Source organism: Peromyscus californicus, unplaced genomic scaffold (assembly GCF_007827085.1).
Source record: "Peromyscus californicus insignis strain IS unplaced genomic scaffold, ASM782708v3 Scaffold_4__1_contigs__length_199733344, whole genome shotgun sequence".
Classification (NCBI taxonomy): Eukaryota; Metazoa; Chordata; class Mammalia; order Rodentia; family Cricetidae; genus Peromyscus; species Peromyscus californicus.
In genome coordinates, this window is record NW_026294562.1 from 176,928,712 (window position 1) to 177,050,607 (window position 121,896).

The 121,896-nt window shown below is 46.9% G+C and overlaps 4 protein-coding genes across 33 annotated transcripts; 1 reads left to right on the forward strand and 3 right to left on the reverse strand.

Annotated features, from left to right (window-relative positions):
- Nucleotides 1-10,247: 10,247 nt before the first annotated feature.
- Klk14 (kallikrein related peptidase 14) lies at nucleotides 10,248-17,449 on the reverse strand. Its single transcript, XM_052763082.1, has 5 exons — nucleotides 14,162-17,449; nucleotides 12,629-12,797; nucleotides 11,891-12,144; nucleotides 11,644-11,780; nucleotides 10,248-11,181 (listed from the first exon to the last, which is right to left on the reverse strand). The coding sequence occupies exons 1-5, from the start codon at nucleotides 14,199-14,201 to the stop codon at nucleotides 11,029-11,031; spliced, it is 753 nt and encodes a 250-aa protein (XP_052619042.1). The 5' UTR covers nucleotides 14,202-17,449; the 3' UTR covers nucleotides 10,248-11,028.
- An 8,109-nt stretch (nucleotides 17,450-25,558) lies between these two features.
- Ctu1 (cytosolic thiouridylase subunit 1) lies at nucleotides 25,559-30,360 on the reverse strand. Its single transcript, XM_052712885.1, has 3 exons — nucleotides 30,298-30,360; nucleotides 27,510-28,041; nucleotides 25,559-27,227 (listed from the first exon to the last, which is right to left on the reverse strand). The coding sequence occupies exons 2-3, from the start codon at nucleotides 28,015-28,017 to the stop codon at nucleotides 26,590-26,592; spliced, it is 1,146 nt and encodes a 381-aa protein (XP_052568845.1). The 5' UTR covers nucleotides 28,018-28,041; nucleotides 30,298-30,360; the 3' UTR covers nucleotides 25,559-26,589.
- A 10,253-nt stretch (nucleotides 30,361-40,613) lies between these two features.
- LOC128124881 (sialic acid-binding Ig-like lectin 12) lies at nucleotides 40,614-51,804 on the forward strand. Of its 2 annotated transcripts, XM_052761673.1 has the most exons (7): nucleotides 40,614-41,355; nucleotides 41,551-41,811; nucleotides 42,000-42,047; nucleotides 43,177-43,434; nucleotides 44,530-44,623; nucleotides 44,961-45,039; nucleotides 51,357-51,804. In XM_052761673.1, exons 1-7 carry the CDS (start codon nucleotides 40,659-40,661, stop codon nucleotides 51,543-51,545), a joined length of 1,626 nt encoding a protein of 541 aa, XP_052617633.1. In that variant the 5' UTR covers nucleotides 40,614-40,658; the 3' UTR covers nucleotides 51,546-51,804. The 2 variants fall into 2 exon arrangements, with proteins under 2 accessions (XP_052617633.1, XP_052617634.1); XM_052761674.1 differs by lacking the exon at nucleotides 44,961-45,039 and having other exon boundaries at nucleotides 40,763-41,355.
- Nucleotides 51,805-52,255: 451 nt separating this feature from the next.
- On the reverse strand, nucleotides 52,256-116,519 carry Ceacam18 (CEA cell adhesion molecule 18). Of its 29 annotated transcripts, XR_008223028.1 has the most exons (10): nucleotides 116,319-116,443; nucleotides 112,392-112,608; nucleotides 111,294-111,420; nucleotides 110,977-111,048; nucleotides 104,513-105,868; nucleotides 95,401-95,649; nucleotides 94,376-94,502; nucleotides 85,255-90,247; nucleotides 71,812-71,890; nucleotides 70,709-70,816 (listed from the first exon to the last, which is right to left on the reverse strand). XR_008223028.1 is itself a non-coding variant. In XM_052761669.1 (8 exons), the coding sequence occupies exons 1-8, from the start codon at nucleotides 104,534-104,536 to the stop codon at nucleotides 54,172-54,174; spliced, it is 1,140 nt and encodes a 379-aa protein (XP_052617629.1). In that variant the 5' UTR covers nucleotides 104,537-104,661; the 3' UTR covers nucleotides 52,256-54,171. The 29 variants fall into 29 exon arrangements, 12 of the variants coding, with proteins under 12 accessions (XP_052617629.1, XP_052617628.1, XP_052617631.1 ...); XR_008223022.1 differs by lacking the exons at nucleotides 70,709-70,816; nucleotides 71,812-71,890 and having other exon boundaries at nucleotides 82,489-85,412; nucleotides 88,652-90,247; XR_008223017.1 differs by lacking the exons at nucleotides 70,709-70,816; nucleotides 71,812-71,890 and having other exon boundaries at nucleotides 82,489-85,743; nucleotides 88,652-90,247.
- Nucleotides 116,520-121,896: the final 5,377 nt, after the last annotated feature.

A 121,896-nucleotide genomic window follows, 5' to 3' on the forward strand; every position in this document is an offset into this window, starting at 1 on the left:
TTTCTTGGGAAGGGCTTTGTGGGTCTTGTTGGTTTTAGGGACTCTCTGAAACTTGTGAGTTGGTTACTTCATAAGTTTTAAAAGAATCACTTTCCAGGATTGAATTTTTTCAATTTGAAGAAAATTGTCATACAGCCTTGCTCAGGTCCTCATGCTTGCAAGGCAAGTCCTTAAACAACTGAGTTATCTACCCAGCCTCAGATATCTTCTCTGTGATGTGCAGTGCTGGGACAACCCGGGCCTTTCAAGTTCCATAACTATTCAACATAAAAATCTCAACTCTCCACAGGCATTCTCTTTTCCCAGCTTTACTTCTTCTCTCTATGGGACTTACTTACTCTCATCTCTCATGCTTCATGTTTTGTTTATTCATTTGATTCTCTTCAGCTTCCCTTCTAGAATGTGAGGTGAACTTTTGAAATGCAGAAATGTTTAACTGTTTTATTCCTTGACTGGTACCTATCACACAGTAGGATTTAATGAATATTCACTGGATGAATGAATAAAACACATTGTTGAAGATGGGAACTTTTATTTTCTGGGGGACAACTCCTGATATTCGGTAAAATTGATTAACGGTATGCCTTTTGTTTTAGCCATCTTTTGTTTCCATGGTGATTCTAAATCCCATCAAATAGACCATCAAGATGACCCATCATATGGCTGAACTGTTGCTTAAATGGTGTATGCAGCATAACCTAATTGTTCATCGCTGGTGGATGGATTCCTAAACATGGTGGACACACACTACTGAGCAGTGCTTCTCAAACTTTAATGTTCTTGGAGGCTTCTGGGGATCTTGATTTGATTCAGTTTTGGGAATTTATAGAGTTCAGACATGCTGTCAGTTGATCTGAAACAACACCAAGGTCCTGCATTTCCAACAAATTCAGGAAGTTTCCACAATTTCCTAGACATCAACCTGAGAAGAAAGAGTAAAAGCTGGAGCAGTGTTTTCCAGCAGAACTCCGTAGGTTTGTTGTCCGATGTAACATCACTAGCCAGGTACCCGAAATAGAGTGTGATTAAGTCATAAAATTTCAGTGGGCATCCAATTTTAGCTAATTTTAATAAAATACTAAATGAACTCATGGGGCTGGAGTGGCGGCCCATCAGTTAAGAGCAAGTTTGCAGAGGACCTGAGTTCAGTTCCCAGTACTGGCATCTGATGTAGTTTTAGCTCAGGGGATCTGATGACCTTTTCTGGCCTCAGTGGACATTGCACCCCCACAGATCCATATAAAATTTAAAAAAAAAATTAAAAATAAATGAATTCACATGATAAACCTAATGCCTATCATGTTGGGGAGCATATGTCAGCAAGAGTCTGTGGCTGGTTTATAAGCAAGAAACCAGAATATTAAACATCAAGGTGGAAGGTTAAGAAGACAAAGCGGGCTGAGGGATTGGTTAAGTCCTCAGAATTGCTGTAAACGTTTGAGCATGGTGGCATATGATTGTAATCACAGGGCTGGGGAAACAGAGACAAGAGGGTCCACTGGACTCACTCACCAGCGGGCCTATCATTATTGGTGAACTTTAGACTAACGAGAGATCTTTTCCCTAAGAGGTGGATGACCTCCCTAAGGATGACACCAGAGTTGTTCTGGACCCCACACATTTACCTACACATACCACATATGCACATGAACACACACAAATACTTGTTTGTTTTTTAAGTAAAAAGAAAGAATGGAGCTGGAGAGATGGCTCAGTGGTTACGAGTACATACCACTCTTGCAGAGGACCAAAGTTTGGTTCCCAGCACCCACCCTAGGTGCCTCACAACCACCTGCAATTCCAGCTCAAAGGAGATCTGATGCCCTCTGTTGGCTTCTGTAGGCACTGAACACATGTTCACTGCATGAACGCATTTCCTCTCCCTCTCCCTCTCTCTTTCTTCCCTTCCCTTCCCTTCCCTTCCCCTTCCTTCCTTCCTTCCTTCCTTCCTTCCCTCCTTTCCTTTTCTTTTTTTTTGAGGGGGGATGGGGTTTGAGACAGGGTTTCTCTTTGTAGCTCTGGCTGTCCTGGAACTCTCTCTGTAGACCAGGCTGGCTTCAAACTCACAGAGATCTGTCTGCCTCTGCCTACCTAGGATTAAAGGTGTGTGGCACCATGCCCAGCAGATGAATGCATTTTCAATATGCACCTGTGAATGCACACACACACACACACACACACACACACACACACACACACACACACATCCAGAGACAGAGGGGAAAGAGAGAGAGAGAGAGAGAGAGAGAGAGAGAGAGAGAGAGAGAGAGAGAGAGGATATTTAAAAGAGAAAGGTCAGCTGGAGAAATGGCTGAGTGGTTAAGAACACTGGCTAGACACAGGTTCGATTCCCAGCATCCACATGGCATCTCACAACTGTCTGGAACTACAGTCCCAGGGGGTCCAACACACTCTTCTGGTCTTTGAGGGCATTGTACAAACATGGTGCCCAGATATACATTCAGGTAAAATGCCCATAGGCATAAAATAAAATAAATCTTTTTTTTTTTTAAAGAAAAGAGTCAAAGCAATCCGGCCCCCCATTTAAAGCTGCAGATGCCGGGCGGTGGTGGCGCACGCCTTTAATCCCAGCACTCGGGAGGCAGAGCCAGGTGGATCTCTGTGAGTTCGAGGCCAGCCTGGGCTACCAAGTGAGTTCCAGGAAAGGCGCAAAGCTACACAGAGAAACCCTGTCTTGAAAAAACCAAAAAAAAAAAAAAAAAAAAAAAAAGCTGCAGACTGACAGCCCCAGCTTCAGTGACTTCCTTTGTGCCTTAGTTTATTAAATACACGGTATTGGTTATATTTGACTTATTATTTTCTAAGCCACTAAGAAAGACAGAGGATCTGCCATCTGAATTATGGAATAATAGTAAGACATGATGCTCAGTTAATTGTGAGGTGCTGTCCAGTTTGAGGGATATTGAAGTATAAAAGGGGAGTGTTCTGCGAATCACCCACTCCCAGTGAGATATCTAACAGCACCCGGACATCAAAGGAGAAACTTTAGTGGGTGGGCTACCAAAGCCTCCAGCTTCTGCTGCGGGAGATCCCATAGTGACCAGAAATAGCCCATAGCTTATCTAGAGCCAGGCACGGCATAGTCTTGTCTGTGTGGCCATCCTAAGCTGATCTTTTCATCCCCATCCCCAAAGAGATTTTTCTCTGGAGCTAAGCAAGTTTTACAAGAGCTAAGGATCAGATTCTAGTTAAGACAGTTTGTCTTCACAAACAGATTATGCTGTCTGTGCTCCACCCCCCCCTCAAAAAAGAGGTAGAGACAGAAATGTTTACAGTTGTTGGAGATGGAGTTTCTTATTCCTGTGCAACCTAACATTCCCCAAGTTAGTGAATTCACTCTATTCCTGTTTTGATTTTAAAATGTGTTAATATTTTCTTCTATGGATAAAACGGGCTGGAGTTGAGCATGCTGGCACATGCCTCTAATCTCAGCACATAGGAGACAAAGCAGGATCTCTGTGAGTTCGAGGCTAGCTTGTTTTACATAGTGAGTTCCAGAACAGCCAGAGCTACATAGTCTCACCTGTCTGAGAGAGAGAGAGAGAGAGAGAGAGAGAGAGAGAGAGAGAGAGAGAGAGAGAGAGGAAGGAGGAGGAGGAGGAGAAAAGGAGAAAAGGAGAGGAGGGGAGAAGGAAGGAAGGAAAGAAGGAAGTGATGTAAGAGGAGGGTTGGGGATATAGGTTAGTGGTACAGCACTTGCTTGGCGTGCAGAAAGCCCTGGTTCAGTTCCCAGCACTAGGAAAGATAAAGTAAAAAGGATGCACCTATTAGAATCAATAAAATAAGGTATTCAACTATTATAGGTGGGTTGGTGGGTTGGAAAATCAGATTGAAGCCATCTTTAATATAAATTATTTTCTGCTTAGCTTTGTAGAAGAATGCAAGCTGAGAATTACAGGATGAGCTTTGTACAATGTAAGAGATAATGGTGAATGAAATCAGCTCAGGTCCTGCTTCCAACATACAGACCAACAGTAGACCCTTGTTAACCTCTGGTTATTTATTGTGTGTGTGTGTGTGTGTGTGTGTGTGTGTGTGTGTGTGTGTGTGTGTGTGTGTGCTATACTATGCAAATACAGTGCCTACAGAGGTCAGAATAGGGCACTGGATCCCCTGGAGGTGGTGGTTATGAGCCCTCCAATGTGAGTACGAGCAACTGAACTCAGGTCCCCCACATGAACAGCAAACACTCTTAACCACTGAGCCACCTCTCCAGTTCCACTCCCTAGCAATCTTACGTGTTGCTTTAATAATACAGGTCTAAGGCTTGCCACCCCAAAACTGCCAAACCCCATGTTGTCTCCTACACGAGGCCAGCCTAACAGCTTTCTTAACCACACCATATCCAAGACGTACACAAAGATCATGAGGTCATTCCCAGGCAGACATTTCTATGGCTGCGCTGCTAGAGGTTTGATGTTGACTCTCTGAAAACAAAGCTGTCCTATTTGCCAATTGCCGTGATGTAAATAGTCCTGCTTCGTCTGATGTCAGGTTACTGGTGTGTTCTAGTTTCACATTGTTGCTGTGAAAAATACCATAACAAAAGCAAATTAGAGGAGGAAAAAGTTTATTTCAGCTCACAGGTTATAAGTCCTTCATTGAAGGAAGTCAAAGCAGGAACTCAAAGAGGAGTTTGAAGGAGAAGCCATGGAGGAATACTGTTTGCTTCCTTGCACAGGCTCATGGTCAGCTTGGGACCACCTGTCTAGGGAGTGCCTCACACAATGCCCTGGGCCCTCTATCTACACCAATTAATAATCAAGACATCCCTCACAGAGATATCCACAGGCAAATTTAGCCTACACAATTCCTCAATTAAGACCCCCTTCTTAGGTGACTGTAAAGGAACATTCTGTGTTTCAACCGCCTGGTCCCAAATAACCGACTCAGAGGCTGAATATAAATTATAAATGCTTGGCCAATAGCTCAGGCTTATTACTAACTAGCTCTTACATTTTAAGTTAACCCCTATTTCTATTTATGCTTTGCCACATGGTGGTACCTTTATTAGAATGGCATGTTCATCTCCTGCTCCCTCTGTGTCTGGCTGATGACTCCTGACTCTGCCCTTCTCCTTCCCATCATCCTTAGTTTAATTGCCCCACCTATACTTCCTGCCTGCCTACTGGCCAATTAGCATTTTATTAAAACAATTCAAATGACAAATCTTTACAGTGTACAGAGGATTATTCCACAGCAGGTGATGCTAGGCTATGTCAAGTTGACAAACGCTAACCAGGAAAAAAATGTTAACTCACTGGATATGCAGTTGGGATGAGATATGTAGTTCATTGTGATGATTAATTTTGATTGTCAAGTTGTTTGAATTAAGATATACCTAGAGGGTCTGGAGAGATGGCTAAGTGGTTAAAAGTACTGGCTGCTCTTCCAGGGGACACAGGTTAAATTCCCAGCATCCATACACTGGCTCACAATCATCTGTAACTTGAGTTCTAGGGGATCTGATGCCCTCTTTTGGCCTCTACAGGCACCAGGCATGCACATGGTTCACATGCATGTATGCAGGCAGAATAGTCATGCATATAACATTTTTGAAATGAAAAAAAATTAAAGAAAAAAAGAAGAAATTCCTAGGAGAGCTGGTGATATTATAGTTCAGTTGGTATGACCTGATTTTGATCCCCAGAACTTACATTAAAAAAAAAAAAGCAGGCGTGGTGGCATGCACTTGCAATCCCAATCTGGGACTTGCTTTCTAGCCAGCCTTCCTTGATCAACAGGCTCCTGAGCAGTGAAAGACTGTCTCAGATAACAAGGTGAACAGCTCTTGATGAATGACACCTGGGGTTGACCTCCGACCTAAACACACACACACACACACACACACACACACACACACACACACACACGTGCATGTGCATGCTCCTGGGTTGAAACATCCCACCCTGGAAGAAGGCTCCTTAAGGGCCAGGAAGTTTTGAATTAAAACATTCCCTCTGTCCTGCTTGGCTTTTGACATAAGTTAGAGTAATCTGGGAAGAGGAACTTAACTGAGAAAACACCTCCATCTGATTGCCTGTAGGCAAGCCTGTAGTGTGTTTTCTTGATTGCTGTGGGAGAGCCCAGCCTATGGGCAGTGGTCCTAGGGTGTATAAGAAAGACAAGTGAGCAAGCCAAGGGGAGCAAGCTTGTAAGCAGCACTCCTCCACGACTTCTGCTTCAGTTTCTGCCTTGAGCTCCTGTCCTGACTTCCTTTGGTGATGAACTGTGATGTGAAAGTGTAAGTCAAATAAACCCTTTCCTTTCCATGTTGCTTTTTGTCGTGATCCTTATCAGAACAATAGGAACCCTGACAAGGGCAAAAGCTGGTACTAGTGGGTGCTGCTGTGACATGAGACCATGTTCTGGGAAGGACTGTGGAAGGACCTTGGAACTTAGTATTCAAAGCTTAATGAGCTACTGTAGGGACTTAGAAGATAATCTGAGAGCAGTGCACACCGGAGGCCTGGCTTGTGAAACTTCTGAGGGAAGTTTGAGAGTCCTTTAAAGACTCTGTTGGGACTGTTTGATATTGAGACTCTGTGGTTCTGGTCAGGTGGGTGAAGCTGTCATTAACAAGAGACCAGAAACACTAAAGTCAAATATTTTCTTGGCTGGGACCATGAGTGCTGGCCAGTTGGAGCTGTGACTAAGAAGAGAGCAGCATCACTGAGGTGAAGTCTTCTGGGAAGTGTTTCTTCAGGGTCAGCACACAGAGGCTGTGGTTCAGAGAGAGGGTCAAGGCTGTATCTAAACTTGGTAATGTGGGGAGTTTCCCAGGTGGTACTGGTCTTGAACGCATGAAGGGGTCATAGAGAGCAGATAAGGCTTTGCACTGTGTGGCAAGACTGGAGTCCCTGAAAAGAGGACGCTGGTGAAGTGCAACTCTGGTTTTCAGTAGAAACTCCAGTATTTGAGGGGTCCTGGAGAAGCTGAGGTTTGGCACCATGTGGCAGGATCAGAGTCACTGAAGAGAGCCCAGAGGAGGCTGTTGGTGAAGGGGAGCCAGTGGCAGTAGAGACCTGAGCATTTTGGAGATGCCAATACCGTGGGACGATCACCAAGGACACCAGCAGGTGTGGAGTGGAGCTGCTCTGAGGCTAGGATACAAGCTTTGAGGCTGTGGATGGCAGAGCCAGAGAGGTAGAGCTGTTCAAGCCCCTTGGAGTCCAGAAGTGAGTCCCAGATGACTGACACTTGAATTAAAAAAAAAAAAAAAAAGAAAGGAAACAGGACTGCTTCTAGGTATGGTGGAGGAGAAGGTTTATTGTAGATAAAAGGGAGAGTATAATCAGAGGCAGAGACATCTGGGAGAGTCCAGAGTGGACATGATCAGACTGAGCTGGGCCATGTGAGGAGGAGAGGAAAGAGAGGAACCAGGTGCAGCAGCCAGGATGCCCAAAGGTACAAAGAGAACAGGTAACTAAAATGGCTGGATTATACAGGGAAGAGCAGCCCAGCCCCCTGCACTGGAGAGTTCAGGGTAGGGGGTGGGGTATGCCAGCCAGGAGGGCTGTAACAGGTAGGGACTGAGGGATGCTGGGAGAACCTGGTGGCCAGCTTCCACTTGATGTGTTAAATAGGCACCTCAGCCATTTGTCCCAAGTTTGAGACCTAACAGCACTGAGCTGGACACAGTTGGACTTTGGTTTTGACCTGAGTTGACTGTGACTGTGCCCTGGCTCTTCCCTCCTGGAGTAAGAAAGGATTTCACTTTTTTTTTTTTTTTTTTTTCAAAACAGAAGGCCACAGTTTTAGAGTTTTAGTAGAAGAGAGAGAAACTGAATATTTCAAAAAGACTGAACTTTTAAAGTGGTTGAATTTTTAAAGACTAGAGCTTTTATAAGTTGGAATGTTTTAGATTGTTTTAGTGGTATTAATATGAGCTCTTGGGGACAAACAAGAAAGGAAGCTTTAGGGTTTAATAGTGATGCATTGAGGTGATAAGGGGTCACCCTCCATGGAGGCTGAAGAGATGACTCGGTGGTTAAGAGCTCACGTTGCTCTTGCTAAGGACCCAAGCTTGGTTCTCAGCACCCACACAGGGCTGCTTGCAACTGCCTGTATGTAACTCCAGCTCTAGGAACTCAACACCTATGGTGTCTGTGGGCATCTGCATGAATTCATGCACCCTGACCCCATATACATACACATAATTAAAAATAAGCCAGTCAGATGTGGTGGCACACCTATTTAATCCCAGCACTCAGGAGGCAGAGGCTGGCAGATCTCTGTGAGTTCAAGGCCAGCCTGGTCTACATAGCCAGTTCTAGCCCAGGCAGGAATACATACTAGATCCTGTCTAAAATGAAATTAATATTTTTAAATTGCATGTACATTCTTTCCAGGAAGGAGGTTCAGGGTACTCATGAAACTCTAAAAGTAAACAAATGTCACGTGTCTGAGAAAGCTAAAGTTTCCAAGATTCACAAGGGCCATCTTAAAGGTTATAAAAACAGCAACAAGGGCTGGAGGGGGAATTTTCCCACTTGCCCAACTGCCTGGAAGCCACAGGCAGAGCGCCAGGGCTTCAGTGTTCGGTGAGTCCCCAGCTGTGCTCCAGGGAGCTTCGCCATGATGCCACTGCCTTCATGTTGTCCCTGCTCATGTAGGAACCTCCAAACATTCACTGGGCTAGCAAGCTGCACTGTGGTGTAATTGTTGTTGGTCTGTCCTTGGTTTCCTCCTCCCTCCCTCCCTCCCTCCCTCCCTCCCTCCCTCCCTCCCTCCCTCCCTCCCTCCCTCCAGGCAGCACTTCTCCCTCCATGCCTTCCTCACCACGATGGTCCCCATCCCCTAAACTGTGAGATAAAGCAAACTAATCCCTGAGTGGCTTTTGCCACCCATTCTGTCACAGCAAACAGAAAACGGACAGACAGGACACAATATACACAAATGGCCTCAAACGACAGCTTGAAGTGTAGGAATGCTGTTGTATGGATTGATCTATTAAAGTGTGTTTACTCTTAGGTTTGTGTGTGTTGTGTATGTGTGTTTGTGCACCACGTGCATGCAGTCCCTGCAGCAACTAGAAGGCAGCACCAGACCTCCTGAGCTGGAGTTACAGACAGCTGTGAGCCACCAGGTGGGTGCTGGGAACGGACCCAGGTCCTCTGCAAGAGCAGCCCGTGCTCTGAACTGCCGAGCCAGCTCTCCAGCCCTTTGATTTTATTTTCCAAATTATTTCATTATGAATTTATGTCACTTGAATTTCAACAATGGTTGTGTTTATCAAGCAACTCTTAAATGTCTGAATCTTCTCCAGTTGTTTCCATAAGTATGAGTGGGCACCGCCGCTCAGCCTAACTGAACGGCCATTTTAATTCCCAGCGACGCCACTTGACTCTTTTGATGTTTACTATTTCCTGTGGGCTGCCCACGGCCAGAATGTAGGTTGTGCAAGCAGGGTTTGGGGATAGAATCTTGACCGTACCTTCTCCAGCAACTAGGTTGAGGACTGCTGCACAGTAGGTATCCAAAATAGACAAATGACTATGATAGCAGGTGTTCAATAACTACTGCTTGAAAGAAAGAGGAGCTTCCCAATGACATAACAGTCTTGGGAAGTTAGGGATGGCTTGCCTGAAGCTGGCAAAATCTGCTATCTCTGTATCATGCTCATGGTTCCATGTCTGAGGGAGGAGGGTGGGACCTGGACCCTGGGTCTGAGGGAGGAGGGTGGGACCTGGACCCTGGGTCTGAGGGAGGAGGGTGGGACCTGGACCCTGGGTCTAAGGGAGGAGGGCTGGGCCTGGACCCCTGGGTCTAAGGGAGGAGGTTGGGCCTGGACCCCTGGGTCTGAGGGAGGAGGGTGGGACCTGGATCCCTGGGTCTGAGGGAGGGGGGCTGGGCCTGGACCCTGGAATTCAAGGTCACTTGTGTCCTGCCTCTGTGGGGGATTGGAGCCAGGGATGAAGGCTAGAGATGAACAGGCAGAATGAGACAGGCTTTGCTGGAACTTGACCTCAGATGTCCTCCCCTACCCTGACTACTCTCTGTGTGTGCAGTAGCCAGGAAACGAGGCAGCTCAGAGATGGGGAACCCAAGCACAGGTGGATGGACAGTGACGGGCAGGCTCCAGGACGAGTTCAGTGCCGGAGGCAGCCCCCTCTCACAGCACACAGTGTTCGTGGGAATGGACTAATGGAAAGCATAGAGGAAAGTTGGGATTGTTCCATTTTTGTTTTTATTTATTTGGTTTTAGAGATAGTAAGAGTTTTTGAAGCATCCTTCTTTGGATGAGGTTGCTGGTCCAGAGCATTTGTACTCCAGCTTCTGGACCCAGTGAGTCTCAAACTGTGACCACCAGCTATGAGAGACTCCAGAGCCAAGACCCTGGGAAGGAAGGGGGAGCCTGGAGTAAGGGCAAGGATACTGGGTCTGAGGGAGGAGGCTGGGCCTGGATCCCTGGCTCTGAGGAAAGAGGCTAGACCTGGGGTCCTGGGTCTGAGGGAGGAGGCTGGGCCTGAACTTCTGGGTCTGAGGGAGGAGGACTGGTCCTGGGGTCCTGAGTCTGAGGGAGGAGGGCTGGGCCTGGACTCCTGATTCTGAGGAGGAGGCTGGGCCTAGGGTACTGGGTCTGAGGGAGGAGGCTGGGTCTGGATCCCTGACTCTGAGGAAAGAAGCTAGGCCTGGAGTCCTGAGTCTGAGGAGGAGGCTGGGCCTGGGGTCCTGGGTCTGAGGGAGGAGGCTGGGCCTGGGGTCCTGGGTCTGAGGAAGGAGGCTGGGCCTGGACTTCTGGGTCTGAGGGAAGGAGACTGGGCCTGGACTCCTGGGTCTGAGGGAGGAGGCTGGGCCTGGATCCCTGGGTCTGAGGGAGGAGGCTGGGCCTGGATCCCTGGGTCTGAGGAAGGAGGCTGGGCCTGGGGTCCTGGGTCTGAGAGAGGAGGCTGGAGACTAGAGTCTTAAGTGTGTGGGAGGAAGGCTGAGGAGGACTTCAGTGTCTGATGGAGGAGGCAGTGAAAGCACAGGGACAGCTGGTAATGACAGGATGGTGATGGATAATCAGTTGCCCTGCATTGTTCTCTGGATCCAGTTTTGGTAATTGCACAGGTTTGCGTAGACCCCCGGGAAGCCAGGCATGGCACAACGCTCCATTCCCCAGGACACAAGGCCCTGGAGCTGTCCTCCACACACCAGGGGTCCCCCAGAATCACCCTGTGAGGAGGGGGAATGGGAATAGAATCAGCCACAGGAAGCAAACAGACAACAGCCCTCCTCACCTCTGACTCCAGCCCTCAGACCAGGGTAGTTGCTTCTGTCTGCACTGCCCCCATTCCAGGCTCCCTCCAGGGATCTATGCCCACCCCCCACCCCCCACCGTATCTCCAGATGACTCTGTGTCTCTTCCCACCCCCTGTCTTTGCCTCTTTCACTGTTAGCTTTGGATTTCTAGAAGTTCCCCCAAACTCCCCTATGTACACACATCACTTTATGCTGCTTCCACAGACCTAAGTAGTTTATTAGACAAAACAGGAAACTGAGGCATAATAGAGTTAAATCCAAAGGAATATGTGACCACAAGGCAAGGAAGCTGGGTGATTCCTGCATGTCTGTACCCCTGAAGTCCCTTCCAACCACATCCTCTGACTCTTCTGTTATTGAGATACTGGGCCTCACCTGACAGGAGTCCTTTCCGCCTTGGGGAACCCCGGCACAGACCATGCCGGATGTGATGGTTCCCGGGTAGGCCCGACGGCACACCTCCTCTGACATAATGTTGACATTCACACACTGTAGAGCATTGGGGTACCTGGCTGCGGTGGGGCACGGAAGGGTCACAATTAGAGAACTACAAACCCGGGGATCCAGGGTCAGCCTCCTCCCTCGGACCCAGCTTTGTATCTCCAGGGTGAGGGCTCCTTACCAACGGGGCTGGCTGTGGTCCCCCAGCCTGACACCCGGCAGGGAGTCCCTGGGCTGGCACAGGACGTGGCCACAGCAATGGCCCTCACTGCTCGCCCCATCCGCACCTTCTTCTGCAGCTGCAGCAGCATCAGGTCATTGTTATGGGCCCGGGGTTGGTACTGGGGATGGGGTACCTGACGAACCACACGCACTACCTGCTGAGTCGCTTCCCACCTCCGTAGGTTGTGCTTGCCCAGGGCCACGTGAAGAATCCTGTCCCACAAACCCCAAGAGTAAGTGCTGGTTAAAGTCTGACCACGGAGCATGCTCCAGCCCCATTTTCTTCTGCGGTGATGAATTTCATTCAGAGTCTAACCTGTGTCCCTCTAACTGTGGGCTGAGCACCTTGTGGCCTTCCCTTCTCGTGGCCTGGGCATTCTCTCTTTGCCCAACCTCATTTGACATTTCTTCTTCTTGTGTGCTATACTCAAGTGCACCTTGGAGTTCTTCCCTCAGTTCCTGTGGCCATGCAGGTTTCTGGGTTTTGAGTTCTAAATAGGCCCGTGAGTGAAGCTAGGTCCTTGATGGCAGGGCTCCACACTCTGAACTATGCCTCCCAGTCGCGATTCTTTTCTAGACTCCAAATCACAGCCTAGCTTCTGTGTTATGTTCCGTACATGGATCTGGGTTCACAGCTATACTCTGGGACCCTGGAATTCTATAAGTTATTGACACAAGAACAAGAGAGATCACTCACGGGCGGGCACAATGGGCAGCAGTGATGACCCACTCGTCCGACAGTAGAACCCCTCCACACAGGAATCTACGCCCAGGACCCGCTTGCAGGGCCACTTGCCACGGCTGGGAGTTCTGGATACATGTGTAGCCACCAACAATTTTATGATCTCCTTGACTCTGGACCATGGCTAGGGGCAGATGGGGAGAGAAGATGGACAAATGTCCTCTAATCCCCAACTCTGTACCATGCCCAGCAGACAGAGACACTTCCTTGTGGTCCAACACCTAAACCATCCATCTCTTTCTGCTCCACCAAGTGTGAAATGCATGCATCATTACCCCCAACACAAACGGGGACTTCTCTGACCCTCCCTCAACTGACCCCCATGGTTTCTGCTATTGTATTCCTGTCCAACTCATCCAGGGCCTTGCTATAGTGGTCCATGGTTCCAATGAATATTTTTGTTTTTCCATTTTCATATAGTATGCATATGTGTGTGTATTTGCATGTATATAGGCACATGTATGCATGGATGCATGTGTATTTATGTATGCACATGTATTTATGTATGCACATGTATGTATTGAGGCCTGAAGGTATGTTGGGAATTTTCCTTGATCATTTTTCCATCTTATCCATTGAGGCAGAGTCTCTCAGTCCAATCCAAAACTCATTCTTTGGGGTGGTCTCACTAGCCAGCTTCCTTTGGGGATCCCATCTCTGCCTTCCAAAGCTGGAATTCAAGGATGCCCGTCACAAACAGACGCTACTATGTGGGTTCTGGGAATCTGAACTCTACTCATGGTTGAGTGGCAAGTACTTTAACTGCTGAGCTCTCAGTGCTCCCCACAGAGTACCCCACTCAGTCCTTCCTCAACACATGAGTTCCTGTGTCCTTCCAAACCTTCCCACTCAGTACCGTCTCTGGGACCTTACTCTTCCCCAGACTCCCTCCACCCTTTCACTGTCCACTTTCATCTTCCCAGACATGACCACAGACAGCCCCATGGGCCTCTTCAGATGGAAGCCTCTTGAGGTGTCAGAACCTTCTCTAATTCCTGGTTTCCTCCACTTCCTGGGGCTGCCTTCCTCTCCAACCCTATTCCCTGGTATCTCCAAACTTAGAAAGAGGGCATGAACTTCTAGTTAAGTGAGGTCCTCAGCTACACTACTCTCTGCTCTCTGTGTATGTAGAACCCAAAGATGGACCTCAGGTGTCATCTATCAGGCACCATCCATCTTTTTTTGTTTCTTTTGAGACAGGGTCTCTCAGTGGCCTAGAACTTGCTGGTTAGGCTAGGCTGGCTGGCCAGCAGGCCCCAGGGGGCTCCTGTCTTCTGTCTCCCCAGTGTTGGAATTACAATAGTCCACTACATTTTTTAAAAGAGTGAGTTCTATGGGGATGAAACTCAGGCCATTGGTTTACAAGGCTGAGCCATCTTCCAGCCCCTCTGGACCCTTTCTAACCAGGCTGTCTCCAAGAGCGGATTTACACCCCAGAACCCATCCCTAGCTCATCCCAGAGTCTCCAGGGGACCCCGTTGCTCTTACCTAGAGCCAAGGCTTGGAGTAAGGTCAGTAGAAGGAACATTCTGGAGCTGAAGGTCCAGGTCTAACAAACGCAGAGAGCAAGTGGAAGAGAAAACCAGAAACAGACTTGGGGCAGTGAGTACCGCTCACACTGAGGCCCAGAACCTCCGTGACATGGGGACAGAGCTGAGTGGTAGAGGCCAGAGTTGGAAAGGATGGGGGTCACAGGCTCCTCCAGCTGTGAAGAAAAGATGCCTACCCGGCTCCAGTCACTCTGGCTCCTTGCAAGTGTAAAAGAAGCAGGGTGGTGTCTCTTCCTGGACACGCCAGCAAAGCCTTTTATCCCTGGTCTGGGCAGCTGGCCCTGCCCCCCACCGCCCTTCTGACTTTTTTTTTTTTTATTACCTAGTTTCCATTCCAAGATTCTTTGCTCCCTTCCCTCCCATCTCTGGCCAGAGAAGCAGACACAGTTATTAATGGGAGCCCGCCCAGTGAAAGATGCTATAATCTGGAAAGAATGGGGGGAGGACTGATCCTGGGCAAGGAGGGTGGGAGAGGTGGCCAGCCCAGCCAAAGAGGGTGCAGTGGATGGGTAAAACCTGGGTGGGGGTTCCAAAGATGATACTGGGAAGGGCAGAGAGGAAGATGGATGGATGGGTAGATGGATGGGTGGATGAATAGATAGATGGATGGATAGATAGATAGATAGATAGATAGATAGATAGATAGATAGATAGATAGATAGAAAAGAAACAGAGACCCAGAAAGGGAAGGAAACAGACCCAGAGACAGGGGCTCAGTGTGTGTGTGTGTGTGTGTGTGTGTGTGTGTGTGTGTGTGTGTGTAACTCAGAGAGAGAGGGGCACAGACCCAGAGAAGGCAGGAGAGATGGAAGGTGAGTTGAGGTGAGACTGTAGTGGGCCTTGGAGCTGGGGGGTCTCATTGCAATCTGCCCCTCTTGGTCCCTCCCCCCAGCCTCTTAAAGTACCTAATGATTATAATTTTTCCCTGGGCCTTGGCAGTCCCATGCCTAGACCACGCGGTGACTCACAGCCTACAGTCTCTCTCCTCACCCCACCTCATCTCTCTCCTCACCCTACCTCATCTTTCTCCTCACCCCACCTCATCTCTCTCCTCACCCCACCTTGCTTCCCAGTGACTTTCTTCCTGGAGAAGCCTGTCTCTCTGGGATGGTGCTTGTCCTGGGCCCATCTACACACCTGTGGAAATCTGCATGCCTGGCTTTCTCTGAACTATTTCCACTAACCGGGGGCTTCATTTACTAGTTGATCTGAAGGCCCAGCAACGAGATGAGTGTGGAGACACACTCATGCTGAGAGAAAGAATCTCTGATGATACAAGATCATAGGCACAGGGGGGCAGCCCCACTGTGACAATTCATGCTGGATTCTACACAAGGGAAAATGTGGGAGAAACCCACATACACGTGTACACACATTCAGATGGATGCCCTTGAAGGAGCTGTAAGTAAGCTTAGCAAGTCTGTCTCCAGGCCTTGTACTGGGATCTAGGTAGGCAGATGTTACTGTTGGGGGAACTGGGGGACCAGCACATGGGTTTCTCCTTCCTGCCTGTGAAACTAAGGCTGAGTGTGTAGTCATCTCCGTGAAAAGTTTAAAACACAATAGGATTCCTTTTCACCAGAAGAATGCCCTGAGTGGTGGGTATGGTGACTCACACCTGTAATCCCAGCACTTAAGAGGCTAAGGCAGGAGTTTGAGGCCACCCTGGGTGATACAGTTTCATGCCAGAAGAAGAAGAGGAGGAGGGAGACTAGGAAGAAGAGGAGAAAGAAGAGGAAAAGGATGCTGGCAAAAGGCTGGAGACAAAGCCATGAAGGAGAAAAGCCTCCATGACCCGCCAACCCATCAGAGCCTCGTCACAGAAGCGTCCTCTTCCTCTTCCCACCAGACTCTGAACTCCCAAGGTTCTCACTCAGCTTGCTCAGCATCATTTTGATTTCCACAGCATGGTTACTTAACAATTTGTGATGAATGAATGAATGAATGAATGAATGAATGCATTAATGAATGCATTAATGAACAAGTTCCAAGCTCACTGTCTGGTGGGGCAGGTCAACAAGAAACTCAATCCTTTTAGAGCCCCAGGCAAGTTCCAGGGTTCTGCAGACAAAGAAGAATTTCCCAGGATGGTGAGTGATGTGAGGAAGCGTAGTGGAGATTGTCAACAGGAGGATGGTGTGCACAGAGGCTGAAAGAGAGAAGAAAGACAGACAAGGGGTCGATGCTGCAGGGGATCAGATGCTGCACTGCAGTGGGGTTCTTAGACAGAAGCATAGGGCACTTCAGCATGTTCACAAAGGACTCTGGGAAGGTGTCTGGCTAGAACCAGTGTTGTGTCAAGGATACCAGAGCACACGCAGTCAGTCCAACAGGAAGAAGGGGCATCATGGAGACCCATGGAAGCCCACAGCTTAGAGGGCAAGGGGGAGCAACCTGGGCGCTCAGAAGGAGCAGTGAGGGAGCCAGGAGGATGATGAGGAAGAGAGAAGTGTCCTGGGAGCTGAGACGCGTTGTTTAGTCATCTGTTGTACAGTCGGTGTGGTTCATGTGTGGAGTGTGTACACATGTGGGTGCACATGGCTGTGTGCAGGGGGAGGCCGGAGGAGGATGTCTGGTGTCCTCTACTGCTCTCTTTCTATTCCTTTCAGGGAGGGCTTCTCACTGAGCCTGGTGCTAGGCTCGTGGCCATCAAGTCCCCGAGGGCCTCTTGTCTTCACCACCAAATCTTTGGGGTTACGGGCTTGCATGCGGCCAAACCTGGGGTTTTCATGTGGATATTGGAAGTCTGAACTCAGATGCTCATGCCTGAGCGGCCAGCCATCAGCACGGAACCATCTCCTCACCACCACCCGAGCGTTTTACCTGCATGTGTGTGTACATACCACACGTGTTCCTGGTGACCACAGAGGTCAGAAGAGGGCGTTGGATCCCAGGAACTGGAATTTCAGATAGTTGTGGTGCCACTATGTAGGTCCCAGGAACTGAACCTGGGTCTTCTGCAAGAGCAGCAAGTGTTCTTAACTGCTGAGCCGTCTCTCCAGCCCAGCTCTGAAACACTGTTAAATGGGGTAGTGGCCTTGGAGGACAAGGACAACCAAGAGACATCTTTGGGAATAAAGGGTTTGAAAGGTGTGTGGGGTGGGGAAGAGTTGAGGGAAGCTGTGAGGGGAGAAGAGGAAGGAACAACTCCTGCCCTGGAGGACAGAGAGAGCAGTACTGCCCTGTGCCTTTTCCTCTCGCTGCTTTTCAGGACATGTCAGTGGGACTGTGTGTCCACGGGCTTTGCTTCTCTCTCTCCCTCCCTCCCTCCCTCCCTCCTCCTTCCCTCTGTCCCTTCCTTCCTGTGTGAGTGATGTACGTATGTGTGTAAGCTAGAGGTTGTAAGCTGATGTGTAAGCTGTGATGTTGGGTGTCTTCCTTGTTTACTCTCCAACTTACTCTTTTAAAAAGTATGTTTATTTGTGTGTGTGTGTGTGTGTGTGTGTGTGTGTGTGTGCATGTGTGGAACTCAGAGGACAACTTGTAGGATTTAGTTCTCTTCTTCCACCATGTGGGGATCTGGAGATGGAACTCAGGTCGTCAGCTTTGGCAGCAAGTGCCTTCATCCACTGCGCCACCTCCCCGGCTCTGCCCTGCTTTTTAAAGATGGGTTTGTCTTCCTGCTTCAGCTGTGCAAGTGCTGGAGCTACAGATGTGCTCCACGGTGCCCAGCTTCCCCAGCTATGGTCTTCTTATCTTCATCTTGAGATAGGGTGTCACGTGGCCCAGGCTGGCCTCAAATTTGCTAGGCAGCAGAGGATGACCTTGAACATTCTGATCTTTTGGCCTCCACCTCCTGAATTCTGGGATTTCAGGCATATGCCACCATGCCTGGTTTATCTGGTGCTGGGGATGGAACCCAGGGCTTCACGCCTGCTAGACGGGCGCATGCTAGACGGGCGCATGCTAGACGGGCGCATGCTAGATGGGCGCATGCTAGACAAGCACGCTACCCACTGAGCCATATCCTCAGCCCTCTAGCTCCATTCTTTATGCAGACTAGCATCTTCCTTCCAGCTCTTTCTATTCTCCAACCTACCTACCTTTGCTCTGCCTCAATGCTTTCAACTAACACCTTAACTTAAGCACCTACTGTGTATCTATCCAGCATGATTCCAGGTACCAGGGGCATAGCAATGAACAAAATTGGCCAATTAGAAAAAAATCCCTATCTTGGATTCTGAAAGGTAACAAAAATAAATGCAGTGTATAATTACAATTATGTGTCATATATTAAGAGACTATATGGAAAGAAGCAGGGGCTGGAGAGATGGCTCAGAGTTAAGAGTGAGTACTTCTCTTGCAGAGGACTGAAGTTTGATTCCCAGTACCCACTTCAGGTTGCTCACAGCTCCAGCTCCAACACCCCCTTCTGGCCTTTTAGGGCACTTTACTCATGTGCACATACACAAACAGAAACACCTATCTACACATAATAAAAGCAAATCCTTTTTAAATGGAAGCTCTGGGGTAGAAGGGTCTGGCAGATGTGAGACCAGAGAGGCCAGTCAGTATGTCTGGAAATCAAAGGGTGTGTATGTCCCGGAAAGTCTGTAGACATTACCTCATGTTGGGATTACAGATTGGGAAACTGAGGCTGATTGAGAGGAAATGGCATGTTTACCTATCTGAGGAGAGAAGGAGGCAGTGTGCAAAACCCACAACTGTACTGAATCTTTCTTCTGTCCCTTGGGGCAACTGCGGACTTCATCAGCACATCTGCTTATGTGACCAATAGGATTTCACGCCATGTTGAGCAAATTAACTCACTGGCTCCTTCCCTTCCTGCGTGAGAACTGAAACATCCCAGTGTGGCTCTGACCTTTTGTTGTACTAGACAAGGAAGTCACGATGAAGTCAGCGCCCTTGTCCAGGGTTGCACAAAGCTGTGTAGCCACATGGTGATCCGAACCTAGATGAAGGCTCTTCCCCGCTGTAGTTGGGAAATATTCAAGTGGATGGTACAGCTGGCTAAGTGGTGAGCTTAGTCCCAGACAAGAGGAAGTACGCCTCTTCTATTGTCCAGAGAGGAAGAGGGAAGGGTGAGGTTATGTGTGGGTTGCGGGTCAGGCGGCAGGAAGTGGAGGCTATGCCTGTCTAGTGGCTTGGTTTTTCTTTTTCTTTCTTTCTTTCTTTCTTTCTTTCTTTCTTTCTTTCTTTCTTTCTTTCTTTCTTTCTTTCTTTCTTTCTTCCTTCCTTCCTTCCTTCCTTCCTTCCTTCCTTCCTTCCTTCCTTCCTTTCTTTCTTTCTTTTCTGAAAGACCTCATCTTCAGGGCCACACAAAGTCAGGTGAGGTGGAAAGTACGGGAAATGACTGGGAATTGGTGCCCATGTTACTGCATGGGGCACTGTTTTGGTAAGTGGCTAGAACAAGGAGGCCAAGAAGGCACCTGCAGGATGGATGTTGAGGCACAGATGCTGAGGCACGGATGCTGAGGCATGGATGCTGAGGCACGGATGCTGAGGCAGGAGAGCTAAAGGTGGTCAGAGGCTAGGGGAGAGGAAGAACTGAAGACAGATCTTGGTGGCGAGACCTGCCTTGGGAGGGTCAGGTCTCTTGGGGGTGGAAGAACAGCTATGGTTAAGCCATCCACAGCACCCACTGGAAGTGTCCTTCAGAGGTGGAGTCCTTCCTGAAGTAGGACTTCCTGTGGCTCAGCTGGGCTTTGGAAAAGGGTGTCAGGGGAGGCAGTCTGTGGCCATGGGAAGACTATGGACCTCAAAAGCTGGTAGGACCTCTCTCTCTGGGCTTCTGACCTCATGTTGCACAGTGCTGGGCTAGGCGGTCTCTGAAGGACACATCTTGACACCCCCAGCTTCCCAAGGTTCCTGCTTGTTTGTTGGTGACAGGGTCCCAAGACTGGGTTTGAACTCTCTGCACAGCTTGGACTCTGGCTTCCTGCTTCCCCGTCCCATTGCCGGGATCACAGATGTGATTCTCCCCCCCCCCCTTTTTTTTTCAGGGGTAGGCTTCTTCCTTACACATACTGACACATATTTTACAGGTGAGGAGACAGATTTGAATACCAGCCCTCCTGACTCAATGTCCCTCTCTGGCTTTAGAACTCATGTGACTCTAGTTACCCAGGCTCCCTCTGGCAAAGGAAGAATCTATGGAGTCCAAAAGAGGGCATTAGATTTCCTGGAACTGGAGTTATAGGTGGTTGTAAGGCGCTTGAGGTCAGTGCCAGGAACCCAACTCCGGTCCTCTGGAAGAGCAGCACGTGCTCTTAATCACTGAGCCATCTCTCCAGCCCCATCTGTAGATGTTTCTAAGTCAGCATCCATACCCACTGGTGCCTGCTAACACCAGGCATCCTTGATGGCAGTGGACCTCCTCTAATCCCTCCATCTACGCTATCTCCCATTTATTTCGGTTGAAGCTCTGTGGTCCATCAGAAACCAACCAGTTGCTCAGGTCAAAAGCTGGGAGTGGCCCCCAACTCCTGCCCACACTCCCTGCCTCCCACCCACATCCCCACCTGCCACACTGGCAAGTCCCTTCATGTTAGCTCCAGAATAGAGAGCAGAGAATCCACCCACTTGGCTCCTCTCAGCCCCTTCCATCCAACCTCCGTTCTCTCTCACCAGCACAGGCTGCATAGCATGCAAGCTGGTCTCCGCTTTCCATGCTCACTCAACCCCCTACCACGCATGTCAAGCCCATTCTCCACATAGCAGCTATGGTCTTAAAACCCAGAACAGCACATTGTCAAGACCCATCTAAGTCCATAATGGAATTATAATAAATTCCAAGTGTCCCTAGGCAATCAGCATCCTTCCAAACTCACCTTTCACCATGTCCTCTGCCTCAGACCCCTATGCTTCTTTGATGTTCTTAACATGGTTGGTGTCTTCCTACCTCAGGGACCTTGTCATTGCTGTTCCCTCTCCCTGGACATACTCGCCACCACCCTGCCCATGCCATCTCCCCTTCTCTGAACTGAGCGTTCTCTTCCTGTCTCTGTCTTTATTGTTCTCCTTCCTGTGTCTTGTTTTAATCTGTTTTATGTGTTTATTTCCTTGTGCTCTCTCTCTCTCTCTCTCTCTCTCTCACACACACACACACACACACACACACACACACGTGCATGTGTGTGTGTGTGTGCGAGTATTCATCACTGTTTAATATCCTTCATGTTTTATGAATTTAATTTAATTTAATTAATTCTTATTCAGAATACAAATCTGTCTTCAACAACTTGAGTGTCAACTCTGATGAGGAAAATATTCACCCACTTAACCTGTGCAGCCTCCATGAGAAACCTCATGAAGGGAAGGGATGTGTCTCCCAGAGGATTCATGAGGGCAGGTACCTTGCCTACCTCATCCATTGCTGAATCTTCAGTACCTAATCTGGTGCTTGGTGTATGTGACAGGATTATATGGATCACGCTGAATGAGTGACATTATCTTCAAACCTAATTCTAGGACTTCTGCACCCATAATTCCTTTCTCTTTAGACCTGAAGTTTGTCTCATTATTCAGCTCTGAGACAGGGCACAGCTGGAAAAGGCTGTGGAGTAATCGCTGGGAAAGCCCACTTCTTGCTGGTCAAGTCCCTGCTAGGAGATAATGCTTCTGAACTCAGGGCACAGAATACTAGAATTAGGAAGACCTGCCACCACATTAAAAATGAATACAGGGTACTTTATGTTTCAACAGAGGTTGTTTTCCAAAGCCATAGGCTTCCTCAGGGATACCTGACTCTCCTCCTGCCTTCCTGCCTCAGCAAGCCACTGTCCTCTCAAAGACCCCCCAGTAAGTCCCCTTCCAAAGCCATAGGCTTCCTCAGGGATACCTGACTCTCCTCCTGCCTTCCTGCCTCAGCAAGCCGCTGTCCTCTCAAAGACCCCCCAGTAAGTCCCCCTGAGTGGGAAATCTGTTTGGTCTTCCTATTAGGAGGGGTGTCTCTTGTGTTTATACTGTCTTTTAAAGGATTTATTTAAAGTGTGTGTGTGTGTGTGTGTGTGTGTGTGTGTGTATGCATGTGAGTACAGGTGCCTTCAGAGGCCAGAAGAGGGTGTCAGATCTCCTGGAGCTGGAGTTACAGGATGTTGTCAACCGCCCAATGTAGACGTTTAGAACAAAACTCAGGTCCTCTGCAAGGGCAGTAGATGCCCCCAGTGGATGTGCCATCTCTCAAGCCCTTATTTACAGTCTTTGAATTCACACAGGAGTTTTTAAAGTTTTAAAACACACCTAGTCTCGGAAGGATTCTCAACTCCTGGTGAGAGGTTCTTTATGCCCTTGTCCCTGTTCTCAACATCACCAAGCCCTCCACTCTCTCGAGCTCAGATCCTCAGCCTACGTGGAGCCCCAGCTCCAGTTCCCTGGCCTCTCCCCGGGAAACATTTTATCTCGGGACAGGGTCTCGTATAGCCAGGCTGGCCTCTACCTTACCACGTAGCCGAGGATGCCCTTAAACTCATGATCCTCTGCTTCTGCTTCCCCAGAGCTGGGATTACAGCTGTGTGGACCACTACACCCAGGTTATGCAGTGCTGGGGATGGAGACCAGGGCTCCATACACGCTAAGCAAGCAATCTACCCACTGAGCCACACCCCCAGCCCAGCCCTGTCTGCTGGGAGCCTTCTCTGGGAAGCCCTGTCCCTTTCTAGGGCAGCATCCTACCTCCCGTACCTGGAACAATGCTTCCCCACAGGGACAGGCATCTCCTGAGTTGTGGACTCAGGTCCACCACCATTCTACCAGGCAGTTTCCTCTCTTGTCCCCTTCCTGGCCTCAGTCTTACTCAGCTCCTGGATCTATGACACACCACACTGGGCTGGGTGCCCCACCTCTCGGCTGTCCGTGTCCTTCTGAACCCTCACAATGGCACCAGTGGCGTGTAACCCTCTGGTCCCAACCTGCCAGTGCCTGTACCTGCTTCCCCACTGGAGGGAGAGCCCACTGAGGGCAGGGGCCAGAGCTGACTCAGTTATTTCCCCACCACCCTGGGCTGGGCAGACTGGGAGCTGTCAGGAAATGTCTGCAATCCCGATCCTTATCTTTCCCCTGCTGGGAGAGCTGCAGGGCTTGCTTCTGCATCTCCTGCCTGCCTCTCACCTCTCTCCTCTCTCACCTCTGGCCTGTCCTCCAGTCTCAGATTTCAGGCTAGACATTCCCTCTGCCAGGAACACTTTCCTGCAGTCAGCAAAGCACTCTGGCCCACTTTACATGGTTCTGTGCTGGGGCAGGGCTCTCTCCCCGAGGCCACCCCTTTTCTGCTTAAATGGACAGGACACAGTCCCCACTGACACCTCTCAGCACCTGACTGCTGTAGAATATTGTGCCATGTACCCCTCTCTTCTCCCTCTTCATTTCTTCCCAGCTCTCTTCTCTGGCCTTTGTCCTGAGCAGCTTCTGCAGTTAGCTGCATCACAGGTCTCATACTGAGTCTGAGCAAGGCATGGACACAAGCATCTTTGCGTGAACTTCTCCAGTTCCAGGGCTTTCTAGATTTGGAGGCCGGTGCTGTCTGGGCTCGGGCTGGAAACCCAGCTTTGGGGTCAAGGCCACCTGGTGAGCAGATGTGGTCACAGCGCCCTCTTGTGGTCAAATCTGAATACAGCACCTTCCCAACACTAGAAGCCCAGGAGGAGGGCAAAGTCCCAGGGACGCTCCCAAAAATGAGAGGCGCCCTGCTGTGTATGCATCAGGAAGCAGGTCCTCCAGTTCCCAGCATAAGGATCAAGAGCCCCTGCCCCCTCCCCGAGTCACTGCTATGTGACTCTGGGAAAGTTACTTGGCTGGGTTGCACGTTCATCTACCATAAAGTATTAAACATACATTACTCTCATATTCCTGCACTAACAAGGGAGGAACGCCTTCTTGGCACTAGGCCAGCCCCACAAACACACAAGCTTGGAGCTGTACAATCTACCTGGAGAATATTCAGCTCCGCCTACCCCAGTTCTTATCCACAGCTGCTTCTCTTTATAGCAGTCAAGCGATTTTCCCGGAATAGAAGCCCTTGGAAGACTGGCCTTCACTGTTAGAATAAAACCCAAGCATTCGACTGCACACACCTGGTCCAGCTCCAATGTGGCCAATGGAACCCCCTGCTGGATCCCTGGAAGGGATCAAGGTTATTCCCAAACCCTAGCTGCTGAATTGGCAGTTCCCTCCTCCAGAGGGAGCTCTTCCCCAAGAAATCTTTGAGATTCATCCCCTTACTTTATGTGGGTGGGTCCTGCTTCTTCCTCCCTTCCTCTATTCTACTTAAAACAAACAAACCTTTGTGCTGGAGATGTAGCTTGAAGATAAGACTGTCTAAAATCCCCAGGAAGTGAGGCTCAGTGGTAGAGCCCCTGCCTAGGTCTCCAGTGAGGGGCTGGGGGTGTGGCTCAGCTTCATTCAATCTCCAGCATTGAAAAAGTGACCGTCACAATGGCCCAGTATTTATTTGTATATTGTCCTTTTCTCCCAGGCTGTAAATACCTGGAGGGAGGGGTTCCTATCTCTGCCCACTGCAGCTTCCTAGCACCTAGAGGACCAGACAAAGGAATGTCCAATATTTGCTGAATGAATAACTGACATGGTGCTTAATAAGCCCAGGGGAACTGAAAGCGGCAAGGCATCCATTTCTGCCTTTCAGGCCTATCTTCATTAGCAAACTGGGTACCTACTGAGTTCAAGAAGTCAACAGGTCACTTCCATGAGGACAGGACCACAAAGACTAAGGAGCACCCTCTGTCCAAGGTTCGGGGAGGATCGGGGAAGGCTTCTAGTACTCTAGTGCAGGAGACAGTTAGCTCTTGAGAAGCCAGGTCACACCTGGAGGGGAGACTGGCACCACCACGTCTCTTGAGGAAGTTTCCTCAGCCTCTCAATTTGCTATATGGCAGGGCAGCACCCAGAAGCCTGGAGCCCCCTGGTGGCCAATCCTAAAATGCAGACCCAAGCTGGACATGGTTGGCCAACTCCTTTGACCAACGAACTCTCATCTCTCCAGAGATCTGATGGGGTGAAGGCAAGCCAGTTCTATTCTCACAGGAGGAAACGGTAGATTAGAGAGGTTAAGGCAGGGACGTGGCACAAGTTCTGTCTCCAGAGTCCAGGCTTGGCGTGCCTTCCTCACCCACAAGGCAGCCACCCTCCCACAAGAGACACCAGGAGTAGGCAAGGGCTGGTGACAGCCCCCGTGGCCTTCCAGCTGAGTGACCAATAGCCATGTACAACCATGAGATTGCCAGAGGGAAGAAACAAGAAGGTACCTATAAGCACGACAAAGCCAAGCTTAAAATGAAGCCCCTAGAAAGCATGTGTATGTTGAAGATATGCATGCTCACCCTGTTAGGTTTCCATTCCAAAACATCATGACCAAAGCATCTTAGGGAGGAAAGGTTTTATTTCTCTCATCTCTCAGGTCACACTCCATTAGCAAGGGAAGTCAGAGCAGGAACTGAGGCAGAGGCCATGGAGGAACACTGCTCACTGACTTGCTCAGCCTGCTTCCTTATAGTACCCAGAATCACCTGCCTAGGGACTGCACCACTCACAGTGGGCTGGGCCCTTCCAGATCAATCATCAATCAAGAAAATGCCCTATGGGCTTGCCTAGAAGCTGATCTTATGGAGGCATTTTGTCAGGTGATCCCAGCCTGGGTCAAGTTGGCAAAATAAAACCAAAAAGAACCAACCAGGATACTGACCCAACAGTCATACGAAAACCATGCAAACTTGGTTTGGAATGTATCAACTCAGCAGACCACTGTCTTCCAAGGACTCACAGGCTAAGAATGTCTTCAGATAGCAGCTGAGACCCACAGCAGGTATTTCCCAAGCCTTGCTATAACCTGCCTACACCAGTGTGTTTGGTCAGTCGGCTTGATTAATGACCTTCTGTTGATCTAGGGCTGTAAATGTTTGTGTAACTGCTCCCACAGCAGCGTTCCGGGGGCAACCTGAATCCATGCACCCGGCCATGGAAACCCTCATCTGGTTCAGAATAGGCTTTCTCTGATTCCTTTAGAAGCAAGAGCTGTGTCTTACCCCGATGAAAGGGGCATAGTGATGATTGTGAATATGTTTCTAGTACTCGTTTCGCTTTGTTTACCTGACTTGGGCAAACAAATTGAGAGCCAGGGCTTTCCTGAGCCCACAGAAGTGCGCAGAAATGCACAGTTGTAGGTCTCTTCTCCCTCAACTTCTCCAAGGTTCAGGTTGCTGCACACGGCACGGTCCTCCCATGAGACACAGTTACTTCACAGGGCTCAGGTCCCATAAGACACAGGTAGCTCTAGAAGGGCAGGACACTGCAGGGCAGTCACTTCACAGTGCACAGATTGCTTCACAGGCACAGGGCACTACAGGGTACAGTCACTTCCTAGGGCACAGGGCAATGTAGAGTACAGGGCTTAGGTCACTCAGTGGGGTTCAGGTCACTCTGCAGGACACAGGTGGCTCCTGCCTGGCCCCCTCCATCCCGGCACAGGGTGGCTCCATCTCTGGATTGCTCACAGGTGCAGGGTCCCCGTGGGGCCACAGGGTCACTGGTGGCCTGGCTCCGGTTCCCGGGCAGTGGTGGCTGGGCTTGCAGTACGCGGCGGCCCTTGCCAATGGCCAGGCGTGGCAGGCCTCGGTTGAGGCCATCCAGGAGCGCACAGGCCTGGCAGAGCGTGTGACTGGCCAGCGCCCCGCAGCGGGAGCAGGTGCCTGGAGGAGGCGGCCGAGCCGCCGGGGCAAGAGCGAGGCGCTCCGCCGAGTGCACGAGGTCCAGCACTGTGGATGGCCGCGCCGCCTCCAGCTGCTTGAGCAGGTCGCGAGCGTGGCCGCGGAAGGCCTCGGGCGCGTACACGCACTCCTCGGAGAAGTAGCGCAGGCGGCGGAAGTGTGCATACAGCACCACCTCCTTCTGCGAAGCGAACTGCAGCGGCCGGCACCGCGGGAGTGCGCACCCCTCGCCCCCAGAGCCCAGCACTCCGCCCCGTGCCAGCCGCCCCGTATCACCCCGCAGGAAGTTCATGAGCACTGTCTCCGCCATATCGTCTGCATTGTGGCCTGTGGAAGAGAGCTTGGGTGAAGGATGGGGACAGACAAGAGGGGCCGGGAGGGGGCGCCAAGAACCCCTGGAAATGGAAAGTGGAGGAGGCTGTCGGGAACCCCTGGACCAGGACACTGAGGAGAGGATCCTGTAGATAGAACCTCAGTAATGTGATAATGGAGAAGGGACCATAAAGTGGGGACACAGAGAACCCAGAGAGAAGAGGGGGCGGTGGAGACACCATGCCACCCCACTGCCTCGCATGATACCCTACCCCTCCACACCCTTCCTGTGCTCACCTGTCACGATATGTGTAGCTCCCACTAGGCGAGCGCCCTCCTCCAGCGCCCTCCTCCGCAGCACCCCGCAGAAGGTGCAGCAGGAACGGCTGCGGCCCGAGCCGGCCGTGCTGCGGGCCACGGCGTCCATCGTCCAGCCCCCAAACAGGTCTGCATAGGCCACAATGGTGAGCGGCAGCTCCCAGCGCGCTGCCTGGCTGCTCACGGCCTCCAGCGCTGCGTCCCGGTAGCCGCCGATGCCTTCGTCCACCGCCACCAGGTGCAGCGTGATGCCCAGGCGCGGCGTGAGCTCGCGCAGCACGTGTGCCAGTACCGTGGAGTCCTTGCCGCCCGAGGCGCCCACGGCCACCACGGCACCCGGGGGCAGCAGGCGCCCTGCGAGCACCGTGTGCAGCACCTCGGCCTCAAAGGCCGCACAGAAGCAGGAGCCGCACAGCGCCTGCCCCGAGCGCGGGCGGCGGAGGGCAGCGCGGGCCGCGTGGCAGGAGGAGCACGTTGGGGCCGGCATCGCGGGAAGCTTGTGATGTCTACACTGTGAAGGAAAGAGTAGGAGATCATTTGGGGCGTCTACACTGCAGGGCTGATGGGAGAGAAGAGGGGTCATAAGAGATACCCACACTGCTGGGCTAATGGAAAAAGAAGGGAAGCTGGTCACCCAGGATGTCTGCACTCCAGAGCTGAAGGGAGAGAGAAGCGGGTCACATGGATAGTCTATGTTGTGTGGAGGCTGCGGAAATGATGTCCTACCCAGAGTGGCCCTTGCACAGGGGAGACGAAGGGAAGGGCAGCTTCTTTCTGCATCAAGAATACAAAGACCTGACGATGTGATTTCAGGGGGGCAGGGAGGAAGACATGCAAGAAGTGGGGTGCCTTTAAGAACGCGTTGCACAGTTTTGAGGTCACTATTGTTACAGTCTTGACCATGGAGACACTGACTTTGACTTCCAGTGCTGACCAGAACCCAGAAGAGCCTGCTATTTGTAGACAGAGGGCTACAGATGTTTGGATTTTAGTAGAGGAGGTAGGATACCAGACGGCACCCCTGAAAGGCATGGTGCCCTCCTCCTCTAGGCACACAGCAGCCTCCTGCACCACCTCTAGGTTACCAGTTTTTGTGTGAACCAGTAAAAACTTTCCAGGCTCAGTCCCCCCCCCCCCCCCCCCCAGCACCGCATCTCCAGCTTGGACTATTCAGTAGCCTCTTGTCATTCCGAGCAGGCACAGCTGCCCTGGGATTCACCACAATGATCAGGATTATCTGGCAACTGCCGACTTACTGTCACTAACTCTCACGAGGGCAGGACCAGTGCCACTCAGCCCTCAACCCCCACATCCCCGATTCCTTTCACCAAATGATGTTCTACAGGGAAGTGAAGCTCTGCCCTTCCAGGCACTCAGACTAGATGCTCTGGGGTCTAGGACCACCCTGATCACTCACCCTGTTGGGGGCTCAAAATGCAAAGTCCAGTCTTGACTTGCTTTCCAAAGTTCCTAATTCATCCTCAGAACTCATGTTCAGATCCCCTAAAAGAGTACAGCCAATCTTGTTTGTGGCTTCAAAAGAGAGGGAGAAGCCAGATACTTCCCACCTACTCCATGGCCAGGATGCTTGTCTGGGTCGTTGGTCTCTGCCTTGATCTCCTCTCCTTTACATTCGCTGTTTTGCATATTAACAATCAGCAGATCTAGCCCAGTTATCTTTTCTACATTCTTCTGTGACTGAGGTTAGCACTTGACGACTCACAGCCTGGGAGGCCCTGTGGCTCCTCCCCTTTACTCTCAAGTATCCTAGGAACACACCCCCTTTGGCCCAAAGAGTTCTTTCCCATTGCTGAGCCCAGCAAGTAGCTCTCAACTCACTCATCCCTCATGACTGAGCATTGCTCCTTGACATATTTCCTTCCTAGCTTTTGATCCTATCCTCCCTCTCGCCTGGATTATGCTCCCTTCAGTGTCTCACCACTTCATTCCCCCAAGCCCTGCCCAGCAAGCCTGAGAATCATCAAGCTCAGAAGGTGCCTCCAGGATCAACCTCCAAATGACCCAGTCAAGATTCTTGCTGGGCAACTTTCAGACCTCAATTGCCCCTGAAATCTGTCCCTTCTGCCTGGCATCTCTGTCTCCTGAGAGTGGCCACCACCTTCGGCCTGGCATTTATTCAGAATGGGGTACAAAGTCACTCTAATCCTGTAGGGGGTTGCTGTTATGAGGAGTAGCTTATGGGCACAGGCAGAAACGGAAGCCAGGAGACCACATCGACAGTCCTGAACTGATGGAGTGAACCAGGCTGAGCTAAGTAAATATCTGGGAGGAGGGAGGAAATTGTGTACAGACAGGCTGCAAACCCCAGAAGTAATACCAGGCATTGTGGCGCACACCTTTAATCCTAGCACTCAGGAGGTACAGACAGGTGAATTTCTGCAAATTCCAGGCTAGCCTGGTCTACAGAGTGAGTTCCAGGCCATTCAGGACAACATGGTGAAATCTCGTCTAAAAACAAAAACACAACAAACAAAAAAACCGAGGGGTGCCTCCGAGTGGCCGACTTTCCATAAAGGGCAGAGGAGAGGTCTCCAGAACTATTTAACTGGGAACAATAGAAGGCAGATGGTCTGCCACCACCAGGTGAACAGAGAGGCCTGGCAAAAGACCGGATTAGAGGGGGATCCTAGTCAGAATACGAGTTGGCAATCATAAAGGCGAGTGCTAAATCCCTTGAGAGACCTTCAACTCTCCGGTGGCACCACGATCCCGAGCTCGCTCGACCCGGAGCAAGAAGAACACTAACCTGGATGGAATGGGCTCTGCACTCTGCCCGCCACGCGGAAGCCTGGAGCGGAAGCTGCCCTGAGACTACAACTCCCACAAGCCCTTGGACTGCCTTGCCTACGACTACCAGAATGCAACAGCTCCAGCGGAACACCTGTAACTCTACAGCAGCTTGGACTACAATTCCCAGCAATACTTGAGGGCACGGCTTTCCTTCATCTATGGCTCCCAAAACGCAGGACTTCTTAAGGTGCACACGCTGGCGTGGAGACCGAGCTCAGGGTACTGCTGTTGCCCTGGCAACACGAGGTCACCAGGCGAGATGCTTTAACTTCTTAGTTTTGCGATTATATGCTACCGCTGCTTCCTTTTTTTTTTTTAAATGAATATAGACCTCACTATATAGACCAGGATGGCCTTGAACTCAGAACCCCACCTGCTACTGCCTCCAGAATGCTAAGATTAAAGGCGTATGCCATCTTGCCCCTTTCTATTTTCTTTCTTTTCTTTTTTCTTCAGAAAGGTGAAAGGAATCCAGATGACTCACAGCTACACAAGCTATTGTAATATACATCAGTAAACTGTCATTGTGTGCTGTTTTAAGGTTGCCCAGAATCTAGCTCTGGAGGTGGGATTACCTGCCCCATCCTTTAGACCCAAGCATTTGTTCTGCTGCCAGCTGGCCTCCTGGCCCTGGGAGAAAGAGAGGAAGAACAGCCAAATAGCCAGAGATGGAAATGCTGTGTCCTTGAGAACAGAAGGAGAGTAAATTCTCAAAGAAGGATAGCGCATCCTTGAACACAGATGGGATGTGAACCATTCTCAGATACCTCTGCTGCTGCTCATCCCGTGTGATATAAACTAAAAATACCTGTTGTGGGAATGGTTGTTTCAGAGACAGTCTGCCTGGGACCCTCGTCTTCAGCCAGATGCTTCTGCTGACTGTATGGTTCCCCGGCTTCCCCGGTCTGTTTCTGCTGGATGTTTGTTACATGTCTGATCTGGTGCCCCATTATCTCTCTGCAGTCTGCTGTTCGTGAACTTGAAATGAGAAGCACTGCTATCGTGGATCATTCCCCAGTTTGAGACAGCTCTCCCTACACACTGAACCGCACTCCAGCTCCTCACTAAAGGATTCTAGGCAGGAACTCTATCATTGAGCCACATCCCAGCCTCCCACTGGGGAATGCTAACCCAGTGCTCTACCATGGAGCTATGCTCCCAGCACCTTCCTGGGGAGATTCTAGCCAAATGTTTTAACACTGAGCCATGCCCAAGCTCCACACTGGTGGATACTAGGCAAGCACTCTTCTGAGCTATAGCCTTAACATGTGCCCCTTCCTATGCTTTTTATTTTTAAACAGAGTCTCACTATGTGGCCCATGCAGACTTCATATTTACAATCCTTCTGCCTTTGTCCTCCAAGTAGCTAGAATTACACCTTTGAGCTACAAGGCTGGGTTCAGCTGCGTGGTAGATAGACCTAGACCAGTGGTTCTCAACCTTCCTGATGCTGTGACCCGTTAATACAGTTCCGTATGTTATGGTGACCCCCCAATCATAAAGTTATTTTCTTTACTACTTTGTGTCTGTAATTTTGTTACTATTATGAATCATAATGTAAATATCTGTGTTATCTGATGGTCTTAGGTGGCCCCTGTGAAAGGGTCATTCGACCCACAGGAGTCCCGACCTACAGGTTGAGAAATGCTGACCTAGACCATGGGGATGATGTTTCAATACCATAGACAGAGCCAGCTCAGTTGTCTGGCCAGTCCACTCTGTCCTGTGGTCCTTGTGTGTAGCATGAATTCTAATTGGTCTTGATAATAAAAACCCATAGCCAGATAGCGGGGTAAATGCTGAAAGATCAGAGAGACAAAAGAGCAAGCCACAGCCACCACATCTTACCTCACCAACTCCGAAGCCTGAAAGAGAGTGAGCTCCTGTCTCCTCCCACCTTATATTCCTTCTCTGTCCAGCCACATCCCTTCCTGTCTCCACCTCCCTAGTGCTGGGATTAAAGGCGTGAGATCCCAAGGGCTGGGATTAAAGGTGTGTGCCGCCACTACCTGGCTCTCTTTTAGACTGGATCAATCTTGTGTAGCCCAGGGTGGCCTTGAACTCACAGAGATCTGTCTGCCTCTACCTCTTGAGTGCTGGGATTAAAGCTTTGTGCTACCACTGCCTGGCCTCTATGGCTAACTAGTGGCTTAGCTCTGTACTCTGATCTTCAGGCAAGCTTTATTTGGTGTGTTTATGTCTCAATGCCCTAATTTGCTTCCTAGTTGCTGTGATAAAACACTGACCAAAATGAACTTGCATTTATTTTAGCCTACAGACCCCAGTCCATCATCAAGGGAAGGCGTGGCAGGAGCTGAAGTCAGGAGCTGGAGCAGAAACCATGGAGGAACTCTATTTATTGACTTACTTCCAGGCTCCCATTTAACTGCCTTTCTTACACTGGGAGGACCATCTTCCCAGGAGTGGTGCCATCCACAGGGAGCTGAGTCCTCCCACATCAGTCAACAATAAGATATCACATGGGCTGATCTGACTGAGGCAATTTCTCAGTTGAGGTTCCTTTTGCCTCTGTGTTACAAGTTGATAACCTAGCTTAACCATCCCACCGAGGGAGGGACAGCCGACATTTGCTCACCAGTGTCAGCTAAGGAGAAGCTATCACATTTCTGCCCCAGATACTGCATTCCCTGTGGCACCATTACCTTTCAGGAAAATACCACACATGGGAGCTGGGGATATACCTCAATCGATAGAGTGTTTAGCCACAGGTTCAAGTCCCAGCACTGCACAGACCACATGTGGTGGTACATAACTGTAATCTGAGCCCTTGGGATGTGGAAGCAAGAAGAGGATGTGGAGTTCAAAGTCGCCTGTGGCCACATAGTGAGTTTGAGGTCTGCCTTGCTTATGTGGGGCCTTCTCTTAACCAGTAAGTAAAATTTAAATGTAATCCGTTCACTACAGTATGTAGAAAAGTTACTGGGAAAAGTAAATTCTCATCTTACTTTTCTCTATTATTCATGGTTACTGTGGCTTTCTTCACCTTTTTCTGAGCATCAAAACTTATTCATTTCCTAATTGATTTAAACCAGCAAGGCTGCATCTGGATCACTCCACTTCCAGTTCTGCTCTTGGCTTTTTCAAGAAGTTAAACTTGAGATGGGGAACTTGGCTGGGTTTGGATGTGTGACCTCAAGTGGTCACCCACTGTCTTAGTTAGGGTTTCTACTGCTGTGAAGACACACTATGACAATGGCTGTTGCAGGGTATTTGCTCACTCTGTGAACCCCGAGATTGCATTATTTACTGGAAAAACCTGTTTCTAGTTGTGGCTCAGCCCTAGCACGCATCTTTTTCTGCTTAAATATTGTAAACAGGATTAAATAAACTCAAGAGGCAGAGCAAGCAACTAGTTGACAGGAAGTGAACATAGGGGAAAAAACCATAGAGGGTAACAGGGAGTCAGGAGGACGGACAGAGAGACGCACAGGAAGTGGGGGGGGGGGTCATTGAGTTTGAGGAGGTTGTTTGGAGATGGAGTAAAAGAAGAAAGGCTTCTGGGATGTCTGCTGAGGAGGATGGTTAGCTGGGTGCTTTCTCTGCCTCTCTGAGCTAGCAGGCTTTCACCCCAGCATCGGCTCCCAAGTCTTTATCAGTAAAATCAAATGACTGAGATTTTGTTAAAAACAACTCTTATAAAGGAAACTATTTGGTGGGGCAGCTTACAGTTTTAGAGGTCCAGTCCATTATCATCAAGGTGTGACATGGTGGCGTGCAGGCAGACATGGTGCTGGAGCTCAGAGTTAATACATATTGATGGGCAGGCAGACAACAGCAAGTGAACTGACACACTTAAAGGCGTGGCTTGAGCACATATGAGACCTCAAAGCCCACCTCCACAGTGACGCACTTCCTCCCACAAGGCCACATCTCCTAACAGTGCCACTTCCTTTAGGGGCCATTGTTTTCAAACCACCATCCCCCACCCCCCATGGGCATATCTATTTTCCACCAAGATGTGGCTGCCCACTGGATCTGTCCTACTTTGCTGGAGACTAGAGACACAACATGAGTGTGCTATATCAACTGAATGAAGGAATAATGAATGGAATGAGTGAATGAAATTCCATCCATCATATCATGGGATACAGGTGATAGTTCATAAGCATTAAATTGATACCAGTGGACAAAAGTTGATAAAGGAGAGAATGGAGCACGAGGTGGAGAATGCACGCAACTGGACAGTTCACTCCTCACACTAGCAAGATTTGTATTGCCATACAAGTACCACAAACTGTGCAGCTTACAAACATCAGAGATTTATTCCTTATAAAACAGGAGGTTAATCAGTGCAGTGGCAGATTCAATGTCTGAATGATTATGTCTTCACAAATGACACTTCCTCATGTGGGAGAACAAGCAAACCACCTTACCACCTTCCTTGGGTGTCTTGTATGAGGGGCATTACTCCAATTTGTGAAGGCCCCACCCCCATGACCTAAGCCATTCCTAAATGTGCTGGCTAGTTTTATGTCAACTTGACACAAGATAGAGTCCCCAGAGAGGAGGGAGTTTTAACTAATAAAATGCCTCTATAAGATGGGGCTGTCGGCAAGCCTGTAGGGCATTTTCTTAATTAGTGATTGATGAGGGAGGGCCAGCCCATTGTGGGTGGTGCCAGCCTGAGTAAGCAAATCTAAGAAATCAGGGTGAGCAAGCCTCAGGGAGTAAGTCATTAAGCAGCACCCCTCTATGGGCTCTGCATCAGCTCCTGCCTCCAGGTTCTTGCCCTGCCTGAGTTCCTGCCCTTACTAATTTTAATGATGGAACTGTGAGTGAAATAAGCCCTTTCCTTCCCAAGTTGCTCTGATCATGGTGTCTTATCACAGCAATAGTAAGCCTAACTAAGACACTAAACAACTCACCTCCGTGGGACTGGAAAGATGACTCAGGAGAGTATTGAAATTGATATTGTTAGAAAATGCTATATGTATATTTCTAATTGTACTTATACCGTTCATTTAACAATGCAATTTTCTGATCCTTGAATGTTATTATTACCAACTATTAGGATATAAAGAAATGAAAGTTAGTAGTTAGACATTACAATAGAACTTGTAGTCATATTAGATATGTTTTAAAAATTGAGCAGATATATTTTAGACAGGTCATCTTCAAACCCTTCAGAGATCTACAGAATATGGCATTTAAAATGTTTTAATAACTTAGAAAATTTTTCTTTTTTGTTATGATTATGAGACATGTCGGCTCCTGGCAGTACCAATCTACTTCAGAGAAAATATGGGCATTGAAGAAACTGCATATGGAGTTAACTTTCATTGTGGCAAAAGTTAGCCACTGGACAAGAAAGTATCCTCGAATCAACTGCTGACAAAAAAAAAAAAAAAAAAAAAAAAAAAACTACTGATTCTTGCCAAAACAAGTGTGGTTATGGCTTTATCAAAAGGCATCTTCTGAGGCCAGGACAATATGGCACCATCCCTGAAATGGCCTTCACATTTCGGAAAAGGTACAGTGCCCTTTTCTTCGAAGGCAGCTGAATAGGCAGTGGGCCGATGGCTTCTGATGTGCAATGGAACAGCAGCTGAAACAGTTATTCTTGAAGAGTAACTAAGCTCACACCTCGCAATAGTAAACTGGCGTTTGACAGAGGGATGTGGAGAAGAACGGGATACTGAGATGAAGCCATATATACACAGCCAAGAAGAATGGACAGCTGAATTAAAAAATCAACAACAGGCCGGGCGGTGGTGGCGCACGCCTTTAATCCCAGCACTCGGGAGGCAGAGCCAGGCGGATCTCTGTGGGTTCGAGGCCAGCCTGGGCTACCAAGTGAGTTCCAGGAAAGGCGCAAAGCTACACAGAGAAACCCTGTCTCAAAAAACCAAAAAAAAAAAAAAAAAAAAAAAAAAAAATCAACAACAATTTCCAGAATTTAAAATCCTGACTCATGACATGACACTAGTGGAATTCAGGTGTTTCTGGTACATGGACTGCTCTCACCCAATGTGAGGTTGAACTGTTGACCTTGTGTACATCCTACTTCACAAATGAGTCTGTCAGATATGCTAAGCCTATAGGCTGAAGATGATGCCCCAGCATTGCGGAGAAACCTCAGGTGACTGTCCAGGCAGTCAGGTGGCTGTTTCTGTCAACTCACAAATTTTTTGGAAGTTGCTTGCATGCACTTTGTTTTTATTTTTGTTAGCTAATATTATTTCCTTCTTGGGTCTCTGAGGGAGTTGAAGATTAGGTAGTTATAGTTGAAGGTTAGTTAGTTATAGTTGAAGATTAATTAGGATAGAAAGTGAATTAGATACATTTTAGACTTAACAAAATAGGATAGATAATGAAATTATTTTCTCTGAATTTGTCAAATACAAATGGACTAGACATTGTTTAGACATTTATTACTTGTATATATTGTATATAGTCATTGTACTTTTGTATATAGTTTTTCTTTTGTTAGTTATAACCTTTTTCTTTTTTTTCCTTTTTATTAAAATAGAAAATAGGAAATGTGGTGGTATTTTACTTGTACTGAAATGTGATTTTAATTGTATGTTAATAAATAAAGTTGTCTGGGGGTCAGAGCTATTAGAGCCATAGCAAGTGTGTGGCGGCGGTGGCGCACGCCTTTAAGGACCTGGAGGGCGGTACATTCAGTCAGTGACGAGGCAGTCACATGTTTGGGTTTACAACCAATGAGAAGGCAGAACAGGAAGACTTTAAAGACAGACACACAGGAAGTAGGTCCTTTTCGGAGAGCTCTCTTGGCTGGAGAGGATCCCTGAATCAGGAAGGGTGAGGCTCTTAGCTCTGACCTCTTGGCTTTCTTCTCTGAATTGGCTCTGTGTTTCTTATTTTATAAGACCGTTGGTTACATCTACAGTAGAGTGCTTGTTACACAAGTGTGGGGATCTGAGTTCGGATCCCCAGCTCCCACATAAGAACCAGGAGAGGTGGTGTGCATCTGTAATGACAGTACTGGAGTGTGGAGGCAGAGACGGCAGATCCCAGGGGCTCACTGGCCAGCCAGGAGAGCCTGTCTTAGTGTTTTTTGTTTCCTTTTGAATAAAATACCCTGACAAAGCAACTTAAAGGGCAAACATTTATTTATGCTTACAGTTCAAGATACAGTCCACCATGGCAGAGAATCAGGGCAGCAGGAGCTTGAAGCAGCTGATCACGTTGCACCACAGTCAGGAAGCAGAGAGCAATGCATGATGGTGCTCAGCCCACTTTCTCCTTTTCATACGATCCAGGATCCCAACCCAGGGAATGGAGTCACCCACAGTGAGTAGGCCTTCCCATCTCAACTGCTCTAATCAAGATAATGCCCCACAAGCATGGCCAGAGACCCAGCTCCTACGTGATCTTAGGTCTTGCCAAATTGACCATTGAAACTAACCACCACAGATCCTGCTCAGAAAGTAAGGTGGAGAGTGACAGAAGAAGATACCCAAAGCAGAGCTCTGGATATGCGCGTGTGCAGGCAAGTGCACCCCTCTACACACTGACCTCCCTCCATCTACAACATGTTATCACCATAGCCTTGGGGATAAGGATCTCAACACGTGTGTTTGGGAGGGATCAGATGCCACCTTAGCACTTCCATTCTGTAACTCATGGTCTTCTGAAAATGGCGAAGTGACACTCTAGGTCTTCTCAGTTCTCATGGGCTGTGTGAGTCATAAGTTCCTCTCTTGGATGTAGGTTATCGGAGTCTTCTCTTCCCGTCCTGCTTCCTTTACAAACTGAGGACAACAGAGAACCAGATGGGCAATGGCCCAGCCCTTCTGACCACTGAGTTGCTGCAATTTCTGCTAAGAGAGAGAGTGTTAGGCAAAGATGGGGGTAAAGATTAGTTGCCACTTGAAAATGCAGAAAGTGGTGTGTGTGCACTCTCATACGAGAGATAGAGATAGACAGACAGACAGACAGACAGACAGATAGATAGATAGATAAGAGAGAGAGAAAGACAGAGAGAGAGAGAGACTGAGAATGCTAGTTGAGGATGGTGGCTAGACATGCCTAAACCCACATGTATTAGGGTTCTCTCAAGGAACAGGATTTATAGAATAAATATATACTATATATATGATATATACCATTATATACACATATACGATTTGCTAGAATGATCTGCAGGCTGTGGTCCAGCTGGTCCAACAATGACTGCTATCGAATGGAAGGTCCAAGAATCCAGTCGTTGTTCAGTCCATGAGGCTCAATGTCTCAGCTGGTTTTCAGTGTATGCTGGAATCCAGAAGAAGTAGGCTCCAATGCAGCAGCAGCAGGTGTGGCCCAGATTAAAGGTGGCTCTTCCTGCCTCAAAAGATCTGGATTAAAGGTGAATCTTCTCACCTAAAGAGATCCAGATTAAAAGTGGGTCTTCCCACTTGAAATGATGAAAAAAAAAAAACCCTCACAGGTGTGCCCATCACTTGGGTTTTAGTTAATTCCAGATGCAGTCAAGTTAACAACCAAGAATAGGCACCACAGGGAGCAAACGTAGAATCAGGAGAAGGGAATATGTGGACAGCCCTGGAGGGCTCACAATGAATGGTTTCTTTCAGGCACTCATCTTCTGGTATATCTCTGGGTCACTTTTCTGTATGTATCTCAGATGTTTCAAGGAAAACTGACATACGTCAAAGGAGACACAACCTCTTAGGAATATTTCCACTTCCTCCTACCTCCCACCACAAGTTAAACACAGTCTTCTTCTAGGAAATGCTGACCATCCGAGGGTAGACAACGCAAGGTCAGTGTTCCTCACATTACTTCATCTGTTCACAGGAACCCCTGGTGAGTGGGCGACCCTGAGTAAACAAGTTGTCCTCTGGAGCAAGGGGACAGTAAGAGACAACAGCAAGGGAGAAATAGGTAAGGATGGGCTGTGGCCATGACTCAGCAGTAGAGAGCCTGTCTGGAATACTCAGTGAGAGGATGGGGTGGGACTCAGGGGTAGAGCTCCTGCCTAGAATCCCCCAGTGAAGGGCAAGGGACATGGCTCAGCAGCAGAGCCCCTATACTAATATGAGGGACCCTGAATTCCAACGCCAACAAGAAATCCATCCTGGAACAAGGAAGGACATTTTACTTTTTCCTATAATCTGTGTTATTGTAGTTTTCAAGGTCAATGCTTGAGCACTAGTAGCCCCAACAGAGCAGGCTTGGCCACACTCACCCTCCATACACCAACTAAAGACATAAGAAAGAGGGAGATTTAATGTGACTTGGTTACACCGGGAAGAGAAACAAATAGAGGTTCAGTGACCCTCAAGTCCATCCTCAGGGTCCTGATGTGAAGTTTAGGTTTTATTAGAGGGCAAGAAGTGTGCATGATCAAGCAGTCCTGGTCAAGGTGTGGTAGTGCCCATCAGTGACACATCCTTGTTTGGCCCACAAGGTGTTCCAATGTGTTGTCAAAACTGTGTGGATTCTACCTGGGTGGTGAGTTCATCCTGTAGGTGTTATTTGGACTTTAGCTTTTCTGTTTCCCCAACATGGGAGCCCTGTGGAAATTTTAATTCTTTGGAGGCCCTTTGTCCCCAAAAGTCTGATAGCCCAATGGAGGTCACAAGCACCTCTCTCTAAAATATCTCCTCTCCTGCGAGATAGGTTACATCTCTAGCAAGTCCCACTGTGTAGTACCTCAGCCTCCATTTCCCCAGGACTCCTGGGAGTGAGACTCCCCTCTGTGGCCTCGGTGTATTTTTGCTTTTGTTGTGTTTGTTTTGGTTTGGTTTGAGGGTTTGGTTTGTATGTTTTGAGACAGGGTCTGCTGAAGCCAAGGCTGGGCTGAAACTCACTCTGTAGCTGAGGTTGACCTTGGAGTCCTGATCCTCTTGCCTCCTACCCCTAAGTGCTGAGATTGCAGCACATTCTACCGTACACAAATTAGGTGGTGCTGGAGATGGAGCCCAGAGCTTTGTGCATGTGAAACAAACACTCTATCAAGCTAGCTACGTCTCCAGATCCCTTGGAGGGATTTAAATGGAAGAATGTTCACATCCACCCCTTCAGAGCAGCTGTCCACCCAATCTGTGCCTCCTCCACTGAGGCTCTGGCTGTGAGACGCTCCAGGGGTCTGAGATCCATCTCCCACTGGACATGGTGCTTTGGGAACACAGCCCAGGTGTGTTCAGAGAGGGTGTGACCATGACAAACTGCGAAGGAGGGAAGAGAGCCTGGTTACCCCCAGCCTGCATCTCCCAGTCCCTCTTCTCCCCTATGCCCTACATCCGTCCCCAACTCCACCAATATCATCAGCCTCAGGGAGGCTCTGGGGGCTCTGGATGAAGCAAACCCATTTTCACTGGGCAGGACATGTCATTCAAAGGCCAAGGTCAGTGCAGAGAGGGAGAAGATGGGATCAGAACCCACACGGGTGAATTTGGGGGAGGCAGTTGCCTTCTTTGGCCTCAGGAGGAGATCTGCGTGGCTGATCTTCAAGGTCCAAGCTCCTCCTCCCAAGGCAGCCACTGTCCTGGCCTCCCCTGCTTCCGGTGGGACTTCCTCCAGGCCTTGCACCTCTTAGTTCCTCAGAGAAGAGCCCAGAGAGTCAGACTTCTGGTGGCCCTGCAGCTTCAGCTCGACATGCTGCTGTTGCTGCTGCTGCTCTGGGGAATGAAAGGGGTAGAGGGTGGGCCTGAGGCCATGGAGGGTTACACCCTGAGTGTGGAAAGGGAGGTGGTGGTACAAGAGGGCCTGTGTATCCTTGTACCTTGTAGGTTCACCTACCCCGAGGGGAAATGGACTGACTCAGACCCGATTCATGGCTACTGGTTCCGTGGTGGAGCCAAAACAGGGAGTGATTTCCCAGTGGCCACAAATAACACACAAAGGCCAGTACTGAAGGAGACCCAGGGCCGATTCTTCCTGCTGGGAGACCCACAGAAGAACGACTGCTCCCTGGACATCAGAAAGACCAGGAAGGAGGACACAGGCTCGTACTTCTTTCGCCTGGAAAGGGGAGATGCGAAGTATAATTATATTTTGAACACGATGACTCTGCATGTGACAGGTCAGACATGGCTTGCAGAGAAGCCACCAGGGAAAGCCATGGGTGCCACAGGGCAGGCCTGGGATAGGACTCCATCCTGGGAGCAGCTGGGTCTGAGCATCAGGGCTCAGGGGAGGAGCTGAATCAGAGCCAGGGCTTCCCCTGAAGCTGAACCTCACCCCTCCTGATCCTCCATTTCTCCCCTCTCCTTACCAGCCCTCACTAACACCCCCCACATCCTTATCCCGGAGACCCTGGAGGCTGGACGTCCCAGCAACCTGACCTGCTCTGCGCCTTGGGCCTGTGAGCCCCCCACCTTCTCCTGGACTGGAACCTCTGTGTCACTCTTGAGCACCAATGCCTCAGTGCTGACCATCATCCCCCAGCCCTGGGACCATGGCACCAACCTCACTTGTCAGGTGACCCTGCCTGGAACTGGTGTGACCACAAGGACGACCATCCATCTCAATGTGTCATGTGAGGCTAGGCTGAGTTGCCTGTTTTGCTAAGGCAGAGTGGTCCCCAGGGTGGTGTCAGGGTCTGGACACTGGGTTCTAAAATCCTGATAAGGGGACTTGTCAGGATGCTGGCCCCCGCCATACCCACCTAGACAGCTGCTGGGGACAGAGGGTGACTGATGAATCCACTGTGTCGTTCTCTCTTAGATGCTCCAAAGAATCTGACTGTGACCATCTATCAAGGAGCTGACCCAGGTAGGAGCTGTCCTGGGTAGGAGATCTGCACCTCTTCAGCTGGGGCGGGGCTTATTCTTCCTCACATAGGGCTCACCTGGAGACGGGGGCTGCTTGTTGGGGAGCCACTGGACCATCCCCTCTGAAGCTCCTAGGTGTTTGCACCAGTCAGTACCCACCCCTCACTCCCCCAGGTCTGCACACGCCCCTTGCCCACCACAGGCACATGGTGACATGCACACAGCAGAACCACACCGTCCAGGACCTTCTCTCCATTTATGGATCTGCCTGCATGCCCCCAATAGTTGTGCTCTGGGTTCTTGTGCAAAGAGACACAGCTGCATGGTTAGACACTTAGAACACATGGTACTGTTCTCAGAATCTCCGTCTCCAAACTGTAAGGGACCAGTGTCCTGTCCACATAGGCTGGCTGAGCCTGGCCTTGTCCCCCTGAGGTTCTGAGAGGAACAAGACGTCAGCAGCAGAGATGATCTTTGTTCTCCATGACTGCAGTACCCAGCACGGATGGATCCAATTCTGTGGGTTTCTAATACCCAGCAAAGGCAGGTCCATTCTACCACCAGCAGTGAGTGAACAGTGACTAGGTCTTGTATCTATGACCACAAGTGTGTGTTCCTGAGTAATAAACTAAATGCAGGGAATGTGGCTCAACTGATGGAATAAAAATAAAAACAAAAACAAAACCTTGCCAAGCATGCCCAAAGCCTTAGCTGGGTTCCATCCCCAGGACCCCATAAGCTGGACATAGTGGTGCAGACCTGCACTTGGGAGGTGGAGGCAGGAGGATCAGATGTTCAAGGTCATTCTTGCTACATCATGAGTTTGAGGCCAGCCTGAGCTGCTCAAGACATTGCCTTCAGTTTTCTCTCTCTCATCCCTCCACCCGTTTGTCTGACTCACTCTCATCATCAACTCCAAATATATGCCTGGATCACTTGTTCTCTCTAATTTTGAGGCTTAGAGTCAAGTAGCTCACACTGAAATACAGTAAGTTTAGATTCTTGCTGTGGTGGTAGGTGAAAGTCTGTGTCTCCCTTTTTCCTTTCTCCCCGTTGGTGTCAGTCCACCTCTCTGGATTCCAGAGTCTCTTCTCTCAATCTCGTCACAATGACTGTCGCTTTCTCTATAGAATCCATAATCCTGAAGAACGGCTCATCTCTTTCCGTCTCTGAGGGCCAGTCTCTACGCCTCTTCTGTAGCACTGACAGCTATCCCCCTGCGAACCTGAGCTGGACCTGGGGTAATCTGAGTCTGTGCCCCTCGAAGCTGTCCAAACCTGGGCTCCTGGAGCTGTTTCCAGTGCATCTTAAGCATGGAGGAGTGTACACCTGCCAAGCTCAGCATGCCCTGGGCTCCCAGCACATTTCCCTGAGCCTGCATCCACAGCGTGAGTGACCTATGGGCCAGAGGCGGGCAGCAGGAGGAGGTCAGCTCCTGTCCCATCCGTGCAGTGTTCCCAGCAGCCCCCGCAGCTTCACAGGGGAGCATAGCTCCAGCTTGTGCTGAGCTGTGAGCTCGGCCTGTAAATATCCAGAGCCTCTCTGTCTTATTCCTGCTGCAAGGAGGGTGTATGGGTCGGGGTTGGGGGCGGGAGTCACCTCAGGAAGCAGCACATCCTGAGGAGAGCGACTGGGACTTAGACGGGTGAGCTTTGCACACAAGCTCCTTGCTTCTGCAGGCCAGGAGGAAGGGGCATTTGCTAAGAACACAAAATTCAAGAGGAAACTGAACCAAAGCAAAACAGCATACAAACAAATGGACAACCCAGTAGTCAAGCCTGTGTAGTGGTCCATGCCCCAGCCCCCTCACTGGGGGATTTGAGACAGGGTGCTACCACTGAGCAGCACTGCCAGCCCCTCACTGGGGGATTTGAGACAGGGTGCTACCACTGAGCAGCACTGCCAGCCCCTCACTGGGGGATTCTAGACAGGGTGCTACCACTGAGCAGCACTGCCAGCCTCTCACTGGGGGATGGTAGGCAGGCATTCAACAGCTGACCTATATCCCCAGCCCTCTTTTTAGTTTTTATTCTGAGACAGTTTCTCCAAGTTGCCCTGGCAGTCACTGAACTCAGTCTATAGCCCAGACCCCCCTTGAACTTGAGATCCCTCCTGCCTTAGCCTCGGAGTTAGCTGGAACGACATGTATTCTTCCTTACATCTGGCTGTGATGAAACATTCCTTTGCCTGTTTGTGAATCTGGGGTTGGAACCCAGGTCCTAACATATACTGAGATACATTTAATGATCCAATTAAAAGTGCAAAATAATCCTATCCTGGACAAGATACCGAACTAAATCAAGTCAAACTGCCGCCTAGCTCTTTGATGTCCCCTCTGCCATCTCGGGTCCTTCCACTGCCCCTTCCACGTAGGTCCCTGAGCTAGGGGTGAGAAAAGCAGGAGGTCCAGCCTCCTGCAAGGCTGGGGTGGGGAGGGAAGGAGGGGAGAGGAGGGGAGTTTTCTTAGAGTTCTCTATCTGCAGGCAGTGCAGCGTTATCAGAAATGACTGTGGGGGCCTTTGTGGGTGCAGGAGCCACGGCCCTCCTCTTCCTGTTTTGCTGCATCCTTCTCCTGGTGTGAGTATCAGTGTCGGTGGGGACGGACAACCTGGGGTGATGAGGGACAAGCCTGGTGCCTGACCCTGAGCCCAGGCCTGGAAGAGCGAGCCTGAAGTCAGGGGGAGCTGTGGTTTAGGCGTATGGTTGGTGTGTGGGACTCTGGAGTGTTGCAACCCTCAGGCCCCACTGTCCCAGATGGTGGAAACCACCTTTCAACACAGGAGCCTCTGGGACAGGACTACCGGCCAACCTGACCACCCTTCAGAGGCTTAATTGCAAGTAGAGGGTGGGGGGAGAATGCCAGCTGCACCTCCACCTGCCCACACTGAGAGGCCCCTGGTGTCCTTGCATCCAGGGTAAGATCGTATAGGAGACCAGCCAGGCCAGCTTCAGCAGCTCCGGATCCAGATGCCCTCAAGGGCTCTGTTTCTCAGGTGAGTGACCCGTGTGCATGTGTTTAAACCCAGCATCCTCCTGCCTGGACACCATCCCTGAGATGGATCCCAGATTGTTCTGCTGAGTGTGGTTCAAGTTGATGTCCTGCATGCAGACCTCTCTAGTCTGTTCCCCAGTTTGATAATTGCAGACCGTGTCCTCCACACTGCTTGCTCTCTGGCTGGGCAGAGAGGAGGACTCAGCTTATCTTTCTCTTTTTCTTCTGTTCTACCTCAAGTTCATAGGTTCTCATCTGGTCTCCCTCATCAGGACACCAAGGTGCAGGACGCTCTCTGTCTTTTGGCCCCTGCCATGACTGAGACAGACAGACAGACAGACAGACAGACAGACAGACACACACACACACACACACACACACACACACACACACAGAGAGAGAGAGAGAGAGAGAGAGAGAGAGAGAGAGAGAGAGAGAGAGAGAGGGAGAGAGAACCTGTCTGTCTGTCTCTCTCTCTCTTTCTCCTCCTTTATCTCTGCCCCTCCCTTGGCTTCTTTCTCTACCCCTGTCTCTGTCTCTCTCTCATTTTCTCTCTCTTCCTCTCTTTCCTCCCTCCCCTCCCTCTATCCTTCCCTCCCCTGTCTCCCTCTGTCTCTCTGACTTTCTCTGGGTCTCTCCTCCCCCTCCCTTTCTCCTTCTTTCTGTCTCTCTCTGGGTCTCTCTTCCTCTTCTCTCTTTCTCTCCTTTCCTCCCTTTCCATGTCCTCTCTCTCCTCACTGTGTCTCTCTCCTCCTCTCCCCTCTCTCTCCTGCTGTCTTCCTCTCTCTTTCATCTTCTAACTCTTACTCTCTCTGTGTATCTCAGTGTCTCTCTCTGTCTCTCAGTCCCAGTGTGTCCCTCTTCCTCTTCCTCCTCCCTCTTCCCTGACCCTTGGCTTCCCTTACCTGCTACCAGGAGCAAGTTATCAGTTTTATCCACTTCCTCTGTATTTGGATTTCTGCTCCCTGACCCCATTTTATATAGTAACATCTCCCAAAGTTCTTATGAAGGGGGGTCTGACTCTGTAGCTCCTCAGCTTTGCTGCTGTAACAGGAAAAACACCATAGGCCATATGCAACTGATGAGCATGCCTTGTGCTAATAAAGCTTTATTTGTAAAAATAAACAATAGGCTGGATTTGACACAAGGGCTGATTTAGAACGTAAAAGTCCAAACTCTTCAGCCCTGCATGGCAAGATGGGAAGCTTGCCTCAGATGCAAATTTTAAGATGTTGCCGAAGTATCAGTCATTGAGAGTGTGTGTGTGGGGGGGGGGGGGGGTGAGGTTCAAAGGTCAACTTTAAGTGTAGCTCCTCAAGAGTCATTTTTAGGGAGGCAGGCTCTCCCATGAGGCCTGGGGCTTGCAGATTAGGCTAAACTGGCTGGCAGGGACCCCAGCGATCCTCCTGTCTCTGCCTCCGAGCTCTGGATCTTATGCCTGCAGACCATCCCTGACCTTTTATAATGGGTTTGGGGGATCGAACTCAGGTCTTCAGGCTTGTGCAGCAAGGTCTTTACTGACTGAGCCATCTCCCAGCCTTGATGCTCCTTTGAGCTTTTCCTAGATTTGGTGAATACTGCCCCCGCCCCATGCTCCATCCTTGGAATCTTCTCTGTGGTCAGCCTCCAGGAAGTTCTGAGTGCCTCTGGGAGGGCTTTAAGTAGCAGAGTTCCATGTATCCTTGTTTTGTCTTTTTCCATTTGTGTGTGTGTGTGTTTGTAGGAATGTGCATGCATGTAGGTGTACATGCAAGTGGAGGCTTGAGGCTGATGTAAAGAACCATCCTCACTGGCTCTTCCACCCTATCATTGAGTCAGTGCCACTCAGTCAAACCCAGAGGTGGCTGACATGGCTAGTCTCACTAGCCAGCTTGCTGTAGGGAGCCCCTACCTCTGCCTTCTAAAGTCAGAATTACAGGTGGGTCACCACACCCACTTGGCATTTATGTCATTCTGGGGATCCAAACTCTGGCTCTCACGTTTCTGCAGCAAGCACTTTACCACTGAGCCATTGCCCCAGGTCCATCCTTCCATCCATTTGTGAAATATGGAGTGCTTACAAGGAAGCCAGCAGACCAGGTGCCAGGGACCCATCTTTGAAGATACTTAGAGAACCGTGGGCTCAGTCGTGTTTTATTCTAGACAGGCAGTTATCAAACCACTCAAACAAACAACAAAGACCAATATATGAGCATGATGTAAAAGATAGAGACATTTATTGTAGGAAAATGAAGGTACAAAAACTAGGAAGTGCTGGGAAGATAGGCTATGTGGTTAGTTTGTTTACTATCTCTCATCTATCTATCTATCTACCTATCCATCTATTATCATCTATTTATTTATCTGTCTATCATCTATCTGCCTATTTATCTGTCCATCTATCATCTGTCTGTCTGTCTATCATCTGTGCTCTAGATTTTGATAACGCCATGTAACACAAAATTCACCGTTTTTGCCCTTTTCACATACACAGTTGTGTTGCAGATGCCTAGGACTTTTTCATCTTGAAAAACTAAAACTATATACTGAGCAACAGCTCCGACTGCCTCCCTAGGCTTTCCTCCCCAAGCCCCTGGCATCCGCCACTCTTCCCTCCTCCTCCTCCTCCTCCTCCTCCTCCTCCTCCTCCTCACCCCCGTCTCTGTGAATTTGACTTTTGCAGATACCTCCTATGTAGGACCACACCATATTTGTCATTTTGTGACTGTTTTTTTTCATTTAATACATGTACTTAGGATCCATCATGTTGTAGCATACTACAAGATTCCTTGCTGTTCTAGAAAGTTGGTAGTATTTCACTGTCTGTGTATGTACCACAGTTTCTTTAGCCAACTTCTGAGTTTCTTCTACCTGTTTGCTATTGTGATGTGAACATTCATAAATGTGAAAGATCAAGATTGTATTTTCAATTATTTTAGACATATACCTGCATTGTTGGGTCATATAGTTCTACTTTTCATTTTTTGAGAATTTGTCATACTGTTTTCCATGGTGGTTTAACCATTTTACATTTCTCCACGTGTTCATCAATACTGGCTATTTTCTGTTTTCTTTTGTATTAATTTAATAGTGCATATCCTAATGAATGTGAGGTGGTATTTCTTTGTGGTTTAAATGTGCATTTTTCTAATAATAATAGTATCTCTTTCCCGTCTTTCTGGAGAAATGTCTGTTCCAGGTCTTTGTCTATTTCTCTGGTTGGGTTGTTTGTTGTTGAGGAATTATAGGTATTCTTTATCTACTCTGGCTCTTAGTCCTCACCTGATGCATGGCTTCTAAATATTTTCTGTAGGTTGAATGTGGTTTTGGTTAGTGATGAGGGAGATTGGATTCTGCCATTTGACTATTCTAGATAGAGGGAGGAGCAGGTACCAGTTCTCAGAAACAGGAGGCAGCCAGCGAGTGGAAAAGCAACCACGAGGGCTGTGTGAAGAGACAAGAGAAGCATAGGCCACCACAGGAAGTGAGTTTGGAGAAGTTGAGTGTGTAAATCATGTCTGAGCAAACAGACCACTGAGTGCAAGAAGGAAGAGTCTAACCCCAGCCTCCGCGGAGAAGGAACAGTCATCCAACTGTAATTTCTTGGTTTTCCCAATGCAAAAGCAAAGAGTCTTTGTATTGTTACGAGTTAACTCGGGACTGTCTGTCCATCTGACGCAGCAGCAGAGCAGGAGAGACCCTGAGTAGCAATGGGGCAGGGTTTTTTTAATTAATTTATTTATTTTTCTATTATCAGCTTGATACAGTATAAATTCTTATCCTAATAGTGAAATGTTTCATTGAGGCTTGCCCAGTAATTGAGTAAAACCAAAACTTATTATCCTAGGGTCCCCCATGCTATATATATAGCCTCCCTGGTTCTGTGGGTTGCAGTCTGATTGTTCTTTGCTTTATATCTAGTATCCACTTATGAGTGAGTACATACCATGTTTGTCCTTCTGAGTCTGGGTTACCTCACTCCAACTGTAATTTCTGTGGACGCTTCTGGATGCAACAGGCAGGAAAAACTTTAGCAAGGGAAGGACAGAGGAAGATGCATTAGGAAGGAGGCTGGAGATGATGTGGAGGGATTCTGGACTGGCTGCTGGATAGCTAATGAAACCAAAATGAAGAAAGTAAGGATGGGCTGAGGGTGGGGTTTGAGTGACAGGAGATGAAGGGCAATAAGCGAAAGAGGTTGGAAGCTGAATCAGATGTTTGCCTTGAGCAGACAGGAGGAGACAGGCGCCCATCACTGAGGGTGAAGAGACCACAGGACATAGTCTGGGGCAAAAAGGAGGAATGCAAAAACAAGAACAAGACAGTCACAAAAGTTCAGATACTCCCACTTCCTTCATTTCTTTCTCCTTTGTTTCTTTCCTTCTTTCTTATTACTATTATTGCTTAATTACATGTGTGGACACACATGCTTGAGTGCAATACTCACCGAGGACAGAAAAGGGAATCAGATCTCTGGAGCTGGAGTTACAGGTACTGTGGGTGCTGGGAGCCGAACTCTGGTCCTCTGGCAGAGCAGTGTAGTCTCTTAACCTCGGAGTCACTTCTCTAACTTTGAGTGTATTGCTTTGCTGTTTGACAAGGGTTGAGGGTTCAAGCATAAATGCTCCAGGCTCACAATGTTCCCCTTATGATTTTTTAGATTTATGAGTTTTCTTTCTAATATTTTTATTACATTTGTTTGTTTGTTTAGCGTGTGTGTGTGTGTGTGTGTGTGTGTGTGTGTGTGTGTGTGTGTGTGTGCATGCCAGGGTGTGCATGTGGGGGTCAGAAGAAAACTTTCAGGAGTTGGTTCTCTCCTTCCACCATGTGGGTCCCAGGGATTGAACTCAGGTCATCAGGCTTGGCAGCAAGCTCCTTTACCCCCTTAGCCATCTTGCCAGCCCAGCTTAGAAATTTTTAGCTTGAACATCACATCAAAGCAATACCCGTTCTGTGGAAATCATACTTCAAAGTTTGAGTTTTGATTATTTACTGGTACCAGCAGCATGTGGTACAATACTCTCCTGTGATTCTGGGCAGTAGCCATGTGCCACAGCCCCCAGTCCATAGCTCCAAGGCCATGAGGTGTGTGGCCCATGGTTTTTCTTTTCTTTTCTTTTTCCTTTCTTCTTTTCAAGACAAGGTTTCTGTGTGTAACAGCCCTGGTTATCTTGTAACTCGCTCTATAGACAGGCTGGCCTCGAACTCACAGAGGTCCACCTGCCGCTGTCTCCCAAGTGCTGGAATTTAAGATGTGTGCCACCACCAGGTTCTGTCCTTGGGCTGCCATGGGGCTAGTTGGCCTTGCACGTTCACATTGACCTATGCATGCAGCTCTAAGTTGATGAGTAGTCCCAGACAGTAAACAACTGGCTGAATCTTGAGCGGTCAGAGTACGTGCAGAAAGGGAGCTACTGCAAGGACTATGTCTTTTGTTCATGGCCCTCCCAGAAACTGCTTGCTCAAGTCTCAGGAAACTGAAATTGAGGCCTGATCTCTGAGAGAAGACTGACGGCATCTGCTTGGTCCTTTCAACTTGATACAGACTTCTTGCCTCTGTATTCACACATGTACCCACACCACACACAGATGTAACACACACATGAAGAAGAAAGAGCCACGGTCCTATGTCTAGCACATCCATCCCACCTTGGACTATCCAACAACCATGTACAAATCTCACACATGTATTCCTAGTACAATACCAAGTGTTGGAGTCAGAAGAATTGGCTATGGTTTTGACAGAGATTTTGGTTTGGGTTTCTCTTTATGACCTGTTATGATTGTCCAGACTGGCCTGGAACTCACTGTGTAGTCCAGGCTGGCCTTGAACTTGTAGCAAGTCTCCTGCCTCTGCCTTGAGTCTAGGATGGCAACTGTGCACCAGCTTTGCCGGGGAGTCTGGACAAGTTGCTTGCCTGTTTCCATCTCAGCTTCAGATCTATAAAATAGAGGCAAAAATAGTATCTTGCTGGTGGAGCTAGGGAGACTGGGTGCTTGTTATTAAATGGTTGGAGAATGTAGAAATGAGGGTAAATTCAACAAAAGTGCACACGGGTGACTGGAGAGCTGGCTCAGTGGCTAAGAGAGTGTATATCTCTAGTGGAAGACCTAAGTTCAGTTCCCAGAACCCACATCCAGCACTCACAGCCTCCTTTAACTCCAGCCCTAGGGAATCATGCCCTCTTCTGGACTCTGTGGGTACTACACCATATGTGCATACACCCTTACACACATACTTGTAATTTAAAAATTAAAATGTATGTTGGTGAGTGGATGAGGGGTCCCAAGGGTCCCTGCTGTCCTACCCTGACTCTCTTTCTCCCTCTCTTTACACAGAGTCCCCTGGTTGAACCCCAGGCAGATGACAGCCTCGAACCCCTGCCTCCCACAGTTGAGGCGGCCCCCTCATCCACAGAGGAAGAGGTACATTATGCATCCCTCAACTTCCATGAGATGAAGCCCAGGAATCCACAGGGGCAGCAGGACACCACCACCGAGTACTCGGAGATAATGTCCAACAAGTGACCTGCATGGCTGTGATGTGACCACGTTTGGAGGGAGCCCAGCTGCCACAGGGTGAGAGACACCAGATGCTGGCTGGTTCTAGAGAAGGAAAGAGTCCACCAGGTCAACATGCCCTGTACATGACTTCAGAGCTGCTCCTACATCACACAGGAGTTCTGCTACTGCTCATGCCCCTGCACTCCCTGTCCACCCAATCCCCAGGCTCTGGCAACCACCATTGTGCCCAGGAAATCATAAACTTGACTTTCTTTCAATTGTATGTGTGTGGATGTTTTGCCTGTATATCTGTTTTGCTTGTATATCTGTGCGCCGCTCACATGTCTTTTGTCTACGGAGGTCACCACATCCCCTGGAATTGGATTACAGAGGGTTGTGAGTTGCTACATGGGTGCTGGGAATTGAACCCTAGTTCTCTGCAAGAATAGCCAGTGCTCTTAACCACTGAGTCATCTCTCCAGTCCCAAGACTGATGTTTTTAGATTTAATTTTTACTTAAAAATAGCATGTATTATTTACATCATGATAAGTTTTGTTGTATTTTCTTCCAAGTGTATCATGTATTTTGGCCTTGTTCATCGCTATTACCTTCTCCTGTCTGTCTTCTGTTAGTTGCTTGTCCCTTTCTCTACCCAAACAGTCTGCCTTTTAATTTCATGTTGTATGTATTAGTTTGTTTTCTTACCTTTGCTGACAAAACACTGACAGAAACATGAAGGGTGGAGAGGTTTATTCTGGCCCATGTTTTCTATCATGAGGGAGGCAGTATGGTACTCAAGACAGTGGGTACATGTTGTGGAAGCTCCACACATCTTCGTGGATCAGGAAACAGTGGGCTTAGGCCAGAGCCAGAAGTAGATATCCGTCTTCCAGGCCCAGACCCAGACACCTACTTCTACAATTTGGGACACATGTCTGAAAAGCTCTGTAGCTTTAGAAAATATTACCACCAGCTGGGTACCGAGTGTCCAGTACATAAGCCTGTGTGGACCATGTACATTCAAACCAAAACTAGGTGGGTGAATGGTAGCTAAAGAGTTAGGTAGACAGATAGAGAGACATGATAGAAAAGTAAGTGGTAGATAGATGATAGAAGATAGACAATGATAAGATAAATGGTGGTAGATATAAGATAGATACATAGATAGAGAGCGAGATAGAAAGATAAATCATAGACAGTTTGACAGAGATGCTGCTCCATTCTGCTTTGCTATTTGGAATGCACTGATGCACACAGCTCAGAGAAAGTTGCAGACAGAGCACTGTGGATGCTGAGGAGCTGTCCAAAGTGTCCTAACTTGGTTTCCTTTTCCAGATTTTTTAAAACAATGAATGTTCTTTGGGAAGGAAAAGCACTTTAGAATAAAAAGCATAAAGAAAGAAATTAACATAAGAGGAAACACTGGTAATACTTAACTTTTTTTGCAATTTTTTTCACTTTTCTGTGAACATACAACTGAACTGAACCTGTATTTGTGCTGTATATATTATACCTATCACTGCTGATTAATCTATACATTTTTTGAGTCGGTGTGATGGTTTGAATGAAAATGGCCCCTATAATTCATAGGGATTGGCATTATTGGAGGTGTGCCTTGTTGGAGGACATATGTCACAGGGGGTGGGCTTTGAGGTTTTAGAAGCTCAAGCCAGGCCCAGGGTCACTCTCTCTTCCTGCTGCCTGCCAATCTGGATGTAGAATTTCTTCTCCAACACCATGTCTGCCTATCTGCCACCATGCTTCCTGTCATGATGATAATGGACTAAACCTCTGAACTGTAAGCCAGCCCCAATTAAATGTTTTCCTTTATAAGAGTTGCCGTGGTCATAGTGTCTCTTCACAGCAGTAGAACACTGACTCACTAAGACAGACACAGAGACGGAGAGGAGAGAGAAGTGCAGTTCCTGTTGAGTTCACAAGAGGGCGACAGATTCCCCTGTAGCTGGAGTTACAGGTGACAGTGAGAAATGTTCCTGCCCAACATGGGGGCTAGGAACCCAACTCAGGTCCTCTGCAAGAGCTTATGAAGTCTTCTTCCTCCAGCCCCTGGTCTGTTCTGTCTCTGATGTCATCTCTGTGGATCTGTGGCTCTAGCAGATGTAGCTGTGCATATTCATTTATAACTTAGAAGAGAGCGGCCTTCCTCATTGGGAAGCCCCTCTGCCAGTGTGCTTCCTAAACTTGTGTGTGTGAGAACCCATTGAAGCAACTGACACCAGTTGTCTGAGCTCAAAATTGATTGATTCCTCAGTCATTGGCAACACTGATTCAAGCATCTTTGAGGCTCTTTCAAGATTCCTTGGTGTCAGGAAAAAGGCGTGAAGTTGGAAACATTGGGGGAGGGGTCTGGAATTAGAGCCTGGAGCTCTCTCATGACCTTGTCCCAGCTTGGCTGCTTCTGACTGGCAGATGGTGCTGCTAATGGTGATGTCACCCCTCATCCAGGTCCCATATAGAGTCTTCCAATTCACCTAGAAGGCTTGATTTCTTCGGTTCACTGAGACTGGCTGGTTCCCTCCCCAGGAGACACCCTGTGATGATCCAATTCAGCTGGTCCCCATGGGAATCTTGTCTCTCTCCCTCACCTCCTTGCTAGGCTGAGCTCTCCTCTAGGTCTGCCATGAACTCTTATGCCCGGTTCCTCCTATGGGAAAGAATGAGGGGAAAAGTCACATCTTGTGTTCCTAAAGTCCTGGGAAAGAAATAGAGGCCTGTGGAAGAGACAACCCCGGCTTAGTCTCCATGCCCAGAGTTCCTAACATTTCCATCAATACTTTTTGATACTAATTTATTTTAATGCCAGAAAAATAATTAGCATAACCCACTTTTCACTTCTCACTTCTGCTGCTGTGATAAAACACCCATACCAAAACAAGGTAGGGAGGAGAGGATTTGTCTCAGTTAAAAATTCCAGATCACAGTCCATCACTGAGGGGAATCAAGGCCAGGATGCAGGCAGGCCTGCTTGCTGCTCCGCACAATATGACACCCAACTGAGAAACTCACTTACAACCAAGGAAGTACGGCAGAAGGCGTGGAGGATGCTGCCTGCTGGTTTCACAGACTGGCTTAGACTCGGCCAGCTTTATAAAGTATAGCATACCCATGTCACCCTCATCACGATCATCATTTAGTGATGCCAACTTTATCACCATAATTTCTGCTGTATATTGGATACAGAAAGTTCGCTATAGAACTGTGTGTTAGAGGTTTAGTCCCCGAGGTATTGAGAGCTGTGACACCCTTAAGAGGGGCCTAGTGAAAGGAGACCACGGAGGGAGGGTTGGAAGCCTGGTTCCTTCCCCTCTCTTTGCTGTCTGCTCATCACAAAGTGAGAAGCCAGAATGTATTGCTTTGGCACTGGCCCAGTACCAATGGGAGTCAACTGACCATGAACTGAAAGTTCTGAAACTGTGATCCAAGACATATCTTCATTTTTATGTTAATTGACTCAGGTATTTTGTTACAGTAACAGAAAGCTGACAGATACCATCACCATTCCTTCACCATTACCATCACCACCATCCACTGCTACCATAACACCATCATCTCATTATGTATCTCCCAGCTATCCTAGAACCCACAGAGGCCCACCTCCCAAGTGCTGAGATAAAAGGTGTGTGCCAGCATGTCCAGGTAACCCTTATGTTTTAGGAGTCTCTCACTGACCCTAGAGCTTACCATTTCAACTAGACTGGTGGTTGACCAATAAGACCCTGGAACACAGCTGTCATCACATCTTCTGGTGCTGGGATTACAGGCACATACTGCCATGAATGGTTTTTACATGGCTGTAGGATATGAATTTAAATCTTCATTCTTCCATAGCAAGAATTTTACCATTGTGCCATCTCTCCAGCCCCATCACTATTACTACTATTGAATCTCATGCCAGGGCAGATTTGTGCTCCCAACCTGACATTTGTAGTGCCTGAGATATTTTTAGCTATCTAAACCTGAGTGGTGGTGGGTTTTACTAATGGCATCTAGCAGTCAGGTGCTGGGAGCAGGGCTCAACACCATACCATGCACAGGAGAGCCTTACTCCCCACATCTCAAGTAACTAACTCTCCCTAAGCACAGGCAGTGCTGAAGTTGAGACATGATCTACTCGGGTGAAAGATAACCTCCATCTTCCAGCACCTTTCTCTAGCTCCCACATCATGAGTCCTCTATCCCATTAGCTACGTCCTGGGAATCTATTTGTCTGCCTCATATGAACCCTGGTGTCCAGTTCCTGGCCTGTTTCTCTATCTGGCCATGTCTCCTGAGTCATAAGATCCCTGACCCCATGATGTTGAACAATGGTCACCTGATGGAGCAAAATATAATCAGGGTGTAGACCAGGATTCCACAGACGTAGGCACTGCCCAGGGATGCCAATATGATGAGAAATATTACCAAGGATCCTGAAATGGAGAACTCTCTGTGGACAGCAGGCAGTGGCCCTGAATGGAGAGGACAACATGACATAGAGTTTATTTGGCTGTGATAAAACACCATGACAAAAAGTAACTTGGAGAGGAAAGGGTTTATTTCATCTTACAGTGTGTTATGAAGGGAAGTCAGAACAGGAATTCAAGCAGAAACTTGGAAGCAGGAACTGAGGAACAGGCTGTGAGGATCACTGCTTGCTGGCTGGCTCTCCATGATTTGCTCAGCTTGCTTTCTTATACAACCCAGGACCTGTTGCCCAGGAGTGATACCACCCACAGTGGACTGGGCCCTCTCACGTCAATCATTAATCAAGAAAATGTCCCACATGTTTGTCTACCAGCCAATCTTACGGAGGCATTTTTCCCAGTTAAGATACCCTCTTCCCAGATGCATCGAGGCTTCTGTAAGTTGACAAAAACTAACCAGCACACTCAGCCATGTACGGGTTCTTCAAAGATTTATCAACACCCACTATGTGCAAAGCACTATTCAGGTATCAGTGATTCATCAATGATCAAAATCAATTCCTTGGGGCTAGTGAGACAGGTCTGTGAGCGAAGCGCTTGCCAAGCAGGCCTGATGACCTGAGCTCAACGTAAAGGTGGAAGGAGGGCTGACTCCACATAGCTGGCCTCCAACCTCTACCTGTGCACTGTAGTGAGGGTGCATCGCTCTATGTGCACACGTCATGCACACACACAATAAAAATAGAACCAAGCCCTGGCCCTTCTGGGCTGGCATGCAGGTGGCAGGACATGATGTTTGATATTGCCTACTTGACCGATGTGGAATGGCCAACGAGACACACCTCTGGACATGTCTGAGAGGGCATTTCCAGAGAGGGTTGACTGAGGAGGGAGGAGCCATCCCAGGGCTGAGGGCCTGGCCTGAAGCAAAAGTAAGCTGCGCATCAACACTCTCCTCTCTGCTTTCTGACTGCAGGTGCAGTGTGGCCAGCTGCCTCACACTCCTGATGGACGCCATGATTTCCCTGACTCTGTGTACCGACATAAACCCCTCCATCATGACGTTGATTTTTGTCACAGCAATGAGAAGTAACTAATACAGATGCAGACAGTGGACAACGGAGTAGAAATGGCCAGCATACCCGAGGATAGGGAGTTTTGAGGGGTGAAGTCTGGTTACACAGGGTCATTAACTCACTGAAGACAAACCCAAAGCACCATGGGCATGGCAGACACCGTGCTAAGGGGCAAGCGATGAGCTAATGGCTGGCTAGTCTTCGCCTTCCTAAAGCTTAGAGACTTGTGGAGAGGGAAACTATAAACTGGGGAGCCTCAAAAGTATGCCATGCCGAATCCGCTCACAGCTTTCTCTGGGATGTGCAGCCAGGCTGGTCGCCTTTGGGGGAGTTTTCTACAGTGTTTTGATTATCACAGTACTCTACTGTAGAGGGACTTGTCCTGAAACTATACATGGGAAAACTGAGTCTGGAAATGGTGAAATTCTTGCTCCTGTTGCACATTGGTAGCAGGGTACAATTTGAATCCTAATCCTTTCATTTTGTGTGTGTGTGTGTGTGTGTGTGTGTGTGTGTGTGTGTGTGCGCGCTCAAGTGCGCATGTGCATGAGTGTGTGTAATGTGTACATGTGCATGTGTTTTGTTCATGCATACGAAGGTAAGAGCTTAACCTCAAATGTCATTCCTAAGGTGTCACCCGATGGGTGTTTTTAAAAATTGAATTGGGTTACTGGCCCGTGTGTGGAGGTGGGAGGACAACTTGAGAGAGCCACCCCTCCTCTGGTCCTGGTGCAGCTCTCCGGGACTGAACCCCACTGAACCCCGGCTGACAGGTGACGGCGAGCACTCCCACCTGCTCAGCCGTCTTACTAGCTCACCTTGGTGGGGTTTGTTGTTGTTGTTGGTTTGTGTGTGTGTGTGTGTGTGTGTGTGTGTGTGTGTGTGTGTGTGTGTCTTGTTGGATTTCTTTTTTTTAAGACAGGATCTCACTGTACGGCCCTGCTGACCAGGCTGGCCTCCAACCTCGCTTCTGCCTCCCAAATGCCACAGTATCTGACCCCATCTCACTTTTCAAGACAAGCTTTCCCACTGGCCTGGAGCTCTCGAAGTGGGCGAGCCTGTGAGCTCCAGGGATCTTCCTGCCTCTGCCTGCCCCGGTGCCGGGATCACAGGCACACCACCACAGCTGACGTTTTCACCTGGGTTTTGGACACAGACCCTCACGTGCACAGTGAGCACTTCACTGAGACAAGCCCTCAGCCCGAGTCCCCGCCGCTTACTGGCTCTTTCCTTGGCTTTCTCCCTACAAAGGTCAGTTTCTCTCCTTCCAGCAAAGGACTGAGCTCTGTGGCTGCTGGGGAGAAAGTGGTACTTTCCTCATATACAAAGTTGTCACCGTTCCTGGTTTTAAAACCACAAGAAATAAGCATTTCTGCAGTGTCTGAACTTCCATCCACCTTCCTACTTTCGCTTATGGGAGTTACTGTCTTTTTGCGGTGTGGGTGTGTGGGGTTACGACGGCCTGGACTGTTGAATGAAAACACAGAGGCACCTTAGGAATGAATCTATCCTCTGTGGCTGCAGGGGGATACAGCCTCTAAGGAGCCTCTAAAAATGCTCGCCCAGAACATTTTTATTTTTCTCGATATTTACAGTTTAGCCAATTCATATCCATATGCTCAAAACAACCTGAATGAAGCATCCAAAAGTACAATGCCAAGTGCAAGTTTTTCGATTCATCAGATACCACAGTTTTCTGGGTTTCCTGAACCAAGTTTTACACAGGCTTTGTATCCTTGAGAGACTTTCTTTTGGGCAAGATTCACATAGAGGGCAACAAGAGAAGCAGAAGATGGATTAAGGCTAGGTGCCAGCACTCTGGAGTCAGACCAGGTGTAGCCCAGTGGGAATTCCCGCACACCATATGGATACATTGAGGGCAAAGGCAATGGCAGAGTCCCTTGTAAAGGAGTCTCTCCACTTTCCCACCTGCAGTGGAGCCTTGGGTCAGGTGCTCAACTCCCTGGGGCTGGGTTTCCTCCCGTGTGAGACAGAGGTATTGAATCACTCACTGTGCCAAGAGACCAGGATGGTCACACAGGCCAGGACTGTGGCTGGACATAGAAAGTAAATGCTGGCCAGTCTTGTCTCTGGTGGAATTTGCTCTGACTCTAGGACAGGAAACTGCGGATGATTGATAGAGTAGACAGATTTGGACAGGCCCTTAGAAGACGAGGAGGGTGTCACTGAAGGGCTCTAGCAGGCCTGAGCATGACAAGCATGGCTCTGGCCTTGCCCTTCCCCATTCTCTCTTCCTTGCTAAACTATTAGATTACATTCCTAAAGCTAGCCCCCAAGGTCTATTCCTTATTTGGCCATTTTCTCCTCCTGAGACTGACTACTAAGGTCCAGCTCTCAAAGTATTGAAGTCCAGCAATCAAAAGTCTCCTTTTGGACACCCTAATTAACATGCTCAATCAAAACTAAACACCTCATCCTCACACAGGGTTTCCCCCTTTCCCTTTATAAACTGCCATTTGTCTATGGGCCACATCTGTCTGCTCTCTATCCAGAGGCAGTCCTTTGTTCCCCAGGACAAACATCCCTCCCCTCTCCCTCACTCTCTGTCTCCTGTCTTTGTCTCTTATTCCCTGCCCTTTGTCCCTCTGAGGCAAATAAATCTCCTTTGTGTCGGTTTTAGATACGGCGCTTCTACTCTGCGAGGAAAGGTCATGAGGCACGAAAAAACCCAGTATCAGGGCTTTACTAGGAGGAGAGGGGGCACAGAAGAGAGTGACCAGGCCTGTAAAGACACGTGCAGGAGAGAGAGAGTGGGGAGGAGGAGAGAGTAGAAGAGGGGGAGGAGTCTGCGTCTGGCTTTTTAAGGATTTCCCTGCACATGCGCATGTGGGCTTATGGAGCTATGCCATGTATGTGTAGATTGCACGACCACGCTGCACGCATTATGTAATCATGCAGTGCATGGATGATGATGTAAGACGTAAAACCCCTTGCTTGGCTGCTGAACTGTACATGTGCAGTCATATAGCTGGAGGAATGCCTAGAACCCTAACATTCCAAACTTTTTTGCTTATTATAAAAAAGGCAGGTGAACAGGAATGGGGCATCGTTCTAGCCACACCCCCATGATCTTGCATGCCCTAGTGAGACTCTTAGTCATTTCCACCTACTCATTTCTGGGTATGTCCTATGTAATCCATGCGCTGTATGGTCACGTAAATTGCTTGCAGGATGACCTTGTGATCTATGCCCTTGCGTGGAGTAGCCACATGGGCCCATGTGTGTATGCATGGGTTAGTCCTTAATCGGCGGATCCCTTGTACCCTCCCTCACCTCCTCACATGTCTTTTCAGCAGGCCTGATCATATCCTGTCCTTTCATCTTCCTAATAAAACTCTTCTTTTTTAAGATTTATTTATTATTATGTATACAGCATGTGTGACTGCAGGCCAGAAGAGGGCACCAGATCTCATTATGGATGGTTGTGAGCCACCATGTGGTTGCTGGAAAATGAGCTCAGGACCTCTGGGAGAGCAGTCAGTGCTCCTAACTCTGAGCCATCTCTCCAGCCCCTAATAAAACTGTTGATAGTGGGTTTTTGTTGTGTTTCATGACTTTTCCTCCCAGGGTAAGAGTGCCACGTAAAACCAACTTTTGGTGCTATGCAAAGCAGTCCCTCCTGGCACTTTGCGCTCAGGAACCCATGCCGAGGATTCTGCTCCATTCATGACTGCCCACTTTCCATTTGCCTGGCCACCAGATTCCTGCACACAACACCGGCTACTGCAATTGGCGAGTCCCCCACTTTTCAGCCAATGTAAACATCCTCCTGGACCCATGGGAATGCCACCGAGTGTCTGGCACCTCTCTGGTGTCCCTGAGACTGGGGGTAACCCTGGCCATGGCCTTCACTGGCTATGGTCAATCCCTATTGCAGGCTAAAATTTCTAGCCATCTCTCATGTCTACAGTTTGAGATATAATTCGTGCTGTCAGACCCCCGTCCTCAGGTGTGTCCTCAGGCTGTGTAAGGCCAACACATTTCTCTGGCTTGATGAAGCAGTAAATGCTGTTGGACTCCCAGAGGGTCCCTGTTTTTGCATGCCTTGGCCCCCACCCCCTGCTTGACGAAGCTCTGTGGCAGCTTATGCCTGTTTACAGATCTATCCTTGGCCTTAGGGACTCCCAAGGCTTTGGCTTTGGGTCCATTTGTTTTTTTATTTTTTTCTCCCAGCTGCAGTCATGGGACACAAAGGCTTCCTCTTCTTGGTCCCACTCCTCCTCTGAGAAATGCCTTAAATATCCCTATTTTATGTAAATATGGCTGCATAACGGCTGCTTGAACCCCGATATTTCACGGGAATTATCTAACTTCTGCCAGTGAATGGGCAAATGAAAAGAGTTACCTTATCCCCATGCTTTTATCTAAGCTCTTGAAATCTCCCTTTCTGAGTCTTTCTCTCCTGCCCATGTGCATTTCTGAGCCTGAGGAATCTCTGACTCTAAAGAACCTTCACCTGCCAGGCGGTGGTGGTGCACACCTTTAATCCCAGCACTCAGGAGGCAGAGGCAGGTGGATCTCTGTGAGTTTGAGGCCAGCCTGGTCTACAGAGTGAGATCTAGGACAGGCGCCAAAACTACACAGAGAAACCCTGTCTTGAAAAACTAAAAAAAAAAAACAAAAAAAAAACCCTTCACCTATGTTCTCCCATACCAGAAGGGCTGCTAAGCATGGACAAGTCTGGAAGCAGGCTAGGACACATGTAAATGAGTTTTACAATCAGGATCCACATTGGGATCTAATAATCTCTTTAGCCAGAGATCAGTTTACAGCCTGCCTCCTAGGGGGTCTTCCTAAAACTGTCCTCAAAACCAGCAAACTATCAAAAAAAAAAAAAAACATAATTCAAGATACAGAATAAAATCCATCTCATGTCTCCCAGAGCTTCCTGACATCAGGGCTAAGCTTAAGCATCTGGAGAGAGGTCCCTTGACCCCACAGGCAGAAGTTTCAGCTGTGGCATTTAAGGTACCATGGGAGAGATGAAAAGCCCATGAACAAAATTGCCAAATGCTGGCACATGCCATCCGAGCAGCTGCATAAGGGCTTCCAGGTCCCTGTTTCAAATGTGTGCTAGAAAAGGCGACATGGGCTAATGCATGCCCTGCCCCTTGGGCCATCAATTGAGCCTTGATCAAAGTGCCACCTAGAGAGATAACTGGTCAACTGACTGCCCTCATGCACCTTGTGGCATGGGGACATCAAACAAAGACCTCCAGCAGACCTCCTGGGCTTGGCTACAGGCTCACAGGGAACCCAGGATGCAGCATGGGGTGATCCATTTCCTTCCTGTTGGACACCGAGCCACTTACTCAGTCCTGAGGGAGTTTTGAGGTCCCACCTCTCCTTGTTTCCCTATTGTCGGGGTAGGGGGACAGCCTTACCTACCTCATCAGATCCCACCACTAATTGTATTTCAGAGGCATCCCTCTCACACACACATTCTTAGTGGTGCCAACCTGCCCTGTGCCTCTAACAGAAAGGGATTTTCTAGCTAAGGTAGGAGCATCTATTTCATTTGCTCCCCACATTCGCCTCACCCCAGATTCGCCAGCAGCAACTCTCCTTCTCCTCCTAGCCACCCACCCTACTAACTCTAACAGTTTTTTTCCCTTGCCAGTCTCTCAGGTGGACCCCAAAGTCTGGGACACCCAGAACCCTTCTATCTCTAGGCACCATCTGCCTATTACTATCTAGTTACAGGACCCTACTAGGTATATTACCCAAGCTCAGTACCCTCTCTCACTCCAGAGCCTAAGAGGACCTAAGCCTATCATTTCTGACCTCAGGAAAAAGCTGCTCCACCCAATCCCTTCGCCTTTTAACACCCCTATATATGCAGTTAAAGAGTCTAATGGAACCTACTGCCTGGTTCAAGACCTCTGGCTCATTAAATCTGCAGTGGTTCCTCTCCATCCGGTAGTGCCTAACCCCTTACACTCTCCTGTCCTCTATCTCTTTAGGAACCTCTCACTTCTCAGTTCTAGACCGCAAGGATGCCTTCTTTTCTATCCCTCTCAGCCCTCAGTCTCAAAATATCTTTGCTTTCACCTGGAATGACCCTGACACTCATCTGTCTACACAGCTGACCTAAACTGTCTTGCCACAAGGATTCAGGGACAGTCCACACCTATTTGGTCAGGCTCTGGCCTCTGACCTGCTCTCTCTGTCCCTCCCTGGCTCTAAACTAATACAGTATGTAGATGACATTCTGCTCTGCAGCCTGTCCTTACAAGTTAGCTAAACTAACACCTCTGCTCTCCTAAATTTCTATCCAGCCGAGGCTATAGGATATCCCCCTCCAAAGTTCAACTGTCCACTCCCTAGGTCACCTATTTGTGTCTAACCATTACCCCAACCCACAAGGCTATTACTATAGATAGAAAGCATCTAATCCAGTCTCTTGCAGTCCCCTCCACTAAACAGGAGATTCTGTCCTTTCTGGGAATAGCTGGCTTCTTACAGGCCTGGGTTCCATCTTTTTCTCTCCTTGCTCGCCCCTTATATGAGACAGCTCTGGGCTCCCCACATGAGCCCCTCCTTCACCCCATTACTAAACCTTTCCTGAAGCTCCAACAGGCTCTCTTCCAGGCCCCAGTGCTTCACCTTCCAGACCTAACCGGTCCCTTCTCCCCCTATGTAGCATAGAAGGAGGGATTTGCTCTGGGAACTCTAGGACATCAGCTGGGACTCTCCTTTGCACCTGTTGCCTGTCTGTCAAAGAAGCTAGACCTTACCAGTCAGGGCTGGGCACCTTGCCTCTGTGCCTTAGCAGCTGCAGAGCTCCTTATTCGGGAATCAAAGAAGCTAAGCTTTGGGTCACCTATTACTGTCTTCTCTCATAACCTGTCCCATCACTTAGCTTATAAAGTCTTACGAACTTTACCTCCATCCCAGCTTCTTTCTCCCCAGGTAGCATTACTAGAAGATGTCACACTTACTTTCCAGACTTGCCCACCTTAATATTTCAAGCCTCCTCCCTCAATCTAACGTTACCTATCCTTCTCATTCCTGCACTGAAACCTTGGAGGCACTGTGGCCTCACCCTTCGCACATACAGGAGCGCACATTGCCCCAGGCCACTCATACCTGGTACACAGATGGCAGCTCCTTCTTACATGAGGGGACCTATAAAGTGGGTTATGCCATAGTGTCAGACACTGAGGTGATAGAAGCACAGGCACTACCCATACACACCACTAACCAACAGGCTGAGCTGACAGCTCTCACCCGTGCCTTCCAGTTGGCACAGCGGCAATCCCTAAATGTTTACACAGATTCCAAATATGCTTTCCATATCCTCCTGTCCCATGCTGCTATCTGGAAAGAGCGTGGGTCCTTACAGCAAAGGAAGGATCCCTATCAGGCCAAATAATGGCCATGCTAAAGGCCTCCCACCTCCCCAAGGCTACAGGAGTTATCCACTGCTGGTCTCATCAGACTGACAGCTCCATCATCTCCAAGGGAAATAACTGGGCTGACCAGGCAGCCAGGACAGTGGCCCTCCAGGACCCAGACTCACCCCACTCACCGCAGGGAATCCATACAGTGCAGCCCACACCCTCACAGGCAACTCCTGACACTAGGCAAATTCTGTCCTATCTACACCAGCTCTACACCAGCTCGTTCACCCTAATAGTCTTGTTCTGTCTCAATTCATAAAAGCTCACCTGCAGCCCACCTCTGAGGACTTACAGTTCTTAAGAACTATTACTGCCTCTTGTGAGATTTTTCCAAAGGACAGACCCCAATACCAAGTACAGGAGTCAGCCTTTTCCCACCCACCAGGCTAGAGGTTCCCTTCAGGGACTGACTGGCAGCTCGATTTTACCCATATGCCCACTGTCAGGAAAATTAAATATCTCCTTGTGATGGTGGACTCATTTTCGAACTGGGTGGAGGCATACCCTGTTTCTAACAAACAGGCTCAGACAGTTGCAGATCTCTTTCTCCAAGAAATTATTCCTCGGTTTGGGATTCCTGCCTCTCTTCAGTCTGATTATGGTCTGGAGTTCACCTCCCAGATTTCTCAGACACTAGCTAAGGCTCTCAATATTCCTTGGCATTTTCATATCCTATACCATCCTCAGTCCTCAGGAAAGGTGGAGCGTACCAACTGGTCTTTAAAATCTATTCTTATTGGGGTTGAGGATTTAGCTCGGTGGTAGAGAGGCCCTGGGTTTGGTCCTCAGCTCCGGGGCAAAAAAAGAAAGAAAGAAAATCTATTCTTACTAAAATGTCACAGGAACTTCACCTTGACTGTGTAAAATTATTGCCTCTAGCTCTTTTCAGGCTCAGGGCTCTTCCCAAGAAGCCTCTTTCAATTTCTCCATTTGAACTAATATATGGGATAACACCAGGTCTTCTATCCAACCCTTCAACCGTTCCAGACAGCCTGTTAACTCTCCTGCTACGTCACCTGTAGCAGGAATCTTAAAGAGTCTTATTAATAAAATCAAACCTGAGGCCAGTTATTGGAGTGAATGCTGGAAGATCAGAGAGACAGAACAAGTCACAACTAACCTCATCTGGCCAACTTCTCAGCTGGTCTTGTTTCCTCAGACTGGAAGCTTCTGTGTCCTCATCCCAATGGCTCTCAGCTGAACTGTGCTGCTCAAAACCTAAAAGCTTAACCAGCCAAATGCCGCTAGTTTCTGGTCCTCACGCCTTGTATACCTTTCTGCTTTCTACCAACACTCCCTAGGATTAAAGGCTCGCTTTCTGGGATTAAAGGCGTGTGCTACCACTGCCTATCCTAAGTATCTAGTAGTTTTTCTGTTCTCTGACCCCAGATAAGTTTATTAGGGTACACAATATTTTGGGGAACACAATGCCACCACAGTCACCTAAGGTCTATTCTGTGGAACTTCGCAGACCACTCCTTACCTCAGCCATGTGACAGTCCTTGCCCACCCTCAATCCATGCTGGGGATCAGGTTCTTCTTTCCCCTCTAGGCCAGTGCCCTTCACCCCTTTCCCCTAAATGGCAGGGACCCTTCAAGGTAATTCTTGTAACCCCCACAGCTGCTAAGCTCGAGGGTTTTCCTCACTGGGTCCATCTGTCTCATCTGAAACCTTTTATCTCACCTCCATCCCAGAAAAATCTCTCTTAACACATAGTGACACAGACAGGACCCTGCTCTCTCAAGTTCCAGAGGACACCAGGATCCACTGCCTTGTCACCAATTCCAGAAGAATGAGTGGAATTCCTTTCTGGTTCCCATTCCTAATTAACTACTCAGCTAATTGTTACAGGATCACCATAGAGCTGGAGGCCAAGGACCATCAGATATACCCAGGTGGTAAGGAACAGTAACCGTCTGAAGGTATTTACACCCCAAAAGGGTCTGGGCTCTGCAAAAACAGACTTTAATATAACCATCTATTACTGTTAAATGCTCAACAATTGATCAACTGTGTCTCCTGGATGCTAAACTAATAAAGGAAACAGGTGCCCTAAAATAATCTGTCTCTGATAAAGGTTATCTCAGGTACAAATTAAAAACATGCTCCAAATCTCAATCTCTCTCTCTCTCTCTCTCTCTCTCTCTCTCTCTCTCTCTCTCTCTCTCTCTCTCTCTCTTTCTCTCTCTCACCAATATAAGCAGAGTACTAAATACTACAACGTAATGGTCACCAGCCCAAGACTTTAATTTTCTCATGGCTGCTTCTTAATATGTTCAAAATTTTTCTAAGCTCCAGAAACCAGCTTGAATCCATCTGGACAGATCGGATCTGCTTCAGATAAGTGCAAAAATCAAACTTTCCTGGTCTTGGGACCCCCTCTCTCACCCTGGGGAACCCCCAAAGAAAAAAATTAAAAAGTTCTTTTTTCTAAGCTTTTCTCCATCTTACCAGCACTCTCCCAGACTCAAGCAGCCAGAGTTCCAAGCCAAGAAAGATGGATAACTCCAAGGCAGCAGACAACAGCCCACCATCCCAGGACGCCTAACTACCTCAGAAGTCCCCTTCCCTATCCCCCTAAGAGCCAACGGATGCCCACCAAGTGAGCTGGAAGCAGTTTTCAGGAGAAACAATGTCCCATACCCGCTCATCCACCATCTTTTACAAAAACAAAGAGTTTGGGATTATAGGAATTCTAGCCACGCCCCCATGATCATGCATGCCTGGGTGGGGCATGTAGTCATTTCCGCCTAGTCATTTCCGGGTCATACGTCCTATGTAACCCATGCGCTGCATGGTCACGTAAATTGTGCACAGCATAACCATGTAATCGATGCACATGCGTGGAATAGCCATGTGGGCCCATGTGTGCATGCGTTGGGTAGTCCTTAAAAGGCAGATCCCATGTACACTCCCTCTCCTTCTCACGGGTCTTTTCAGAAGGCCTGATCACATCCTGTCCTTTCGTCTTCCTAATAAAACTCTTGATAGTGGGTTTTTGTCGTGTTTCATGACTTTTCCTCGAAGGGTAGGAGCACTGAGTAAAACCAACACTTTGTGTTGAGAACTTACTCTTGGTGTGTCCTGTGCTGACCAGTCAGCTGTGAGTGGGGTGTAGTAAGAGGGGCCCCCTGACATGGGAATTGCCTAGACAAAAACATGGGAGGAAAAGTCTGGAGAGTATGGTGATTGTACTCACGAGGTGGCTGGATGGTGACCTCTCTGTAGAAGGCCAGCTGGGTCTCCGGGTTCTCCACAATACACCGGTAACTGCCCATTTGCTCCCAGGACAGACTAGGGAGGGTCATGTTCTCCTCTGAGACACTTAGGAGGGAGCCATTATGGATCCAGTGGTACTTGGGTTCTGGCCTGGAGAAACAGGTGCATTCCAGCTGCACAGTGGAGCCAGTAACAGCAGTCAGCACACCATTGAAGACATCGGGCTGGGTCCACAGTGATACATAGTCTGGCCCATCTGCAGAGACAGGGCAGAAGACCACAGCTATACTTCAGATCCCTCTTGGGATGGCATCCTGTCCTCCAGACACAAAGTGTCCCACTATGTCAAGTGAGCCAGCCCAGGTGACAGCCGAAACACGGGAATGGCAGCTCCCATGCTGAGTTCTTGTCCCTACTATGGGATAAACCTTGGTAGCCCCACACACCATAGCAAAAGGCATAGAGCAAAGCAGAAAAACTCACCACACCAACTGCGTGCAAGGAACCAAGCTAAGCTCTGTACACATTTCACAAGTGTGTAATCCACAAAATTTATGCCATTCGGTTCCAGACATGATCACCTCGCAGATGCAAATCTCAGAGGAGAGGAGACGGGTTCAAGTTCCCTGTCCATACAGCAGCAGCAAGTAGTCAGGGCTTAGCTACGGTCTAGGGGCCCAGTCTTGGTTCCAGTCGGAAACCCACAGAAGCTGTGTCCTCCTGTGAATTAGCTTCCTTCGGATGGTGTCACAGCCTCCATCTTAGGAAACGGGAGGACCACTGAGCAGTTCCTACCTACAGTGTGAAAACCACCTGAGATGTCTGATTATGATTTTCAGTTGAAACTAAATGTAAAAGACAGTTCTGAGTGCTGAAAGATTCTGGATGGGTGTTTATTAGTTCCTCGTATTTGTTGTTGTTGTTGTGCTTGGGATCACGTGGCTTCCTGCATGCTAGGCCTGCACTCCACCACTGAGCTATACCCCAACCTGTCATGGAGGCTTCTATTCTAGGGCTCTATCACTGAACTGTATCCCACACCATGAGTAAGTTTTTAAATCCAACTTGCTGTTGAGGGAGCATAATCCATGCAACTGGAGCAAGAATAAAAAATGTGGTGATATTTTGTTTGTGCTCTAACCAAGGAAGCTTGCCTGGAGATCAGAGGGTTAGCCACTGGTTAACCATTGAGGCCAGGCAGTGGTGGCACACACCTTTAATCCCAACACTTGGGAGGAAGAAACAGGAAGTGATATGGCTGGGTGGAGAGAGGAAGTGATAAGGCGAGATGGAGACAGGAGCTTGGCCCCCTTTTCGGTCTGAGGAGTCCTAGAGGTAAGCACTCTCTGGTGCCTGGCTGCTCTGCTTCTCTGATCTAGCAGCTTTTACCCCAACATCCGACTCTAGGTTTTTATTATTAAGACCAATTAGAATTCGAGCTACAAAAAGTGAAGGTGACTTACCTAAATTTAGAAGAAAAGAACAAAATCCGTGAACAGATCTGAAGGTTTCAGAGAGTTAATAACTAAAAATTAATCTAAACATAATTAGAGATGAAGAGATGGCTCAGTGGCTAAGAGCACTTGTTCCTACAAGGGACCTGAGTTTGGTTACAGCACCCACAGCAGGCAGTTCATGACTGCCTGTAATTTTATCTTCAGGAGACCTAATACCCACTTTGGCCTCTGTTGGCACGCACGCACACATACCACATAATTCATAAACACACATACACACACATACACACACACACACACACACACACACACACACACACACACACAGAGTATATACTTACACAGATATACACATAAATAAAAGCAAATAAAAAAGGTAAAATTGTCATTTGAAATAAAAATAAGAATAAAAGATCAATTGTAATCTGCTCCTCTGTGTGTGTGTGTGTGTGTGTGTGTGTGTGTGTTTATGAATTATGTGGTATGTGTGGTAGATTTATACACATGTGCATGAAGGTGTGGATGCATACATGACTTACATGTGCAGGTCAGAGGTCAACATCACATACATCCCTCAACTACTCTTGAGTCATCTTTATTTTTTTTTGGAAAAAATTTGTTTTCATACAATATATTCTGATTATGATTTTCTCCTCTTCCAGCTCCCCTCAGATCCTCCCTACCACCTTACAAACCCACCTCCATGCCCTTTCGTTTTCTCTCTTTAAAAAACAAAACAAGCTGGGCGGTGGTGGCGCACGCCTTTAATCCCAGCACTCGGGAGGCAGAGCCAGGCGGATCTCTGTGAGTTCGAGGCCAGCCTGGGCTACCAAGTGAGTCCCAGGAAAGGTGCAAAGCTACACAGAGAAACCCTGTCTCGAAAAACCAAAAAAAAAAAAAAAAAAAAAAAACAAGCAAGCAAACAAACAAAACAAAGTGTCTTTCTGACCTAGAAGTCATCTATTCTGGCCAGGCTGGCTGGCCAGTGAGCTCCAGTCGTCTTTCTGTCTCTACCTCCCTAGTCCTGGAACTAGAGGCACACACCACCACACTCAACATTTATGCAAATGTCAGGGATCCCAATTCAGGTCCTCATGCTTGTTCAAGGATGGCACTTTCCCAGCCCCACATGCCTCTCTTTAAAAAAAAAAAAAAAAAAACAAGCAAGCAAGCAAACCAACAGACAGACCTCAGTAAACTCATACTGGCCATTTCTAGTCTCAGAATGGGGATCACATCCCTCTCCTAAAGCCCAACACCCCATGGGGACCACAGAGCTAAATGGCCAGAGCTGGGATTTTAACCACACCAAGCTGGTTGCAGGTTGGCTCAGCCTTTCTCCTCAGTATATACTAGAGTCTACCCCTGGCTTCACCCCACTCCCTCCCCCAACACCCTGTCCACTCACAGGCCACACTCAGCGGTATCTCCTCACTCCTCTGAAGTATTTCTGGGAAATCTTCTATGGCACACTGAAGATTGTGGTCATAGCGACTGACCCTGTGGATGACCAGAGTCTTGCCATCCAGGGAAATTGTCATGCGGTTATTGCCTGAAGTTGGTACAGAATTCACATACCACTTGATGTTGGAGGAGTTGGTAAGACATTTGGCAACCACGGAATCCATGCCTTCCACCAGGACACTGGCATTGGCTGAAGCATTAGCTGAGATGCCTGGGTTGCTTTTCAACTCTGGGTGAAGCAGAAGGAACAGGTAAGGCATAGAGTCAACTTTTTCAAGCTTTGGGACATGTTGAAGATATGGCATATTGGAGAGATGTCAAGAGCTCTAAGATAAGGCAAAAGAGAAGCCCCGGAGCTGACAGGGGCAGAGGAGGGAGGGGTGGGCGAGGGGCTGCCCAGTCCTGGGCAGGGCCCGAGTCATTCTGTACTTCAATTGCAATAGCAGCACATTCTTGGTCACAAACAGAAGGCCTAATGGTCGCTTTCTTCCCCTCTCTGTGTGCTTATATGTGTTGTATGTAGGACATGTGTTGATGGGTGAGAGTGACAACACATGCATGTCACTGAGCATGTGTGGAAGACCAAGGACAACCCTGGGTATCGGTCCTCACCTTCCACCTTGTTTGAGGCAGGGCCGCTTGTTCACCTCTGTGTACCCAGGTTGGCTGGCCCGTGAACTTCCACGGACTCAGTAGGAGTGCCTGGATTACAGATGTGCACTACCACACCCAGCTTTCAAACGCTGGTCTTCGAGCTTTCTTGGCAACTCACTCATCCACCTCCCCTCAACCCCCAGGAAAAGCTAGAGAGCCACCTTCACGGATTCCAGTGTCACTTTCAGGCGACCGAGACCCTGGACAGTATGTCCTCCAAGGAATCTCCCTATCAGAGTCCTTAGGGCTAGTTTCCGGTTTCTTACTGGGGAAACTGGTTGCCCTGACAACTCACTTAGAATCTCGAGCCAGCCAGTCGCTCTTTGAGTCCCGTTGCCAGTGTCCACCTCGACGGTATAGTATCCCGTATCATTTAATGCTGACCTCCTGATCACCAGGCTACCCGCGCGGGTCACGTTCTCACGACCAGTGTACAAGGGTCCAGGGTGCCGGGTATTGGGAGGGTTATAGCTAAAAATCATGTTTTCTGTACTGTTGTCCACGTCCCGGTACCAGCTGTACTCCAGGACATCTTCTGGGACATTTTCTAGGGTCAGAATGGTCCGGTACCTCTCCACTCCTGTGAGTGAGTCTGGGCTGATGAAGATCTGGCCGGAAGCCTGACAGATCCCACAGGTCAGCAAACTGGCTGAGGAAACCAAAGAAGAGAAAGGAAAGGGAGGCAGAGGGGAGGAGAATGGGGAGGGTAAGGGTGAGGAGGAGAGGGAGGGAGAGAGAGATCCAGGTAATTATTTTAACAATTCTATAACTGTCAGAATTTGAATCTTCAATGTCTCCCACAAGGCTCAGATTTTGGACACTTGGTTCCCAGCTGGTGGCATTATTTTGGGAGGCTGTGGAGTCTTTGGGGGGCAAGGTCTAAGAGGTGGAAGTAGTTCACTAAGGGTAAGCCTTTAGAGCGCATGTCCAGCCACTGGCTCCTGCCCTGCTCCATGCTCCTGGTACATGCCATGGTACCACACCCTGATGCTGCCATGAGCTAGACCGCCTCACCATGGCTCCCCCAGTATGCTGGACCACCTCACCATGGCTCCCCTGGTATGCTGGACTGAAACAAGAGCCAATAAACCTCCCTCCTTTGTTCCTGCCAGGAATTGTCACAGTGACTCCAAAGCAACTAATACTATAAATTAAGAGTTCCCAGGACAGCTGGTCTAGAGCTGGCTCAGTGGTTATGAGCGCTTGGTTAAGAGGACCTGGCCTTGGCTCCCAGCACCCACAGTGGGTGACTTACAACCACTGTAACTCTAGCTCCAGGGTCTCTGATGCCCTCTTCTGGCCTCCATGGATCCTTGCATACACATGCTGAACATAGATACTCTCGAGCACATACACATACACATAAAATAAAAAAATAAACCTCCAAGAGTTTCCAGTTCAGGAATGACCCCCTCATTTCTTCAGTCCTGTCTTTATCCATTGTTTCCCTCTCTCTCTCAGCCCACCCACTTTGTCCTTCACATGATAGCCCTGTGGATCTTAATAAAAGCCAAATGCGGCCCCGCTCTCCTCTGTTCAGTAGCCTTCCATGTATGCTCTTCCCCTTCCTGACACACAGACCCCTGCTCCACTCTCCCCATTTGCAGCCTCCCTGTGGACTCACTGCATCTTTATTTCTGATGTCTCCTGACCAGCCTGGGCCAGGTGACATTTCTGGGTTTCCTGGCATCCTGAGATCTCCATACCCCAGCCTTGACCACTCAGATTTTTAGTTTGAGGACAGATCTGTGAGCTCCAGGCAGACTGGGCTTGGCTGTGCCAGTCAGCCCTGGGCACATGGCTCTCCAGCTGATGCACAGGGCAGCACCTAGCATGGCCGTCCGGAGGATAAATGCAGGGGAGTCTCTCTGAGACTGACTGAGACAATTTTGATTGCAGATCTAAAGTCACAGAAGATGGTGTGGGTGGGGTGGGATCCGCTACCACCTTAGACACAAATGGTGTCCCCTACGCTGCCATGCCTGAGGTTTGGCCATGGGGGAGGCAGAGGTGCCTGAGACCCCACTCCACCCTGCAGGGTGAACACTACCATATTCAGAGCCGGTGTCTGTGTCTCCTAACAGATCCCGATAGCTGTGTGTGTTGTGGAGCACAAAGGGTCCTGGAGAAGGAGGGGGCTAGAAAGGGACCTAGGCTGGGTGGGAAGGGAGTCCAGACAGATAGGGAACCCCAGGGAACACGGGGTGATTGTAGGGAGGAGGGGGTCCAAGCTCACCAGTCCACATGGCAGGTGGATAGAACTGAATTCTCTGTCTCTCTCTGCATGTGTTCTTGCTGTGGCTGTGTGTATGCATATGTCTGAATCTGTGTCCCATCTGTCTGTGTCTCTGTGGGTGAGATATACCCAGATGTGTGTGCTCACTGAAGTCCTGGTGCGTGTCCTGTCTCTGGCTCTCTTCCCACCACTTGCTTCATGGGACTTCTGTGTTATGCCCCACAGGTCTGTTTCCTACCCCTTCCCAGCTGAGCTCTTGGCTGCCCTCCCCTCAGCCTCAGAAAGAAGATTCTTCTCCCTCTTACCTAGAAGGGTGAGCCACCTCCGGGGGCTACGGTTGGGCCTGGAAAAGTCCATGAGCTTCTTTGGTACTCCAGAGCTTGGGAGGTTCCACTGCAATATGCCAGCCCTGGCCTCCCCACTCCAGTGTGGTTCCTCCTAAGATGGACTCTGCCCAGCAGGGAGGGTGGACCCGTGGCAACCACCTCCTATCTTTATGGCTTTATGCTGTCTTTCAGCATTAATTTATCTTACTTTTATACCTATTAATATTTTTTTCTGCTTATGACACCAACAACGCCAGCTTCTTGCTACTTTTCAAAAACTGGGAAATATGAAAAAGCAGTTACAAAGGCAAGAGCATAACGTGTCTGTTGTTTCATTTTTATTCCAGCTCTGGGGATTGAACACAGGACCTTGCATGCTAGACAAATGCTCTACCACTGAGCTATATCCCAACCACAAATAGCATTTTTTGTGTGTGCTAGGGTTTGAACCCAGGGCTTTCTGTGTGTCTATTTTTTTGTTTTTCGAGGCAGGGTTTCTCTGTGTAGCTTTGTGCCTTTCCTGGATCCTCGCTCTGTAGACCAGGCTGGCCTCGAACTCACAAAGATTCTCCTGGCTCTGCCTCCCAAGTGCTGGGATTAAAAGCGTGTGCCACCACCGCCCGACAGTGTCTATGTTTTTTAAAACATTTTATTTATTTATTTACTTGTTTGTTGAGAGAGAGAGAGAGAGAGAGAGAGAGAGAGAGAGAGAGAGAGAGAGAGAGCACAGTGTGTGCAGGCCCAACCCTGGCTCTCAACTAACTCCTCCCACCTCTTACTGAGAGGTACAGACAGGTCTGGAAGCAGGCTAGGATGCATGGAAATAAGTTTATATCAGGACCCACATGGGGATCACAATAATCAGGATGGCTCTTTAGTCAAAGATCAGTTTACAGCCTGCCTCCTGGTGAGTCTTCTTAAAGCTGTCCTCAAGCCAGCAAACTATCAAAAAAAAAAAAAAAAAAAATTCAAGACGGAATAAAATCCGTTTCTTGTCTCCCAGAGCTCCCTGACCTTAGGGCTAAAACTTAAGCATCTGGAGAGCAAGGCTCCTGACCCCACAGCAGTCAAGTTGAAACTTGACTGTGGCATTTAAGGTGTGCAATGGGAGAAATGAGAAAGCCGAGAAAGGAACTGTCAAATGTCACAGCACCAAAGTAAGAAAACGGCGCTGGTTACTGGTGCTGGTTACCACGCTGAAAGGTCATGGCCACAACAGGACCAGTATCAGTATCTGAGCTTTATTAGGAGGAAGAGGGGTGGGGGTGGGGTACAAGAGAACCAGGCCTGGGAAGGAGCATGTGCAGAGAGAGAAAGATGGTGGGGGTGGGGGGGGAGGAAATAGAACAGAGAGAGGGGGTGGGGTCTGCGTCTGGCTTTTTAAGGGTTCCTGTGAATATGTGCAGGTGGGCTTATGGAGCTACACCACGCATGCGCTGATTGTGTGACCACACCGTGAGCACGTAGTCACCAGCACACACTGATGATGTTAGACACAAGACCCTTTGCTTAACTCCTGAACTGCGCATGTGCGGACAGGCAGCTGGAGTGAGGGCAGAATTCTAACAATCAGGCTTGGTGGCAAGCATTACTACCTGCTAAGCCCTCTTGATAGCCAAAGACTGCTGCATTTTATCTGGTTTTCCTGTTCAGGATTGTGATCCATCTTTTCATTGCTTTTTCTTGGATTATGACTATGCTCTTTCTCTCCACAGCATAATTCCCACGTCACATCCCCTCACGTACTTCGTCAGGCCATTTTTTAAATTAATTAATTAATTAATTTTACAACACAACCCTAGCCTCCCCTCCCTCCTCTCCTCCCACTCCATTCTCCCACCTCTGCTCCCCCCCATCCACCCCTCCTCTGTATTAGCTCAGAAAGGGGCAGGCCTCCCACGGGCATCAGCAAAGCATTGGCATGATAGCTGCCTTAAGACCAAGCACCTACCCCCGTATTCAGGCTGGCAAGGCAGTCCAGCATGAGGGATGGATTCCCAAGAGCCAGTCAAAGCACCAGGGCAGCCCCACTCCTGTTGCCATCAGGCCATTTTTAAAGGCCTGTACTAGCTCCACTCAATGAAAACCTTGTGAATTCATACACACAGAAGACACAGCTGGCAACAAACCACATCTATGATGGCAGCCCTTTAGGATTAAAAGAAAGGAGCAAATTCCTGCCACCTAGGGCAGCCGTGGAAATGGCACAGGCCATGGTGCTGATATAAACAGACCACAGCTTGCTTTTCCTATTGCGGTGATAAAACACTATGACCAAAAGTAACTTGCGGGAGGAAAGGGTTTATTTTAGCTTACAGCTCTCAGGTAACAAGCTACCACTGAGGGAAGTCAGAGCAGAAACCGAGAGGCAGGAACTGAAGCAGAGACCATGAAGGAATGCTGTTTACTTGCTTGCTTACTCAGTCTGCTTTCTTACACAACCCAGGACCACTTGCCTAGAGGTGGTACCACCCACAGTGAGCTGGGACTTCCCACATTAATTATTAGCCAAGAAAATGCCCTACAGACTTGCCTAAAGGCAATCTGGGGGAGGCATTTTCTTAATTGAGATTCCTCTTCTTAAATATGTCTTGGTTTGTGCCAAACTGATAAAAACCCAGCCAGCACACAGACCTACTGCGCTCCAGCTAGGACCTGCCTACTGCCTTTTACTACCTTCCTATAATAGGATAAGCCCATTGGTTACATCAGCGCTCTCATGACCTAACTATCTGGACACACCCTCAGAGACATACTCCTAGGCATTTCCAGAACATTAAGTTGACATTATTAATCATCACAGGGCTGTAAAGATGGCTCTGCAGTTAAGAGCACTTTGCTGCTGTTGCACGAGACCCAGATTTGGTTCCCAGCACCAACATGGCACATCATAGCTGTTTATAACTCCAGAGCCAATACCCTCTTCTGACCTCTGTGGGCTTCTGCATGCATACAGGGCACATAAACTGACAGAGGCATACAAACACACACATGAACAAGCAAAGAAAACCTCAAAATGTGTGTGTGGGGGGGGTTGCTGGAGAGATGGCTAAGCAACTAAGAGAGTACTACTCTTCCAGAGGACCCTAGAGTGTTGGTTCCCAGAATCTGTATCAGGCTACTTACAACTGTTTGTACTCCAGCACCAGGGGACCTGATGCCCTCTTCTGGACTACATGAGTATCTGCATACACATGCATATTATCCACCCCTTGAACCCACACAAACACACAAATTATTGAAAATAAAAATAAATCTTGAAAATCACTCATTAAAAAATTAAAACCAGTGTAGATGGATTTTCTTTTCTGCTACCAGTCCCAAATAATGACATGGAGAGTAATTATTAATTATGAAAGCTCAGCCTTAGCTTAGGCTTATTCCTAACTAGTTATTATAACTTAAATAAACCCATATTTTAAAATCTATGTTCTGTCACATGGCCCATTACCTCATCTCTCCATACTGCCTATCCTGCTTCTTCCTCCATGTCTGGCTGGTGACTCTGCCTTTCTTCTTCCCAGAGTTCTCGCTGTGCCTGGAAGTCCTGCCTACACCTCCTGCCTAGCTCACAGCCATCCAGCCTTTTACTGTGCCAATCACAGCAATACATCTTCACAGTGTACAAATATCCCACAACATTTCCCCCTTTTTCTCTAAATAAAAAGGGAAGGTTTTAACTCTAACACAGTAAAATTATATACAATAAGAACAACTATCAGGTAAGAATTGAATTTAGGGTTGGAGAGATGGCTCAGCGGTTAAGAGCACTGGCTCTTCTTCCAGAGGTCCTGAGTTCAATTCCCAGCAACCATGTGGTGGCTCACAACCATCTGTAATGAGATCTGGCACCCTCTTCTGGCCTGCAGGCATACATGCAGGCAGGACACTGTATATATAATAAATAAATAAATCTTAAAAAAAAAAAGAATTGAATTTAAAATGTCCAGGCTATCTGTATTTGGCAAATTTAGAGAAATTATTCCATTAACTATCCTATCTTGGTGAGTCCAAAGTTTTGTATCTAATTTACTTACTAACCTAATTTATATTACTAACCCAAAACTATTTTTTCAGACCTCAAAACATTTTCTTAAACAACTTAAGCTTTTATGTCTTTCAACCTTATATACTTTACACCTCTTTTGTGAGTTTTTTTTTCTGAATTTGGTAACAAGGAAAATTGTAACTATAACTATTGGATCTTTAACCCCATCAGAGACCTGAGAAGGATATAATATTACCTGAGTAAACAGGAAGTGCAGAGTAAATATCTTCCAAAACTATAGAAATGATAGAAACAGATGGCTGCCTGGACAGTCAACCAAAGTTCTTTTGCAATGGTGGGGCATCCATCTTTGGCCTACAGGCCTAGAATATCTGACAGACTTTTCTGTGAAGCAGAAATTTTGAAGGACTATCCTACCTTGTCTTGGCAGTTTGGCAGTCACTTTCTTCTGTGTCCTACTTGTCCAATTTGGACAGCATACTGTTAGAAGCCAAGGCAAGGGCAGTTTCTTGCCCAGTGGCTAGCTTTTCCACAATAAAGGCAAACTCCATATGGAGATTTTTCGATGCCCAGCATCCTTTTATGAAGTAAATTGGTGCTGCCAGGAGCAGACATGTCTCACCGTCATGAAAAGCCTTAGGTTAATACAGCCTAAATGCCATATTCTGTAGGTCTCTAAAGTGTTTGAAGATCACCTACCTATCTAAAATATATCTCTGCTGTCTTAGTTAGGGTTTCTATTGCTGTGACCAAACACTATGACCAAAAGGCAAATTGAGGAGGAAAGGATTTATATGACTTACACTTCAGCATTGCCATTAATCACTGAGGGAAGTCAGGACAGTATCTCAAACTAAGCAGGATCCTGGAGGCAGAAGTTGATGCAGAGGCCATGCAGGGGGAGCTGCTTACTGGCTTGCTTCCCATTGGCTTGCTCAGCCCACCTTCTTATAAAACCCAAGACCAGCATCCCAAAGATGGTACAACCCACCATCAGCTGGGCCCTCCTCCATTGATCACTAATTGAGAAAAATGCCATACAGCTGACTCTCATTGAGGCATTTCCTCAACTGAGGCTTCTTCCTCTAATGACTCGAACTTGTGTCAAGTTGACACAAAACCAGTCAGTACGTCTGCTTAACCTTGAAAATTTCCCTAACATGACTACAAGTTCGATTATTATAGATGACTAACTACTAACCTGTATTTCTTAATTACACATTACATTTTTAAATGAGCTGCATAGGTACAATACTTTCAACAAGAGTAGAAACATACATACAGTATAACATAACAAAAATAACCTTAAATTTGTATCAATATACAAAAATACCTTAAACAAGAGTAGAAACATATATAGGGTGTGCTCTAACAAAAATAACCTTAAATTTGTATCAATATACAAAAATTCATACCAATACAAAATATTTGAGATTAATAGTTGCTTTTTAGTTTAAAGTAGATTCAATAATCTACCCTTTTATCTCATCCTTTACATATGCCCCTTTTTCTTCTCAGAAAGAGATCCTTGAATCTAACCTCAATTGCTTAGTTTCCTCCCTTACCATGACCAGTAACAATTTGCAACCAACCCCCCTAAACAATAACAAACATCCATAATCCATTGAACAACCAAAAACCATCCATGAAACCTCTTGGGAATGTGGGCATCATCTTCTCTAGAATGCTTCCTGTTGTCTGGGAGTAATGGCATTTCTGGCAGACCTGAGAAAACTGGGACAATGGTCAAGTCCGGAAGAGCTAGCTGTATTATGTTTTGTTTAGTCTCTGTGTGATTTAAGTGTAGAGCTTATCTGAAGTCTTGACTAGAGTAGTCTGCGAGGCTGGACCATCTCAGCTTTCAAGTTGTTCTGGATATAGAATTTTGAAGAAACTGCAACAGAGGCATTCTAAGAGGCTGGATCACCCAGGCTACTTATTTGTCTTCATTGGTATCTGGGTTTATTTTTTTCTTTCTGAAAACACACAGACTTTTAAAGGTGACATATATCTGCATTAACACAAGTATGGAATGTGCAGTGTGTACAGGTCAGGTAAAGATGATTTTTTTGTTTTATGTTTGAGCAGGTAAAAAGTATCTGTCAACTTTATAAGTCTTTTTGGACTGTATAACCAAACCTCTATCCATGCCATATAAAAGGATGGCATGTAATAATAAGTCATGAGAACTCTGTAGCCAAGAAGATTTATCATGTTTCATCTAGTATCAGAACTATTCCCATTTCAAGGGATCAGCATATATGTCATATAATCTTTCATTTTTTTCTTTATGTCTGTAGCCAAAAATTTCAGGAGGTCTCCCCTAGCCAAATCTGATCTTTATTAATTTTGAAAAGAATCATAACTTTTGCTTCCTTTGGAAACAAAGGCATAACCTCTCTCCCAACACAACATATTTTCTGACTTCCATTTTGAAGTTAAGACATTCTCAAAATATATAGGTTGGTTTAATTTAGCAATTTCTATACTCTAATGTCTCTCAGCAACTATTGTTTTTTGTACATTATCATTTAAAAAATTCAAAGTCAATAAACACCATACAAGATCCAGACACCCTGTGTATTTTCCATCTTTATATGGCTATTTTTTAATTACTTTACTCTCTCTTTAAAGACTTTATTATTTTTAAACTATTTATTTTTCCTATACCCATTTTCTTTTCTTTCTTCAGCATCTAAGCACATCTTAAAACAGATTGCACCTTTTTAGAAGTTTTCTGTGTCTGGACCTGGCTTTCCCAAGCACCTGCAGCATTCTCTGGCCTTGTGAGACAAACCTTAAACTGTCATGTCAGCCACTGGGTGGCTCAGCTTAACACAAGCATCAGCAGCTAGCTCTAGCCTGCAGGCAGCAGCCAGTAGCCACACCTCTGTATGCCACCAAGAACCCACCTGCCCAAGAGACTGCAGGACTAGGAAGCCACATCCAGATCCATTTTCAGAACTTTCCTTAGCTTTATCAAGTCCTGTGTTTGGATATTCAAGCCTCCACATTGGATGCCATATGTAGATGGACTTGCTTTGCCACTGCCAGCCCCAAATAATGACACGGAGACCTATTATTAATTATGGAAGCATTGCCTTAGCTTAGGCTTGTTCCTAACTATTCTTTTTTATCTATATATTTTTATTATTAAGACATTTCTATTCATTTTACATACCAACCACAGACCCCCTCCCTCCTCTCACCCCCCAGTTTTTTCCTCCATCCTACCACCTATTCCCACCTCCTCCAAGGTAAGGCCTCCCATGGTACACTCAGCTGAGGCAGGTCCAAGGCCCTCCCCCTGCACCAAGGCTGTGTAAGGTGTCCCATCATAGGCAGTGGGCTCCAGAAAGCCTGCTTGTGCCCTAGGGATGGAATCCTGATCCCACTGCCAGGGGGCCCCTTAAGCAGATCAAGCTACATAACTGTCTCATCCATGCAGAAGGCCTAGTCCAATGCCGTGGAGTCTCCACAGCTATTGGTCCACAGTTCATGAGTTCCTACTAGTTTGATTTGGTTGTCTCTGTAGGTTTCCCCATTATGACCTTGATGCTTCTTGCTCATAGAATCCCTCTTCTCTCTCTTCAACTGGACTCCTGGAGCTCAGCCTGGTGCTTGAATGTGGATCTCTGCATCTGCTTTCATCAGTTACTGGATGAATGCTCTATGGTGACAGTTAGGGTATTCACCAGTCTGATTACCAGGGTAGGCTAGTTTAGGCACCCTCTCCACTATTGCTAGTTGTCTAAGGTGGGGTCATCCTAGTGGTTTCCTTGGGAACTTGCCTATCGCCATGACGTCTCCCTCTATCATGGTATCTCTTTCATTGCTCTTCCACTCCATCCCTGTTCCAGCTCGACCATCCTGTTCCCTTATGTTCTCATCCCCCATCCCCTACCCTCCATTGCCCCCATCATCCCCAGTTTACTCATGGAGATCTCATCCATTCCCCCTTCCCAGGGCAATCTATGTGTCCCTCTTGGGGTCCTCCTTGTTAGCTAGCCTCTCTGGAGCTGTGGGTTGTAGTCTGATTATCCTTTGCTTTACATCTAGTATCCACTTATGAGTGAGTACATACCATGTTTGTCCTTCTGAGACTGGGTTACCTCACTCAGGATATTTTCTAGTTCCATCCATTTGCCTGCAAATTTCATGATGTCATTGTTTTTCTCTGCTGAATAATACTCCACTGTGTATATGTACCACATTTTCTTTATCCATTCTTCAGTTGAAGGGCATCTAGGTTGTTTCCACGTTCTGGCTATTACAAATAGTGCTGCTATGAACATAGTTGAGCATGTATCTTTGTGGTGTGATTGAGCATTCCTTGGGTATATGAAGAGCTGGGTCCTGAGGTAGACTGATTCCCAATTGTCTGAGAAACTGCCATACTGATTTCCAAAGTGGCTGTACAACCTAACTAGTTCTTACAACTGAAATTAACCCATATTTTTAATCTTTATTCTATCACATGACTCTTTACCTCATCTCTCCATACTGCCCATCCACAACAGAGTCACATACCCAGAAATATTCTCTTGTTTTCTGAGAGGAGAAACCATGTATAGCCTGCTCAGTGTGCCCACAGGAAACTGGCAAGACATGTATGACAAATGCCTAGTCACCCAATAGGTGAGCTGATGGCAGACCAACGTAACAACACACCAGAGTACAACATGGTGAACCAATGCGTTTATTGGGGTTAATTACAGGAGAAGTGTCTCAAAGGCAGTGCATCCCTGAAAGCCCACTCCCGCATGGGCACTGGTTCACAAAAACTGCAGCTGTCACTTACTGTATCCTGGGCAGGTCATTCCACAAGTTGGAGAATGTCTCTTCCAAGCAGCTTGGCTAGTCTGTTTCCTCGGCAGTCCTTACTGCTTATATCAGCTTAGGGAGGAAGGCACATTGTACATCTGGTCAGGTTCGGGTATTTCCGAAGACTCACGTGTTCTTTACTTCCCAGGTCTGGATGAGCCTCCCATCAAAACTTCCTAAGTCTTCAGGAGCTTTGCTCCAGGATGGGATGTTTTAATACAGAAGAAATCATGACACAGCACAGCCCCTCTGGCCTGGCCCACGCTGGCATTTGTCTGGCTCTCCTAGCATGGACACAACCTCAAGGACATCAGTAGTTTCCTGCATTTGACTCAGCCCCAGCTCACAGTAAATGCTGACTGAGGAAACAGTCAACATTTCACCCACGGCCACTACTATCTTTCATGTTCCTAAATCCCCACACTGAACCTTCATCCGTGTGTATCTGACAGCCTTTGGGGTCTACTGCAGCACCTCTCGGGCTTCTGATTGTCGATACGAGTTGAGACTTGATGACTTTTGGCTGGTGAGGCCCTGTGTGCTGTAGAATGTTGTACAGTGTGAGCTCTACCCAATAAATGGAAGGAGCTCAACCACATCTTCCACAAGGTGTAAAAAATAGAATGTTCTCACACATTGTCCCATCTCCCAGGCCTGAAGGGACTCTCAAGGCAGTCTGAAGATCTTTAAAAAACTGTCAACAGCTTGTGAATCAGGAAAAATGTCTGATTCAGACCCCACTATCCGGAGAAGTGCGAGGTGGGAGCACAGCATATTCTCTACTCCTTCTCCAAGAATGCCTCTAACATCTCTCTGGCCTCTGGCTCCGAGGTGTTTTTCTATTCCCTGCATATGATTTTGCCACCTGTGGATCGGGGGTTTGCCTTCTATGAACAAGGACTCGGACTCTCTCACGGCATCTCCAGCCCTACAGTATGCCCTTGCTGTGGTCATCCCTCATACGAGCCCAGGACCCAGACACCTCCCACCATGATGCTGATGGGCCTGTTCCAGGCAGGTGAGTGGGCTTGGGAACAGGGGTTATAGGCTCTGAGTCAAGCTGAGCCTCATCTCCCCACATGGCTTCTGACGTGGAATCTATAATTCCCTATCAAAATATCAGAAACAGCAACCATTCCATTCTTTGAGCCCCACTGATCATCCTATACCATGCCTCTATTTTGCACTGTGTCTGTCTCTGGCAACTGATTCATGCAAGGATTGATAGGATAAGACTTTGGTGGCCATAATCACACTGCCCAGGGCAAATTCCACCTTTTCTCTGTGGATACCAGAGTTTCACAGGAGATAATGGCAGAAGAAAGGGGGCAGAAAAAAAAAAAAGAAGAAGAAGAGGCTTCAAATGGAACTACTGGAGCAGACGTCTGTGCATGTAGCAGGTAAGTCACAGGCTCTGGGAGGTCATAGGAGCTGTACTGGAAGGCTGGTATGGAACCCTGTCCTGGGACTGGCAAAGGGCAGAACATCAGGGGCTTACAGCACCTGGTTCCACTCTTGATCCTGCATGTCACCCTCTTACTAGCCCTCATCCACATCCCAGAAGCCCTGGAGGCTGGCTGGGCCGGGAACCTAATATTATCTGTGCTCTGGGTCTGTGAGCAGGGAATGTCTGATGTCAGCTCTCCCCACAATTCAAGATTACAACCAATCTCACCTTTCAAGAAACATTCCTTGGAGCTAGTACAACCACGGAGAAAATAATCCAGATAAATGTGTCTCTTTGGTTGCTGGGTCAGGGTTGGGGACCTGTGGTGCCTATCTGAGGTATGGCTAGCTGGGGAAAAATGCTAGCCCGCTTCTCAGGTCCTGTCTTCTCTTCCTTGGATAAGCATACAGTCCCTAGAACACGGAGGATGTGAGGGTCAGGTACCCAGTACTGGATCCCTAGTGCTAAGGGGCACAACAGAGGAGCTGAGTCCTGCTCTCATCAAACTGGTGTGATGGAAGGTTGTACAGACAGGTACATCAAGGATACATTATACAGAAGACCACTAATATGGAAACCACTAAGGTTTCCTAGTACTCAGTGGTGGAGGAAACATGCAGAAACACATACAAGTGGTGTGTGATCTCCACGCTGGATACTGGAGCTGTGAAAACATGGTCTAGTCTTAGCACCTAATGCTGAGCTTGACATACCCTTGTCTATACATGCTGTTCAAGCACTACAAGTCAAGTCTGATCTAAACATGAGCCCCACTCTACAGATCACAACAGATAATTCTAAATGTTGAGTTATTCCCTAGAGCAGAACAGCTCACTGGTGGGCTTGGAGGGGGCTAGGCTAGAAGAAAAGTGGGTACACATCTGCACAGGGCAGCTACTCCCTTCACAAAGGTAGCATGGCACTGAGTAGCTTTGGACTAGCCTCTCCTCTGTGGCATCTGCAACAGAAAAAGCTGCATGCAAGGGACTAGACTGGGCCCTGTAGTGCTCTGCATAAAAGTGAGAGGGCTGCAAAGGGAAGGACCTTGTGTCCTAAGAACAGAACACCACAGGGCCTCCTGTGGCCATTTCTGGGGGTACATGTGTCAGTTGTGGGGGCATTCCTTTAGCAAAACTATCACCCATCCAGACTTCATCTCATTTTTTTGTACCTCTTAATACAAGACAGCCCAAAGGTGAGAGAAGAGTTGGTCCAGGTCTCTTGCTCAGAAATTCCAAATGAGGGTATCTACTCCAACCTCAGCCAGGTCAGCTCTGTGGATGTCAGTGAAGAGGATCAGCCCAAATATCCTGATGTCTGAGGTTGAGCCTACAACACATAAAATCATTTTGGGTTCAGGGACCTGTTTTAGACCACTAGGTTTCTTAGTGGCTGTACCCAGCAGGACTGAATAAGAGGTTGATTGGACCATGGGCCTGGGTACCAGGTGTTTGTAAGGGTCTACACTTGACTGTAACTATCAAGGGGGAGGGCTTTTGCTCCACCCCTTGGCATTGTTATAAACAGACCTTTGGAATAAAGTTCTGGACCCATTTGGATAAGGATCCAGGCCCACTCAAGTCTATCCTGTGTTTATTCTTCATTCTTCAAGAGTCCCTGGGGTAAATAATGGTGGCGGCTGGTCCTCTACAGATGGCGCCTGAACAGAGACAAAGAAAAAGATAAAAAGGAAAAAAATAACCCTAGGACTTGGCAAAAGGATTGTGGGGGTGTTTGCAAGTGTAGGCATGCCAATAAGGAATTGAAAAATGAAGGCAATGGTATTTTATTCTCGAGTGTATAGGTAGGTGGTGAAATACCGCAAGGCTACAGCATTAGATTTCTCTCTCTCTCTCTCTCTCTCTCTCTCTTCCCTATCTATGAAAAATTAGGAAGGTAGAGTGTAGCAATATAGTGTAGGAAAAACTTAAAAGTGTAAGGTAGTGTAGAAAAAATTTACTTAAGATAAGTTAGGCAACTAGATAGAGAAACTAAGTCTTCAATCTTTTTTTTTTTGTTTTGTTTTTTGTTTTTCGAGACAGGGTTTCTCTGTGTAGCTTTGCGCCTTTCCTGGAACTCACTTGACTCACTTGGTAGCCCAGGCTGGCCTCGAACTCACAGAGATCCGCCTGGCTCTGCCTCCCGAGTGCTGGGATTAAAGGCGTGCGCCACCACCGCCCGGCAGTCTTCAATCTTCTAATGTTGGGGGCTATGAATGCAAACTGGGAAAAAATCCATCTTCTTTAAACTTAATGGGCAGGAAAAAATCTATCTTCTTTGAACTTAATGGGCAGAAATATATATATGTCTTTTTTGAGCGTATCAGGTAGAAAAAAGATTCCTATGGAAGCTTTTGGCCTGGGGTCAGCTAAAATGCTAGGTCCAAGCAGCAGAGGAAAGAGATTCCCCCTGCAGCGGGTGCAGATGGAAACAAAAATCCTCTGCTCTGCCAGCAGTGAGCAGTGCAACATTGTAACCGGGAATTAGTTCCCTCTTGGCCACAGAAGCCAAAGTTTAGAGAACAGAAGATTTGGGAAAACTTGATGGTCTTTCTTTCTCTTGGGAAAAACATAAAAAACTTAAAAGCCTTTCAGAACTTTCTGGTTTGCTTTCTGTAAGGAAAAATTAGTTTCACCTGGACGGGAAAATTCCCCTGAGGCCAGGGCCTGATGAGGCAGTTCTGGGCTCGTTTGGATAAGGATCCAGGCCCACTCAAGTCTATCCTGTGTTTTCTCTCCCCTCTATTTCCTAAGTCTCTTATCCCTCATTCTTCAAGAGTCCCTGGGATAAATAATGCCTGATGAGGCAGGGAAGCCAAGCTGCAGCTGCACTATCTGGAAGGAGCAGGGCAGGGAAAGAACAGGGAGCTATCCAGGAGAGAAGCTTTCTTTTCCATCAGAGAAAGGACCTTTCTGAAACAAATGCTTTTGGTTTGCTTCACTGACCCAGAATAAAGCCCTAAGGGTTTTGCCTCAGGCAATACGCTGCAGCCTGAGTGTGCAGACAAATGGATACAAAACTGCTCAGGAACTGGGTCAGAGAAAAGATCTAAGCATAGAGGTATACCTGTTAAATGGTGGCACAGGCATTCATTCTAAAGCAAGCTTAGGAAAGAAAAATCTCCCAGTGCAAAAGCGAAACTCTGGAAAGGGAACCAGAAAGTTTGCTAGTGTACCCGAAAGGCTTTCTGGGAAATTTAATATCAATGCAAGTTTGAAACAGTGCCTTATATGGTCTAATAGCTGTGCAAGAAATTTTTGCTAAGAGCTTCACGGCAGTTCAATACGGGAATTTCACCCTCAGCCTAAGATGAGGCTTTATGGTAGCTTTTCTGCTGTAACAGAAACGTTTGTCTGAATTACGGCACAGGGAAGCTATTATGAATTTGGGTAATAGTTAGAAACCATTTACTGCTGAGAGCACATCTCTGTGGTTCGGAATGGCTGAGAGAGCTTGGCAAGAAAGGTAACTTTGTGCGGCTTTGTTCCGAGAATGTTACAGCTCCCTAGCAACAAGTGTTACAACTCCATAACAAGAGCACTCACTAAATCCCAGTGTTGACAAATCTTGCTTCAAACTTTCAAGAACTTTTAGAATAATATCAAAGCTGACTAAACTCTGAACTTCAGAAATGATTTGCGTATTTCTGGTGTTAATAGTTTAGCTAAAAAATCTTTTCTAAGTGTTTCTACACTTGACTGTAACTAGCAAGGGGGAGGGCTTTTGCTCCACCCCTTGACATTGTTATAAATAGACCTTTGGAATAAAGTTCTGGGCTCGTTTGGATAAGGATCCAGGCCCACTCAAGTCTATCCTGTGTTTTCTCTCCCCTCTATTTCTAATTAAGTCTCTTATCCCTCATTTTTCAAGAGTCCCTGGGGTAAATAATGGTGGGGGCTGGTCTGCCACAGGGAACTGGCCCAAGAACTGCTCCTGGTATGAGTTGCCTGGTGTCTATTGCATTTCGATCTGTTGTTGAAGGCCCACATTCAGTACATAAGGTACTGTTATAAAACCATGCTCAGTCAGGATGCATCACTTAAGAACTTCCCAGGCGTGGCAATGAAAAGTCTTATCTCAGATGTGTGCTAAATGTTGACTTCTGATGGAAGGCCTTCCTACAATCAGTGCACACAAAGGGTTTCTCTTACATGTGAACTCAGTGATGCATAACTGGAGAAACTTTTATAGCCACTGTATTTTGAGGCTTCTCTGCTGTATGAAATCTCCAATGGAAGATATTTCCAAGTTGAAAATGCAGTATCAGCATGTAATAAATTTGATGATGCACCATTAGTTGCGATACATTGCTAAATAACTAACCACAGTTGCTGTGATAGTAACAATTCTCCTCAAACTTGCTATGCGTTGTGGAACAGTTTCCCACAGCAATAGCATTCCTAAGGCTTCTCTCCAATGTGGCTGCTGCCGATGACAATTCTGACTTCTACAAGAAGGGCTTTTCTCATTTGTGACAGTCTCTCCCTAGTGTGTTAAGCAATGTCTCCGCAAAGATGACCTGCTACTGAAAGCCTTCCTACATTAGGGACACACATATGGTTTCTCACCTGTGTGAACTTCCTGGTGATCTTTGAGTTGGCTCTTAGAAGTCAAGGCTTTCCCACAGTTACATTTATAAGGCTTCTCACCAGTGTGAATTCTCTGATGCATTCTGAGTACCGACTTCTGATTAAAGGCTTTCCCACACTCATTACATATGTGGTGTTTTTCTCCAGTATGAATTTTCTGCTGTAGATTGAGAGATAATTTCCAGAAGATGGTTTTCCACATTCAGAACACACGAAAGGTCTCTCCCCTGTGTGAATGCAATGTTGCACTTTCACATGGGATGTTTTACTAAATGATTTTCCACAGTCCTGACAGTTATAAGGTTTCTCCCCAACGTGAGTCTAATGATGGGATGTCAACTCTGATTTCTGGAGAAATTATTTCCCACATTTTTTACATACAAAAGGTCTATCCTTAATATGAGTCATCTTATGTGTATGGAAACCTGACCTGTCGCTAAAGGCCTTCCTATATTCTGTGCACACATAGGGTTTCTCTCCTGTGTGAATTCTTTCATGTACTTAGAGCTGGGCCTTAGCAGAGTAAGCTTTCCCACAGCCACGACATTTGCAGGGTTTCTGCCCTGTGTGAATTCGCTGGTGTGTGCTGAGGATTGACTTCTGGTTGAAGGTCTTCCCACATGCAGAACACACATAAGGTCTCTCAGAAGTATGAATTCAATTATGTATCTTCAAGTGGGTTCTATTACCAAATAACTTCCCACAGTCACAACATTCATAAGGTTTCTCCCCAGTGTGAATTCGATGATGGACCTGCAGGTGGGATTTTCGATGAAATAATCTCCCACAGTCTGGACATGAATGAGGCTTCTCCCCATTGTGAACTGGATTATGCAACAGCAGGTGGGATATACGAGTGAAACATCTCCCACAGTCAGGACATTTGTGAGGCTTCTGCTCTCTTATGTGAGTTCCTTGATGGGATGTCAACTCATATCTCTTGAGGAAGGCTATCCCACATGGGTGACAGATAGCCGGTCTCTCCTTAGTGTGTGTGATCTGGTGTTTATGAAAAGCTGACCTGCCACTGAAGACCTTTCCACATTTAGTGCACTCAAGGGGTTTCTCTGGAGACTGACTTCCATGTTGCTGAAGTGGTTGTTCATGATTAGTTTTTCCAAACTGATTATCTTTGTATGCTTTCTCCCTTTGAGCAAGCTTACATTCAGTATTACAAGAGCCTTGTGTGCAGAGTGGAGCAGATGCAATAGTGTCATTAAGCTGTTTGGTGATGCTGTTTTGATTCTGACCATTTGCTTCTAGGTTAGGGTCAAATCCTTTTGCAAATGAACATTTTGGAAGTCCTTCTTGTTAGGAACAAAAGCAATGGTTTCCCCAAACTCTTTACATTCACATAGGCTGTCTGTGCTCAGTATTTTCATGTTTAAGAAGGTATCAGGACTCAAATGTGGGATATGATTTTGCTAATCTCTCTTTGTAGGGCCAATATCCTGCCACAGCTCTTGTAAAACCGAATACCATGAAGCGCCTCTTGTGACTTCCCTTGCTGTATCATTTTGAACTGAAACTTTCTCAGAAACTTCCTGTGATGGAGTGTCAAGCCCAGATTCCCCTCTAGGAAGAGAAAGAAATGAAGAAGTCGGCACAATAACAGGATGGAGAAGGAATCACATAGAATGAATACAGAAAAATCTGAGTCAGATACTAATGATGCTGCTGCTGATAACAATGAGTAGAGCATCCCACAACCTGTGCTGTATGTCAGACACTCGTCTTTACAGCACCCAGCAAGTGTTAGGCGACTATGCTATGGACATATCAGCTATGGCAACTATACCCACTCTTACTTTTTAAGAGGTTAAAAAACTGAAGAATAGACTGCTTTGGGGAGTGGCCAAAATCACCTTGCTCCTCTGCAAGGAAGATCAGGTTTGGAGAAAGGCGACCAAGTCAACTTTATAGAAAGGACACGGATTCTTAGATGTAGTAGGGAAAGTAAGGCAGGAAAAAGACAAGTACAGGGTACTCTTAGAACAGAACCAAGGGTGAAGCAGGGGGTCACAGCAGAGGATTTCATCAGCTGTGGAGAAATGCAAATTAATATCCTTTATCCATTTCACATGCTTATGATTTTTGTTGCATTTTTTCCTTCTTTTGTCCTGTGTTGTTGAGAATTGATCCCATGGTCTTCTCATGCTACAGCCACTCTATCCTTAGGATCCAGACCCTTAAAGTTTCATTATTTTATTTGTTTATATTTTTAGATAAGATCTCATGTAGTGTAGGTTAGTTTTAAATTAAATGTGTGCTGAGGGTAACCTTGAACTTCTGGTCCTCCTGCCTCCACCTCCAAAGTATTGCCATTACAGAAGTAATTGAATGCCCAGCTACACCTTCACTCTTAAACAGAAACTTCACACATATTTTGGTTTTGCTTATGCTCTTGATCTTACATTATGTATCCCCAGACATATGCTTAGAGTGTCTCTAACTTTTTATGTCTAATGTAACCTATCAGCGCCATGCTGAAAAGCTTTTCTGTAACTCTTTTTTTTTTTTTTTAAATATTTATTTATTTATCATGTACACAGCGTTCTGTCTGCATATATTCCTGCAGGCCAGAAGAGGGCACCAGATCTCGTTACAGGTGGTTGTGAGCCACCATGTGGTTGCTGGGAATTGAACTCAGGACCTCTGGAAGAGCAGTCAATGCGCTTTACCTCTGAGCCATCTCTCCAGCCCCCGTAACTCTTATTTAAGAGTTATTCTAAACAGTTTCCTCATATTCCCTACCCACAACTAAATTTGCTTTGTCTGCTCCTTTGTTCCAGTTCAAAACAGCTTCATGGAGCAGTACCCACAACTGTGTGTTGAAAACCAACTTCCAGTGTCACCTAACATCTAGGGTAAGATCACTGTGTCTACATTTCAAAAGCAATTGCTCTCCAGACCTTCATGTTGGCTTGTATTTCAGGCAGCCCTTCATGAAACAGAACAACGGTACCAAGGTTAATGTTCTTCCCATTTCAGGCTACCATTAGTTGGATTAGAATTTCTTCCTTTGAGTTTCTATAAACAGATATTGAAAATCTCCTTCTATAGTAGGTAAAAATATTATTTTCTGCCTACCTTTGGAAATTCATTTCTATTTATCTATCTATCTATCTATCTATCTATCTATCTATCTATCTATCCATCCATCCATCCATCCATCCATGCATCTATCTATCTACCACCCGTCCATCCATCCATCCATCCATCCATCCATCCATGCATCTATCTACCATCTATCCGTCTGTCCATCCATTCACCCATCCATCCATCTATTCATCCACCCATCTATCTATCCAAAAACAGTGTCCTCAGGCTTAACATCAATGTGACAAAAGTTAAAGTCCAGTGAGATTCCGTCTCAGAAAGTAAGGGGGGGAGGATAGGAAGACGGCTCAGCAGCCTGACATCCTGAGTTTGATCCCCAGGATCCAAATGGTGAAAGGAGAGAACCAACTTTTGTAAGCTATCTCTAAATTCCACACATGAGCCTTTGGCATTCTTGTATACACACACATACACACACACACACACACACACACACACACACACACACACTAAAGAAGGAGGTTGTCTTGTGGGAATGGTTTTCCAAGCAACTAAATATAGTAGCAGATACAGTGTCAGCACCAGGACTGCAGAAATGAACACAGGAATCATCACAATACAATTTTGATGTTCAGTGTGATTGGGTCCTTTGAAGCAATTCCCACAGGAAGGCATGGCCATAGGGACATTCGGGAAAATGAAAGATCCAGTACAGAAAAGAGCATCAGTGAATGTAAGAAAAAAATGAACAAGACAAAACTTTATGGCCACAAAATGATAAAATAATGTAAAAAGCATGCACAAATGGGAAACTGAGTCAGTTGACATAAAATGAGGTGCTCTCTTAGAAAAATAAAATTAGAAAAACAAGGCCTATTTATATATCACATGGGTGATACGTAAACCAATGTGCCTGCTGTCCAAGGTGACTGACAAGATGTGCAAACACCTTCTGTGTTTGTGCATGAGGCTGTTCGTGGACCACAAGGAGGATAAGGTTGAGTTAATCAACTCAGGAACCCTGACCTCCATAAAGAAGATGGTTGGTCTTTTTTTTTTTTTTTTTTTTTTAAACAGGGTTTCTCTGTGTAGTTTTGGTGCCTGTCCTAGATCTTGCTCTGTAGACCAGGCTGGCCTTGAACTCACAGAGATCTACCTGGCTCTGCCTCCCCAGTGCTGGGATTAAAGACGTGCACCACTGTTGCCTGGCTGCTGACTAGTTCTTAATGTCCACTTCTGACTGAGTTTTACAGCGGCCCCACATCTGTATTTATGGAGTACCTAGGAGTCTGGGGGTTTAGCTACGTCTGGCATAGGATATCTGAGGGAAAAAAAATTTATGTACACTATGTTCTTATGTCTGTTAACTTCACTCCTCTAAGACAGATACAATTCTATCAATACAGCTATAGCTCCGACAGGCATTTAAGTCAGAAATAACTCTAGGTACACCAAGCTCTATATCTGACTACTATATTTCTCTGGGGTGAAATCCTGTTTCCATAGCTTCAGTTCCGTCCAGGTCCGTAGCTCACAGTCCTGCTAACAACTAAACTCTTACGCTACCAGCCTCATCTTCGTCCTCTGTATCCTCTTTCTCCATCTCTGCTACTCTCTACTCCTGGCACTCAGAAAACTCTACCTGAGATCTGCTTACCCTCTAAGGAACCTCTGTCTTCCTCTCTTCTCTCTCGCCATGCTGTTCTGTTTCTACAGAAAATGCCTGCCCTTTCATTCCCTGGGCAGGAGGTTCTCTGCCTCCTCAGGAATGTTATTCTACCTCTCACCTTGATATGTAAAAACCTTTTTTGCTCTCAGTCAGTTGCTCTGGAGAGCCACTAGGCCTCAGGTCCGGGGGATGGTCTGAGCTTCATTTGCACAAGAAGCAAAGCTGTGCATCTCCAGCCAGCTTGTCTTTGCTGTGACCTTATCCAAGCTCTGGCTCCAGCAGGGAAGTTACCTAGAAATTCAATGGGTCTGAAAATATTTGGCCACGCAAGAATTTCATAGTAGAAGACAGCTGAAATATTAAAGGCTGGATAGCACCAAATATTCATAATAAATGGCTTGCCTCTTGACAGACCCTTGGCTGGTCAAGGTATAGCTTTAATACACAGCTGAATCTCTATGATATATTCTTGTGGCCCACAAGATGTAGTTATAATATAATGCATCTGGCACCGATTGTAGATTTTGGAAGTAGGAAACAACCTCCATGCCCATTGGGCAAGAAAGTAGGCTGATAATGGCCCCAGAACACTAATCCACCTCTACCTGGGTGATGGTCACTCACTTTGACACCTCTGGTTTGCGAACTCAGCCTTCACCATCTGTGCTTCCTTTCCTTTCTTAATCCTAAAGATGACCTCTGCACTGGGAATGGCATACCCTATGAATTGGAAGGATATCAGACTTTTAAAAATTATTTCTTTACCAGGAGCTTCTTGGGTTCTAGCTTATCCAATGAAGTCACCATTTCCCACTGAACCTAATGTAACATTTAGGTACCCAAAAGGAATTACACTTCAGGACTACCTAGGCAAAAATCATTAAATACTTCTGATGGCCCACCATGTTTGGCAAAGGGAAGGAAGGAAATCCTCAATGGAGCCCATCCTGGACCCCCAGGCCAGCTGTGCTCACCCACTGCCAAGAGGTAGCTGTAGATCTCCAGCATCACGTCCTGGTACAGGCATCTCTGGGCAGAGTTCAGCTGCTGCCACTCCTCCTGGCTGAAGTTCACAGTCACATCATCAAATGACACCAATCTCTGTAACATAAATGATGCGTAAATCATTGAGGATTAGGGCATGGCATGCAGGGCTGGGCTGGTAGTGACTATTCACCAGGATGCATCATTAGGCTTCTTATAAACACCCATTTCATATTCTACTCTTGGGATGAAGGAAGCTTACTTTAAAAAAACAAAAGTCTTGCTATTATATATTCAAGTTATTTTCCTTTTGAAGGATGCCAGACACAATTCCCTCTAAACTTTAACACAGTACAAACAGCATGACATTTGTTAAGTAGCATTACACAGGCTGTATCTGTGCCTAGTCATTGGGATCCAGTGTTACATGAGCTTCTTTTCTCAAGAAACTCAGAAACTTGCAAAAACAGGATATGCATGGGCTGGAGAGATGGCTCAACGAATTTTTAATTGTTGGGTAGCTGTTATTTTTCTGGACTGAGATTCAGCTGGGGAGTGAGGATGAGGCAAGGAGAATCTTCAGTAATGCCGCTCTCGACAGCTGCACAGGAAACCGTGGGGTCTTTTTAGCCGTCATTCCTCTTCCCCAATGCTGAGAAGGGGCTTTTCTTCAGTGAAACAGCTGCCCAAGTTGCCACAGTAACCCCTAAGTAACCACAACAAACTCACTGGCCTGCCAAGCTGTACTTGAAAAATTCCTTTGGTCGGTAGTTGCCTTCTTCAGTTGGGGTGTAGAAAAATGGACTCCACAGGAAGTCATTGGGCACATGGACAAATCTAAATGAAGAACCCAAGAGGTAGCACAATCAGCATGCAATGATAAGATAAGATGGGAGGAGAATCTGACTCCTGTGGTCCACTAAACCACTTCAGAAACTGGGAGCCCAGGACCTGCTGCCTCCAGTGTCTGGCTCTAGCTCTGGAGATCTGGGAACCTGGGAAAGGTCCCGCTTACCTCACATGACCCATCCTGCTCCTGTGCTCCCAGTATCTAGGGTTCTTGGGAGAATTTCACATCAGCAGACATGTCTTCACTGGTTTCCACTCTTGGTGTCTCTTCCTAGAAGACCTGATTTCCACAAGAGCTGGAAGCTGGGTGGGCAATTAGAGGTTCTAAGCAGAGCTGCTGGGCAGAGGTCAGCTGTGATATCACCCGAGTACTGCAGTCTGGATGATGTGGCATGACCATAGATCTGCAGAGACACTGGAAAGTCCTGGGAAGTCAATGGCCATGTGACCACTGATCTAACATCGAACTCTCAGCATCCAAGTGAAGGTCGCTATGTAGACTTGCCAAAGCAGGCTCTGGAGGGTCCTACTCTTGTCATCAGAGTCTAACTTGGTTATTACCAAAGTAAGGATGCAGGTGATGTTCACTAGCACTGGATGGGAGTCTGATGAAGGATAAGGCTCAAGACCAGGCACTTGCCTGGCACATGGCAAATATGCATCCAAACCAGCAAGTTGCCAACTTCATTTCTATTTAAATTTTACATGACCATTTCAGTCATATAGAATAACCTTTAGTATTGAGGCTGGATGCTATTCCTTAATTTGCCCGATGGTCACTGAGTAGAAGAGCAGGCAGGGATCAGTATCACATGACTGTTCCCACTGACTCATGTGGTCAGCACTTGAAAGAGCCTTTTGTTGTTCCTCTTGACTTAGAAGCTCAGGGGGGCAATAGACATTTCTGGTTCCTATTTCATTTCCAGACTAGTTCTGTGTCCATCCATGACATGCCACACAGCCTATTCTTTTCTGACACATCACTTCAATCCACAGACCCAGTCTCTTCCGTGGTTTGGAGAACATGTACTTGTGCACCTGGGCCTCTATTCATAGGCCACAGGATGCCTGCCCATAAGGAGTGGCCTCGACTACACCAGAATGCAGACATTGACACCAATAGCGTTCGGTATCCTCTGATCACCACAAAACTCTAGTTTCACCTTCCAGTCATTGAGGTCTCTTAGGCTCCTGAAAATGTCACTACCTTGAAAGTCAACAGACATTTCCCAAAGAATCTAATTTACTGGTTTCCTGAGACTCAGTCCCAAACATAGCTCAAATAACGTGTCCCAGTATGGAAGCAGCATCATTCTGGTCACCTGTCAATCACAGACACCATGTCCATGGGGTCAGAAGGTCTTAGGACAGTACATGTCCTAAGAATACAAGCAGGGACTAAAGTTTTGTTTTTACTCCTCTTTTGAAATAGCCTTCTGGGATAGGAAAGCCCTGGCACCTGCACAAAGCACCACGCCCAGCTCTGCGGGCTGGAGTCCAGAGGCAAATGTACGTGTGCTTATGTCCTGGCTCTTGTCCTATCCTTCTGTAACTTTTACCTCTGGAATGGAAAAAAGCATAAACAAAAACACTGAAAATGGCTATCTTTTCAGTTCTGGCCCAAACTGTGAATAAATTAGTTTTCCCATTTTTATCTTTATGCTATTTTTCTCTTCCTGTGGCCAGTGTTTGTCCCAAAGCCAGGATTCACGGCCGAGTCTCCAATCACACTCTCAGGCTAGAAAGCACTGCAGTTGCTCCACCGCATCCCTCAGCAACCCTACTCTCCCGACTCCCACAGGACTCCCACCCCAGCTCAACCACAGAATCCCCCTGCAGCCACTTCAGCACAAACCAGTGCTCAGCAGGACAGCATCCTCACTGCGCCGCCACCGCTCACTGGACACTGCGACTCACGACTCAGAGAGCTGCACACTGCACACCGGCCGCCCCCACCCCGACTTCCGCCCACGGATGCTAGGGAATCCCCGATGTAATATTCCAAATTCCCTCCGTGTCCAGAGACACCAATGCAGACCCTCCTAGGGAACTAAACGGAAACAGTCTTCCCTGCCACTTCCGGTTTCCGTTCCAGTTGCATCTGGATCTCTCCCCTGAGAAGTGAATAAGGTTTATGCCCTCTAACGTTAGTTGTGATGTGCCAGTCCTTACGAGTACTGTTACCTCAGTACTTATGAGTACTGTTACCTCAGTCCTTACGAGTACTGTTACCTCAGGTAGTGTCATGGTGGCACCCATAGGATCATGATACTGGAGGATAGAATTAAGGGTTTTTCACTCAGTGCAACTGAGGGAGGGATGGGAAAATGAAAGGAAAAGTCTGAGGCTGCACCACACTGACAGGCCATTTCTTAATACTGTGTGCATTAACCTATTTCTAACTTAAACTGACATCGCATATTTTCAGTATAATTTATCTGCTTTGGTTTTCAGAGGCAATCATCCGTTCCTAGTTTCCCCTTTCTATAATTACAGACATCTGGCTCCACACTGAACATATTCTGAAAAATACCCTCTGTGTGTATTTTTTTTCCTTTTAAGTTATTTAGGTGTGTGTGTGTGTGTGTGTGTGTGTGTGTGTGTGTGTGTGTCTGAGTGTATGCCATGGATGTGCAAGATGTCTAAGAAGACTAGAAAGGGGAGTTAGAGTCCTTGGAACTGGAGTTACAGGTATCTGTGAGCTACCTGGTGTGATGTTTGCTGCAGACAGCATAGCTCAGTCCATGAAAGAAGACTTGGAGCTGGCAATGTGAATTTTCAGCAGGAGAGGCTGTAAAGTGTTGTCAACAGCCTTGTATGAGAAAGAAACATCCTGCATCTAAGAGCACCCTTGAGACACTGACAGAGGAAAATAGTCTGTACAACAGACACGTCCACCTCAAGGTTCAGGGAAGATGCTGTTTATTAAGATGTTCAGGCCGGGCGGTGGTGGCGCACGCCTTTAATCCCAGCACTCGGGAGGCAGAGCCAGGCGGATCTCTGTGAGTTCGAGGCCAGCCTGGACTACCAAGTGAGTTCCAGGAAAGGCGCAAAGCTACACAGAGAAACCCTGTCTCGAAAAACCAAAAAAAAAAAAAAAAAAGATGTTCAGGCCTTTTAAGTTTCCATATAGTTTTCTATCCATACTTCCTTGTTTTTGTTTTCCCTGGTAATCTATTAAACAAAACATTCTGTTAGCTGTAAACATTGTTTAATCATTGTATAGTATCTTTACATGTAATTGTCTCTAGTAAAACAGCACTGGATATACTCTGGATCCTTAGAGCTTCTCCAATGCTCTTTGGGTCTCTAGCCTCCCATGGGGAAAATCTATATTGCAGACCCTGAATCTTTGATTTATGGACCTAGCTCCACTAAAGATCCAGAGTGCAAAATAGAAATGGAAGAAGGCACATTTCTTTTTTTTTTTTTTTTTGGTTTTTCGAGACAGGGTTTCTCTGTGTAGCTTTGCGCCTTTCCTGGAACTCACTTGGTAGCCCAGGCTGGCCTCGAACTCACAGAGATCCGCCTGGCTCTGCCTCCCGAGTGCTGGGATTAAAGGCGTGCGCCACCACCGCCCGGCGAAGGCACATTTCTTAATTCTTTTTATGAAGGCACTATACCAAAAACACATAGACTCAATAAAAAAGAAAATTATATATCAATATCCCTTATGAACACAGATACAGAAATTCTTAATACTTACAAATTGAATTCAAGAACATATCAAGAAGATATGATAAATTTGGCTTATTTGAAGATATGAACAATTTCACTATGATCAATTTGACTTCCTTCCAGAGATGCAGGGATGGTTCAACACACTTAAATCAATAAATGCAATCCACCACATAAACAGATTAAGAAAAAAAACACACATAATCATCTCATTAAATTCAGAAAATTCCTTTGACAAAATCCAACATTCTTTCATGATAAAGTCCCAGAGAGTCTGGGGATATAAAGGACAGCAAACCCACAGCTAATATTATCCTAAATGGAGAGAAACTCAAAGCATGTTCATTAAAATCGGGAACAAAACAGCGTCCACATTCTTTCCACAGCAATTCAAATGATACTTGAAGTTTTAGCTAGAGCAATAAGACAACTGAAGATCAAAGGGGTACAGACAGGAAAGGAAGAAGTCAAAGCATCCTTATCTGCAGATATGATTGTATACATAAAAGACCCTGAACACTCCACCAGGAGACTTCTACAGCTGATAAACACTTACAGAAAAGTGGAAGGATACAAAATTAACGTACAAAACAAGTAGTGTTCCTATACACAAAATGACAAACATACCTGAGAAAGAAATTAGGAAAACAGAATGCCTCAAACAAACAAACAACTTGTGATAACTCTAACAAAGCAGGTGAAACTTCAAAAAAGAAATTAAGGAAGATATTGGAAGATAGAAAGAATGGATCAATAAGATTAATATTGTGAAAATGGCATCCTACCAAAAGCAGTCTACAGATTCAACACAATCTCCATCAAAATTCCAACATAACTCTTCACAAAAATTGAAAGAAAAATAATCTTAAACTTCATATGGTAACACAGGAGAAAAACAAAACAAAAAAACAAACAAACAAAAAACAGGATAGCTAACAATCCTGAATAATAGAAGAATTGCTGGAGGTATCACTATTCCAGATTTCAAGCTGTACTTCAGAGCTATTGTAATAAAAACAGCATGGTATTGGCATGAAAACAGGCATGCTGATCAATAGAACTGAGTTGAAGACCCGGATATAATCCCACACACATGCAGACAGATACCTGATTTGATAACCCAAAAATACACTTTGGAGAAAAGACAGCATCTTCAACAAATGGTGCTGGTCAAACTGGATATTTCACGGAGAAGAATGACAGTAGATCCATATCTATCACTCTGCACAAAACTCCAAATGGATCACGGGCCTCAACATAAACCAGATACCCTGAATTTGACCAAAGAGAAAGTGCAGATAGGCTTGATTTCATTGGCCCAGGGAAGGACTTTCTAAACAGGACACTGGTAACACGGACATTAAGACCAACAATAAATGGGACATCATGAGACTAAAAAACTTTTGTACAGCAAAAGACACTGTCATTTGGACAAAACAACAGTCTATAGGATAAGGAAAAATCTTTAACAATTTTATATATATATATGTGTGTGTGTGGGTGTGTGTGTGTGTGTGTTAGTATCTAGAATATACAAACAACAACAGCAAAAATCCAGTAAACAGCCGGGCGGTGGTGGCGCACGCCTTTAATCCCAGCACTCGGGAGGCAGAGGCCGGCGGATCTCTGTGAGTTCAAGGCCAGCCTAGGCTACCAAGTGAGTTCCAGGAAAGGCGCAAAGCTACACAGAGAAACCCTGTCTCAAAAAACCAAAAAAAAAAAAAAAATCCAGTAAACAAATAATCCAATTAAAAAAAGAAGTTGGGTGGTTAGGGAAACTTGCTGCTATTGCGGAAGACCCAAGTTCAGTTCCCATTATTCACATGGTGGATCTCAACTATCTGTAATTCCAGTTCCAGATCTGATGCCCTCTTCTGGCCTTTGTGCATATACATATATGCAGGCAAACACTCATAAAACATAAGCTAAGAAGTCATGACAGTGATCTCCAGTGAAATGCTGGACTGTTTTGACTTACCAAGATGTGAACAATGTCTATTTATCCCAGATAGGGCACTGACAACAGGCCAAAGTCATGATTCCACAAAGTCCAATCAGTGAACCAATGAAGTAATGGGCTTACTGGAGTATGAATGAGAGGTTCTTTAGAAAGGCTCACACAACTCAAAAGCAGCTGCATCAACAGAAAGTCCAGCCCATCATGGATGATGACTGCATCCATGGAGCTCCCTATCAACTTGTAGGCAGCTTTATGATCAGAGACCCTCTCATGCCCAGCAGTAATTACGACTTCATAACCTTGAGGAGAGGCCTTTATAAACCTCACGTTTTGGTAACATCTTGAGACTTGTGAATTGTTTGCTCCTGGCATCTTTTAAATATGGTGTTGGTGTGGGTATGCACACTTGAGTGCAGATTTAAAGATATTTGTGAGCTACCTGATGTAGAATGCTGGGAATCAAACTCAAGTCCTCTGGAAGAACAGGAAATGTTTGCAACCACTAAGCCTCCTTCCAGGACAGAATGTTTCAATTTAGAGAAAAATGCAACACAAGAGACCCCAACTCTGTGGATATCTGATTTCATTCTGCCAAAGAAATATGTAAAAATAGTCTTGGATCTATGCCCATAAATGTGTGTCATTGACATCAAATAACCAAAAAGTAGCTGGATCACATCTTTTTAAATTTCGACAATTCTGGACAATTGTCAGTTCTCAACAGGGTTCTCGCCTGCTGTTTTGCCTTTCTATACCAGGATTAAATGCATAGACAAGCAGTGAGCCATACCACAGTCCCTGCAAACTCTTTAGATCTTTGTCAGTATCACATGAAAACTGTAGTCTCCTTGCAACTTGTAGTTATAGATACATATTTTCATTTAAGAGGAAATTCATGACAAATTCGCCAGCGACCACTACCACATAATAATGGTCACTATGCAACTCCAGAATACTTTCACTCCCTGGAAAGAAACCCTGCACTCAACCCATGATACTGTCTTTCTCTGTTCTGTGGCAGCCACTGAACCTGCTGTAGTATGTGTATTTGCCTCTTTGGGACTCTGCACAGAAGTGAAGCATTTAAAAACAAAGTAGTCTTTTGGCTGTCTGCCCTTACCTATTATTTTCAGGGTTTGGCCTCACCTGAAAATGCACCATAGAGATCCTGGTCAACAGGGTCTCTATCACTTGGACTTCCCTGTTCCCAACGCTCTTACTCTTAACTGCTCTTGCAGGTCTCCCTTAAGGGTTGTCAGCCACATGCCTCACTCACTACTGAGGACTGTTTTCTCCATTGAACACCGGGACTGGGATGAGGCTGATGGCATTGTGGCCATGCACAGGGCCCTATTCTAAAGAGCCTAAAATAGATGCTGAAGTTCAATGATGGTGACAGGGGTGTAAGACATGGGAGAGGTATCTAAGCATCCATCCATCCTTAAATGCCAGACCATACTCACACAAATGAATGTGCAAACATGTTTAGGCATGACAGATACATGTGTGTCACTTGCTTTCTGGCACTTAAAAAATTAGTTATCTTACAACACAGGGAAACAATTGCTACAACTTCCCACAAACTTTGCAATGCCTTAAGTAATTTACAGAGACTCATCCCAAATCATTTTTCAAGATTTCTTTGTGTGACAAATAGTCCTTTAAAAGTCTAACACAGAGGCAGGGAGATGGCTGTTAGTAAAGCCTTTGTCTCATGAGCACAATGACCTGCATTTGGTCCCACAGAACTTAGGTGAAAGGCCAGGGATAATGACCCGTTTATATTCCCAGCGATGCTGAGATGGGAGTTGAAAACAAGTGGTCCTGAGAGCTCACTGGCCACCTAGAGTGGACTACTTGGGGAGGGTCCAGGCCAGTAAGAAACCTTGTCTCAATCAAAACGGCACTTGAGGTAGCCTCCAGACATCTTCACTTGTATAGACACATGCCTGAAATTAACGGCCATCAGCGGTGATCACATTTAAGATACCTCTGAAGTTGGGCCTGCTGTCTTTTTAATGTTCTTTCATAGGAGAAGTGTAGAGGGCCATTGATCCCTCACCTAGTATCTCAATTACTCCCCACTGCCGGTTTGAGTCTTGTAGCCTCATGGTTTTGGAAGATGCTGAAGTATAGACTATGGTAGATTAATTGAAGGGATGTCATCTATGCAGTTATGGGGAAGTTGTCATCTATGCTGGAGTGAACTTTTAAGTAGTGTAGCTGCTTTGGGGTCACCTAGGCTCCTGAAAGTATCCCTCATGTTCTGTAAGTATGCTCAATAAACTCACTGATTCCCTAAGTTGGGCTTTGGTGGAATTCTTGGGAGGAGGCAGAAACCTGTCTTCTCAAGAAAAAGAGTTCTCATAGTACACAAGAACATCCACAAATACGTGCACCCAGAGGCATGCACACACATAAACATAAGTGTGTGCACATGGATATTTGTGCTTGTCCTTACAAATCTTTATTCTTCTCCTCAGGTATAATAATTTGTGAATTTAAAATAAGCAATGGATAGCTATAATTAGGTCTCTTTATTTAAATTAAAAACATGGATAAGACCCAAAGCTGCAGGATCTCTATGACACAGGGCAACAACAGGATGTCCAAGAGGAGTCCCAGTGAGGGCCCAGCATCAATAGTGTAGTGGAAACCAGAGGCTTTGAACCAGACCAATGAACACTTGCAAGTAAAGATATATGGACAAAGGGGTTTACTGTGTGACTCACTGTGTCACACTGCAGCTTCCATGGCAAGATTTTTCTTTAAATTTTATTTATTTGGGGGGCTGGGTGGGCGTTGCAAGGGCAGAGGGTGGATAAAAAAGGGAGGGAAATGAATAAGATTGAGATGCATGATGTAAAAGACACAAAGAATTGTTGTGGATATTCCTTTACACTGTGTGAAGATGTCACTGTGATTGGTGTAATAAAAAGATGAATGGTCAATAGCTAGGCAGGATTTCCAGGGACAGAGGATAATACAAGAAGGGCAGAGTCTCCAGCCAGACACAGAGCAAGCAGGATGGGCAGTACAGAGTAATGGTAACCAAGTCACAAAGCAGAAAGTAAATTAATAGAAACAAGGCTAAACTATCAGCCGAGCTTTCATAATTAATAGTCTCTGTGTCATTCTCTGTGAGCTGGTGGCCCTAAAAGAAAAATCCATCTACAAAGAATAAATAAAAAGTAAGTTAATTAAAAAAAAAAACATGGATAAGGAATTGACTGTGGTAAAGCCTTTCATATGATCACAGTATCTGTTAAGAACAGTGTGAGATATGAGTCCCTGGGTCTATTGAAATCAGGTCTTTCTGCACAGAATAAAACAGATGAGGCTTCAGTTGTTGAAAACTTTCCTAGTCAAGTACCGGCAACAATTCCTTCCATTTCAGTTTGATGGCGTACCTTCAGCCGATATGTATGGCGGAACAACTGCACACACATACAGCACTCCTAAGGATTCTCACCAGTGTGAGTTTGGTGGTGAGATGACAACTGTGACTTGCGCAGGAAGCCTTTCCCACATTTGTGACAGACAAAAGGTTTTTCACTACTGTGAGTTCTACGATGTACTTGCAAAGAAGATCTGCCACTGAAAGCTTTCCCACATTCAATGCACACGTATGGTTTCTCACCTGTGTGGATTCTCTGATGCTCATTCAGTTGGGCTTTAGATGACATGGCTTTCCCACAGTCACTGCAAGTGTAAGGCCTCTCCCCAGTGTGAATTCTCTGATGTGTGCTGAGAACTGAACTGTGGCTGAAGGCCTTCCCACAATCAGAGCATATGTAAGGCTTCTCACCAGTGTGTATTCGATTGTGTACTTTAAGGTGGGATTTTCTTCTGAAGGATTTCCCACAGTCACAGCACGTGTAAGGTTTCTCACCAGTGTGAATTCGATGATGCACAGGCAGGTGGGACTTGTTACTGAACAACTTCCCACAGTCAGGGCACTCATAAGGCTTCTCCCCTGTGTGAGACCGACTGTGCTTCTTCAGATCTGACGCATAAACAAACAATTCCCCACAGTGGCTACACATGTAAGGCTTCTCCCCAGTGTGAATTCTCTCATGTGTGCTGAGGACTGATTTTTGGCTAAAGGCCTTCCCACAGTCAGAACACACGTAAGGTCTCTCACCTGTGTGTATTCGAAGATGTACCTTTAGGTGGGATGCATAGCTGAATGATTTCCCACAGTCATGGCATTTGTAAGGTTTTTCCTTTGTGTGGACTTCACGAGACACCTGCAGGCTGGATGTACTTGTAAGTGATTTTGCACAGTCAGGACATTCAGAAGGTGTCTCTCCTCTGTTTGTTCCTGGATGAGAACTCAACTCATATTTCTGAAGGAAGGATTTTCCACATATGTGACAAATAAAAGGTGTCTCGATAGTGTTGGTTATTTGCTGCTGACACAAAGCTGACTTAGCAGTGGAGACTTTCCCATATTTGGTATATGCAACCGGCTTGTCCTGAGAAGGAATTTCATGCTGTCTAAGTGGCTGCCTAGGGCTGAGAACTTTCCCCAGCTCTTTACCTTTGCATGTTTTCTCTTCTCTGTTAGGAACTGTGCACACAGCATTAGAAGGGCCTTGTATGAAGAACTGACAGGATTCAACAATGCCATTAGACTGCTTTGGGGCACTGCTTTGATGTTCACTATTTGCTTGAAGGTTAGGGTTAGGCTGCAAAGTTTTTTCAAATGAGCAACATTTTGGAGATCTGTTTTGTGTAGAAATGAGGTGGAGGCCTAAAGGTATATATCCCCCGGTGGCTTCACACTCATAACTATTGTCACTTATCAGTGTTTTCTGGTTGAAGAAAGTACCAGAACTCAAGAGTGGGATCTGGTTTTGCTGATCTGTCTTTGCAGGGTCACCATCCTGCCACAGTTCCTCTACAACAGAACGTCTAGTGATTTCTCTTGATACATCATTTGGAAATGCAGCTTTCACACAAATTTGATGTGGTGAGCCATGCTCTGATTCCCCTGTTAAGAGAAGAGATGAAGGAACAGACACAGTGAGCATGATGAAGGAGGAATCAGTCCGAACAAAAATCTGTGTCAGGTAGTAATGATGCTAATGATGGTGACAAGGGCGAGAAATGCTACCATGGCCCTCATAGTATGCCAACACTTAGGTAATACAGCATCCATATGTGCCAGGCAACTATCTATGCTGGTGTATGAATCTAGCACTCACTGTATCCAGGGTAAACATTAGAATGAATAGTTTTCACTGTATCCTGGGTAAATATTACAGTGAACAGTTGTTTTCTAGAAGTGTCATTATGGAAAACAGTGATTGTTTTTCATGATTTGTAGAACTGTTTTTCTGAGGGGGCATTATAGCCTTCACATGACTTTGGTCACAAGATGCTTCCACACACCCCCGGCTCTTGGACTATTGGGCACTGCAAAAGGTACACAATAAGGACTAAAGCAGTGGGGACATGATGCTTTCCTTCAGAGAAACATGAATTAGAGTAAGGACTTTGGTGTGAGGAACTTGTTTACCCAACAAACAACTTTGTGCAACAATATGCCTGTGTGCCGTTCAGGGTTCAGTTCATCAGAGGCTGGTCCTTCCTGCTGCCACACAGGCCTTAAATTTTCATCTTGGAGTGACGTCTTTCTTCGACGAACTCACACAACACAGAGCACCTGACACTACGACGTGAATACATGAGCTCACTTAATCCCCACAACCATCCCACAATGCATCTGCACCTCCACTCCTTCTTTTCCCCATGAGGAAACCGAAGCATTGGTCAGTAGCCAAGATGACTTAGATAATTTGTTGGGAAGACTTGGTTTGGTGAAAGACAACCAACTTAGGCAGGAGGCCTGTGCTATAGATACAGAAAGATAAATAAGGAAGGGAGGAGACAGCCACGGCTTCACTGGCACTGTCAATGGGCAGCCGGCGTCGTCAGAAGAAAGGGATGTAGGCAGAAACTTCATTAGCTCTAGAGAAAAAATGGCCTGACCATTTTTTTTGTTACATTTTTTCTTTCCCTCTGTTTGTAAGGATTAGCTACATTCTTCAGCCCGGTTCCACGAGCCCTCCCTCTGAACTTTACATCCCTAAATGTTTATTTTTTGTAACTTATTGATCTGTGTAATGTTTGTGTTCACGGGTATACATCTGTTTACTCATGCATGTGGAGGGGGCCAAAGGCTCAGTGCCTTCTTCACTCACTTTCAACCTTATTTTTTGAGGCAAGGTCCATCACTGAATCTAGAAATCACCAATTCAGCTAGACTGGATGCTAGAAAGGCTCTGTGCTCCCTCTGTCGCTGCCAACCGAGCACTGGGATCACAGGAGTGCACCACTGTGCTCGGTTTTTGATGTGAGTGTTAGGGATTAAGCCTGGGTCCTCACACTGCAGAACAAGCCCTTTACCACCCACCGAGCCACCTGCCCCGACTGCCCTACTTCTGTTCTTTCGAAGTGTGTACATGATTCCTGTGTGACTTGTGTGTATGGGTGTGTTAGCCTGTGTGCTCACTTGTGGAGGCAGAGGTGGACTTTAAGTATCTTTCTCTTACGGTTCTCCAACTTCTTGTGTGTGGTATTTGTATGGCCCACCTTTGCATGTACATGTGGAAGCCAGAGATCAACTTTGGATAGCTCTCTCTATTGCTTTCCATTAATTAATTAATTTAGCTAGTTAGTTTCTGAGACAGAGTGTCTCACTGACTCGAGAGTTCACTCTTTCCGCTGGCCTGGCCATCAGGCCACGGACAGCTTACCACTAGTGCTCGAGTTACAGGGACACAGGCTTTTATTTGGGAGCTAGGGACACACACTCAGCTCCTTCTCACTGCACAGTAATCATGTTACTCACTGAAGCATCTCACCAGCTACAACCACCTTATTGTCTTTGAGACATGCTCACTGAACTTAGAGGATACTATTTTGGCTAGACTGGCTGGTAGACCTAGAAACTGCCTATTGTCTTCCCATTCCCATCCCTTAGTACGGGAGTAACAAACTTTTAAATACAAACTTCACACACTACTGTCTTCACTTTTCTTTTTGATACTATACTGTCAATCCTTCAGCATCCATCTGCAAGATAATGAACTTTGCACCACAAGGATTCTGAAAAGCTTCTCCATAAGTTGCCAATATTGGGCTGAAAAGATGGCTTAGTGGTTAAGAGCACTTGCTGCTCTTGCAGAAGACCCAAGTTTGGTTCCCAGCACCCACATGACCACTCACAACCATATGTAACTCCAGTTCCAGAGGATTTAACACTCTTTTATGGCTCTGCAAGCACCATGCCCACACATGGTACCCAGGCATACATGCAGGCAAAGCACTCATACATATAAAATAAATACATCTTTAGAATAAATTTTATTTCTCCACTATATCTCAATAACCTCAATATAAAAACGGTCAGGTACTCCTACCTCTGAGCATTTACTCATATCCTTTAACTCAGTGGCTCTCACTGTGGGTCATGACTCCTTTTGGGGGCTTGAATGACCCTTTCACAGGGGTCACATATCAGATATTTACATTATGATCCATAACAGTAGCAAAATCACAGTTACAAAGTATCAACATAAATAATTTTATGGTTGGGGGTCACCACAACATAAAGAACTGTATTAAAGGGTCCCAACATTAGGAAGGTTGAGAACCACTGCTCTAAATTAACTAAGTTTACTTGGTCTCGTCCTTTATTCCAGTTCAAAATTACTTCATGAATAACCAGTGCATGTGCCCTCAAAATCAACTCCCATGTCCTCTCCCATTTAGGGAGTTCCAAGAGCAGTTACTCTACACGCTCAGGGTGACAGCTGCATTCCAAGCAGCTTTCTCTCAATCACACAGGACAAAGGCACTAAGGATGCTTTCCTGATTCTCATGCCATTACACCACACCATCCATTACAACCTGTTTCCTTCCATTTACTTTGGCAGACACTGAAAAATCTTCTAAAATAGGGAAAATGGTCTCTTTCACTTATCTTTGGAAATTCAGTACATATAATTCTTTATTAGCTGAAACTGCTGTCCACGGGGCTTAACTTGGATGCAACAACAAAACAAACAAAAAATGGAGAAGACAATCTAATCAACAGATTGTATGCAATGGGGAAGAGCGGCAGAGCAGACATTAACAGAGACCTAGCTACACCTGGCTCAGAGCATGAGTAAGAAAAATACTCGGAGAGATTTGCAAATTGGAAATATATGACTACCAGAAGAGCTGGTGAATTCTACATCATACAAAATAATTGAATATTTGCATCAAATCTATCAGGAAGAAGAGAAAGAAAATAGAAATGTTTGCTCTAAAAAACCTGTTGATAGAATCTTAACTGAATTCCTAAGTGAAATCCAAAAATCTCATTAGGAACAAAGAGTCTAAGGAAATAGGGAATTAGTTTGAACTGATCTTAGCAGGATTAAGAAACAGTCATGTACACTGTATACTGGAAAATAAGAATGAGCAGGCACTGTGAAGTAGTAACTCAAGGACAAGAGCCAAGAAACTACAGTTTCTCATAGGAAAGCACTTTCTAACTTGGATGATGATGACTCTAGTTTCTCATGTCTCAAAAATAAGGAAGGGGCCATCCACAGGACCAGTCCTCCAAATAGCTAGACATGGCAGCAGGTTTACCATACAGAGAGACTGCAGAGGCTAACACAGAAATCGCCACAATTCAAATGTGAGGCCTGTCCTGGTTTCATTTCGACTGCTGTGATAAAATACCCTGACATGGAGCAATTTAGGGGAAAAGGACTTATTTTACCTTGCCATTCTAGGTTATAGTCCATCATTTCCGGGAATTCAAGGTGGTGGGAGACTGAAGCAATTGGTCGCATCACAGGCACAGTGAACAGAAGAGAAAGGCTGAATACATGCACACCTATTGCTCAGCTCACTGTCTGTGCTCCTACATTGGATGACCCAACTACAGGGAACGGCGTTGCACACAGAGCCGGGTCTTCCCACATCGATGAATGGAATCCCCAGAGACGCCCACAGGCCAATCTAATGTAGACAATTCCTCATCAAGACTCCTTCCAGTGGTTCTGCATTGTATCAACTCGACAACACTAGCCACAGGAGGACCAAGAGATGAGAACAGCACGTCTCTAAGAGGCAGCTCCTGTAAGAAAGTCGACTGGACCCACAAGATGGCTCGGGGGTAAAGGTGCTTGCTGTCAAGCCCGATGATCTGAGTTTGATCTCTAGGACAGAACTGACTCCCTGCAGGTCGCCCTCAGACCTCCACAGGGGTGAGTGGAATGTGTACACCCAGGAACATAAATATATACAGAAATGTAGTAAGAAATGATTGCAGGAGAACATATAAAACAGGAATACGGTGGTGCTAAATTAGGAGGACACAAAAGAAGAGCCAGGACGAAAAAGGACACTGATGAAGGGATAAATAAATGGGGTGAGAGAATTAGAAAACCACAAAGTGACAAAACATACAAAAGGTAATATATACATAGACAATCTGGTTACAAAACAGATAGAAAGAGATGCTCTAAATAGTTATGAAAAGATATCACAGGAGGGCCTGGAGCGATGGCCCAGTGGTTAAGAGTGCCTGCTGCTCTTCCAGAGGTCCTGAGTTCAGTTCCCAGCACCCACATGGGTGCTCATAACCACCTGTAACTCTAGTACTCTTCAGGCCTCTTCTACTGCGTGCGCGTGCATACATACACACACATACACACACACACACACACACACACACACACACACACACACACACACACTCTAAAATTTTTTTTACTCACTGCACAAGCAATACATAAACCACACTGATAATGTCAACTGTTGACAGTTAAGATGCACAAACAGAAATCCATGTGTGATTTCTTCACGTTTCATGACATGCAAACATAGACTATGAATTTGTACAGACCGTTAAGCAAATATCCAGTAACCACCTTTCTGTCCCTATTAAAGACTCCTAACAAAATGTAGTACGGTGTTTACTATGAAAACCGGGAGTAAAGGGCAATCTGGGTGCCCACTCCTGAGGGGATAAGCAGGTCAGTAGGCTGATTACACCTCTCAACTATCTACCTCCACCTGACAATAGTCACTCACCTTGACACTGACACCTCTGACGTGGGAAATGAACTTCCTTCATCCTGAGGATGGCCTCTGGCCTGGGATACCCTGCGAATTGGAAGGATACTGGATTTGTTACATCTTCTTAGAGGGTAGCCAATGAACTCTGTACTGGCTAACTGCAAAAGTCAACATTAAGTACTGCATGCAAAGTAACACATAAAAGGTGCCCAACAGGAGTGAAGTCAGAACAAAACCACCTAGAAATTAGGACAGATTTCTGATATTCCACCAAGTTTTGCAAAGAGAAAAATATGAGGCCCATCCTGGACCCCCAGGCCAGCTGTGCTCACCCACTGCCAAGAGGTGACTGTAGATCTCCAGCATCACATCCTGGTACAAGTGTCTCTGGGCAGAGTTCAGCTGCTGCCACTCCTCCTGGCTGAAGTCCACAGTCACATCCTCAAAGGATACCAATCTCTGTAATAACAGAAAGATACAATAAGTAACCATGTGTTTTTAGTAATTCCTCACCCCCCAGGAAGTTCCATTTAAATTTTCCACAAAAATACTGATTTCACATTTTACATTCAGGCATAAAGACAGTATATAGAAATACCCTGCCATGTGACGTCTCACTCACCCCCACCCTCATGAAGGACAGAATTTCTCTACCAAATTTAAGCAGGATGACAGCTACTAAGCCACATTATGCTTGCCTAGAGCTGTGTGGGGTTCCTGCAGTTCAGCACCCCAGTATGAGCTTCCACTCTTGGAAAAACTCAGACTGGTAAAGCAACAAAGACTCAGCACGGGCTAACGAGAAGAGTTTACGAATCTACACCAAGAAAAGGTTGGGAGGGAAATTAAGGAATGGCTGTCATGCTCTGTAGAGCACAGCGGCTTGAACTGTAAACGAGGTGCTTGAAATAGAACACCATTTTCCAAGAAGGAACGAGAGTCAAAGTGGAGAGGCGGGAAAATCCACAGTGAATTTAGGGAGCAACAGGGGGCTCTGTGCGAGGTTCAGAAGTAATAAAAACCCACCAGCTAGACACAACTGGGTGGGGGACGATTTGGAGACACAGCTTTCACAAACCATCTTCCATGCTAGAGATCAGTAACACAACTGCCCAAACTGTTCATGCCTCTGGAGGCCACTCCTCATCTGCGATCCCATAATGAAGCCAAAATAACCTCTGGTTCACCGAGCTAGACTTGGGTGCACCCACTTCTTTGTCCTGCCAGTCCTCTCCTGACAGAGAGGTTGAACAGAAACCGGGCTCCCGAGGACGTCATACAGACGGGCAGATAAACCTAAACCCAAGAAGCAGCACAACGTACATGACGCAAGAAGATGAGGAAATGAGAATCAAGGTCGCCTCAGGAACACAGCTTACAATCTGGAACTTCCAAAGTCTACACTCTAGTTCTGGGGCACCTCTCCTCACCTCACATGACCCCTCCTGCTCCTCTGCTTCCAGTCTCTGGGGCTTCTGGCAGAAATTCATGTCGGTCAACATGTCCTCCGTGGTGTCTACTCTTGGTCTCGGCTCTCCTCAGGATTCGGGTGAGCATGTGGAGCCGCTGAGTAGAGCTGACGAGCAGAACTCAGCTTGGTTGTCCTAGAAAATCAGCAGCACGGATGACTTGGCCTGACCCAGGGATCTACAAAGACACAGAAAGTCCTGGAAAGTGAGTGACTGTGGGACACTCACCCAACATTTGCATGTGAAGTTTTAGCCCTACCTGACAGGCATCATACAAACATTACAGAGTGGTGGACAAGGTTAAGAAAATGCCAACTCTTTTTTTTTTCCCCTTTTCTTTTTTTTGACCAAGGTTTCTCTATGTATCTCTGGCTGTCCAAGAACTCACTCTGTAGACCAAGATGGCCTTGAACTCAGAGATCAGCCTGCCTCTGCCTCCTGAGTGCTGGGATTAAAGGTGTGTACCACCATGCCTGGCTCAATTCTTAATTTTACGAAGATCCAGAAAACAAACAAAAAGATCACAGTTTTGAACAAAGGGTTATAAAGAATTCACTGCAGATTTCCCACCCTTTAACTGTGAGAAGAGAGGATATTAAGCAACGTGAAGTTTCCAAAGGAAGATGCAGGTGTTCATAGGCATTGGGGATCAAGTCCTTCCGCCTGTCTGGCAGTGAAGGAAATACAAATAAAAGAATATTCTTTCTGTTTAGTGGCATTCTATCCTACTTCAGACTTCTCATTTACAGTTAAGCCGCTGTGCTCTATGGAGAATAACAGCTGCTCCTTTATTTGTCCTGCCTAACATTTTGTGTATATTGGTAAAAATGCTCCTTTTTAGCCCCTACTGAGTCTTTCCCTTTGCTATTTTACATGTCTGATCCAAGTTGACTCCCAGCACCCACGTCGGTGGCCCACAACCAACTGTCACTCAAGCTCCACGAGGATCTGAAGCCTTGGGCCTCCACGTGCACCTGCACTTACCACACAATCACGATGAAAAGTTGAAAGAAATTTGACTAGAAGTCAGCAAGTGCCAACTCCATTTTATTTAATTTTCACTCAATACTCTCAACTGTATGTCACAAGCATTAGTGTACCTGGTTTTTTAAGAGGTGAATGAGGCTGTGTGCAGCGTTCCATAATTGGACTCAAGGTCACTAAGTACAAGTGCAGGGGATGAATCTCTCTCCTGCCTCACACCATTCCTGTTATCATGAGGCAGATGAGAAAGACAATTATGGTGACATGGGAAGGAAGGCATGGGAGGGGAAAAGAGACCTCACGCTTTGTGCTGTGGAAGATGGGAAACTTCAGGTGCTACTGAAGCCCAAATGTGTTTTCAAAAGGCATCCAGGCAAAGACAGCACATTCAGTTTTGCTTACTGAGGGCCAGAGAACACATTCCTAAAGACACCTCCTAAGAAAGTAAATCTGATGGTTCGTCTTCAAAATCAAAGCACCCTGAATCAGCTTAGCTCCAGCTATAAATGGACAAAAACCATCAGACCGACTCCTGCTAGTGTCTGCTACCTACTCCCCTCCAAAAAAAAAAAAAAAAAAAAAAAATCCTTAAATATGCAGAGTAGAAAATGACTAACAGCCAAGTTCTCCTAACAGCGACCTGCATTCATGACAAGGTTATACACCTAATAGCTTTAAAATAATCAAGAAGTGAAATGTAGAAATGAAACCACGGGAGGTTTTTGTTGAGAAACGGAAGAAGAAAAGTAGCAGTGGGAGGGACAAGATTTCATACAACTGTGTCCTCCTGATTATTTAGCCAATCAGGACAAAGAAACTTTAATTTTCTGGGACCTTCAATTTACACGACACTCCTGTAACCCAGAACTCAGGAGGCAGAAGCAGGAGGATCACTGCCAAGTTTGAGGCTGACCTGGTCTACTTAAGGAGATCTTCACTCTGGCTTAGACTTCTGCTTGGCCATCTCTATCCAACCTACACTATCCCAGGAACCCGCCTGACTCCATTTTGAAGGCAAGAACCATTATGCTGTATTGTTAAATACAAGTTTCTGTTTCTCGGAACCTGACCTGCCCCAACTCATGACTTTGACTTGTTTTTGGGAACACTCAGCCCCATAACACCAGGCTGACCACATGGTGATGGCTAATGTTTTTTTGAGATTATTCTGTAATTCCTTACTGTTCCATTGTCTTAGGTAAACCTGCTTTGCAAGCCTGGCCATGGTGGTGCATGCCTTTAACCCCAGCACTCAGAAGGCAGATCTCTGTGAATTCATTTCTGTGAATTTGAGGCCAGCCTGGCTTACAGAACGAGTTCCAGGATAGCCAGGAAACAGCTACACGGAAAAACCCTGTCTTGAAAAACCAAAAATAAATAAATAAAATAAATCTGCTTTGCAACTACTCACAATTTTACTCCTTAAAAGGGCCCTAAGAAAAGGACTCAGGGCTGCTCTCTTTAACCCTACTTAGGAGGCAGTCGCTGGTCAGTTCTTGGGTATACCCCCAATAAAAATCAAGCTTGCTTCAAATTTGACTCAAAATTTTGGAAGTGGTCTTACTGTCTCCTGGTAGGATTAATACATCCCCCTTCAAGGCCCAAAGATGCAGTCATCTTCAATTCCAGAAACTGTAAAGCCTCCGAGAACAGACCGCTCCCAGAGGAGGGCAATTAGGCATGAGGATGAGGCTTCACTGTACAGCAGAAATAAACACCAAGGAGGAAACAGATTGGTCTCTTTGGGCTGAGGACAAGGAACAGATTAAAAATGTAAGGAACATTCTGAAGGACTGGGCTCAAAAAAAGACAGGCAGGACCACACACACCACGCCCAGGACTTCTTAATCATCTGTGTACACAGGTCAAAACAAAAAAGGATGTAGGCTATGTAGCCCTCCTGCTACACTAAGCAGCCTCCACTTTCAGGGATCCCGCTGGTACTACCTCCAAAGGGTAGTCAGGAGCCTCCAAAGGGGAGTCAGGAGCCACCACATCCTGCCAGATAACTTAATTATGCAAACCTCCTGACCAGCAATCCCAAACCTCTGTGTCACTACAACAGACTGCGGTCACTGGGTTCTTTACCTCTTCTTCTGCCTGATGTGGCTAATTTGAAGAAACGGAATTCCCCCCGTCTCTCTGCTTTCCACCATGACTGACTAGTCTTTTCAATAGGGGTTCCTGACCATGGTTAATCAGTTGAGGCGGCAGGAAAGCACTTAACCCTAACACCTGTTTACAACACCAGGCTGCTCAACAGCTGATCACAGAGCCTTGCCACGTCCATAGGGTCCTAAAGCCAGGCCAGCACGGACCAACCTACACACTTTCAAGGACCCCAATACTCAAAACTGGCCACAGGAATTACAAGTTTTAATTTTTTTCTTTCCCAGCACCAGCTCCCTGCGGGAAATATAAGGCGATGAGGGAAATGGCCCGAAGCCATGGTCCCTGCACAAAGGCTCCTCTCCTAGCTCTGCTCCCTGGAGCCCACAGCTGCGAGCTCGCGCAGACTGTACCATCCCTTTTATCAGTTCTTGACACTGCTTAGGCTTGGGCAGACCGAGAAAACTGCAGCCTGGGTGTAAGTCAAAACCGTGAATAAACTCATTTTCTACTTTCATCTACTTTTTCTCCTCTCGCAGACAGACTCAAGCCAGTCACCGGCTATGCAAACACTCCCAGTACAGAAAGCGGCGCGGTCGCCCTCAGACACACACCAGCCCCAAGCTCACAACAGCAGGCTCCATCGCCGCCCTCAGCAAGCCAGCTCTCCCGACTCCTACAGGACGCCCAGCCCAGTTCAACCCCGGCATGCCCCAGCAGCCTTCTCAGCCGCCACTCCGCACAAACCAGCGCTCAGCAGCACAGCATCCTTCCTGCGCCGCCGCCGCCGCTCACCTCACACGGCACCGCAGAGAACTCTGCACACGGCTCGCCGGGGCCGCGACTTCCGCCCACGGACCCTCGGGATTCCCCAGGTTCCCAATCCAAACTCCCACGGCGTCCTGGTAACGATAACAACAACTAACCACGTGAAGATCTAAGCGGAAATGGATACTCTAGGACACTTCTGGTCACACCTCAGCCTCCTCCCCGCCCCGGCGGAAGTCGGTATTGCGCGTTGCCACTACTGCTTGCCAAGTTACAAAGTAGTGTTGCGCATGCCCACCACCACGTGAGAGGTTATGTTTTGCCAATAGTTATAATGGTGTACGTTCTGGTTCTCTTTCCCCTCTGCCCCCCGCCCCAGACGTTGTCATGGCCACGTCCATATTCCAATGATGCGAAAGTCACCATCAGAATACACATTCCCGAACATCCTTGAGTCATGTGGAATGTCACAGACTTTAAAAGTCTGAATCTGTCACACATCGTCAGGAGATTTATTTTCTACGTGGGTGGGTATACACGTATCTAAGAGACAGTGATATTGCATATTCCTAAAGTTTCTCTGTATTTTCACACGGACTTAAGGCTTGCTTTCTTTTTCCTCTGATTTTCTAAAATTTGAAAAGTTGGAAGGGTTATTGGGAAACAGGAAGTGAATCACTGGGGAACATTGAAGTCTGAAATGAACCTTGTACACCATCCTGGGAACATGTCATGGTTCCCTGAGGAAAAACATCTATCCTCATTTAGAAGTGTAACAACAAAACAAACAGTGCATAATAGAAACAGTGTAGAACAGGCTGGTGAGGAGCAAATTGCGGAGACGCCAGTCAAATAACGAAAATACCCAGAACAGTAGAATGAATGTCGATATTCCTAATGAGAACTCTAGAAGGGGACTCCCGCAGAACAGGGGCTCCCTCTCAGAACCTGGACTAGGCACAAACCACACCCAAACACCTGTTTTCACTGAGAGCTTCTTTATTAAGCAGGGAAGAAGAGTTAAAGTGGCTGCTCTCTGACTCAGGCAGAAAAACAGCAGCAAATGACTTTCAGGTGCAATTTTAAGAGGAGAAGAGAGGGGCGGGAGGTCTGGGTTAGATGGACATGATGCAGTAGTAGAGGAGATAGAGGACGGGGAGAAGGGGAAAGGAACAAGGGAAAGAGGGCAGGGGTATTTGTCTAGTGGGAGAGGGAGGCACGGCCACGACAAAGGACGGCCTCTGGATAGAGAGGAGACAGAGGTAAAGGGGGAAACCGGTGTTAGGATGAAGTGTGTAATTTTAATTGGCATGTTAGTGAACCAAAGGGGGCTCTGATTGCTGGACTTCAGTTCTTTGATAGCTGGACCCTGGTAGTCCGCCTTGGCAGGAGGGATTGGCCAAATAAATCGTCCTTGGTAGCTAGCTTTAGGAATGTAATCTGGTGGATTTTGGCAAAGCAGAGGGAATGAGAGAAGGGTAAGGCCCGGCAGAGCCACATGCTCAGGTGGGCTAGCGTCCTTTCAACTCCAGCCCTGGCTGACCTGGACTATTTAGATGGATCTTCTGCACCTATTCTCCAAGTGTGGGATTATGGGCATGTGCCACTTATGCCCACCTCCACAGATGGTCGTGCTCTTTCCTCTGAGAACAGACCACAGGAGTGTGAGCAGAACTTTAGGGCCAAAGGTTCCTGTCCTCCTATAAGATTAGGCTTGGTCATTGGACCTCAGTCAGCCCAAGCCAAAGCAGTGCCAGGATTGCTAGAAGGGGTGGGACTGTGAGGTACATGTATGGAAATGTAGTTGTGGGCTCCAGGCACCCCACCCAGTCATTTATATGTGATTTGTTCTTGATTGCATATGGATGGGAGTGGGGTGAGGGGTACTTGTCCCCTAGCGCTTTTAGATTGGAAAGAGAGAACAGAGGAGAACAACTCTATTCAATAAAGGGAAACCGGTCATTCATGCTGGGTGAACACTTCTGCACAACTGCTGTGGGTCCCACTGCTCCCGGAGCCCCTCGCTCATGCTCTCTAAGTAAGTCCAACAAACTCATTGGTTCCCCAGGTTGAACACTGGTGGAACTGTACTTTGTTTGTTGTTAGGACCCTATAAGGATGGGGTAGACATTGTTTATATCTCCCCGGGAAGGAATTCTGGCAATACCTATGCGTATTGGTCGTCCTAACACACAGCTCAGCAAAGCTGGCAATCATAAGCCCCACGTTATGGACAAGAACTCATTTCAAGTTGCTCACTAGGGAAAATGATCAGCTCATCGCTGGTATTACCAGATGGGTTGGAGGAGATGAGGTTAGAAGGCAGGACACCTCCTGAAGACAACTACCAGCTTCACAAAGGTAGCATGACATCGAGATGCTTTTCACAGTGTCTTCACCTCTCTGGTGTCTTTAGAAGTCAATAGGTTTTCTGTATCTCCATCAACACAGTAAGCCAGATCTAGCCAAATTACAAAAGTAAAAGACCGGGTTTATTTTGGGTAAAGCAACTCCCAGGTGAGTCCTCTAGTCCCCAGAGAAGAGGAGGAGAAGAGGGAGGAGAAAAATCACGTGGTCAAACTAGGAAAGAACTTAAATACCCTGTAGGTGAGGAGTGATGGAACATCCTCCATAAATTGGGTTTGTCCCTAATTACAACTCTTAGGCGGGGATTGAGCCACTGGCAGCTTCAAGGGAGGAGCCGCCACCAAGAGTGCGGAACTGGGCTTTTGGCAGCTTTTCTTGGTTGGAGACCCTCTGAGAGGGTGGGGTTTGGAGAGAGAGGAATGGGGCTTCCCTGATCAAGCAGGGGTGAGCTGGAGATTTCAGCTGAACACCAATCAGACCAGGCTGGGTGCAGGAGGAAGGAAGGAGTCCCATGGGTCCAGGGACAAAATTGAGAGGTTTTCAGTAGAAGGAGTGGTTCTGGTATAATTTCTTGATATAACTGTTGCTTATATATTAATTTCTCTACCAAAAACATCACCACTGAGTCTTGACCTCTTTTGTGTTCCTAAAAAAAATACAGGTAGAAGTTGAGAGAATGACTCCCTTGGTGGGCCAGTTCTCCTGCCCGAGAATGCCGCATTATGATCTGTAATCCAATCCATGCAGCTTCAACTGTGAGTATCAGTGAGGCAGACCTACTCAACTTCCCCATCACCTCAACCTACAATGCTAACCTGAAGGTGAGTTTTCTCCACTTCCAACCCTACCTCAGGATCTAGGAATGTGGCAAAATCCACAGGAAGTCTAGGAGAACCTGGAAGCACAAAGCCAAGGATATGGTGCAGGGAGAATATTCTGGTTATCTACTGCTACGTCTCCATAATCCACACTGAATCCTAATGTTTGGAGAGACTACCGCCTTTCTAATATTGTGCGGGTCAGGGATTTGGTGAGGGATTGGTGGAGTGGCTGTAATCTTGTGCGGGTCAGGGATTTGGTGAGGGATTGGTGGAGTGGCTGTAATCTTGGTTTTCCATGCAGCTGATGAGGAGCAACCGGAGTGCAAACACAAGAATGACACCTTGGGAACTGGTTCAATCTCTTTAAATAATATTCTTTTTAACGTTTTGAAATTAAATTTTAATTACAACATTCTCCCCCTTCCTTTTCCTCCCTCTAATCACCCTTGCGCTCTCTCTAATTAATGGCCTTTATTTCTCTAAGTGTGTGTGTGTGTGTGTGTGTGTGTGTGTGTGTGTGTGTGTGTGTTCCTAGATACATAAATACAACCTGCTCATTCCATATAATGTTACTTGTGTGAATACGATTTCAGGTCTGACCATTTAATATTGGATGACCAATCTGGGACTCTTGCTGGGGAAGACTTTCTCTTACTCTGAGCATTCCTTAGTTTCCTAAAGTTCTTTGTCTATAGTTGAAATTTGCCCTTCCTTGTTAAGCATTTATATTGGTATCCAGTCTTGGAAGTTTTTTTTTTTTTATCTTGTTTTTCATTTAAGACAAGGTCTCTCTAGCTCTGACTATCTTGGAACACATTATGTAGACCAGGCTGTTTTCTGACTCACAGGCATCTGCTTGCCTATGCCTCCCGAGTGCTGGGATTAAAGGCATGCACCACCACACTCAGTTTTGAGCTGATTCAATCTTGATGTCCATCATGTACATCTCAGGACCTCTCAACACAGTGTCTCTCTATAGGCTGCATTGGGTTTCCCATAGCTTACTGGCTTCAGCACAGACTTAATTATTATATGGCAGCTGAAGGATTCAAAAACAAGCATTCAGATACTGGAAAAATAGAACAGTGGTTAAGTGGCCTGGCTGTTCTTGCAGAGGACCTGTGTTCAGTTCCTAGCATCTACATGGTAGCTCACAACCATCTGGAACTCCAGTTCCAGGAAGTCTATAATGCCTTCTTCTGGCCTCCACAGGTGCTGTATAAACATTATGAACATATATACATGCAGGCAAAACACCTATATGTATAAAATTTAAATAGATTTAAAAAGAGAACAAACATTCAGATAAAGTAGAAGCCTTTACTTCTAAAGTAAAGGGGAAGTTGAGTAGGTCTGCCTCACTGATACTCACAGTTATTTTGTTTTTTTCGAGACAGAGTTTCTCTGTGTAGCTTTAGAGCCTGTCCTGGATCTCACTCTATAGACCAGGCTGGACTCGAACTCACTGAGATCCGCCGGGCTCTACCTCTCAAGTGCGGGGATTAAAGGTGTGCGCCACCACCGTCCGGCGCCTATGGCTTTTAATGTTGGATCTTAGTGACATAATGCTACTTCTGATATACTGAAACAAGGATAAAAGGCCACCCAACTGGGGATATAGACTCACTTTGCAACAGAATAGTCAAATTGACATTATAAGGACATGTTAGATGGAATACAGTGTTGTAGTAGTCTTTGGTAAAAAATATCATTTGGGCAAGAGAAGCCCAGCACTTGGGAGGTGGGGGCAGAAGAATCAGGAGTTCAATAGTGGGAAAGGTGAGAGACATGAGATACTGTCTCAAACAGTACAAAATAGAAAACCCATGGCTTCAGAGACAACTCAGTGGTTAAGAGCACTTGATGATCTTTCAGAGGACCTGGGTTCAATTCCCAGCTTCTACTGCATGCACATGGTGCACATACTAATACAGATATAGAAAAAAACACTCATATACATAAAAATAACTCCTTAAAAAACACAAAACATGATCTGGCTCACAAAAGGAATGAATGTTCAGGGTGTTATGATATATCGTGTGGGGTATCCCAGCTGGCTGGGCCAGGATATCTCACGATAGATACCCTGGGAAACATGGCGGGCAGATGCAGCCCAGTGCATGGAACAGTCACTCTCACCCAGGTGCTGCATCCATGTGGAGAGAGTTTATTATAATAGAGAGATGAAGAGAAAGATAGGAAAGAAGGAGACAGGAAGGAAGAGAAGGGAAGGAAAGCGGAGGTGTGCACACCTCGTGGGAACGGAGGGAGAGAGAGAGGGGGAGTGGAAGAGAGAGAGGAAAAGGGAGAGGCGTTTCCTTAAAAGGAGGCTTTTATGTCAGGATGCAGGGCTGCCCCAAGGGGTGGGCTTCCAAGGGGCAGGTCAGAATACTAACACAGGGATCCTCAAAGAGAAA

Coding starts and splice junctions, on each gene's coding strand:
- Klk14 (XM_052763082.1), bottom strand. CDS start 14,201: ATGTTCCTTCTACTGACCTTACTCCAAGCCTTGGCTCTAG. Junction 11,781..11,890: donor GACCACAGCCAGCCCCGTTG/GTAAGGAGCCCT, acceptor GCCCCACCGCAG/CCAGGTACCCCAATGCTCTA. Junction 11,182..11,643: donor GCGGAAAGGACTCCTGTCAG/GTGAGGCCCAGT, acceptor CCCTCCTCACAG/GGTGATTCTGGGGGACCCCT.
- Ctu1 (XM_052712885.1), bottom strand. CDS start 28,017: ATGCCGGCCCCAACGTGCTCCTCCTGCCACGCGGCCCGCGCTGCCCTC. Junction 27,228..27,509: donor AGCTACACATATCGTGACAG/GTGAGCACAGGA, acceptor TCTCTTCCACAG/GCCACAATGCAGACGATATG.
- LOC128124881 (XM_052761673.1), top strand. CDS start 40,659: ATGTCATTCAAAGGCCAAGGTCAGTGCAGAGAGGGAGAAGATGGGATC. Junction 41,356..41,550: donor GATGACTCTGCATGTGACAG/GTCAGACATGGC, acceptor TCTCCTTACCAG/CCCTCACTAACACCCCCCAC. Junction 43,435..44,529: donor CCTGAGCCTGCATCCACAGC/GTGAGTGACCTA, acceptor CTCTATCTGCAG/GCAGTGCAGCGTTATCAGAA.
- Ceacam18 (XM_052761665.1), bottom strand. CDS start 112,463: ATGTTGACCGACATGAATTTCTGCCAGAAGCCCCAGAGACTGGAAGCA. Junction 111,421..112,391: donor AGCAGGAGGGGTCATGTGAG/GTGAGGAGAGGT, acceptor CTGTTATTACAG/AGATTGGTATCCTTTGAGGA. Junction 105,869..110,976: donor TCAGAGGTGTCAGTGTCAAG/GTGAGTGACTAT, acceptor TTCTCTTAACAG/GGGAATCAGAGCATGGCTCA.